This window comes from Canis aureus, chromosome 2, assembly GCF_053574225.1.
Source record: "Canis aureus isolate CA01 chromosome 2, VMU_Caureus_v.1.0, whole genome shotgun sequence".
NCBI classification, from domain to species: Eukaryota; Metazoa; Chordata; class Mammalia; order Carnivora; family Canidae; genus Canis; species Canis aureus.
The window spans coordinates 6425772-6569950 of NC_135612.1; the positions used below are offsets into that span (position 1 = coordinate 6425772).

A 144179-nucleotide genomic window follows, 5' to 3' on the forward strand; every position below is an offset into this window, starting at 1 on the left:
GACTACTCTAGATACGTACATCTAGATATCAAAGATACTTAGGCTTAGATATCAAGTGGAATCATACAGTGGTTTTGTGTGGGTCGCTTGGCTTGTTTGCATTTAGCATAATGTTCTCAAGGTTCCTCTGTGTTGTATCATGTGTCAGAAAGCCTATGGCAAAATTTGCTTTCTTTTTGAATCTGATTAATATTCCATCATGTGTATGTGCCACACTTTGTTTACGCCATTAGTCCATGAATGGATTCTTAGGTAGCTTCCACCTTTTGACTATTATAAATAATATTACTATGAATTCAGGTGCACAGAGAATCTCTTTAAAACCCTGCTTTCAGTTTTTTGTTTTGTTTTGTTTTGAGAATTCCTGGATCACGTGGTAATTGTCTTTTAATGTTTTTGAGGAAGCACTATACTGTTTTCCATATTAGGGATACCATTTACATTCCTACCAATAGTACAATTTTCCCACATCCTTATCAACCCTTGCGATTTTTTTTTTTTGTTGTTGTTGTTGTTATGGTTTTTGCATAGTAATTATCTTAATGGGATGAGGTAGCATCTTATTGTGGTTTTGCTTTGTGTTTTCCTCATGATTAGTGATGCTGAACAACTTTTCATATGCTTGGTAGCCCTTTTTTATTTTCTTTGCAGAAATGTCTATTCAAGTCGTTGGCCCATTTTTTTAGGTTGTTTTGCTGTTGATCTTGAATTGTAGGAGTTCTTTATATAGCCTTTCACCTTATCAGATGTCTGATTTGCAAATATTTTCTCCCCTTCCATAGATTGCCTTTTCACTCCATTGACTGTGATGGACAGAAGTTTTCAGCTTTGGTGTTGTCCAATTTTACCAATTATTAAGCTAAGTCATAAGAATTTTTACTTATTCAAGTTGTGATAGGTACTAGACTTAATGTGTTATGATTCTTGCTAGCGATTTACTGGCAAAGACTGGTTTCACTAGAGGTTTTGTGTTATAAATACAGCAAGTAATTTAAAGAATATATATCTAAAACATAAGCTCAAAGAAAACTGGGACCATTCTTAGATACAAATCATGGGTTTGTTTAGTAAACTGTTGAAGAGCAAAAAAGTAAGCAAAGATCACTTTGCCTATTTATCTGGCTCACTCATGTGGTATTTCCTTGGCATGTTATGGCTTACAAGCTGGATTTAATTTTCCCAGCTATACACCAGGGCATCATGAAAAAAGATCATGAAATTTTCTTCTTTAGTCTAGACTAAATCCAAGTTTACACATTTATTCATTTACTGTGATTAATAAAAAACATATCTTCTATAAACTGGTTCATAAATGCAAAGTGATATAGTATGTTTTAAAAATATCTTATTCACTACATATTTAAATAAATGATAATTGCTTAAAGAACATCGATACCTTGTCTTTGTCAGAGCAAAAGGTCAACAAAGAGATCCTAAATGAAGACTAATAGTCACATAAATGAAGTATAATTGGCAACAATTTTTCATTCTGCTAATTCTTTCTATAGCAATTTTGGACACTGAAAGGTGACAATTTGGCTTTACAGTGTTCAAGTTTTCTTTTAATGTTGGTGACAATCACTAATCTGACTTTAAATGACATCATACAGACCTTTTAGTATGAACTCTAAATCATTTCATGAAGATCATTTTACTCAAATGACTTTCTTTATATAAGACTTTGATTTTCTTTTCTTCTATGATAGAAATGAGATTTTATACTAAATAATATTTTATTAGTTGAATAGCACTTTCATTCTGTCATAAATTCACATACGGAAACTGAAAATATTTGAGATTCAAAGCAAAATATCAACAAAATTCTGTGATTTATGATTAAAGAGGGAGAACATGGTTGAAATGAAAAGAGGACAATTAGATCTTGTATTTTTTTCCCATTAGGCTGGTACTAACACTAAGTAAACTGATGAAGTGTTATTGTTTAGAATATAATTAATAAAGAATAGTCCTGGTCTCTGTATCAATAACTCATGTTAACTGGCATAGCTTTGGGAGATGGAAAACAAACAACTCTTAAAAACAAACATAGTTTTAATGAGCCGTGTTGAATAAGGGCAATTAAATTCTCTGTCGTATCTAATCCAACTCTACCTGAGTGTAAGAGATCTGAGCATAATTGATGAAAACATGGTAAACCTTCAGACATAATTTCTTTAAAATATGTGATTTTTTCCTGATATTTTTTGTATATATTACCAAACAGCTGAAAAATATTAAATGTTTTGGTCTGGGTCCTCTGAAGAGTGGACACTGTGATGAGAATAAATATTTAAGAAATTTATTAGGAAAAGTTCTCATGAGAGAAATGGAAGAAGCCATTGACGCTGAGAGAGTTGTTAGATGCCAAGTATGACTTAGTGTGGAAGGAAAAGGAAGAAGGGAAGTTTACATGGAACCACTGTAGACTGTATTGCAAATCTGAGAAATATTCAGCAAGATCAGCAAAGAGAACTCAAGCCAAAGTAGCACATCACAGGATTCCTGTGTCCTCCGGGACTGGGCCTGCCTTAGTAATCTTGCCACACTTCATCACTGTTTGGAAGCAGTCCATGGGAAGCGTAATCTTGATAGAAATATAGCAATAGATTTCTGAGTGCAGCAGCCAGGGCCTTGAGTCAATTTTGCTTCCAACAGTAGGCATTTTTAGAGGTATCTGCATAATAGACATTTAAAAATAGGGTATTGATTAAATAATCTACAGTCCGTAGTGTAGTAATATAAAAATTGGGTAAATCTACCTATATTATAAAAACAACGTATTTGTGAGAGAAACAGATTTGTGAAAGATTTTAGAATGTTACCCACTTTGAACAAAAACACTCCTTCAGAAATATCTATGCTTATACCTGCATATACATAAATGGTGTCTGGAGGAACAAATATCACGTCAATTACATTGGTGTTTCTAGGCAAATGGGAGAGTGAGAAGTGGGACTTTTACATACTTGCAGGAATGCATGTTTTTTGTCTAACCTGACTCCAGTTGTCTTTAAAGAATGTATACTGCTCTTACATGTTATAACAACTTATATGATTGCCTTTATTCTTGCAGTTTCTTACCACTTACTACTAATTTAATGGTGTTATTTTATCATTGCTTGTTGTTTTCTTCTGTTAGTGTGAACAAAATGCTATTTTAGTACCTAAATCCTAAACTTAACTTGGGTCACCTATTGTATTTGGTTAAGGATTGTCTCCCTTTCTTCAGAATGCATTTCTTCCGAGTGCATGAGAATAAACATTTTAGATAAAAATAAGAAATATTTTATCTCATTTAAGTTGGTCTGGTCTTCCTCTGTTGTTTTCTTCTCTTTCAAATTTAATAAAACATTTGGATACTTAAAATCCTGGACTATTTTCTCTCCTACTATTGGAAAATGAAACATTTGGAACTCTACCTTTTCCTCTATACTTACAATTTCTTGTGTTTTCTAATACACATAAGTACTTTACTTCCAACACATTATTAGGATTTTTTTTTACATTATTACTCTCCTATTTCAAAGATCTTTATGAACTACTTATGCAATACATCCCCATACTATCTCATTATCTAACAATATATAACATTTTATTGTATTATCAGTTATAAGCCCCACCATTTTAAATACTCTAGAAAAGAATAAAACACTTCTCATAAAATTACAACACATGCTTCTATTCACTGGATTTGTTTTAATTTTGTTAACACTGAAAGAATATTTTCAGAACGATGTATATAACAATATTTATCATCTCTCCATTTTTTATATATGACAATTTTTGTAATATAGTTTAAGGTATCACTATAAGTTCCATCAATTATTATAAATACTTTTAACTCTGAGTCATGGATTGTTTAAACCTTCCACAAGATGTCATCATCCCATGTAGGACTAACGGCATCATGGATGCAGATATCTCAAAGAGGGGTCCATTCTTGTACTTGGTGGGATAGCAGTTTCCTGTTAGAGCAAAAGTCTGCTATACTTTGGTCCCTTCATATTTTTCTAGTTGCAGGTTTGGAAAGTATTCAGCCAATATCTGATTCTACCTCAGCTGGGAGTGTTCAGGAACCGTCACACATAATTATTGCACCGTCCTCCCAGGGAGTCCATGAATCATGGGCCAGATTTGACCCAGGGTCCACCTTGTTCTAATTCTCAACACAGGGTTGTCAGCCATGGGATCACAGGATCTCATGTAATGGAGAAAAATGAGAAAATGAGGGCCTTGGGTGGCTCCGTGGTTTAGCGCCTGCCTTCGGCCCAAGGCATGATCCTGGAGTCCCGGGATCGAGTCCCACATCAGGCTCCCTGCATGGAGTCTGCTTCTTCCTCTGTCTGTGTCTCTGTCTCTCTCTGTGTGTCCCTCATGAATAAATAAATAAAATCTTAAAAAAAAAAAAAAGAAAGAAAATAATACTGCACCAGCTTTCTTCTTCAGGTTTCCAGCACAATCTGAGATTTCACTTGTGTGTTGGACCCGGATGCTGATTGGCTCCAGATAGATAATTCAGGATTTGGAAGTGAAAATGAACCAGATGTAATAAAATTGTCATCTTCCTGGAATTCTTTTTTTTTTCTTTTGTATATTTACATCTTTATATATTTTTTAAATTTTTTTTATTTATTTATAATAGTCACAGAGAGAGAGAGAGAGAGAGAGAGAGAGGCAGAGACACAGGCAGAGGGAGAAGCAGGCTCCAGGCACCGGGAGCCCCACATGGGATTCCATCCCGGGTCTCCAGGATCGCGCCCTGGGCCAAAGGCAGGCGCCAAACCCCTGTGCCACCCAGGGATCCCAATATATTTTGTTTAGCTTATATCTTCTTTTGTATATTTACATATTTATATTTTATTTAGCTTATATCTTCTTTCAGAGTAAGCAAAACTCTGAAGTCACTTTAGTTTACATATGTGCCTTCTTTTTGTTGGTTTTGATTTCTTTTTTCCTTCTCAGGCATTTATCCTTTATGTTCTTAAGAATATTTTTACATTTTTATGAAATATAATAGGCCATAATCAAATGCCTTGCATTTATTACACCTCAGTGTGTCCTATCAATACTATAGAGATTCCCTTGACATTTATCGTCATCAGTGAGCTACTTTGTATCCTCATTTTGAGGAACCAATCATTTTATCGAGGAAAGTAAGCAAAAACTCTGAGTTCACTCACAAAATCCACCACTTCCATTGCTGTCTCTGTTCTTGACAACACAAATTTTAAATTCCTTTAGAATAAACTTTTTAAAATGATACTTTCACATTTTCATGTTTCTTCAGCACCTACAAATCACAGTTATAAAACACACGCTATTTTCCATCTCTTCTTTCATTCTTTCCCCAATCAAAAAACTTCAGACGTTCTTCCATGCTTGTCTAGCACACAACTGATATCCAGTTTAGAAAAACACTTTTATTTTTGCAAATAATAGAAGCCCTTTCAGCTTATTTGGCAAGGTAACAATTGAGTCTATTTTCTAAACTATACCTGCTACATGACCAACTTCTTTGAAATAAACCTCTTAGTTTCAACTCACTTATATTTTCCTTTAGGTATACACATTTCTACGTAATTTGCTTCTCTCATTTCCAACTGTATGATTGTGCTCAAATTTAGAAATGTCAAAGCACTTGACTGATTGACTGACTGATTTATAAACTCCTGACATTGGTTTTCAAGGCATTTTTTTCCTATCAATTTTCTATTTTCTTCGTTTATCAAAAAGATATTTTTCAATCATTTCATAGAGAGATTTTCATATTTTCTCCCTTCTCACTTTGGAACTTTAAGCTGTAAAGACCTTCTTATTTTAAATTTATGAACTCCAAATTTCTGTGAAGAAAATCCCTCCTGCTTTTCTTTTTACTGTGTGCTTGATAATCTCCTCATTTCTGTATGTTCCATTGTAATTGAAGTAAATTCAAACCCCTTCCCCAAAGTAAGGGGGTTTGAATTTCGAACCCACTCCTCTGCTCTAGACCCGTCATAAAGTAATATCTTGGAATAACAAGCTGAATAAGTTATTATTTTGGCCTCTAAAGTATTCCCATCCATAAGGAGAAGAGATAGGTAAAATATAAAACCATGTGATGTCTTGTAACTGGTACATGTATCAAAATTAGGGAGAAGACCAAGGAAGATATAACAAATCTGCCTGGAGTGGATGGAGGAAACATTGAAGGGAAAGGATAAGAATAAGTAAGGCTCTACATTACATATTCTATACAGATATAGGCTAAAAATAAAAAATGGAGCTATCTTCAAATGCATGGCTGTTTTAAACATTTTTGCATAATTGTCTTCAGAACCCATTTATGAACTCAAGGAAGAAACTGTCCTCAACACTTAATCAACTCATCTTATTATTACCTCAATAGGTATTAAGTTGATATATTTGTTTACAAATACTGTTCCAAATAAAATGTAGCTATTTTAAGAATTCATATCTAAAAGATGAAAAAAATTTCTCCACTTAAAACTAACCAAAATATTTTGAAAATTTGGAAGAAAATCTCGAAAGTGGAGTTTTAACAAAGGATTAGGGAAAAATTTTCCAGTTTAAAATCATGTCAGATTGGCAGGATCTTGCACATATTTGGAAAGATTTGCTTAGTTTCCTTATATATATCATAATCTAGTATCTCTCTTTATTATTTTTGAGCTCCTTTGCCATCACAATAAAAAAAAAAGAGTTTGGTTAAAGAATTTTTGATATATATGGAATTTTCCCAAAAGATTTATGATGCTTAAATTCCAGTAGATCGAAGAATCACTAGTAGATGTTGTATGTCAATTTCTTAAATTTTCCCTGTGTACTCTTTGACTTGAGGTCATTTGCATATCCTTTAATGCTATCCTAGCAATCTGTTTTTATGTTTTGAGTAACAACAACTTTGAGTGCTTTAAATTATAAAACACACACACACACACACACACACACACACACACACTAGAGGTGAAGTCTTTGCATTGCATTGACATGGATTGCATAGGGTCTTGTATAGGGAAACCATCAGCCTATTAGTAGCTTACTACCTTAAGTTGATTGAGGGAACAGCATATTCTAAATTACACTCTTTCCAAAAACATGTATTTTACTATTAATCCAGATTACTTACAACCACACATTGAATTTTTTTTCATACTCCTAAGAAAATTAATACAGTTACTGAAGACAGTTACTGAAGATGAAGTATCCTCTACATATGTACCATTTCTTGAGTAACTAGCAAAAGTATTGCCATTATGTCTGCAGTTTGAGCAGTTTGGTTCCTATATGTGCTGTAACTCTCTTTTAGATATATGGTGATGGCAAGATGTTAAAAAAAAGTGAGGAGAATCCATCTTAATATCTCTGTATTTTTATATCCTCAGCAAGCTACCTGTCACCCACACGCATGTCTGCCTTTGATCAGAAGAAGCTCTAATTTTACCTCTTCTGTTTCCTGCCTTGACCAGCATTTCCTACACATGAAGCATACATGAAAACCTAAAAAGAAGCTCTTTATGTAAAGTGTTTGATAATTTTATCTAGACCATATGGGAGAAGAGAAGTTGAAAGAAAGACATACTGACCCATTTACACACAGACTCACACAAAGGCTCACGCTAACACATCCAACAGGCATTATGTTTCCCAATTTAGCTAACTTTGCTCTTCGATGTCTTGTGAAAGTTTGAGACCTTTCTGGCCAAATTACCAAGGATTCCCATATGGTCTATATATGAGATTGGTTCACACCAAGACCACTCCATCTGGCCCTGAATTACTTGTCTTTATTTGCTCTAAAGGAGAATTTAAATTCTTCCCTATTTTGGATTATATCCTTAAATCCTCTTCAGTTACTTTGATGTCCAATAATATTAGTGCTAATCACTCCTTTCACTTTCCCACCCACGCATTCCCCAGGGTGAATGGACAGAGGGTGGGGCATGAGAAATGGCAGGGCTTAGTGTTTCCCTAAGTCAACTGGGCAGGTGTTTTTGTTTTTATTTTGTTTTTCTTTTTTAAATACCAATATACCCTATACTCTTTAATGATGTAATATAACAAGTTTTATTACGGTTTTATTTTTTAGTTATACTTTTCCCCACATGGAAAAATGAAATTCTAAGGAATTGATCAGGTTTCCAACTGGATGTTTTGTTTTGTTTTGATTGCCGTCTTTGTTTTCTGTTTCCACAGTAACTTCAGTAACTACACCTAAATGCTCTGCCTGTCATTATAGTTCAGTTTTTTCCTCTTGTCTGCACTTGATGTTTGCAGGCTCTGAGAACTGGTTTTATTAGTGTCCTACGCTCTTTTCTTTCAGGCCTCATTATGAACTGGAATGTGACTGTTCATTAAGTACCTTTGCTTAATTCTTCTGCAGCAGAATGCGTGTTTCTTTTTAATCCATATCTGAAGTTATTAAGACACACTTTGATTAAGTAACAATAACAGCATGATCAGTTGGTATGCAGTTCCCATACTTTTTAAATTCAATTTATTGAAACTAAAACAAAACAGTAACAGTTCACCCATATCTCCTACCCCCTACTGCCAACCTCTGGCAACCACCAATCTGTTCTCTGTTTTTATGAATCTGGGATTTTTGTTTTGTTTTGTTTTCATTCTTGTTTTAGATTCTACATAAAGGAGAGATCCTCTGACTTCTATCTCTTAGCATGATTCCCTCAAATGCCGCCCAAGTTGTCACAAACGACAAGATTTCATTCTTAAGAATGGCCAAATAATATCCCACTGTTTTCTTCATCCATTCGTCCATTTTCTTTATCCATTCACCCATCAGTAGACATGTGGTTTCTGTATCTTGTCTGTTATAAATAAATTATGCTGACATGACCGTGGGGGTGCACATATTATCTCAGATTAGTGTTTTTGTTTTTGTTTCACCAGATAAACACCTAGTAGTGTAAGTGCTGTATCATATGGCAGTTTCATTTAAAATTTTCCATAAAAATGGAATTTTCACCCTATTTTCCACAGTTTTCCATAGTGGTTGCACCAATTCACGCTCTCACCAAAAAGGATCCCCTTTTTTCATGTTCTTGGTGGCACATTTTTGTCTTTTTGATAATAATCAGAAATCCTAGGTGAGTTGATACCTCAATGTGGTTTAGATTTGCATTGCCCTGATGGTTAGTTATGTTCTTATACCTACTAGTGATCTGCGTCTTTGGAAAAATGCATATTCAGATCATCTGCACATTTTCTAATCAGATTGTTTATTTACTATTGAGTTGTATGACTTCTTTGTATATTTTGGCTCTATATTAGCCCTTTATCAGGTAAATGATTTGAAATTATTTACTCCCATTCATTAAGTTGCCTTTTCATTTTATTGATCATTTCCTTTACTGTGCAGAAGACTTTTAGATTGATATAATACCATGCATTTATTTTTGCTTTTGTTTCTTTTGCTTTTGGTGTCAGATTCAAAAAATCATTGCCAAGGCCAATGTCAAAGTCTCGATTACCACCCACCACCTATGTTTTTTTCTGGGAATTTTATGGTTAAGATCTTGGGTTCAAATCTTTAATCTGTTTTGAGTTAATTTTCATGTCTGATGTTATTTAGGGGACCAGTGTGGCTTTTTGTTTTTGTGGTTTTGCACATAGCTGTCCAGTTTTCCCAACACCATTTATTGAAAAGAATGTCTTTTCCCCGTTGTATATTTTTTACCTCTTTGTCATAAATTAATTGATTATACACGTGTGGATTTATTGCTGGACTATCTATTCTGTTACTTTGATCCATGTGTCTGTTTTTAGGCCAATACCATATTTTTTTATTATGATAGCTTCATAATATAGTTTGAAATCAGAGAGTGTGATGCCTCTAGCTTTGTTCTTTCTCAAGATTGCTTTGACTATTAGGGCCTTTTTTGTTTCATACAAATTTCAAAATTGTTCTATTTCTGTGAAAAATACCATTGGAATTTTATAGGGATTCAATTAAATCTTCTATTGCTTTGGGTAGTATGGATGTTTTAATAGTATTAATTTTAACAATATTAATTTTTCCAATCCACAAGCATGGATTTATTCTGATTTCAATTTCTTTTACTAATGTGTTTCTGTTGTGTTTTTAGTTTTCAATATATAGATCTTTTACCCCTTGATTAAATTTATTCTTAGGTATTTCATTTTTTGATGCAATTGTAAATGGGATTGTTTTCTTAATTTATTTTCCTGATATTTCATTATTACTGTAAAGAAATGCAACAGATTTTTGCATACTCATTTTGTATCATGCAACTTTACTGAATTTGTAGTTCTACCAATTTTTGGATGGGGTCTTTACAGTTTTCTATATAATATTGTGGCCTTACAAATAATGATAGTTTTAATTCTTTCTTTCCAATTGAGACAACTTGTATTTCATTTTCTTGTCTAGCTGTTCTGGCTAGACTTCCAATATCATGTTGAATAAAAGTGGTAAGAATGGATATCATTGTCTTGGTCCTGATCTTAGAGGAAAAGTTTTATGCTTTTCACCATTGAGTATATTAACTGTGGGCTTATCATATATGGCATTTGTTAAGTTTCCACTATTTTTGCTTTGTTGGGAGTTTTAATTATAAACTGATGTTGAATTTTCCCAAATTATTTTTTTGCATCTGGTGAGATGACTGTATGATCTTTATCCTTCATTTTTTTCAATGTGGTATATCATATTAATTTGCAGGTGTTTAATCCCTGGAATAAATAATTCTTCATTATAGTGTGTGATTGTTTTAAAGTATTGTTGAATTTGGTCTACTAATATTTTGTTGGGAATTTTTGCATTAATGTTCACCAGGAATATTATTCTATAATATTTTGTGTATGTGACATCGTTGTCTGGTTTTGGTATCAGATAATGCAGGACTTATAAAATGCGTTTGAAAGACTTTCCCTGTCTTCTCTTTCTTGGAAGAGTTTGAGAAGGATTCATATAAATTCATCTTGGAATGTTTGATAAAATTCACCAGTGAAGCCATCTGGTTTTTGTTTTTTTTTTTTTATGGAAAGTTTTTGATGACTGATGTGGTCTCCTGGCGAGTAATCAGTCTGTTCAGATTTCATCATGGGTTAGTCTTGATAGCTTGTATATTTCTAGGAATTTATCCATTTCTTTTGGTTGCCTAATTTACTGGCCCATACTGTTCAAAGTAGTCTCTTATGATCTTTTATATTTCTGTAGTATCAGGTTTAACATCTCTTCCACTTGTGATTCCATTTATTTTAGTTCGGTTATCTTTTTCTTGGTGAGTCTAGCAATAAAGGTTTGTCAATTTTGTTTGTGTTTCAAAGAACCAGCAAGGGAATGCGTGGGTGGCCCAGTTGGTTAAGCCTCTGGCTCTTGATTTTGCCTCCGTGCCTGATCTCAGTGTCCTAGGATCCAGCCCGGCATCAGGCTCTGAGATCTGCATGAAGTCTGCTTAGGATTCTCTCTCCCTCTGCCTCTGTACCCCCTCAAAAATAAACACATTTAAGAAAAAAGAATCAGTTCTTAATTCCATTGATATTTCTCTTTTTAATCTCTATTTCATCTATTTCTGCTTTAATATGTATATTTTTAAATTTCTACTAACATCAAGCTATTTGCTGCTCTTTTTCTAGTTCACTGAGGTGTAAAGTTAGATTTCTCTTTTGATTTCTACTTTGACTCATTGGTTATTCAGTATCATGTTGTCTAATCTCCACATATCTGTGAATTGTCCAATTTTCTTCTTATAACTAATTTCTAGTTTTACATCATTCTGCTTAGGAAAAGATGCTTGAGATAATTTCAATCTTCTTAAATTTATTACAACTTGTTTTCTGGCCTAATATATAATCTGCCTTGGAAAATGTTTCATGTACACTTGAGAAGAATATGTGCTATGTGCTTTTGAATGGAATGTTCTGTAAATATCTGTTAAGTTCATATGGTCTAACGTCTTTTAAGGCTGATGTTTTACTGAATTTCTGTCTGGATGATCTATCCACTGATGTAAGTAGGCATTAAAATCCCCTATTATTATTGTACTGCTGTACATTTCCTTATTAGGTATTTTAATATTTGCTTTATTTATTTTGGTACTCATATTTTTGGAGTATAAATATTTACAAATGTTATATGCTCTGTTGGATTGACCCTGCATCATTATGCGATACCCTTGTTAGTCTCTTATTACAATTTTCTTTTAAAGCTTGTTTTGTCTAATATAGGCATAGCCACATGAGCTTTCATTTGATTTACATTTTTATGAAATATCCTTTTCCATCCCTTCATTTTCAGTGTGTGTGTATCCTTGCATCTAAAGTGTGTGGTTTAAAGGCAGCATATAAATGAGTCTTGTTTTGTTTCTTTTTATCCATTCAGCTACTCTGTCATTCGCCCAAGAATTTAGCCCAAGTGTATTTATTTTTTTAAGATTTTATTTATTTATTCATGAGAGACACAGAGAGAGAGGCAGAGGGAGAGGCAGGCTCCTTACAGGGAGCCCGATGTGGGACTTGATCCCCGGACCGGGATTACACCTTAAGCCAAAGGCAGATGCTCAACCGCTGAGCCACGCAGGCATCCCAGACCAAATACATTTAAAGTAATTAATGACGGGTATGTGCTTATTGCCATTTTGCTGATTGTTTTCCAGCTATTTTTGTAGTTCCTCTATGTTCCTTGCTTCTCCTTTTATTCTCTTCCTTTGTAGTTTGATGACTTCCTTCAGTGATATGCTTATATTCCTTTCTGTTTATCTTCTGTATATTTACTATGGGTTTTGCTTTCTGGTTACCATGAGACTTACATATAACAACTTAAAACTGTCTCTTTTAAGTTGATGTTAGCTGTATATATCATCAGTCTACTATTTTTACTATATATTTACTTTTCTAGTGAGGTTTATTCTTTTATATGTGTTCTTGTTACTAATTAGCATCCTTTTCAGTACCTTTCATATTTCTTATAAGGGCACTTTAGTGGTAGTAAATTCCTTGAGATTTTGTTTTTCTGGAAAACTCTATATCTCCTTTAACCTGACTGTTAACTTTGCCAGGAAGTTAACTTTGCCAAAATTTTCTTGGTTGGAAATTTTTTCTTTCAGCCCTGACCATATTGTGCTACTCCCTCCTAGCTACAATATTTGTGCTGAAAAACTTTACATAACAGGTTGTTCTTATCTTGCTACTTTTATTCTCTTCTTGTCTTTAATTTTTGATATTTTAATAATTTATCTTGATTTGGGTTTCTTTGGATTCATTTTCTTTGGAAGTCTCTTTGATTCCTGGGTTTAGATGTTTGCTTCCTTCTCCAAGTTAGGGAAGTCTTCAACCATTATTTCTTCAAATAAGATTTCTAGCCCTTTCTTTGTCTTTTTCTGGGACCCAATACTGTAAATATTAGTCTGTTTGATGTAGTCTTATAAGTCCCTTAGGCTAACTTTATTTTTGTTTTTATTTTTAGTTTAGCATAGCTTTTGATTTTCTGATTGGGTGAGTTCCACTGTCATGTCTTTGAGTTGACAGATTTTTTTTTTCTTCATCTAGTCAGTATTGTACATTTTAGTGTATTTTTTCAGTTCACTTACTGCATTCTTCAGCTCTGTGAGTTCTATTTGGTATTTTCTTATATTTTCCATTTCTTATTGAAGTCCTCACTGCATACATCTACTCTTCTCCCCAGCTTAATGAGAATCTTTATGACTATTAGTTTGAGTTCTTTATCAGGTAAGTTACTTATTTCTATTTCGTGAAGGGTCTTTTCCCGAGGTTTCATCTTGTTCTTTCATTTGCAATATATTCCTCTGTTTCTACGTTTTGCTTGACTCTCTGTGTTGATTTCTATACAGTAGGTGAAACAACCTCCTACCCCAGGCTCAAAGAAGTGGTCTTGTGTAAAAGGAGATGAACCTTTTCATTCAGCTCTGCCCCAGCTCTTAGTTGTTTCTCAATCCTCTGTGGTTGCTCAGTAGCCTGATATATTTTTAGTAACTCCCAATATTTGAGGATGTGCCAACATCTGTCAATGTCCCAAAGGAAAGGGTTTAGCATCTAGATTCAGGCTGACTGGAAGCCAAGTTCTCAAGCAACAACTTCTAAAAGTATGCAAATATATACAGTCTTGAGGGACCAATGCATCAATGTCATTGGGCACCATAGCCAGGTGATCTGGAGGTGTCGCTGGATGGTGATTACAAAAATCCTGGCTCCAGACAAGTGTATAAGCTCCTTTCTCAGACATACAGGAAAGCTGGAGCAACGTAGAGGGAAAGAGCCAATAAGGTGTCCATTGCCTGCTTTTTGAGATAATCCCATTACCCTAAACATGTGCCAAACCTGAAGCCTGCCCCTTAGTCCAAATCTCTAGGACAAGTAAAGTGACCTTGTCCACAGAAAGACGAAAGCGCGTGCCTCAGTCCACAATTTGTGCAGTGCCCAGGGAGTGATGTCCTGCCAAAAACTATCCCTCTGATTGCTTCACTCCTGTAGGACCCAGGGACCCAAACCCCTGTAACAACCAGAGCTAAGTAATCAAGGGACATCCCCTAGGCATCAGGTGCAAAATCCAGGCACTAGACACCTGGAGAGCTCCCCTCCAGGAGCATGATAGAGGATGAGCACAAAGTTATCACCCACTTTCTGAGGTCTCTAGAAAGGATTACATACAGTCAACCCCTAGGTATGTGCTTAATGAGAAAGCTGTTCCTCAGGCCATAGTCATGATGAATAGCTAGCTAATAGGCCTCCTTCACAGAAATATTGAATTCCTGGAACTATTGTTTATCCCTACATTCTGAGAGTACTTTTCTCCTACTTTATTTTTTGCATTGGTCAGTTATTCTTCATGTTTTCGGGAGATTGCTATAAAATAGTCTTTATAAATAAAATTATTATTTCTTTTGTCTAATTCAATACAGTTTGTATATGGAATTCTTCCCATGGCCCAAATGTAAATTTACACTTTCTATGATCATTTTTGAAGGTCTTTGAATCCCTCTTGTCAGATTTCTTAAAGATTGCCTTATTTTAACATTTTTTTAAGTTATAAAAATTGACCTATGCTTTCCTTTTGTATAAATATATTAAGTGCTTGAGATTGCCTAACTTATATCCTACTGATGATAATTCTGTAAGTCTGTATTTTAGAGAAACTTATGTTTCTTTCTGCCTCTCTTTTTCTTATGGAGAAAAAAGTCTCTAATAAAAATATTTTATTTTGTCAACTAAGTGTTAATTTTCATCAATGTTTTTAGTAGTTTATTTCAGCATGATATTTGTGTAATATATACATAGTTTTAAAACTATATATTAACTTTAAAAAGGGAGAAACCCTATACCTTTTTCTTATAAATGCATATATTAATTTCTAAAATGTCCTAAAAGTAGAACATTCCTGAGCAGTCTTCTTGAGATGAATAGCACCATTGCTTCCTTTTAATATAAGAAAATGATACATACAACAGGCAAGATTTTATAACCTACAAAGAAGTAAAACACTTTTGTCTTATTTTAAAATCATTTTTAAAAGAAGAGTAAAAAAAATCAAACATTGAGATAATAATTTGGGATAAATTAGATCTATGCTATTATGTAGAATTCAAGGGGCATATAATAGAATTTTGAGTAAAATGTTATAGAATTATTTTTTCAGCATGATGCCAATTAAATAAATTTGTAAATCACCAAAAAAATCTTCATGAATTAGATTTGTACAAAAGAATATAATATGCTGAAAATATATAGCCAGAAAATTATTTTATTTCTAAGGAGTGAGATGGAATGGTTACAGGAGAAGCCAACAGTATTTTTATAGTTGTAGCTAATGGATAATCAGTTATTAATTATGTAGTTTTTTGAAATTATGTACTTAGTAATAATTGAAATAAATATATAAATTAAAACTGAAATAAATCATTTTCTATAATTTGGAATGTTTTTCATTGTCATTTTATTCTTGAAATTTTTAGTATCTTTTTAACATCAAAAATAAAGCAAAATTAGCATAAATGTGATATTTAAAATCCACTTTTTTATTTTTATTATTTTTTATTTTTTTAAATTTTATTTATTTATGATAGTCACAGAGAGAGAGAGAGAGGCGCAGAGACAGGCAGAGGGAGAAGCAGGCTCCATGCACCGGGAGCCCGATGTGGGATTCGATCCCGGGTCTCCAGGATCGCGCCCTGGGCCAAAGGCAGGCGCCAAACCGCTGCGCCACCCAGGGATCCCCCACTTTTTTTTTAAATGTACATACTCAATTGAGGTCTCTAATCTATGTCTAAACAAAAACAAAATTGAAGCTTAAATTAAAATTTGAAGATCCCATTGAATGAATATTAAATGCAAATGTGTGGGTATATAAAGTTTAAATTTGAAAATATAAGAAAAACAAGTTGACATAAGTACCTTCTACATTGAATAATGTAAGTTTGTACTGCATGCAGGTAAGAGAATAGTGACTGCAAAGTAAGAGGTAGAGTTTTGTTTGTTTGTTTTTTAAGTCAGCCAGATCCTTAAGAAACTTTTTTTTTAGAAACAAATGAATTAAAAAAAAATAAAAAGAATCAAATTAAAAGGTGAATAGTATAAATGAAGCAAAAGCTTAGTGTATTCTTATGTAGTGCATGAGAAGAATATATATGCATGGGTTTGTGTTTTATAAGCTTAATCCTACTCTTACCATTTATCAATTTCCTTCTTTCATGTTGCTACAAAATATTATTGACTTTTTATTACAAATATGTGAAACTGTGAATAGCTATTGGTAAATTAATTTTTGTAGACAATTCTGCATTTATAGTCACGAGTATGATTAGGCTCAGTCCCAGCATTGCATTTGTATATGGAAAAGGCTAATTACTGTTGCCATATTATATCAAAGTCCATAAATATATACCATCTTTTGTTGAAGCAGACAATAATGATGCAGGGAAAAAAATCAGTTAAATTATCAACTTCCTTTATAGTTAGAAGACCATGAATGGCTTTCAGCAGATGATAATTTCAACTTCATATTTTTACCATGCTTGTGTCAAAAGGCTTTTAAGGCGGTTCTTACAATGAATCATAAAAAGCTAAATAGTCCCAAGAGGAAAATTGCTCATGCATTATATGTTTCTAATTCATCAGTGAAACTAAACCTGAAAATTTGATTTATTTTTCTTAAGTTTCTTAGAAGGCTGAAAAAAAGGAGTAAATAATATAGCATCTGGAATTTCTTAATAATTTTAAATATCATGATACAGGGACATACTTGTGGACCACTGAAATAAAATTATGAAAACATACACAAATAAAGCTTTTCTAAAACGATTAAGTGGATATTCCACATGAGGCGAATGACAGAGACTTCTAAGAGATACAATTTGCTTTAATTTAATTTTACTTATTTTTGTAATTTGTTCTAATTTTAGATAATCTTTACAAAATTAGATCTAGATGAAATACTGTATTTTGCCAATAAAATACTTTTCTCACAATCAAAGAAGGTAATGATTCAACTTTACAAACACCCACCTCGTCAAAATGAGGAATGATTTCTTTTCAGAGTCATAAGCAATGCTAACCTTAACTTAGCGTATCTATATGGTGAATAAATATACAATAAAGGCATTGTGGACACATTTGAGGAGCCTATAGATACTGCAGCTATAAGAAAAACATACTATGTAAAATACATAAATGTGTTTACCTTCATTTTCCTTCTAAACACAATCTTAGCTTCTGCACTTGAAATTCTCCCCATTAATATAGCCTCCAGTAGGATTTGAGTTCTGCTCTTTTGTTCTACCTGTGGAATTGTCATTTAAGGGAGTTCATAAGACTGGTTGACATTTGTAATATCTTCCATTACTTCATAATACTTTTTTCTGTCTGATTTTAGTTTAATTTAACAATTGGCATATATTATATAATTATGTTTCATCATGTCAAGTATTAGCATTTAACTCTATAATAGAGTGTTCTTAATATATGTTTTAGTATATTCGAATATAATCTCCAAGCTTTCGCGTTTTACACATGGGAAAACAAACACTGATTTAGGAGATTTCACATTTCAGTTGCATTAAGTAGACAACAGTGTGCAAGTTAAAACGTATCCCCATGGATGCTTAAATGGGATATGTTAGTAATGAAAGAAAAGGACATAGAAATGACTAAATAAATATTTAACAATTATAGGTGTGAGCTGGTAAGTTCTTATAAAGCAGAGGAATTTGAAACTTGTTTCAAATGTATTTAGTATTTAATGTGAATAGTATTCCAGCAATAGAAACATTCTAGGAACTAACAGAAAAATGAGCAAAGATTTTTAGAAATCTGACTACAGAAAGACTGTTTGGTGTGCACTTTCCCAGTCAACAAGGAAGTACAGAGAAAAATACTCTGAAGGATTAAAATGAACAGAAGATTGCCAAGTGTTTCAGAAAACATAGATAACCTTGTCTAAAAATATTTTTCAGAACTTGATGTATGCTACTTGATAACTATTTCTTATAAGAAATTCATAAGTAAAACTTGTGTTTAACTAGGTAGTCATTACACAAAATTCATAATATATATTTTCCTATAGTATAATTTCATAGTAAAATGTTTATAGGAAATCTTATAGAATTCTTCTATTAGTAATTAGTAGGAGGTAAATAAAAATTGAAATAAAAATAATTCATAGTTTGAGACAAACATTTTTCCAAAGAAAACCAAAAGTTTATTGTGAATCGTTAGTATTTAAATATATGGTTGTTATGTCATTGATAAAATATCATTTTGCCTGATGAGTGTACCACTCAGCTTTCCCAATTTCCATGGGAATGAGAAAAATATATATGGCCATACTCAATCTTCAGTCCTTAAGAATCTTCTTAAGCGATATCTCTGACTTTCCATAGAATGGTTTTATGCCATGTGTAAGTATGAATGACTAAATGGGAATTTTTATTCCCAAGTAGGTAAATGAATATGTGACACATTCAAAGTACATGCTAATAATGAGCTTGATTGTTTCCAGAGACAATTTGTATCTTCTTAAATTATACATTATTAGGAAATTATCAGTTTTGTCATGCTACAAGATTGTTTCCTAGTAATACATATTATATTCTATGTGGGTCATGTGCATATTTAGAAAATATTATTTCTAAAATTAGCTTTTGTGAACTATCCTACCTTAAAATGCTCACTTATTTTTTTTCATAATGTGGAAAAATCTAATTGTGAATACCAAAGGTTTTTGGTAATAGCACAAGCTCCTTAGAGGGTAAGTCTTTTTAATGTTGTATTAGTACAGGAAAATAATATGGAAAACTGAAATTAATGAATAAATAAATCTCGGGAGGACTAATTTTAATTTTTTTTTTGTTTTCTGATGTAAATTCTAAGGATGCCTATTAGTACATGTAAATTTAATAGTACTTCAAAAGACTTTATTTAAATAAAAATACATCATTTTCTTGAGTGTCCAAAATCTTCCATAGGACCATTTTACTACTTTCAGCCATTCATTATATTTTATGCAGAAAATTTCTTATAGCTAGTAAACATAAGCTCTCGTACAATTTCATTTAAGAATACAAAGTACATGTCTTTAGTAATTTGTAAGAGTTTCATGATTGGGTGATAGATATGTTGACAATGAATATGTATGACTATAGAGAGTCTTATAGTCCTAAACCTTGAATTGTGGGATATTTTGTCTGTAGAATTGGACAACTCTTCTAGTGACTTGACTCCTTATTGGACTCCCTAAGGACTCAGTTTAAATACTGTCTTCTTGTTAAGGACTTTCTCAACTCTTCAAAATAAATCCAGGCCACTTGTTGTTTTTTGTTTTTTGTTTTTTTTTTCCAGGCCACTTGTTACATTTTACCTGCTCTCTGTTATTTTCCTCCATAGAACTCACAGTACATATACTTAATGCATGTTGAATGTCTCCTTTAATACCATTCACAAGTTTATCATTGGACACCAAATGCCTGCTACAATTCTGAATATATCTGTTTAATGAAAAAGATGATACATGAGCCTAAATTCTTCCTGACATTTATAGAAATATAATACTATGTTTAAAAGGGATTCGTATCAAAGATCTATCCAACCACCTATATGATAGTTGATTTGTCTCTAATACATCTCTAACCAGTACTCAGTCTCCCAATCTCTGTTTGAACATCGCCTGTGATTGGACATGTATTGACCCTGGCTGCAGCCCCGTCCATTATTACACAGATTTCATAGTGCATTCTTCCCTACTTCAAGCTTAATCTGCCTCCATTTAATGTCCGCACATTTGCCTCAACTTTATGGTTTTAGCTATAAAGGAAAATGCATTCTTTGTTCCATATGAAAACTTTCAAATTTTTGAAGACTTCTATCATATTTCTCCTGAATATTATCATATCAAGGCATAACATTTGCACTTCCTTCAACCATTTCTTTTCAGAATTGGGTCCATGATCTTCCATACCCAGGACAATTTTTTTTTTTTTAATGAGTTCTACTTTGAATTCCTATTAATACTGTGGCCTCTTGAGATGGCAATCATGTATTGACTTAATAGTAGTACAGTGTAGTGAAAAAAGTAAGTATAGCAGACACAAGTGATACACCAGCCATATCTCCTTAGCCTTCTTTTTTTTTTTTTTTTTTTTCCTTAGCCTTCTTGATTTGGTAGAGCTGTGTTCAAAAATCCCTGGCACCCTTTTCAATACCCAACACTGAATGTAGCAGGATCCCTCTGATCCACTTTCTCAAAGGCCCAACGCCACCCAGCTGCTGCTAGTGCAACCCAGAAGTTTAGAGGAGACAGCTAATGGGAGATGGGAGTTGAAGATCAATGTCCCATTCTCCACTTTCTCTGATGGAAGAATTGTAAAGGGCCTCTAGTTGCCCATTATTGTAAAAGTTCATTTTCAAAATTTGGTTCGTGAGTTTCCTCTAACTGTTCTCCATTTCCCTTTTTCTCATTGCTTTCAAAGAAATCTATTTGAGATTCCTGATTGTGTCTGAGAGCGACGCAATTCTAACTATACTTGTGCTAGTACAGCTTGATATATTCTGATATTTTTTAAGAAAGAAAAATATTAAAATACCATTGATTTTATCTTGATATATTTATTTTACATATACCCTATCAAGTTCTCACACATTAAAGTTTTTCTCTAAAGTTACTTTTTTTTTTTCCTCTGCAAGAACTGGATCTTTACATTTTTCTCTTTCACATATAATGTTGCTGATTCAAACCAATGCCAATAGCATGTCAAGATGTTTTAAGGCAAACAAATACGCAACATATCTTTCTGCACCTCAGATGATCAAAGCACTGCAACTGTGGATTTTACCAAGTGATTACAGCAGGTGTTAAATAAATAATGAAGAACAGAAAATGCTTGTCATCCCTCAGATACGGAAGTTCTAAATTTAATCTACTCACCATGCTTCTGATGTCTTTCTGGAATAATTTTTTGAAATCTATATATTTCTTTTTGTTTCAGAAATCAAGAAGTATTAACATTATTACCTGATCTTTTATTGGAAATCAAGATACAAAATCAGAAATTTTCATATAAAACTTTGTTATGTTTAAAGTTACTTAAATTTTGCTAAACTTATTTCATTTATTCCCTATCACAATCATATATTTATCATCTTCATTTAGAGAGAATGAACATGATTCTAAGTGGTCTAACTCTAGTGAAGTATAAATCTATACATACTATATGGTATGAATAAATGGTAGAATGGGAGCTGTTTCACATCTTTCAGACATCCAATAATACTCTTACAATATACTTTCATCAGGATAATAATTACACTCAGAATTATATATTTATGTTGAAATATTTTTTTTAAATTTTCTGTATTTGATTTTTCACTCTGCCGATCTAGAAAAACTTTGCATCACCTACCAAAACTGCAATTTAAAGGGGAGAGTACCTATCACCAAGGAATGTCTTCCAACTTGGGGATTGTATACTAAAGATTTTGTCTTTAAAAAATATACATAATTTCTGGGGCTTCTGTGTGGCTCAGTTGGTTGAGCATGTGCCTTTAGCTCAGGTCATGGTCCCAGAGTCCTGGGATCAAGCCCCCCATCAGGCTCTCTGCTCAGTGGAGGGCCTGTTTCTCCCTCTTCCTCCGCCCCTTCTCCCCCACTCGTGTGATTGCTCACTCACTCTGTTCTCTCTATTGCATTCACATCACCAAAAAATGACTTTGGAAAACAAATTTTAAAAGGAACCATTGCTTAAAAAAAAGAATTCTTCCCCCAGAGGTTTAGGTCTAGTTAAAAGGTCATTTATTGTATTCCATACTATACCAACATAATGAGAGAAAAGGATGCATATATCTGCTAACTTCTTTTCTCAAATTATTCCTATAGCTGAGAATTGCACTAGGGACCCTTTAATCCTCCAGTTTAATAGTATTATTTTAATGATATGTTATGCATATTGTACAATTTTACCTTGAAATGTTTCAAAAATTCTTGGGTAGCCATTGAGATTTATTTAGAAGTAGTTCATCAGGGTTAGCATTTTAAAAATATCAAAATATGTGTGTGTTTGACTTTGGATTTACAGTTTGTTATTGCTACTATTGTTGTTACTTTGGGGGGAAGGGGCAGAGGAAGAGGGTGAGAGAGAATCTCAAGCAGGATCCACGCCAGCACAGAGGTTCTCACAACCCTGAACTCATGACCCTGAGATCATAGCCTGAGCTGAAACCAAGAGTTGACCGCTTCACCGACTGAGCCACCTCTTCGTACTCTTTTGACTGCCGGTTTCGAAACATTTTGAGAAAAGAATTTAGCTTTCTTCAATTTTTCATTACTTTGGAATGAAACATATGGACTATCTTGTGAGCTCAGTTTTACCTTCTCCCTTATATATTCTATTCTAGAGATACTTGGTATATTATCTAACTGATAATTAAAAACTACGCTAATGTATTATGTTGCTAAGCATCACTGTTTTTGCCATCTCCCCAATGGACTTCTAAAGTTGTCAGTCACGTATAGAGAGTTTTCTTTCCTTTTTTTTTCTTTTCTTTTGTTTTTTTTAACCTCATCTAATTTTCTAAGTGAAAGTTAATTTGGAGTCAATCTCCTTATATTGTTAAGAGTGATTCAGACTTCATATTTTATTTTCTAACTTTATAATAACATTTTACTCTTGATTCTTATTTGGGCACTATTTGCCACTTGTGTTTTTCTAATTTTTTTCTCCTTGAGTCATTTTAGTCATGAAAATGCTTATTTATGCAGTCTCCCCATTCATGAAAAAGACCACATAAAGATTTTCTCATACAAGTTATCATATTGTGATTAAAATTCATATTATCCATTATTTAAATGGTTTAATGATGTTATAAAAACTTTAAAACTTGCAACATTATGCTTTTTCACCTAAAACAAATAGAGTGACACAAAAGACAGTGTGTGCATTATTACTCAAATAGTGAATAAAAATGCCTAGGCCTTCTAAGTAATAAATATGAAAAGTCATATTTTCAAAAAGATAAATGTTTCATTTCTTAATATTGTATTTTTATAAGTTCTTTTTTTATTTTTATAAATTCTAAGGCAATTCACATCTTCAGCAAAAGTTAGTGTTCTTAATCATCTTTATTTAAGGCATTTTTATGTTTATAAAATGAACATTTATATAAACTACACACACACACACACACAGTTTCCCCTTTTACACTTGTGGTATTGTGTCAGGGACGCCTGAGTGGCTCAGTGGTTGAGCCTCTGCCTTCAGCCCAGGGCGTGATCCTGGAGTCCTAGGATCGAGTCCCACATTGGGCATGGAGCCTGCTTCTCCCTCTGCCTCTGTCTTGGCCTCTCTCTCTCCCTCTCTCTGTCTCTCATGAATAAATAAAATCTTTAAAAAATTTTTAAAAACTGGTATTGTGTCATAAACACTATTATGAAGCTCACTTTTTTTCACCTAACAGTGTGTCTTTGATATTGGTTTATCTCAGTACTTAACTGATGTCCTTATCTGCAGGGGCTGCACAGATCGGTACAGAAGAACATCACTCCTTTCCTGATGAATACTTAGGTCACTTTTGACCATTTGCTCATTCAAGTAATACTTGATGAGTAGTTTTGAGCACAACTTGTTGTGACTATGTATGAATATATTTTACATTAAATTAATAGATGAAAAAAATAAATTAATAGGTGAAAGGATCCAAGAAAATACAAACTTGTACCTATTGCTTTTATTTATACCCAATTGCTCTCTCTTGAATTTTCCAGCTTAGTTTTCAGCCACCAGAGTAGACCAGTCTGTTGGCTTCTTTACAATAACTTATTTCTGTAAGGCTCACAATAACTATGCGCAATGTATCCAAGTCTATTTTGATTCAATATGGCATCTTCACATGGCATATTTCACAAAAATAGATGACACTCATCCATCTCCCTTCACATTTTATATTTCTTATATCACACCAAGAAGTCACAGTTTACTCCTACGAATTCCAACAATACGATTGATACAATAACCGTAAGAAATAAAATGTTATTTACTTTCCCCTGACATGCTTCCAATTGTTGTATTTTACACGTATGCATACACCCAGAAAACATTTCTTGGGTTTTCTCATTTCCCAACAGTCACCAGCTTTCAGTCGGTGTTATTTCCCATCCACCAGAAGAAAATCTTTGGGTATTTCCTCTGGAGCAGGTTTACTAAAGACAAATTTTTGTAGCTTTTCTTTACCTTCAAGTGTCTTTATTTCACTTTCATTTGTAAAGAAAATTTTTTACCATGTATTGATAGACTTATAGGTTAATATTTGCCCTTCCTGATGCCATTTTATTGTCTTTTGTTCTGTATTGTTTCTTATTTTTTGTTGTTCTGTTCTTTATTGTTTCTAATGAGAAGTCTCCCATATTTGTTTTGCCACTGTTCTTTATATGAAGTGTTTTGATCTCTGACTACATTCAAATTTTCCACATTTTTGTCTTCAGTTTTTAGTCGTTGAATTCCAAAGTATCTAGATGTCATCTTTTTTTTTTTTTTTTTTGTATTCATCATCCTTGGATCTCATTGTATTTTGGTATTGTGTATGGTTAATCTTTTACAGTTATATTTGGAAAAAAAGTCTACTTTTCTTCCCAGGACTTATAATGTAATCTTAGTGGGACTCCTTGAGTCTCTCTGTTTTCATCTACATGTTTTAAAACTTGCTGTTATTCAAATTAGTACTTTTTAGTGGTCTGTTGATTTTTTCTTGTTTTCTCCAATCTGCTTTTAAGGTCATCCAATGACATTTTAAATTTCAGCCACCTTACTTTTCTATAAATTTTATTCTATTATAGTGTCCATTTCTCTGATAAATTTCTCTGATTATTTCTTCCAATTTATTTTAATTCTGTGCACATAGATCCTTTTAATTCTTAGAATTTATAATATCTACTTTTGAATTTTTGCCTGCTGAATCTAAAATTTCGGTCGCCTTACGTTCAGCTTCTTTCAGATGCCTTTTATTGATTTTTAAAAAGGTTTTATTTATTCATGACAGACATGGAGAGAGAGAAAAAGAGAGAGGCCGAGACACAGGCAGAGAGAGAAGCAGGCTCCATGCAAGGAGCCCAATGTGGGACTCGATTCCAGGACCCCAGGGTCATGCCCTGGGTCGAAGGGAGGTGCTCAACCACTAAGCCACCCAGGTGTCCCAACCTTTTAATGATCTATGTGTCAAAATTTACTGTTTATTTTCATGTCATATAATAAGACATTAAGAATAATACATTGTAGAGAATCTCAAATTTGTCGTATTCGTCGAAAGAATTAATTTTTGTTTTATTGTGCTCTTGATTGTAAATTGATGACATTTGAATTTGTGTAGGCTTGGTTTTGGGTGTATGTACAGTAGGTCTTATAAATTCAAGTAATTTTCTAAGCCTCTCTAACTTGGTGGGATCCAACCTCCAACCTCTGTTTTAGGCTTTATGTGGAGGGGTGTAGAGTAGCATTACTATTAAGGAATGATGTTTTTTGTCTTTCCACCTGGTGTTGACAGGGTATTAATGAAGACAGCACACAATAATTGAACTATTTCTCCATTGCCTCTACCACTGCTTTATTTCTGTTGTCTCTATTTTCAACCCCACAGAAGTTGCTGTCTGATATTCCCCGAATAGTGTTGCCCTAGGAATGTGTAGCTGATTTTTTTACCCAAGGACTGCTGAGGGTCTTAACCCAGATTTTGCTCTGCCCTACACATACCCACCACACACATTCTGCACAGCTCCCTTCAGTGGGCAACGGTGCTGTAATTGGGCCCCAGCGTATTTCCTTATGTTTGGAAGATTGTCCTAAGGCAGAGAATTGAGCAATTACGGAGCTCACATCATGAATTTCCCCTTTCTTAGTGATTATGGTCTTGGCATTGCTTGATGTCCAAATCTTGAAATCAGTTACCTAATATATATTGTTTGGTTTTATTGTTTATTATAGGAGCACTGGCTGAATACTAATTACTCAATCATGCTAGAATTCAGTACAAAACATTTATTTAGGAAAATAGAGCTTTTTAAAATTAAAGAATGTATTTATTCATGCATCCATTGTGAATTACATCCTTTAGGTTTAAAAACACAAAAATAGCATCCATTAAAAGTTACATAGTAAGCAAACAAAAACATATCAGTACTAGATTTTAATTTATTCTCATTATCCATGGCAGGTGAAGTTAAAGAATATAAATGAAAATGTAGCATATTTAAGTAATATAAGTTACATAATAATATATATTGATAGTGAATTTTAAAACAGATTCCCCTTGTCTTAAAATACACTAGTAACATTCACAAAAACTAAATATATGTTAATCTTAAACCTCAATAATTTTCCAACATAGAACATGGAGGTTATATATAAATTTTCTTTTTTTAATTAAATATAAATTTTCTAATCATACTGACTTCAACTAGAAATTCATAAGAAACTCTTACATTACAGGATCTACCATGTGGAAGGTGTTATCAGTATTAAATAAATTACTGAGACAAAAAAAATATCCAATCACAAATGTAAGGTAATGGTCATAAACACCTTCTGTATTATGATCTACTTTATACAATTAAAATATTACTCTTGTATAACCTAAATAGTTATCAATTTTTATGACACTGCTTTCGACAATATACCATATTTTGGACTCTACTTCATTTCTACAGATTTACCATTTTATCCATGATCATTTAAAATTATTTACTTGTACAAATTTCATGTTATTCATTTTATCATTATGGCCTCTGTTTTCTTTCTATATTTCTCTCTTTGTTTTTCTTTAAATTTTGCTATTATGTTATGTGATTATTTTTTTTTTCCATTTTCTAAATTGAGCTGTTCTAGTTCAGAGTTACTCTCCTTATGTTTTCTTAGCATCTTTCCTAGCTTTTTTATCTCTAATTATGTCGCTGATTTTACTGGTAGATATAATTACTTAAATAAGATTTTTTAAGTTAAATTGGAATAATAAAGCAATTTTCATCTAAACTGTTGGAACAATTTTTTGGTGGGTATTTCTACTTGTCATTTGATTTTTCATGTATTTTTATGGCACCTTTGCATATATCCTGTATGATTTATTTGAATTATGTTTTCTTGTTAAGTCTCTTGTTAGAGGGGGCACATGATTGGCTCAGTGGTTGAGTGTCTGCCTTTGGCTCAGGCCATGGTCCTGGGGTCCCGGGGTCCTGGGATCCTGGATCGAGTGCTGCATTGGGCTCCCCACAGGGGGTCTTTTTCTCTTTCTGCCTATGTCTCTGCCTCTCTCTGTGTGTCTCTCATGAATAAATCAATAAATAAATCTTTTTTTAAGAATCAGAAGATTAATATAGGGGAAGCATTAAGAGCCTCTTAGAGGCTTTCAGTTGAAGAGCTTTGGTTGCGAGTTTAGTTAGCTTTCAGTTCTTACCAGTAAATGAGAATAGGCAGCTGTGGTCAAATCAGCATCTCTTTTCAGTTGTAGACAGACATAGAAAAAGAGAGACTGCTTTCTGAAAATCCTAAACTGTGAGATTCCTCTTCAACTACAAAATTTTCTGTTGATTCCCAGTGCAAGCTCTGAGAAGCTCTTGCTACCAGTTGGTGCATCCCGTCACCACTCTGGTAAATAAATTATTTAGTTTTTGCTTCCTAGGGGGTGTCTTTTATTTTGAAGAAATGAAGTTGGTTGATTCCATCCTGATATCATCAGTGACATCACCTGCTCTCCATGTTTTCACACAAAGCCTTCCTGCTTGACATTGCCTTACTGTGCCTCATCAAGCAACCATCATGCCATCAAAGCAAACCATCATGAACTTTTCTAGAGTCTTCCACCTCTAAATGCACTGCATTCTTACCGTTACTTTATTTTTGTATATATTACAGTATATTTTGGGATCCCTGGGTGGCGCAGTGGTTTGGCGCCTGCCTTTGGCCCAGGGCACGATCCTGGAGACCCGGGATCAAATCCCATGTCAGGCTCCCGGTGCATGGAGCCTGCTTCTCCCTCTGCCTATGTCTCTGCCTCTCTCTCTCTGTGTGACTATCATAAATAAAAATTAAAAAAAAAACTAATTAAACTTTGAATGGCAGTGTCCTTGTTGAATCTTGAAGCATTGGCTGGTACTGACTGCATTGTACAAAACTGTTTTTTCCAAAGCAGCTTTACTTCTCTTTGACTTGGCCTAGACATTCATACAACCACATTGTTCATTTTTTTCTGTGTGTTATTTTGTTGTTGTTTTGTGTTGCATTTAAACATTGGTTGAAAATTTCTTTACAGTTCATTTTGGCTTTTAACAATTTGAGAATTTTTTTTTAATCAAATATTTTCAGTGTAAAAATATAAAAAAAAAATAACCCAGCAATTAGTCAAGGAAATAATGTCCATAATTTTATCCAACTCTAAGTTAAACAATTATCTGTACCTCAGTTTTTCTCTTGGTTTTTCCAAGATCCTTCAAACATTAAAATTGTTTACATGTCTGAAAGAGGTGTTTTTTCAGCAAATTTGCTTCTCTTGGAACCAACATGTATTTGAATTAGATATCTATATATATATGTTTGTAGTTATATGTAACTTTATATGTAAGATATATATATGATTATGTTTTATGTAATAAAAATGTGACATATATGTAATCTATATTTATATATAAACTATGATCTAGATAACTACAACTACATATATAGTTTCTAATTATATTTTTTATTATATTGTTCTCAGCTCAGACTTGTCTTTTTAAGATACAGAAAATATAACATTTTGGTTAGTCACTTCCAGAGGGATATTTATTGTGGAGTCCATCTAAGAAAATCAAATAACTATGTTTAGATTTATACTACAACTCTAAAATTTGTATTTAAAATATATATATGTGTGTGTGCTTTACAAGTTTTAGATTAATTGCTATTGTTTACTACCCATTTTCTAGATCCAACTGGTGCTAAAAAAAAAAAACTAGGCAGGTCAGTGATATTAGAATAATTAACTTTCTCCACAGCAGGTAGTCCTTTCTCTATGATGAGAATGTCATACTATTATAGGTTTTTCCTGCTTACACAGGGGGAAAATATGTTTAAATAATATGTATCACACAGAAAAAATATTCTCACATTAGATTGTCTGGCATAGAAAATCAAGACAAGATATTTTTTTTTAAATCTTTAAGTAAAATAGAGACCCAGAAAAAGCACTCTATTTTTTTGCCTGAAAATCTAATTCGTTCTTAATAGGGCATTGGAGAGGAGATGCTGTTATATGTATTTAAGTTTGAGCAGCAGAGCTGCTTATAACACTGTTTCCTAGTTCATGCTTGATTGAATATTTCCATTGTTATAATTTCTTACTAAAATGCAATAGTAAGCATTGATATTGTTAGCTGGATAATCTGCAATGTTCATAAATTACAGCATTATTATGAATTAAATTTTTACGGAAGTTTTTACTTTATATCCCCAAAATTTTTAGTTTAAATGAAAGTTTTAACACAGAAGTTATTTTAACTTGTATTTTGTTTAAAGAAAGAGTCAAGTACTTTTAAAAGTTATGTGTTTTTAAATGTATATTTAGAATTTGAGGGACTTACACACTTTGAGTCTAGGAAGGTTGGTGCTACAGACCCAGAACATTTTTCCAGCAAATATGCATTGAAGGATGAGTGCATGTGTGGGACTCAGTATATTCATTACCCCAGATAAAGGCTCTTGTTTGCTTTTTAATTGAGACTGTGCTAACAACAACTTGCATGTGTCCCCATCGTGGTCATGAAGCCAGGTCACTACTACTGGCTCTGCTACATAGAGGTAACTTGTGATGACAGTGCCTAGCCACTACCCTAAATTGACAATACCTTGCTTCAGTTTTGGGTACAAGGCAGTCTTCTAATCTAAGTCTTCCTGATTGCCATCATATTCCTAAAAAATACAAGATCTGCTCAGACCCCAACCATGTACAATCAGGAAAGTGGAAGGATTTGAAGTTCTTGTAGCAAAACTGTGGCTGACGGGAATGAAAATCTGTGGACAAATTATTTTCCCTGTTTTTACCTCCTCTATTATTTTTATATACTCCACAATAACTTCACAATTTCTCCCTGAAAGTCTCCATTGAGATCTTAACAGTCAACCTGCCATGATTCTTTAGACAGATTGGTAATATAGTTCCTGATGCTTGTTCTCTCTTCATCCTTCCTTACTTTTTGTCCCCTATATTCTGCTTCCCTGGAAATGTACTCTCTAATAGGCTGTTATCACATAAGCATTTCTCAGGCTCTGCTTTCTACTTTCTAAGAAACTGAAGCTAAGATAGGGACATGGGAGGCAGAATGGGAAAAAAAAATATGTAGCTATGATTTCTGATCAAGCATATTGAAGGAAAAGTTATAGACCCTAGCAGCTTTTCTGTATTAAAAATGTGATATTCATGAGCTTTAAGCAAATAAAATAACTCTGTCAATTTTGAGAATGTTTTTCTTATTTGTGGGTATTGGAAAGGGATGGTAAGTAATAAGCAGACTTTACTACCAAACCTTTCAAATGTACCCTTCCCTACAAAATGTTATGTAGGTATTGAAAATGTACATGTTAATAGGTTTCAGAAATTTTCCAGTCATTGATCTCCAAGTATGAATTAATTCTTTCACTTAACACATAATTAATGAGTATGTATCGTGGGTTTTCTATGTACAATTTTCCTAGCCACAAATGAACAAGAGAGAGAGATCTTGGTTTTGTATAGTAAATATCCTAACAAGAGGAGAAAAAAAAACAAACATGGAATAGGGTAGATAGTGATAGGTGACAAATTAAAAATAAAGCAGGATAGAGTGTTGAGAGGAAAAGAGGAGTCAGGCAAGGCCTTCCTGGTGCAGTGGAGACAATGATATAGGTGGGTGAAAAAGTTTTATAATCATAATCAATTATAATGAAAAGAATTTAGAGGAAACTAGATAGAAAACTAGATATATTGAGTAAAGACATTGGTCAGTCATTTAATTTTCACTAGAGCCCTGTATGGTAGGGATTTTTTGTCACCATTGTGCAGGTAAGAAAACTGAGGAGTTTTTCTGAAACCATAAGAAACTAATCTAAAACCATAGAGATAGCTGTTACAAAAAGAACCAAAAGGGTGCCTGGGTGGCTCAGCCGATTAAGCATCTGCCTTGGACTCAGGTCATGATCTCAAGGTCTGAGATCAAGCCCAGAGTCAGGCTCCCTGCTCAGCCAAGAGTCTGCTTCTCCCTCTGCCCATCCCACCCCCTACTTGTGCTCTATCTCTCTCCAAAAAAATAAATAAAATCTTAAAAAAAAATAAAAGAACCAGAATTCCTTTTATAAAAAATTAAGTCCTGGGGGTTAAAAATATGGCATAGAGCATATAGTCAATGATATTATAATAATGTGTGGTGATGGATGGTAACTACACTTGTCGTGGTAAGCTTTGCATAATGTATAGAATTGTCAATTCTCTCTGTTATATACATGAAACTATATAACACTGTATGTCAACTGCACTTCACAAAAATTCTGAGTGGAGGCTACCTGAATACAGAGCCCAAAACCTAACCACTATCTGTATCCTTTTTTTTTTTTTATTCCATTTGGAAAACCTCTGGTTGAAGTTCTTTTGTAATTTCAAAGGCAGAGGAAAAAAGTAGTGAGCAAGAAGCGATTGTCTCATTTTTCTCCTCAGACTTTTTTCAAGGCATAGGTAAAAAGGAAAATGAAGTAAGTTCACATGTTATAGACTCAATAAAATAAACATTGACTGATTGCCTGAATCAAAACTGGTGAGTTTATATATAAAATGTTATGTTGGCTATTTAAATTCTAAGTAGCATCTATAGTCCCTTTGCATTTCTTTTTTAAAAAAAGAACTTAAAGATTTTATTTAATTATGAGAGAGAGCACATGAACAGGAGAAGGGCACAGGGAGAGTGAGATCTGAGAGGATCTCAAAGAGACTCATCACTGAGTAAGGATCTCATAAGCCGGGAATCATGACCTGATCCAAAATCAAGAGTTGGACACTTAACTGCCTGAGCCACCAAGACGCCTCAGCCCCTTTGCATTTCTATTTTTCCTCTAGCAACCATCTAAGAGTGAGAGATATCTGGGAATATTTCTTATGCATCATTATCTAAAGTAAAATTTCATTATCAAAAAAGTTTAATAGTCACTTATTTTGTTTAATTATAGAATACTAATTTCACAATTTAGAATAATAAAAGTTTGACAGCCAATTGTTCTAAATCTAAATTTTTAGATTGATTTTTAACTTAATTTTCAATGCAAAAAGCTTTTATATTTCAAAAGCTACCAGGATAGTATCTTGAGTAGATTATGAAAACTTGGATGAATATTAAGGACAACCGTTTTTTTATGTTTACATGAAATTTTGTGCAATGAGCACATTCTTAAATTTTCTGAAAAACATAATTGAATCTTGAATCTTCAAAGAGAATACTTATTTTTGCTGATTATGATTTTTGCTGAGTATGGTTAAATATACTTATTTTTTGATGTTTTGAAATCAGTATTTTGTATCAATTGAGACAGATATACCTTGATTAACCTCTGGGTAGCAGTTTCTTTTAGCTGGCAGGTCAGCTATTTTTCTCATTAATGACATTTTAATTCAAATGAAATCTAAATCAAAGAAACAAGAGTGTGGCATGAACATGGGGAAGCAATAGAAAGCAAGAAAGTATGTGACCGTGAAGCGAATGCTTAGTCTCCGAGATCAGAGGCTTAAAGAGAAGGATAGATTAAAACCTAAAAAGAAAGAAAAGAAAGATCCCAGTGCACTCAAGGAAAGAGAAGTCCTCCAACATCCTTCCTGCTTATTCTTCCAACATAACACACAGCTGGGCCCCCCTTACCACATCCTGGTTGATACCAACTTTATCAACTTTTCCATTAAAGCCAAACTTAGTACAGCCAATGATGGACTGTGTGTATGCCAAGGGTATCCCTTGTATAACTGACTGTGTAACAGCTGAAATTGAGAAACTGGGGCAAAAGTATCGAGTGGCTCTAAGGATTGCCAAGGATCTGAGATTTGAACGATTGCCATGCACACACGAGGGAACCTATGCAGATGCTTAGTACAGAGAATAACTCAGCACAAGTGTTACATTGTGGCCACAGTTGACTGGGACCTTAAACGAAGGATCCAGAAGATCCCTGGAGTTCCTATCATGTGCATTTCTAACCATAGGTACAACATTGAGCGGATGCCAGATGATTATGGAGCCCCTCGGTTCTAATTCTTAAAAGATAGAGTTTTTCTGCCTTCTTATACCAACTTTTTCTGTTGTCAGTTCATATTAGCAATATGCTATAGTATGAATTATTCTTCTTACCCATTTGCTCTGTTATGAGCTGAGTATGGTTAAATATACTCATTTTTTGATGTTTTGAAATCAGTATTTTGTATCATTTTAAGTATTCGTGCATCTTTCTATAAATCAGATGATTGCTTGTAAATAAAATGAAATCTAAATCAAATGCACTACTGAAAATATATTGTGTGTTAGGGAGAAAAAAAGAGTCCTTCTCTCATATTTTCTTAATAACATTTTCTCTAGGAAAAGAGAGAATTTTTAAAAATTACTCTTCTCTCTCACTCTCTTCTTCCCTCACTTCCCACTATTCTACTTCAGAGAGTCTCCTGAGACATTTTTTAAATGAAATTGTAAAGTTCTATTTTTTGATTAGGTAAGAAAATGATCTTTTGTTATGTCCATAGGATATAGACAAAGGCAGAAAGAACTAACCAGCAGTATTTTAATGTTTCTGGTTTTCCTAAAAATTTAAAAATATTATTTCCAGAAATGATAAGAAAGTTTATTTGTTCTACAAGCAAAGACTTTATGTAAATTAAAAGTCATAATTCAAGTGAGCCTACAAATTACTGCAACTGAAAAAATTTTTTAAATCTGTCTATCCATCTAGTAGAGTAATATCCCCACTAATCAAGGGATAGATTTTTCAGCAACTAAAATATTTTCAAATATAGTTTTTGTGTTTAAGTATCATATTTGAAGTTCTAAGACAATAGCCAGAAATATACATAAATTCTCAGTGAAGCAAATTTACCTTTAGGTTTCATTTGGAAACCTCTGTAAAATGAGACAGCCATTTTATAGACACTTGACATTCTTTATCCATTGATAAATAATTCCATATCACTAAAGTGAACTTGAAGAAATTAAAAATTGCTGTTTATAAACCTAAACTCTAGTCAACCATGGAAGTTTAAATTATGTGTAGAATACTAAATATTAATATTTGGTAAATGCTTACCAAAAAAATCATGTAAAATACAAATGTCCATTGTCCGGAAAATCAGTTTTTTTTTTTTTCTTTTCAGATGGTACCTGATAACTAGAACACCTCAATGTATTTGAGGCTATATCCTAGATGGGAGACCTACTGATGTCTGGAAGTTCATCTCATTTATATAGAATTTGGTGATATGAGTTGACTTTTCAATGCCCCATTGAGCTAAATGGAGAAGAACTCTAGTTGCTAGTTTTTAGCCAAAGCCTTCCTAAACTTGGTGCAAATGCATTAATTTTTGGAATCTCCCTTCAGCTATTAAGATATCTTATTTGGCTGACTAGAATTTTGTACCTCAATCCAATCTGATAATATACATAGACTTAGCCAACTTATAATATTTTGTTTAATTAAAAAAAATTATCCTGGGACTCTTGTGGTTTTACAGTAAATTAAATGATGAAACTGTAGTACATGTAAGACAATGTGATTTAAAGTTTAGTCATTTGTGATGTCGAGACAAACAAGTTGTCAGTAAGTTTCATGTGCATTTCTCTTCCCCAGAATTATGTGTGATTTACAATTCATAAAAATTGTTTTAAGGGAGAATAAGAGTGCCTGCGATGTGATCTCCGTGTCTCTCTGGGATAGTTATAGGAGTACTGTACATTTTATTTACTAGGGCTGTATAGTAAGAAGGTACTTAGAAATCTCATCTCTCCTTGAAGCTGAAGGAATAATGTATGTGCATAAAACAGTATTTACTACAGTGCTAGGAGGTATATAAATATTACTGCTAGGATGGTTGATTAGGTTGTCTCAGTGCACTCTCTCTGCTTCTATGTATTTGTATTTGTTGCAATTGTTTACTTGCTTTATTTTGGCTTTTGATTCCATCTACTTCAGAGGCTTTCCATAATATGACCACTGTGCACTCAAGGTTACCTTACTGATATGAAAGAGTTAATGTGATTGCTTCCATGTTGAAATTACTTCCAGAAAATAACTTCAGTTTGGAGAGACTAAACCCAACTTTGGAGACACCAGAACCCAGGGTAAAGTTTTGAAGTCTTAAAAAAGTACTGGGTAATTGGATATGACCTTGATAAAAATGAACAAGGAAGATTTTCCAATTCCAGTTCCCCTCACAGTGTCCTATTACTCTAGTTTGAAATGATAACTATTAGAGAACTCATTCACCATGAATGAAAGAATTATCCCCTATTAAAATGTAAATGCCCCGGAAAAGACAGTACAAGAATCGATCAATCATTTAAACCTTAATAAGAAGTAGTCACTCAAACTCTCCCAACATTAGAGTTATCTGAAATTGGACATTGATAGGATGGAGGTGAGACATAAACTCTTGGGAACCAGGAGTAGGGAGGACGGAAAAATAAAAGGAAAATGAAAGAGTGCGGAGATTATCGGCAGTATTCACAAAGTTATAAAGAGGTTAAATCACCAGTGACAAACAATTATTGGAGGTAGGTAGCGTGCTGAGCTCAAGAGTAGATGGCAAGGCTATCGTAGAGCCTTCCAGTGCTACACTTGTGTATAAGGCAGAAAAAAACTACTCTCTCTGCTCTCTTCCTCGCCTAGAGGACTACCCTTCATGCCAAAGGATACTAACACATCACTCCAGTATGGATAGGGATTTGCATTTATTCAGTCAGTTTAGGTACACTTGATCTAAGAATACAAATATAAACACATGTATTCTGCAATTATCAGAATAACATAGGAGACAATAAAAAAACATTTTCCAGTTTTTAAAGATTGTCCTGTATATGATTTACATAGAAAGATGTTTTTAGATCATGTAAAAGATCTGTAATTAAAAACTATCGAATCTCAACATAACTCTTCCGAAAAAAATGTCTATTTAGTAATGCAAAATACCTTCCAGTTCTTCTGCATTGATATTCTTTCTTGTGCAAATTGAATAAGATGCTGTACTTTACACAGCAATTAATATAGTTCACTAATCTATCATTGTCATCTTCACCAGCTTTGGGAATGAGAGAAAGAGAGAGAGGGAGAAAGAAAGTGTATTTGCCCAGTTAAACACAAGAGAATCACACATGAGCAAATAAGTGGTTGTCTGGCTTCAAGGATAATTCTTGAAGTTCCTTTAAGAAGAGTTATATCTCCTCTTTCATGATATTTTGTCGAAAGGCAGACAAAAATGATTATATTTTCTTTATTAAATAGATGTGTAATACATGATACATACTATCATATATTATACATCGTATATATTATATTATTATATGTGAATTTATGTAACATATATTATACCTGAACATCTATATTATTGAATTGACAGTAGATGTAATTAATTACAATAAAATAGCTTTGTTTTATATGAGAATAGTTTAATCAGTTGTTAAGAAATCTCTCTTAGGTCTGAGCCTTCAATAACATGAATTTGACATTATAATAATAAAGTTCATAATAAAATTCATTTAATGACTTAATTTGAGGGAATTCAATTTGTTCACAAACATCTTTAAAAGTTTATAACTAGTATAACTGTTAGGACCACGATATATAATATTTGGCTTCTGTACCCGAACATCTAAGAGTAAAATCTTATCTCTGCTATTAAGGTTATTATCAAATACATTTTTGGATTAAATATGGTCATTTATTAACTCAACTAAGCAATATTCTTAAAGATATTTTATGCTATAATCATCTCATTAGTCACTTGTTTACATATTGTACTACATTTATATTTTTTTACATTTCTTTTTGACTTTTTAAATTTTTATTTATTTAGCTTATTATTAGGGTAAAAGTATAAGAAAACAGTATAAAATAATTGTATTATAGGGCTGGTGGATTAATTAATTGTACTCATCTGTTGGTGAAAAATCACTTATTATCCTCATGTTATATTTTCAATAAGCAAGTAAATGAAAAGAAAATTATTGGTTAGGTCTATGATGTCAGACCCAATCTAACTTGAGAACATAGTAAAAGTAATATGTTAATTATAAGCTCATATTCTTTTGTTTCTATTTTAAATTTGTCATCTGCTGTTTTGCTCGTTTACTCAAGAACACAAAAGATATCACCAACCTACACCTTTTATTAAAGATGCTATCTCATCTGAAGGACTTCACTATGGAAAGTTCTTACTGATGTAACTTGGAGCTATAATGTTCAGTAAAAATTGTAATTTTGTTCGTTACTTGAGAGAAAAAAAAATCAAAAGAACACCTAAAGGCAAATCACGACTGTCCAAATTTTCTAGTATTTTTCTCTTTTCAACAGTCAGCATCAAAACTGTAAAGAAAATTGCTTTTGAATACTTCTGTACCAGATGTCAGCCATCTTGCTTATCACTGAACAAGCCACATTTGAACTAAACAGCTCAGCATCGCGTTGAGGGATGTGGTCGCTGATTGAACACAGGTGTAATGGTTGATATACTGTCACACAGTCTGACGTTAACCTAAGATCTCTGTTGAAATAGTTATTACTGATGGCACGAAATGTAATTGCTAATTTTCTGCCTGAGTGGTTACATATTTTCTCTAAATCTTAAGAGTTATTCATCCTTTTCCCACTGCCCATTCCTCAGAGTTTAAGGCAGATGTGTCAGTGGTCCATGGACCAGTAATTGAACCTGTCACTTGCAATCTACTGATTTCATTCTTCAGAAATGTGACTACTGCTTTATTCACTCTCCTGCTTATTTTTCTCCAGGTATCAAATGTCTTACTTGAACCTAAGCTAACCAATATTCATTGTTTACCTTTAAGAGCCTCTTTGGTCACTGAGCAAAGGAATTGTGGGTGATTCAAACCTGATTACTTTTTACCATTTCTGGTTTTAGGTGCCTGGCTTTCAAATGAATTGGTTCTTTATAAGCCTAATTATAAGAAATCAATCAACTTAGGCATAGAAAGCGTGGAGGTAGACAGAGGGGTGGGGAACTGGGATAGATTCGCTAATTCTGTCTGAATGAATGCCTTCTTGGAATGACTTAGCATAACTCAGACTACTGATACACCTTTTCCAGAAGTTTGCTGAGTACTAGTGCTTAGTGCCTGGTGATCACCCAAGGCCTGGCAGTTTTGACAATAAATATACTGTAATAAATTCAGTTCCAACAAATTTTCTGCTCTTACCTTGGTTTCTACTAAAATGATTCAGTTAAGTCATGGTCCACAGTAAAATAAAAGGGGAGATAATATATGCCGAATTTATGCTTAAAGAATTTTCCATAAAGATTATTTGATGCCGCAGTCAGGAGAAATGATACGTCTTAAGTTATAGTCCATTTTAGCTTTTCAAAGTTGCATATTTATTAGATAAGATTTCTAAGTTAAAAACTAAAATTGATTTGCATAGACATAAGGTTTTCTTTAATGTGCGATTTATGGGTCATTTTAACCTAGCCTCCAAATATCCATTTTTAGGTTATAGAAAGAGAGGATGCAAAATGGACGGGTAAACTTTGAAAAAGGCTGGGCATTAAGGAACTGCACCTGAGAGGTGGAATTTGATTAGAATTGAAATTAAGAAGTCATAATCATGAACAATTGGAAGTGATAAGTCACAGAACAAGATGTAGGAGCAGGGATGAAATATAGTTTTTGGGAAAAATGCTATCCTGACCCATTTTTGGACCCTGGCTTGAGGCCAGTCAACTCCCCTTCTTGAACAACTAAGTCCACACCCCAGCCACTTCCCTTATTGGACTCAGAGTCAAGGACCAGTATGGCTCAACCATAACTGTCCCTAAGGCCAAGTATCAGACAAGGAGGGAAAACCCCTTCTGAACCTCCAGATCCTCAGACTAGCCATTCCACAGAGGCAGCCTGCCAAAACCCACCAATCCCAGCTGATGTGCCTTACATAAGCTTCGCCTAGAGCTCCAGCTTGCAGTTACTCTGTCCTCGGGTGCAATCTTCTGTGTGGTCCTGCCTGGCAGCCATCTCCATATTCAAGCTTTAAACTTCCATCTACCTGAATGTCATTGTGTTGTGTCCTGTCATCAAAAGAATCTTTAAATCTCATAAACTAAGGGGTATCTAGTAACAATACGGGAGATAAAAGGTGTCAAGAATCCATCAGTTAAAACAGGAGCAATGGAAAATAGTTTCCAAAGTTTGATTTCAAGTGGAAGGGTACAGACTTACTTAGGTCAGTAATGCCAGGAGGTCTTATTTCTATGCCTAGTAAAGTAACTCATGATTCCTGCCGCCAACATTTTTTCTTTCTCAATTTAGGAACTGCCACCATAATCTACTCATTTACTAAAGGCAAAAAATAGACATTGTTTCTTTTTTCTTAAAAGCACATTTAATATATGGTAAACTAGGCATATATAAAGTGTACAGTTTGACAGGTTTTCGCATATGAATATACCTTTAAAACCATCATCCCAACCAAGATAATAAACACATACATCACTCAGAAGTCTCCTCACTGCCCTTCATAATCTCTCTCCCGCCCCTTCCCAACCATCTCTCCCAACTCTCATCCCTGATCTGCTTCTGTCACTACAAATTGCCTTGCATTTTCTAGAATTTAATGTAAATGGAATCATACAGTGTAAGCTCTTTTATGTCAGACTTCTTTCCCACAGCATTATTTTAGAACTCACCCACATTGCACACATCAATGGTTCATATTTTGCTTTACTGAGTCTTAGTACACTATGTGAACATAGTGCAATTTGTTTATCCATTCACCTGTTTTTTTTAAGATTTTATTTATTTATTCATGAGAGACACACAGAGAGAGAGAGAGAGGCAGATACTCAGGCAGAGAGAGGCAGGCTCTATGCAGGGAGCCTGATGTAGGACTGGATCCCGGGACTCCAGGACCACACCCTGGACCGAAGGCAGGCACTAAACCACTAAGCCATCCAGGGATCGCCCATATCCATTCACCTGTTGATGAATATTTGAGTTGTTTAAAATTTTGAATTATTAACAAAGAAAGGTGCTGTGAACACTTGTATATATATATATATATATATATATATATATATATATATATCTTTGTATGAAGATAAACTTTCATTCTTTCATTTTCTTGGGTAAATAGCTGAGAGTGAGAAAGTTGGATCATATGGGAGCTATATTTTTCATTCTTTTATATTTTAAAATTTTTAGGAAACCGTTAAACTGTTTTGTGGAGTGGCTCTACCATTTTGCATTCCCTCCAGCAATCTTTTATTTTATTTTATTTTTATTTATTTATGATAGTCACAGAGAGAGAGAGAGAGGCAGAGACACAGGCAGAGGGAGAAGCAGGCTCCATGCACCGGGAGCCCGAAGTGGGATTCGATCCAGGGTCTCCAGGATCGCGCCCTGGGCCAAAGGCAGGCGCCAAACCGCTGCGCCACCCAGGGATCCCTCCCTCCAGCAATCTTATGAAAGATCCTGTTCCTCTACATCCTCATCAGCCCAACATAGGGTCAGGCTTTTCAATATAAACCAATTTTATAGGTGTATAGAGATATCTCATCATGGTTCTATGTTGCATTTTTCTGATGACTAAAAGATGTTTACCGTTTTCATGTGCAGATTTGTGATCTATACATGTTCTTTGTTGAAGTTATTGAATTAACAAATGAATTAAATTATGCTGTTTTGTTGAGTTGCTTGTTTTCTTATTTAATTTTGATTGTTCTAAGTATTTCAGTGTGAGTTCCTTATCAAGTACGTCATTTGCAAATGGTGTATCTTTTCTTTCTCTCAAGAATGTTTGTTGAAGAGCAGACATTTTAAATATTAATAAAGTCTAAAGCAATATTCTTGATTCCCCGAATAGTTCTACTTTTGAATTTATTTTAAAAATATCCACTCTTTACATTGAATGACTACCATCTTTCTCCTAGCTGTTGTCATCTCTTTTCTTTATAATCATAATTATAAAGAATAATAAGATAATCTCTTAAGTCTGCGATTCCAAATTTTGGCCCCACCATTTCCACAGTACTTTATCCTGCACCTTTAAAAATGTTGTAGAGATATTGACACTTTCCTGATTAATTTTTTTCAGTAGTTTCCCATTGGATTGGTTAAAGCAACAAGTCTTTTTACATAACCTATAATGAATGTCCTCCATGGTCTGGCCCCTGTGTGATTCTCATACTTCATTTTGTACCACTTTCTCTCTTGATCACTGTATTTCATCAATATCCTCTTCCTTTCTATTCATCTTACAGATCATTTTCTACATTAGCACCTCTACTACTTTTCTTTGCCTGGGTTATTTGATTGATCTGCTGTCACTGACAATAGAAGGAAAGCTTCCAGGTAGCATGGCTTATATTGAAATTCCATGCTTTTTTATCTCTCTCTTCCTAAGCTCAGGAGTAGGTTAAGTAAGCATTTCTAAACAGTTGCTGATTAAATATACAAATGAGTAAATGTGTTTTTGATATTTCTATACACCCACTAATCCTGACTTGAATTTAATATAATTTAGTTTTTTATTATCAGTGATCACCTTAGAGGATGAGATTATCATTTTCACCAATAATGGGAATTTACAGAATAGATGAGACTATGAGCACTATCACAGTTTAAACTAGCAAAGATCGATATAGAATACAGAAGCCAAGACACACTGGGATTAATGCAACTAAAATATAAATCAGATTCTGATCCAAATTATGCCTTCACTCTAGGCTATTGAGAGATCTCCTAAAACTAAACACCGACTAAGCAAAAGATAAGGAGGCTGGTTAGTATTCTTGGAGCACACAGAAACATGAAAACATCAAAGGAGAATTCGGAGATGACTGTTGAAGGAATGTCCTAACATCTCATTTATTCTGGAATGCTGTACCTAATGGCTAGATACATGGGAGAGATGTAACCCTGTGTCTAAATTGCCTGATAGGTGTTTGTCATTTCCTACCCTTCACTATCTAGTTGAGAATTTCTACAATAAGCTATGGGAAAACCAAATATTAAGATCGGAAAGACCCTCCTCTACATGATTTGAGTATGTTTTATTCATTCTTCATTTTTAACGAGATATGCCCCTAGCGGAAGACAGAGAAAGACCCTTTTGCTGTGTAATAGAGGTTCCTCAAGATGTTTTTGCCCTGCTAAATATGTTTTTCAGAATATTGATTAAACTACAGAGTGAATTTTCCTCTAAAACTGTGCCTTTGCTAACTTTGCAACACATGCTCATAATATTCATTATGTGATTATTCAACATCCTCAGGTGTCCAAGTGATGCCATTCCAGGACAAAACATGGTGCTGATTAGGCATCATGAGATCTTTTTTTATACTTGTAAAATATCTCAATGATATAATGATATGCTTACATTATTCTGGAGCCCTGATTTGAATTACTGAGTAAAGTATTTAAAGCAATGGTAAATATTCTAAAGATGTTAAATTTATTTTATTAAAATGATAGGAGTTGCTGGAATATTCTGAGGGTTCTTATATTCTGTAAGCACCCCTATATTTCTAGTTGTAGCAATTTCATATTTTATATGGATTTCAAAGCTGATATGAAAAGAAAGAGAAAAGAAAGTATCAGCATTATTTTTTATTATGAATTATTATTTTCCTGGTCACAATGATGATTCGAAGTGAACAGCTATCCTTGGATATCACTTCTTCTTCTATAGTTATGACTCTAATTATTAGTTGGTCTTCTCGAATATACATGTGCTCATGCATAAAAATGTAAATTTCTCCGTAAATTCCAAATCTATAATTACTTGTAGTTGATTCAATCAGTATTGTGGTCTTTCTATCTGTAATCTAACAAACACACTAGTCAGACATTACAAAATGTTTGGGTGCTTTTCTTGAATCACCATTATATTCGTTTTAATTTATATGATAATTTTGTATGTTCAAAACTTACACAATAATATATACTGTTTACAGCAATTCCAAACAGTGCAGTTGTATATGAAGAAAAATATTTTCCCCTCCCTCATTAATTTTCCCAGCCATAAAATTTAAACAATGCTTTAAATAATATGATTTTTCATTCTTTTTCTAATGTTTGTCTGAATGTACAACTGGTTAATTTAGTGCTCTCTATTTTATTTAATTTTTCATAAAAATTGAGATTACTCTGCTACCCTTTTTTTCAATACTCCATCATGGATAACTTATTGGTTTAAAGATTTATTTTATTTATTTGGGAGAGAGAGAGAGAATGTAAGAGAAAGTTCACAATCAGGGTCAGGAGGTTTGGAAGGGGCAGAGGCTGAGGGATAAGCAGACTCCCTGCTGATCAAGAGAGCCCAAGATGGGGCTCCATCCCAGGACCCCGGGACCATGACTTGAGCCAAAGGCCGATGCTTAACCTACTGAGTCACCCAGCTATATCCATCATGGATAACTTTTTAAGTCAGTACGTATAAATCTCACTTTTCTTTATTTCACATAGTTTAGGAATCATGATCTAGTCAATCATTTCCTCATTTATGAACTTTCAGGATGTCGTTTATATTTTGCTTGTGCAAATAATGTTGCAACAAACTGACTTGTGAAAAAATTACCTACTTAAAATGCTACAAAAATGTATTATGTTCTTTTGAATTAAACTTCTGCTATTGTCCTCAGATACCTTATACCTTATGAAGTCTAATATAAAAATAAAATCAACTCTAGCACTGCTCTTGAAATAGCTTATAATTACACAGAACTAAAATAACTTCATCAGGAATACACACCACTTTTTAAACAATCATCGTCTTTGCATGGCTTTTGCTTAGAAAAAAAAAATGAAAGCCAGAAAATAAAGTTTTTTTTAAGCCATGGATATTAGAAGTATAAAATACCACATAAATTATTTGGTAGTTCTCTTCGATTACAGAAACAAATCCTGCAGAAGTAAGTTTGCTTTATTCAGGACAGCTTTAAATATCTCTGGAAAGTTAAATTCCTGTAGAATAGTATTTTACAGTTGAATTGTTCATTTTATTATTTCTCACGTATCAGTCATCTGGATGTTGCTGTAAAGGTATTTTTTAGATGCAATTAACATTTAAATCGATAGACTTTGAGTAAAACAGATTATCCTGCGTAATGTGGATGGACTTTATCAAATCACTTGAAAAGAGAAAAACAGACAGAGGTCCTCTGAGGAAGAGGGAATTCTATCTTCTGTCTTCAGACTTGAGTTGTAACAACAAATCTTACATATATATTTACATCCTTTTGATTATTTTTCTCTGGAGAATCCTAATAGAGCCACAAAGTTTGTAAAAATTTGCTATAGCAGCTATAGGAAACTAATACACTAACCAACACAGTTATTGTTTTAACATACCAATTTAATTCAAATTAAAGATTCAGAAATGGAGAAAATTTGATTTGGAATGATTTTTATTGAGGGTCAAATTTGTTAAATATAAATTATGAATATAAAGCTAAATGAGTCTAGACATATTATTCACTCTATATGGTGCAAAATAACAATTAATAAATATGAGAAAGTAAAAAGTGGAAGGCAGGTAAAATTACAAGCGTACTTTTAAAAAATCTTTATCATAATTAAACTATGTCCAGTGTCCCCCCCAAAAAGCAAAATATATTCTCCAAGGCTTCAAAGACTAGATAACTAAAAATATACTATAACTATAATATTAATATAATACAATTATAATATTAATATACTATATTAATTATATATCTATTTTAGGTATGCAAATAATTTGTACATAAGGGAACATATCAACAAACACACATATACTCGCATGTACAAAAAATGGAAAACACAATCATAAAAACACACACATAGGTACGTACACATACAAAGAAGCAGGCATAATAGAATAAAAGTTTTGTGAACAAAATACTTAACATGAAATGTCATAAAGTTAAATATAAACAAGTATTTGTTTTAGCATAAATGCAATGGATAATTTATTAGTGTGTAACTTTTACTAATTATAATTTTAAAAATATTTGATATACTTTTTCATCATATAGAATTCTGAGCGGTTTAAGTATTTTACAATAAGCATATGTAACTGCCATTAATTTAGAAATTGGGTCTCTACTGGAAACAGCTATAAAAAATGGACAAAACACATGGGGAAGTTTTATCTTTGGCATCATCCAAGTCCTCTGTCACCTGCAACAGAAAGCATCTTTCTTCCACGTTCCAACCACATGTTCTTCGTTTCCAACTGGGATCTCACCGGCAGCACTTTTAATGTTTATATTTCCAGCAACCTTATATTCATTTTGATGTATGTGTCGGTGCTTCCTCTTTTTTGCTTTCTGAGACTTTGTTAAAATCATCGTTAACATCCATATTTCTATGTAGTCTTTTCAAAGCTTAGTAGGCTTTTTCTATGATACATCTCAAAACTCTTCTAGTCACCATCATTACCTAAATCCAATCCAGATGCTTCCACATTTCTAGGTATTTGTTATAGTAGTAACCTACTTTTCATTACCAAAATCTGTATTAATTTCCCAGGGATGCCATAATGAAGTACCATAAATAGAGTGGCCTAATTAAACAGGAGTATATTTTTTAATCTAATTCTAGAAGCTAAAAGATATCAAGGAATTGTTCAGGGCCATGCTCTCCTGAAGTTTCTAGGAAAAACATCTGTTACATGTCTCTTTCTTAGCTTCTGGTGTTTTCAGAGATCCTTGATATCCCTTAGCTTGGAATTGTGTAACTTGAGTCTCTGTCTCTGTCATCACATGGCATTCTCTCTGTGACTTCACAGTGTCTTCCTATAAGACCACCAATCAAATTGGACTAAGGGCTCACCCTACTCCAGTATAACCTTATTTTAACTACATACATGTGCGATGACCCTATTTCAGATAACCACCTTCCGATATACTGAAGATTACGACTTCAACATACATTGTTTGGGAATACGATGAAACCCATAAAAATTACACAGGACAACAGGGATGAGCTTCAAAAAATTATATTAATGAAAGAAACCAGAAAAAAGTCATCTATATATTATGTTAAATATCCATAATAGGTAGGTCCATAGAGATAGAAAGTAGACCGGTGGTTTCCACAGTCTGGAAATGGGGAGTAACTGCTTACAGGTTGTGTTTCTTTTTAGAGTATTGAAAATACTTTGGAACTTGTGTTAGTTTGCTCAGGCTGCTGTAGCTAAATGCCACATACTGGGTGGCTTACACAATAAAAATGTATTTCTTACAATTCTGGAGGCTAGACAGCCAAGAACCATTTGTCCATAGAATTGGTTGCTAATGAGACCTTTCTCCTTGGCTTCCAGATGGCCACCTTGTAGGAATGTCCTCATACGGTCTTTCTTTCTGTGCATGCGCACTCCTGGTGTCTCTTCCTTTTCTTATAATGACACAAGTCCTACTGGATTACAGCTATACCCTTATGATCTCATTTAACCTTACTTTTTTTCCTTCAACACTCTATCTTCAAATATAGTCATAATGAAGATTAGAGTTCCAGCATATGAATTTGGGCGGGGGGAGCAACTCAGTCCATATCAGAATTGTGAATATACTAAATGCCACTTTGTTGTTCACTTTAAAGTGCTTAATATTTTTATATGAATTTCACCTCAATAAAAAAAAATTGAAAAGTACATTTACATCAAATCCTCTTCCATGAACTACATATAACTGTATTCACAAATGTTAAGTATAACAAGTGTTTTCTTGTATACCTTCACCTTCATTAAGATAAGTACAATGAATCTTATGCTTTAAAGTATTTAATAACAACATGTAAATTGAATTTACTGTATCATACAAGATTTCATTTTGCAGACTATAAGAAAATTTAACCTCAAAATACTGATATGTAAATGCTAAATCTAGTGGGTTTTTTTTTTTGTTTAGAAAATACTACTGTTTTAATAATTTGAAAGTAGCTAGATCTTAATTTATATGTGGCAAACTGCCATTACCACCTTGATTTCAAAATTATTTATATTTAAGTATGTATCAATTGTTTACGTAGCAGTAGGGTCAGTTATAAAATTTCACCAAGTTGCTAGTTGTCTCAATATTCAGTGAAGTTTAGGATCAGGACTGGAAGATAACATTTTTAAATAGCAGTAATTTTGTACTCAGCTTTTAACTATTATTAAATAAGGGGTAGTAAATATAATTGATATCCTAACAGGTAACTAGCCATCTCTATCATTCATAAACGTTCCCTCTATCATTTCTTATTATTGACAACCTTGGATCATATATAGCTACTGCTGGTAACTATCCTATTCTCTTTGAATAATTATGTAACTCAAATACCATATAACCCAAAGGTAAAATAGGGTTAAATTTAAGTTATTTTTTTTCTAAATTTACAGTCCAGTGGTGCTGAAAGTAATAAATTCTTTCCAAAAGTGACAATTCAAACTAAATTGTTGAATTGATTAACAGCACTACTTAAATAAACTGTTATTGTTCCATTCCTAGAGATATTGAGGACATGGCAAATTTCAGCCTCCTTTCTTTGCCCAGAACATCCATTCAGAGTTATGAGAAGATACATAATTAACAGATTAACATTATAAAAAGCATCAAGTTTCTGAGTCATTGATGGACATTGGGCATTCCTGTGGGAAATTCTAGGGTTCAAAAACATTTCTGGTTCATTCATAACAGCCAAAGATAAAATCAGGAGACACAGCCCCTGGATGCTAACCAGAGGCCTTTCTGTGTGTGCTGAATCCCAGATGAGATGTGCAACAGTTGGTCTGCCTAAATGTGCCATTTCCAATACTTTCTTAAATGCCTGCAAGGTGCAATCTCACACTCAGTGCCCCAAACCAGTTCTGGCATTCGAGAAACATCTAGTTTTAACTGGTGTAAAGGAACAAAGGACAGGAAAGAAAGAGGGGAAAGAGGAGGGAATCAAAGGAGAAGCAAAAAGGGAAGAAGGAAGAAGAGGACAAAAACGACAAAGACGGGAAGGATGAGAACTGTCAGACCAGTTGAGTAGATTTGCTCATGGAGTTTCTGACTGGTCTTTTGTCCTCCTTTAGTCTGTTTTCTTTCATACCTCAGATGCTGAACTATAAAAAAATATTTCCATAATTAAGGTAGTACTTTCAGCAACAGAGAACAGATTAATCCTGTAACACTTATCTGTGTTTTAAGGAAGTTTAGTTGGAGGTAAGACGAGAGGATAATAACCAAATCAATTTTACTCACCTCACTATATATTTTGCTTTAAAAAGTGATTATTATCTATTCAATTCTTTTACATGCCTACACTTTTTTTTTTCACATTTCTTTACGATCTTAGATAGGACATTTATTTTAGTTATCATTCCTGAGATTCTCAAAGTCCTACATGACTGGATTACAGACAAGAATAAAGCAGAAAGCTAAGAATCCAGCCTTCATGCTTGAGACGTCTAGTCTCAAACTTAAGTAACAGAGAACTCTGGGCACTCAAGTCCATCTTCATAATTTTCCACTGAAGCCAAGAGCAAAGTATTTGTTTGAAACGGCACCACCTCCTCAACAAAGAAGGCAGAGCAGTCTTGGGCAGCCACTCTGGGAACCTCCCTGTACAGCATGTTTTATCTTGGCCACTCTGATATTGTCAAATTATACGAATCACAAACACAATTGCCAGACAATATCATAAGTGAGTGAGTCTGGACAAATACTCTATCATCAGGATCGCTGCAAACATTGGTGGACATGAAAGTTTATTGTCCTTATTCTTTGTATTGTCTTTCTAAAACAAGTGGCTAACATTCAGCCCTATGTGATTGTCATGCTGGATTTAGACTCAATATCACCAGTCAACACATTTTTAAGAGAAAATGAATAATTTAAATGTGTGGAATGTCATAAATCTCAAATATTAGCAAATATATCATTAAAAAGCACATCTCTGAGGTAGATCCAACCAATTGATTATGACTCTGTGAGTTCTATTTATTAAGTGCCCAGCCAAATAATGATGCCATGAATAAATATGCTTTAAAAATTTTAGCATAAATAATGTAAAAATGACTTCTTTGCTCCAAGACTTCTGACTCTAAAATATTTAAATGGAATTGTGAATCCTATAAGAGAATGAGATATGTGTAAGAATTCAGGAGGCTAACATTTGTAAGCCCATTTTAGAACCACCAAGCTTTACTAAACATTTATTGTTTGGCTACCATTGTAAAATCATTCATATTTTTCAATTTGACAGACATAGTTTAAAATTTTTTTGAGGAGCTTGCAAGCAAATTGGAGGAATATATTGTCTAATGGGAGACTCTTAATATAATGTAATAAATGTTCAAAAAAAGGTTTGTACTCTAAGAAGATCACATATTCTTTTCTGGAACCTAGCTGCCTTCTTGTAAATATTAACCTCAAAGTACTTAATAGCCTAATGCTATTGAACATTCATGCATATAAAGAATTCTCCATACTTTGTTTTCAAGCTCATCGAGTATTATTTTCATGAAGCTTCTTTTCCAAGAGAGATAGACAAACTGATTAACCAGTTTACTTAGCAATTATGATTCTTATTGTAAATTAATAAGTGGATAAATTGGTCTTAAACATTAGTTCCTTGTGACTTTGATACCATTTGTGTTAGCATACTCAATTCTAATCAAATCAGTAATAATGACGAAATTTAATTTATGGGGCAATGCTGGGAACTAAAGCCTAAATGACTAATAATTGATCATAATAAACTCCACTTCATGGGAAACTACCTGTCTAGCCAGACAGCCAGCAATACCCAGATTTTTATGGACTCCTTGCATCAGTCACTTTTGAAATACATTTTAAAACAAAGTGCTAGGAAAAAGTAAAAGTAGGAATTTAGGATATTCTTAGTGCACAGTAGTTATTTGTAGTATCAGCAAATATGAATGTTTATAAATTCTTGGAAGATTTGTAATAATAACACATGTTGGAACTTCCAAATAATACATCTAAAATGATTGTGTAGTGACAAAAAAAAACATAAACACATTTTATATCATTGAACATTTAAGCAACTGTTACATGAGATTAAGATGTTCTAACAGCAATAAAAAGAAAAATATTTCACAGAAAATGCTATATTGGTTTTTCAGTTTGGTTGTATGAAAAGGGAAATAATTACATTTATATATTTATATAATTATATTTGTATAATACATTTATACTATAATATATAATTTATAATTCATTTAAATGCCAAATTTCTTTCAAACACCTTTCCCAGTAAAAATTTTAAAGGTATCATAAATGGTTTTAAATAATATGTCTGAATTACTAATGGTTTTAAATATTATGACTGAACATATTTTTGCATAAAGAGATTTACTGTGATTAATATAGAGAAATGAAAAATTACATAAGTGTCTCTAGGAACTCCACCTTCCAGTGTCATCCTTAATCAATTGCAAGTATTGCAGCTTAATTTTAATGTGTTTGATGACTTCTAAAAGTTCGGGGGGTTTTTGTGAAAGGTATAACTAAAATATGTTCATTTGCAAATAAATTGTATGACAATTTAACAAGGTATTAGGAATTAAGAGAGCAAAGCCAAAAAACTAAGAGTAAAAATAAACAGAAAACAAATTTAAAAAAAACACACACAAAGATGCTTCAATGAAAACAGAAATTCATATAAATAGTCTGTGGACCAAAAAGATTCCCACTACTATTCTAGATTAAAATATAAAAATGGCAGCGAGTTAGGACTAAGGGATGGAGTGACACCTAATTAAGGGCCTTGTGAGCTATGTTCAATGTTTGAGCAAATTGGGAGCTCTGAAAGGCTTTTAAGTAGGGAAGAACTAATAAGATCACTGTAATCAGCACAACGAAATAGAAGGTGCTGACTTGAGCCACATTGATCATGTATTCAGTTATTTCAGTAATTCAATCCTGAAGCTCAGAAATTTTGCAAATTACAAAATTATACTGCACTGGTGTGCAAACTACTACCTATAAGGAAAATTTGGTCTGGCAATTGTTTGAAAATAAACCTCACTGGATCATAGCACAGCCATTTGTTTATGTATTGTCTATGGCTGCTTTCACACTATAGAACAGAGCTGAATAAATGAGACAATGATCATATGACTCACAAACATAAAATATTTACTATCTGGCTCTTTATACAAGATGTTTGTGGACTCTTGCTATAATTCATAACTGCCATATAACTAACTGATGAAATTATGTCGGTAGAATGTGTGAGATCTGAAAGGCACTTAGAACTGGTGTCCAAAGTGTTATTAATTACATGGCAAAGGAAAAAGAGACTAGAAGATAGAATGGAAAAGGGGTTAGATATCCAGTAAGAAAAATAGGAACATGCGATGCTATAAAAGGCAAGGATCTACTGTGACTTATGGAAGAAGAGTGGTCAACAATGCCAAACATTGCCAAAATTCAAATAAGGTATAGACTGAGAACTAGCGAAAAGTGCCTGGCACCTTGGATGAGAGTAGCTTCTATGGATTAAGAAAGTGAGAAGAGAGTAGTGAGTGAAAAAATAAAAGTCAGAAGACAAAAAGAGAAGGTATGTGAAAATATCATTGAGGATTATGTAAAATGAAAGAAAGTTTTTGTAGGGTTTCTTTATATGTCAGAAACTAATGACAAAAGTCTATGAAAGAGAGGAATTGAAGATTTAATAAAATTTGATAAAGCCATTCAAATATATGAAAGAATAGTATCTAGAACAAAGTAAAGAAACATTGCTTCTATTATAACAGCAAGGAAAGAGAACTATTGGATGGAAACATAGGGTATGTTTTCATATTTGTGTAGGGCATTTGATGGTATCTCCTCTGACACATTTTTTTTCTCAGTTTTAGAAAGAAGTGTTAAGAAGGAAATTCATCATTAAGATTGAGAAATGAGGCAGAAGGATTGAAATCAAGAAGTGTGAGAAAAGGTTTTGATATACTGGTGGCTAGAACGTGACAAAAATAAACCATGAAAATAAAGCCAAATTAATTAGCAGCACTGAGGACTCAATTGAAGTCAGAGACCCTGGATTCATAAAGACTTTTGTGTACTTTCCGCTATGACTCTTTCATTAGTTTTCTGTAACCTGGTGATAGGCATGGGTATGGCACTGAGTTGGATTAATCTGTCATCATTCACCCAGGTCTGGGATAAATTCCCCAAAGTCACATGGTCTGGGTTTAGAAATAGATATAATTGGAGGAAAACCTCAAAATTTTGAGTTAAAAGTAAAAAAAGAAAATGAAACAAGGCATATGTCTCCTGGTCTTCCCATCAGCCCAAGTAAAGTGTTCTGGGACCCATTGACTAGACAATCACAGCTGATTTGCATGCCAGAGTAGTGAGTATGAGTCACTCCCAAGTTTTTCTTCTCAATGATTTTACCATAAGCAGTCTGGACCCTAACATTTACTGGAACTTAAACAAGAGTATCAATGGAGGCCTACATATATGTCAGATATTTAAAACTTGTAAGTCGACCTGACAATTTTTAAGTGAAATACATGCTATAATTTTAATATGCCAAAGTACTTTTGTTAATAGCAAATTGAAAAATATGTGCAAAAGATAGTGTTTATGACTCAAGTCAGCCAAATGTCAAAGCTGTCTGATAAAAAAATGAATATGAACCAAAAATATTTTCTGATAAAATCCATAATTCAAAAGGGTCAGTTTATCAGTAATTATTTCTTGTCTTGAATGATTTCTAAATATATTAACAAATTTGATTGGGGAAAACTTTAGCAGACACCTGAGATTTCCAGTTTTTAAAAATGTGAGTAGACTATCTACATAAACAGTCATCTCTCTTTTCTTTAGTTTTCATCCAGAGCTCCATGTTTCCTCATTCTATTTCTTTTTATTTTTGTATTCTGTTTCTATATACTTATTTCTGTCATCTCAATGTGTAATTATTTTCATTGATCATAAGGATTAAAATAAAATGTAACCCAGTTAAATGTGTTTTATTAACAAATGTAAAAAATTAAATCAAGATTATTAGATGAAATTGAACTATTTAATTTTTGAAAATTGAATTACATTTTATTAAAGATTTTTATTAAAATATAACTACTCACAATATACAGTTTCTTTATTCTTGTTGACAATATAAAGAATCAATATCATGTTTCATATATGTTCGGCTAGAGCTCCACATAAGCAAATTTTAGAAAAATGTGAATCGTTTAACATTGCAAAGGAGCAAGCAATGGATATTCAACTCTACTAGAAAATAATATTTCACTATGCAAGAGTCTCTTGTTTTTAGGCTGTCTGAAGAAGGATTTGACAATGTAATTGACATATCTTTTATCTCAACAAAGCAATTCTGCTTCTCGAAGAGTCTGTATGCTCAAAAATAGTGCCCTGAAACAGTCTCCAACATTAGCAGAGTCACAACCACATCTAGACACTGTCTCCTTTCGTTTGAAGATATAAAAAAGGAGATGGGATAAGTGTTTTCCTGGGCCCCATGGGAAAAAAAAAAAAAAAAAAAAGGTGTGATTTCTGTTCTGGGGCTAAACACTGGATCCAAGATCCAGAGCTGCAGATGCACACGTATGTCCTTTAATAAGCTCTTGCGTGTACTCATGCATGCACTTATGAGCCAAAGAGAGAGAGGAGGCAGAAAATGGAGCACTGTACTAAGACCACAAAAATAACCTTGTTTGTGCAGAATAAGCAACTCGAGTTTATGATAGACGCGAGTTCGATGGACCTGGCATAGGTCTTGAGGTGCTAGTCCTATACCTAGCACTGGTTGCTCTTGCTCACATGCACAAAGTCCCAGACCTTGTATGCCCAGGGGTGAAAGAGACTGAGAAAAGAGCTGGTGGGCTTGGGAGCTGCTCTGACACCATCATTTTCTGCCTGCAGCCAATGAGAAAACCAATAAAGAAACTGAAAATGATGAAAAAAGAAAGAAGAGAGAGAAACGAAATGTAGACTGAAGTCCTTCATGTTGGGAGAAGGAGAATCCCCAGCAAAAGCCATCCCCTTGTCCAGGTATTAAAAAGCAACTTTTCTGCTCATTTTCAGACAATCTTGCTCTTCTGAGCACAGCCAACATAGGACTTTATCCTATAAAGGGCACATGGAGAATGAGATGAAGAGAATGCATCTTAAAAGGCAAAGAAGATGAATTTGAACATGATGGAAAGTGATTGAAAGAACCAGAGACGGAGCAGATGCTAGGATGAGCGGAAGTGAACAAGAGGCTTCAGTAAGGTAGGTGGAGATGTGTATTCGAGGTTCCTATGACAGAGCTGAAGGACTAAGGAGATGAGATTGAGGAATCTTGAGTATGTCTGAGGAAGGGCATGTTATTGGTTTGTTTCTGTCAGCCCCTTTCCATCTTCAGTTCTTTCCTGCCCAACTTCTGGGTAAGGCTAAGAGGTGGAGAGAGAAATAGGTCATGAGGCTAAGGGTGTAAAGCAGTAACTTGTAAGTGAGCGGAAATGAAACTAGAGCAGGGGATTGAGGCTGGAAGGGTTTACATCTTGAGCAGTGACCATGGAGAGCCAATTTAGGAGCTATGCTGAGATTAACTGACTGGAAGTCGTTGGTAGTTTATTCTCAGTAGAACTTGCATTTTAAAGACCATCAGGCCTTGGATGGCAGAGGTCTCAGGGCAAGGAAGACTGGTGGCTACACAGGTTTCATTGGAATCATCAATTCATTCATTAAAAATGCTGTTTGTAGGCTATATCCACAGCTACTGAAGCAGAACCATTAGAGTTGAGACCAAGAAATGCAAATTAAAAAAAAAAAAAAAACCCTCAACGGATACTATACCCTTGACAACAAAGTATCCGTTTATATGTCTCGATTTGAAATTTCTTCTCTTGATTCTCTGTGCTTTAGGCCAAGATGTTCAGACCAGATTTTAGATATAGACAGACTAGAGCAAATTACCAGGGGATGCTGATTTATTTACGTTTAGTTTCCTAGACACATGTGCAATTCAACCACACTCAGATGTAACTAGGGTTTATTTTGTTGTGTGTGCTTCTGTGCTTTGAGGCAAAGTGAAGCATTAAAAAAAAATACAAAGTTTACCTAAAACATCTTTCCTGGTTAAGGCTATTAGATCATTGCCATGATTACTGATAGTAAAGCTGAAGCTATGCCATTTTGAGCCACATTATTTTAATACACACTTTGTATCAAAACTATTTTTCAATGATTAGATATGTAGAATCTTTAAGAAAATTATATGTCTATGCTATTTCAGCCTGATTTGCTCTCCCAAATGATATTTTTAATGAAAATGAACAGGAAGGTCAAGTTGCCTAGAGTTTGCCTTAATCAGTGGTCATAGGGTCAGTAGTTATTTTTGCAATTGGTCATCAGCAACAAAATAAAATTCAATGAATATATTTAGAACACCAAAATAAAAGAGGTAAAACATGCAAACAGGAGAATGATTTATTAAAATTAGAATCATTCGTTTTAGATTTAAACATATAGTCTATACTTTTTCCCAATTTTGATGCAGGTGGGTAACTGAAATTTATTTTAAGATCATTTTTTTCTATGAAGCTCTGATATTAATTATACTATATATCTGCTGGTATATCTAGATAATATTAACTCTTGCATTCATTACACTGTTGTCATATTAAGAAACAGATTATCGACAGATGAATGGATAAAGATGTGTGTGTGTATATATATAATATATATATACACATATGTGTGCAATGGAATAATACTCCGCCATCAAAAAGAATGAAATCCTGCCATTTGCAATGACGTGGTTGGAACTGGAGGGTATTATGCTAAGTGACATAAGTCAGGGAAAGAAATGCCATATAACTTCACTTATATGTGGAGATCAAGAAACAAAATAGGTGAACATAAGAGAAAGGAAGGGAAAATAAAGATAAAAGCAGAAATGGAGGCAAACCATAAGAGACTCTTAACTACAGGACACAAACTGAGGGTTGCTAGAGGGGAGGTGTGGGAGATGAGGTCATTGGTTGATTGGCGTTAAGGAGGGCACTTGATATAATGAGCAATGGGTGTTATACACAACTGATGAAACACTAAGTTCTAGCCCCCAAACTAATAATACACTATATGTTAACCAAATTGAATTTAAATAAAAAAATAATAAAATAAAAATGTAAGATAAACAAAAAGAAAGAAACAGGTTAAAATGACAGCTCAAGACCAAGACAAAAAAATATTAGTAAAACTCACTTTTTTCTAATCCTGTTCTTTTTAAAAAGAAAGGAAGCTATTATGAATGACATCTAGGTTAAAGGTTTCAAATTGTTATCTGTTTGACAAATGTATATCAGAGTAGGATAATGTGATTCTTTTAAAGACACACTAACTAGTATCATGGTTTTGCTTTTTTATTTCAGTGGTTGGTTGTATTTTTCAGGTTCATTCAAAGAAATTGAGTTTCTTCAACCAAGATAGACCAAACTGATCTTTTTTTTTTAAATTTTTATTTATTTATTTATTTTTTAATTTTTATTTATGATAGGCACAGAGAGAGAGAGAGAGAGAGAGAGAGAGAGAGGCAGAGACACAGGCAGGGGAAGAAGCAGGCTCCACGCACCGGGAGCCCGACGTGGGATTCGATCCCGGGTCTCCAGGATCGCGCCCTGGGCCAAAGGCAGGCGCCAAACCGCTGCGCCACCCAGGGATCCCGACCAAACTGATCTTTAACAAACTGTGTTTAGTTGGGTGTGACATTCTGGAAGTATTTCCATGAGTATTGTTAATAGTCACTATTCTAAATGCTCTGAGTGTCTTTCCTCAGCCCAGTTTTCCAAGACCCCTTGGGACCTCTCTATAGTCCATCAAATAGAGGGGTCTTAAGGGGCTCTGGCACTATGGACTTGTAAGTTTATGTACCGTGTCGTCTTCCTCAACCTCTGGTTATTCTCCTTGTCCTATCATTATTGATATCCCCCATGGTGAGATTTAGGATTGAATGATAACTGGTATTGTGTGCTGAAAAGGGGAAAAGTGAATCCCTGGCTGGAAAATAAAAGTTTAGCTTCTGTGAAACTAAGATGGAAAGTTTTGGGAAATTTGAGCTTTATCCTCATGGTACAACTGTGTGTTTTAAGAAGACTGTCTATATGGCAAAATACTTCCCAGTCCAAGCTCAGAATGAGGGAGTGGAACTACCCTTCTTCAAAAGGGAAGATGAAATCTTAGACAAGGAAAGTCAGTAGTTACACTTATAGCAATAGTTATAATATATAGTAGTTATAGTCTTCAGAGTCCAAATATTAGCTGATATTGAACATATTTCCACTGTGTGAATGAGAAATCAGAGTAAATTTAATTTGACTTGGAAATTTTTATCCATTTTTTTCATCAAGTGCTACCAGACATATTTATACTTATTGGATTGTTTTCATTCGTTTTTTGGTAAAAACTTGTTTTCTATTTAATTTATTCTTGTTTTCTTTTTCAACTTTTATTTAAATTCTCCTTGGTTAATATATAGTGTAATATTGATTTTAGGAGTAGAATTTAGTGATTCATCACTTACATATAACATCCACTGCTTAAAACGAGTGCCTTCCTTTATACCTATCACCCCTTTCCCATCCCTAACTCACCTCCCCTCCATTAAACCTCAGTTTGTTCTCTATAGTTAGGAGTCTCTTATGGTTTGCCTCCCTCTCTCTTTTTATTTTTCCCTTCCCCTATGTTCATCCATTTTGTTTTTTAAATTTCACAAATGAATGAAATCTTATGGTATTTGTCTTTCTCTGATTTACTTATTTCACTTAGCATAATCCACTCTAGCTCTATCCACATTATTGCAAATCACTAGATTTCATTCTTTTTGTTGGCTGAGTAATATTACATTGTCTATGTATAGCACTTCTTCTTTACCCATTTGTCAGTTGTTGGACATTTGGGCTTTTCCCATAATTTGGCTATTGTTGGTGATGCTGCTATAAATATCAAGGTGCATGTGCCCACTTTGAATCCGCATTTTGTATCCTTTGGGTAAATACCTAGTAGTGCAATTGCTCGGTCATAGAGTACATCTATTTTTAACTTTTTGAGGAAACTCCATATTGTTTTCTACAGTGGCTGTACCAGTTTGCATTTCTACCAACAGCACAAGAGGGTTCCCCTTTCTCTGCATCCTCACCAACATTTGTTGTTTCCTCTGTTGTTAATCATTCTCACAGGTGTGAGGTGATATGTCATTGTGGTTTTGAGGGATTGTTTTGTTCTTACCTAAAAAGCAGAAAATGTTTTTTTACTAAGAATTTGGAAAACCCCACAATTAAGACCAGAATGACAACAAAAATATAGACTGATGTGTTACTTTCTTGCAAGTAGTCGATTTTTTTTTTTTTAAGATTTTATGTATTTATTTGAGAAAGAGAGCATGAGCAGGGGAGAGGGGCAGAGAGAAACAGACTCCCCACTGAGCAGGGAGCCCAATATGGGGCTTAATTCCAGGACCTTGGGATCATGATCTGAACTGAAGGCAGATGCTTACCCAACTGAGCCACCCAAGCAATCCTAGTAGTCAAGAGTTATTATTGACACCTAATTATAATTCCCATTTGTGTTCAAATAAGATATATGATTAGTTATTCAGCATATTCTCATGTCAGCCATTTAATTTTTCTGAGTCTTTGTTTTGATTCTTGGTATGATCTTCACATTTTTTTCTTTGATACTTCATTTATAAGTAGAACAAGGATACTGACTCATGAGTAATCAGCTGACTTTTCAATGTGAAGGCTTTTCAATATATATTTATTGTATTGGTTGATAGATACTAATTTCTGATACCTTATTTTATAATTTGTCTTCATACTTCCATTTTTCTCTGTGTGTGTCTCTTCCTCTCCTGTGTTTGCTTTCATCTCTTTTGAGATTTAGGAAGTATGAATCCTGTGGATTCAGGAGGGTGGTGAAATAATGCCTTAATACGTCTTTAATTGTCAATGTTGAGAGTAAAAGTGTATCCAAACCACGTGTATGCAAAGGCACTATTATATTTTAATCCCTATCAATCGTATCTAATCAGTTTCTCAGTCTTATTTATATCATTAACCAAGATAAATAATTTATTATCATAAAATGATTTAAATGCATTCCTTTTGTAATTATATTTATAAAACACATTTTTGGACTTTATTATAATTAACAGACTTTAATATTCATGGCTATTTCACTGTTTCCATAACTGTTATATCATTAATTTCATTAACTTTTTATACTAAACCATATAAATATGTATTCTAGTAAACTTAATAAATGTAAAAAATAAAACTGCCCATAAATTAAAATACAATGTTTTCACTAGAAAAGCAATGTTATCATTTTTTTTGAGGGCTTACTAAATGTCAGGCACTGTTTTATTAACTTTTATTAGTATCTGTTACCATATATAGTCGCAAATTTCTTTTTCATGTAATAAGAACTTTCAACATCTACTCTCAACAATTTTCATATATACAATACAGTATAATACAGTGATTAACTTTAATCACTTATCTGCACATTATAGTCACATGGCTTATTTATTTTATAATGGGAAGTTTGTACCTTTTGACTCCTTTTATTCATTCCTCCCAATTCCTACTTTGCCTCTGGCAACCACCAATCCTCTGTGTGTAATCTATGAGTTTATTTGTTTTGTTTTTAATTTTCCACTTTAAGTAAGATCATAAGGTATTTGTCTTTTTTTTTTTTGTCTAACATACTCCACTTAGCATAATGTCCTCAAGGCCCATCCATGTTGTCATGGATGGCAAGATTTTATTCTGTGTGGCTTAATCATATTGTATTACACACACACACACACATACACACATATTCTTTTTCCATCCATCCTCACTAGATACAGGTTATTTCCATATCTTATGGAATTATAAATAATGCTACAGTGAACATGGGGGCATTATTTTCAAAATAGAATTTTTGTTAATGTCCATCACCCAGTTACCCCATCCTTCCAAACCCCTCCCTTCCAGAGACCCTCAATATCCTACAATTAAGAGTTTCTTATGGTTGGGCATTAAGGAGAGCGTGTGATGTAATGAGCACCGGGTATTACATAAGACTGATGAATCACTGACCTCTACCTCTGAAACCAGTAATACATTATATATTCATTAATTGAATTTAAATTTAAAAGCTTAAAATAAATAACCCCCCCAAAAACAAAACCAAAATAAATGATAATGTTCAGGTTCATAAAAATTAGTATTTTTGTTTTTTGTTTTAGTTTTTAATCCTATGTTTAACTTTTGAGGAAACTTTGCTGTTTTCTATAGTGGTTGCACCACTTTTCATTCCCATGAGCAACGCATAATGGTCCCTTTTCCACATCTCTTACACTTGTTCTTTCATGTCTTTTTAGCAATAGTCATTCTAACAGGTGTTATTATGTCATTGTGGTTTTGATTTACATTTCCTTGGTAATTAGTGATATTCAGCATCTTCTCTTGTATCTGTTGCCTATCTGTATGTCTTTGGGAAAATGTCTATTCCTATGTTTTGCCTGTTTTTAATCAGATTGTCTTGAGCTCTTTATATATTTTGTGATACATACTAACCCCTTATCAGATATTTGACTTGTAAATATTTTCCTCCATTAAGTAGATTACCTTCTCATTTTGTTTATGAACTTAAGCATCTTCATTTGATTTTGTCCCACTTGTTTAATTTTTCTCTTGCTGCCTTTACTTCTGGTGTTAGATTTAAAAACTCATCACCAAGACCCATGTTGAGGAGACTACTACATAAGGTTTCTTTCTTGTTTTTTGCCACCACCACCCCCCCTTGGAGTTTCATGGTTTCAGGTCTTACATTCAAGTCTTTAATCCATTTTGAGTTCATTTTTTTGTGTATGGTGTAAGGTAGAGATCCAGTTTCCTTATTTTGCATGTAGCTGTCCAGTTTTCCTCACATTATTTATTGAAGAGTGTCCTTTCCCTATTCTTGGCCCCTTTGTGATAACAATTTGACCATATTCAGGAGTTTATTTCTGCACTGTGTATTCTGGTCTGTTGATCTATGTGTCTGTTTTAATGCCAATACCATACTGTTTTTGAGCAGTATCATTCATGTGTGTAAATATTTTATTCAAAAGTTTCCATTTTAAAGAATTTAGTATCCAAACTGAAATACTGTTGTCTCTCTTCCTTCTCTTGTCCACATGGGGAGTTATTGAACAAAAAAATATATACCTCATTCAAGATTCTTTTTTTTTAAGATTTTATTTATTTATTCATGAGACACAGAGAGAGAGAGGCAAAGACTTAGACCGAGAAATAAGCTCCCTGTGGGGAGCCTGATGTGGGACTTGACCCCAGGACCCTGGGATCATGACCTGAGCCAAAGCCAAATGCTTAACCACTGAGCCACAAAGGTACCCTAGTTCAAGATTCTTAATACAGTATGTCTGATTGCTTTCTGGAAAGTTATAATGTTTTAGAATCCCAGCATCTACATGTTAGAGTGTGTGTTTCATCATGCCTTCATTCATTTAATAGATATTTACTAGGTAGCTTTTATTATACATAATGCTATAGTTTTTTTAATTCTGTGAATTTAAACATTGGTGTATCTTTAGAATTCAAAAATGTCCAATTTAAAATTTTGGTGTATAAACATTTTTAATTTAAAAAAATAAAAAATAACAATTAAAAATAATAAAAATAAAATAAATTTATTGTCTTATTATACAATATGTATACTTAGATAATAAGTTGAGTTATGAAAATTATTTTATGGTGCTATGTTTATATTATCAGTAACTGAGATATACTAGGGCAAATGGAACAGTTACTACCTAAAACTCAGGAGACCCATCTGTAGACTTCCCGCTCAGTAGCTTTGATCTTAATTTATTACTTATCATACACACACTGTAGGTGCTTAATCCTTGAGGGCTACATTTTTAGTCTCTTTTAAAATATGAAACATTTAGGACACCTGGATGGCTCAGCAGTTGAGTGTCTGCCTTTGGCTCAGGTCATGATCCCAGATTCCTGGAATCAAGTCCTGCTTCCTCTGCCTATATCTCTCCTCTCTCTCTGCTGTCTTTCATGAATAAATAAATAAAATCTTAAAAAAAAATATGAAAGATTTTAGATTTCGTAATCTCCAAATTATCTGAACTTTATGATAGTTTTTTGTCTGCATGAATCATTTGGAGTCAAGGCAGCGGAACCACTGAAGGAGGAGGAAGAGGGGAGAGAACAGGAATCGCTGTGAATATCTTACTCTTTTTAGTGTATTTGATCATACAAAGGGTACATTTTCTAGTTTGAGATGGAACCAAATCAATGCCGCCTCTGCTGTTGTTTGCAGACACAGAAATCACAGAGAGTAGATAAAAAATGATTGTCCTACTGCTCTCTGAAGTAGGAAAAAAGGAAAAAGGAGAAAAACAGGGATTCTTGGAGAGGCAAAAGTAAAGGCTAGGTTACTACTTCTTCAGTGATTCAGAGAAATTGACTGGAAGTGAAAGTCTAGAAAATGAGCTTTCTGACTTTTTGTTACATGTTGGCCTACTTCTGCAGCGCACCGCATGACTCCTAACACAAAGATAATCCTACAGGCTAAATTTAAAAATGATTACTCAAGCTTTCTTCCTTTTATGTTAGGCTGAGGTCTTGAAGACTGAATTACTTGCAAATATTTGCAGCCTTGCTTTTCTCTGTGAGGCTAAGTCACCTGAATACTTTGGCTGGGTTGATTCTTTCAAGCATTAAAAAGGTGAGGCAGAGAAAGTTGAGTGACAGTGTTGTAGAAATAATGTCAGAGCTTTATTCAAACTTTGGCCTTCCCAACTAAAGAACCTATATTCTTAACACTGTATTAAATTGGGTTTGATGATAGGTACCCATCATGAGAGCAGTTACTTTTATCATGATTTTCCTGATTTTCATGAGTATTAGCTATGCCAGAACTGCCTACCATTGCACCTGAATCTCTGCTGTAGTCACTAACTCCTAGACTCCCTTCCCTACATCTCTCTGTGCACATCTCTCTTACTTTACACTAGGGTTTTCATTGATTGAACTGCAGTAAGAGGATTCTTTTTATCCTTGGACTTACTTCCTGGAATTTCTTTCTTTTCTTTTTTCCTTTTTATTCTGAACCTGACAAATGTATTGCCTGCTCAAGTAGGGTCTTATCAAAAGCTGTACCCTTCAACACTAGTGATCCAGAGAATAAGTACTTATGTAAGAGGTAGCCATATGTTTATTTCCTTGCTTTTTATTGAGAAATGAAATTTCATGTGTTTTCAGTCTTGTTAGTTTTTCTATGTAACTGAATTCTGTAGTGCTTGTTGAGTAACAATTTGGTTTTCCTTTTAGATATATCACATTCTTCACATCATTAAGACATGATGATTTGTTAACTTCTGATACTATTTTCTGGTTCACATATATGTTATTCTTCATAATTTAATTAATTGACAGAAAAATCACTTTCACCATGGACTCAAATTGTCTAGGCTTGAGTTTTTACTCCAGCTAAATATCAGGGAACTTACATTATCTGTTAATCGTGTTTCAGGCCTAGTTATGTCACCTATAAAATGATGATAACAGGGATACCTTTCTTACCATGGCATAAAAATAAATATGATAATGTCAAAAATTGTTTCTTAACATAGAGTGCATGGTAAATATTGGCTTTTTATTAGTAATTACCAAAGTAAAGACATTCTAAAATTAATGAACTGAACATAGTTTATTTATACTATCAGATGTGAGGGCAATTTAATAAAGTATTATTTAGTCCTGGGAGCTCCTTTAGCTTGTATATATGCCATGATGGCAGTGAGATATCTTTATAAGTGACTTTTTACTAGCAGCAGTGTTGGTGAAGCTTTTCTTGACTCTAATTTGCTCTGAAAGATTCATGTGGTTTTTCTAAAGTTCCTGTGAGCAACTTTGCAACTGAAATTGAAAATTCGACTGACCATATGTCATTTCAGATTTAGTTCCAGAGGACGATAAGATAATCAGGATGAAGAGGGGGTTGGCTACCAAAATCACAATAAAGAAACGTGAAAATGTAGCAAAAGTAAAGAGCTGCCTTAAAGTGCACGATTAGACTTTGCAGTAGAATTTGAGTCTCTCCTGAAACAAACACTAATTCATTGGTTCATTAGTTAACTTAAAGATATTTATAGCAATAAAAATTTCAGCTTCCAAACTGTCCTAAACATTTGTTGCAAGAAAGTGAACCTGGCTCAAGGCAAGATCATACTTTTAACTTCACCAGCATTTTTTTGTGTAGGATGCCATTGGTCTCAAACTATATGTTGAAAAAACACTGATGCAATGTTTACTGCTTCTAGCACATTGTGTCTTGTATTATCGTAGTTATTTTTGTATATGCATTATTTCTCCAACTACCTAACATAGCATTTTAACTGTATTAATTTTTGTTTCTAAATATTTTATATATTCCTGATGTGCATAAAAATGTGTAAAGAGGAAGGAGTGAAATAATGAATAAGTCCTACTTTTGAAGAAAAAATAATAAGATTCAAAATAAATGTCATCATTTATTTGATAGACCACCTATAGGCTCAAATTCATATCTAAAACGTTGGACTATTTAATCTATTTACATTTGTATTTACATTGATTTTTCATTTGACATACGTGTCCCAAGATTATTTTTTCTTCCTTTCTTTGGAATCAATTGATGGTTTTTATTTACTTCCCTTATGTGTTTCCAATTTATTTTAGTTAACTTAGAGGTTATATATACATACTTGCATACTTATGACAGTAGTACAGATTTTGAGAGTAATGAATATGCCATGGAAGAATGTATTTTGCCTCTCTCCAGCAATACTAGAAATTTAAAACATTTTCCCTCTGTGGGCTCAGTTTATTCTTTTTGTTTCATTCCTATAATGCATTTTAATTTCCATATAGTTGAGACCATACAGAACATTACTATTATTTTAAACAGTATTTATTTAAATTTACCCATATATTTAAGCCTTATAATGTTCTGGCAAATCCTTCATGGACTTCCGTGTTTTTATCTTCCCTTTTTTTTTTTTTTTCTCCTGTGTTTTTATCTGATGACGAATGTGATTGATATTTTCCTTCAACACTTTGAAGATATCAATCCACCATTTGCTGGCTTTTTCCATAGTGTTTCTCCAATGAAGGTTTTTTTCTGTTTTCAAGATTTTCTGTTTGTCTTTGGTTTTTGGCAATTATTCCAAAGTGATCAATGCTTGATGTTACAAGATGAACATATGGGTATAAAATTAAATCAGAGTGAAAGTTGAAAAAAAAACAAGTCCAAGCTGAGTCAATGGATTTGAATGTAACAGAATTCAAAAAGCTGGTGATAGTCTTTCATTTTCCATATTACGACTATCTTTATAAAACTTACTGCTTGTCAGTTTTTTGTGTATATATCAAAGAAAATTATCCGCAGTTATCTAAAAGTCTTATCCTTTCCATTTCTCCTCCATTTTCTTACTACATAATCTTTGGAGCCCAGATTTTCTTTATGTACTTCTAACAAAAAAACATATTATAACAGACTGACTTGGGAAGCAGATGTGATAATCCAGCTATCTTCTAGTAAAGCAGATACGAAAGGTATTTGCAAAAACGTGAGGGAGTTACTTATAGCATTAATTATATTTTGTTTTGGAAAAGATAGGTTTTGAAAATATATGTTATGTTACATTAAATGGATATAGTCAGGGTATTTTAAAAATGAATTAAGTGCCTATTTTGAATATTTGTCTTATTTTCTAAAACACTAAACATTCACAAGGAAAGCATTTTGAGGACTTCAATATTTTAAGAATGTAAAATACTCTTGTAAGAAATATTCTTTTAGACACGCCTGCATGTGGTCTTCTTTATGTCAATCTGTATTGGGATCCAGAACTTCTTGAATGTTGGGATCCACAGAGCTTCTTGCCATTGTTCATCTATTTTGGAAACACCTCAGACATTAACTATTCTGATATTATTCTTCTCAATTCCCTTTCATCTTTTCCTGTGATCCCAGTGGAACATATGGTAGACCTTTAATTCTGTTCTACATGTCTCTTGTTTTCTTTTCTAGATATTCTACTCTTTTCTGCCTCTGCTTCAGCTTTTATTTTTTCTATCTACTTGCTTTCCATTTCAGTTTTCCCATTGGTGGTCTGTTCTATTTTCTTACCCATCAGTTGAGTTCTTAATCTTATGTATTACACTGTTCAATTTTAGAATTTCCATTTGAATTTCTTTATATGCAGACATTCCTCATTTTAGACAGTATTGGTAACGGAAACTCTTGCTACTGGAATTTGTCCTTCCTTTGCATAGCTCTCTAGTCAGTGGAACCATGCAGAGCAAGAACATGATCTCGACATACACATATTTCAGTTACTACCTTTGTCATCAAAAGTGAGGACTTTGAGTATTCCAGTTATATACCAACACTTCTTCACACTTCTTTATTCTCTTAAACATATTATTTATATTTATTTAGAATTCCTTCTTTGTTAACTCTATTAATTACAGCAGTCATACTCAGAATGCTAGCATGTGGTTAGATATAGTTGCCCCATAATGTAAATTTCCTATATCACTGCTTAATTCAGTTGATTTCGTAAACATCAAACCTAAATTACCTGTATTTATATTATGCTAGGTGTTTAAAGAAGGATAAATGCACAATTATCAGCTATAATTTCCTCAGCAATAATTTTTTAAATAGAATAATTTTTTAAATGTTAAAAATGGAAAGGCTAAAGAGAACCTTCATGTTTAATTCAATATACTTTTTTAAAAAAATAATAGAATACAATTTGCTTCAGCAAAAATTATTTACCTGCAAGAGGAAGATGTATTAAAAGATTTTAAAAACTAAGTATAATACAAAGTTTGATACATGAATAAATATGTTATGAGTAATATGAGGGTAAAGGAAAAAATATGGATTTGAACAGGTTTATTTCAAGCATCTGATGTAGTAGACATTAGAGTAGGCCTTGAAGACAATACTTTTGGATTCCATATGACTGCTCCTTTATTTTTTGTGCCCTACTTTTTCTTTTTCTATTCCCATCTCTGACTGCTTCATATGATCCCCAAAGCCTTGCTTTGCGTGAAGGTGGAAAGAAAATAGAAATACCCAGACCATGCAATGTTGGAACGACTGATGGATCATTATCGAATAAGCCAGTGTTACTTCTTCCTGTGAATTAATTCATTCTAATCTCTTAAGGAATATAGAATTCAGATAAAAATCCATCTATTTTTTCCTGAAAATAATAAAGCTTTTAATGCTTTCTTTTCTGAAAATGGTCTTTTTGGCATCCTAATCTTACCAAATTTATATCTTGAGATTGGTTTGTCAATCAGACTAGAGGCAACATGCTCAAAAGTATATAAACATAGACTGATGCTCAGGTACTTAATTCTCCAAATATTATTTTTATCATAGAAGCAAAATAAAGGGCAGCCCGGGTGGCTCAGTGGTTTAGCGCCGCCTTCAGTCCGGGGGTGATCTGAGGATCCGGGATCGAGTCCCATGTCAGTCATGCTCCCTGCATGGAGCCTGCTTCTCCCTCTGCCTGTGTCTCTGCCTCTCTCTCTCTCCTTTCTGTGTTTCTCATGAATAAACAAAAATAAAATCTTAAAAAAAAAAAGAAGCAAAATAGAGTAAGAGAGAATAATATACAATAAGGAGCAGGAGAACTAATTTTATATTACTTTATTCTTTTTCCTGACATTTTTAATTTGAGTCAATTATAACTTTGTAGGAAGTTTCCAGGAATTGTATTCCCCAGCTTAAAATCAGTACTCCAAAGAAACTCTTTCTTTTTAAAAAATTCTTACCATTAAAGAGCAATTTTGTATGATTGGTATCAACATGTTTTTTTCCACATCTACAAAGCAACTACTGTCAACCTTTCAACATTTACTGAAAATAACCCTTCATCAGAGCTCCTAGATTCATACACAATACTATTTCACCATTAAGTTTGAAGACTTGATTCATGTGCCCGTGCAACTCTGAAATTTCCTACTATTTTCCAACCTTTTAGTGATTTAGGAGAAAGTGAAGAAAGTAGAGTAGCAACTAAAAAGTCACACTCAAAATGAACACTTTTCTTTCTGTTTCTTTTAAGAGGTGAGCAGAATGCCACATAAAAAAAAAAAAAAAAAAAAAGAAGCAGCAGTTCTCCTTTGCTTCATAAAGACAGCAGAGAACCCATAGATTCTCCAATAAAAGCATTTTACAAGATTTCCAGAAAAAAAAAGATATTGCTGGGATGATTTTAAAATGATCTTAAGAAAATGAAACTGTGCAAGTATGCATAGATTTTCCTTCCCAGTTATGTCTACAATATTGCTCTTTGGGATATATAAAAATACCTTTGAAGATGGCCTTATCTTTACTTTATGGTATATACTTTGCCATTGCCCAACAAAGCTTGAACCAAGGCTTGATGAACCCTATTAAAATATGGCAGTAGGGTTGTGAACATGTTAAATCGTGTAGAAAATAATTGAGAAAATCACATTTAAAAAATAATATTGGAAATAGGAGAGAAAAGTGTATATGTAACACACGTCTCAAAATTTAACTGTTTAAAATTAGAAGGTCTTTAAATATAAAAGGTCTACACAAGAAAAAGAAAAGGTGTTGTTCCAAGTCTTTCATCATGATTCACTAGACTCTCTTAATAAAGTACACTAAGATACTCCAAACTTATTTTCTAGAAATGGGAATTAAATTAGTACATTTATTCTAGGGATTTTTTAATAAGATCTACTTAGTGATAAGATCATATGAAAAATCACAGATTTATATCTGAACTTGGCAAAGTCAGATCATATACTTCTTTGTTTCTTAGATATTAATTTCTTAAGTTGCAGAGATAAGAGTATAGAATTATCAAGGTGTACCCTTGATATATTATCTGCTTTATGAGGTAAAATACACATGATAACTTCTAGGAGGCCCAAGTTTTGCCCCAATCCCTCTACTGCCTCTATTCTAAATCTAAAGAGAATGATTTCTTCTTTGTGATCTAATGAGATCTTTATTTTATTCTATTTCATTAGAAAAGTTAGAACACAAGGGATATTATGCAAACATTAGTAAGTTAAATGTTAAGTCCTTCCTTAAGTCAAACCTGCCTCTTTCCTGAGAAGTGAGATTTCTTTACCAAGGCCTATTTTTTATTGGTTTCTCTTGTTCTAAATGATGAACAACAGCATTTATTTGATTCCCTTGGAAGAATCCATGTTTGCAATTAAGCACAACATCAAAAAAACTTTTACCATGCCAAGTATCTGACTTTCTCTACATCTTATGTGATTTTCTCATAAAAAAAAATTTGTAAAATCTCCTCAGGACACCCCATTCATTTTCTCCTGTCATTACTCAACTTAATTTTTAGTTTAAATTAGTCTGAATATCTTATCCCTCCCAAAGTGTCAGAGACAAAGGCTTCCATTTATGCAATAGGTGTCTCACAGTATTTCTTAGCTCCATCACATGTGATTCTGTACAAGATCTCTAGAAACATAAAGAAAAAATTTTTGCAAGACAGAACATGGAAAATATAATTTCCATTTTGTTGCAAGATGTGATTTCTTCACATGCTGTAACATTAAAAATATATAATATAATCATTTAATTCTTAAAATGTATTTCAGATTAGTAAACTAGTTTAGACCATTTTTCAAATTAAAAAACGGTTAACAGGAAAGACACTTATTTTGTGAATGCTGTATATTTCATGACCAAAACACATATATTTAAGACACACACCCAGAGCTTTATACTCCAACAAATTTACGAGAAAACAGAATCACTCGCTGCTAATTAACTATGTAAAGAGGATTAAAGTGCTAAGAAATAACCTTTGCCTTAATCAGTGGTAAATTTATTTAAAATGTTTAAGAAAATAGAAGCAAGATGTTAAAATCATTTTTGCTAAAAGGAGTATTAAGAAAAATGTTTCGATTCTCTAAATTCCATGGGCAATATGCTTATTGGTGGTCATTTAATTATGGGAGAGGAAGCTGTGAAAATGGCCCCCAGCAGGAGTGCAGATTTATCATTATGCATACAGAATAGAAAACTTAGCCTAGGCTTCTAGACATAGTCCTGCATGCAAAACAAAACAAACCATAAAAACAAAAAACAAAACAAAACAAAAAACCAAAAACCCGCTAAACTGTGTGAGTGTGGTTTAGATTGCTCTGGTTCATGGTCAAAGCTAAGCAGAAACATTATTGGGTGTTATTCTGTATGTTGGCAAATTGAACACCAATAAAAAATAAATTTATTATAAAAAAAAGAAGAAACATTACTTTTTCTAAGCGCTGGAAACATGTTGTCCGGGAGAGGAGGAGGCAAGCAAGCTATAGATACGGCCATGTGAAAGGAAATTTCTTGAGTATTTTTTGAGTGATAAAAATCACACTGGATTACTCCACATATTTATTTTTGAAAAGTCCAAAAGATTCATCGGTAAACACTTCATTTCCAGAGAAACCTTACATTGCCACAGGGCATGTCACACTGACATGGTGTTTCTGTGGAAGGAAGCTAGCAGCCTAGACTGAGCTAACTACAGAAACAGCAAGTATTCTAATAGAACCTTAGTCCATCTGGGCTTATGAGAGAGTTTTAAGTTTCATTCAGCTTTTATTAGTATTATGACAACCATCCCAGTCTATTTTCAGAAGCTTGTCTGTCCAGTTGCCCATGAATTTTATCAGGGGAAAAGTGCTGATAGTGTTCAAAAGTACCAAAGGATATTGTTATGGAGAAGATTGTGGATTCCAAAAGCGACAATTTTCAACATTGCCTGTTGAGCTAAACTTCATTATCTCCTTCCAATGGAATGGGGTGTGTTCACAATACATGGTAGCTCATTTATACATATTTGGGTATTTTTCAAAATTATTCTTATTGTTCTTAGGATACTCCCACCCCCTAACCTCCCTGACACAATTATTAAGTTTTCCATACTTTCCCCACAATCCATGATTTTGACATGAGTTTGATCAACACCAAAATCCTTACACCTGATAATATCTCATAATCTAAGCATCGCAAAAATATTTCTGCACCATCAGAAAGAAATAGTTTTGTCTGAATGACTAAGCAATAGTTTAGAATTTAATCTTTACTATAGGTTCAGGAACTGAGTTTGATTTTTGAAAAATTATTGAATATTAATGGTCCAATTTCTCCACATTTAAAATCAGAAAAATTTGTATTGTGATTAAATGACTTTAACTGGTGCTGAACTGGATGAAAAATTAATGAGAATTTACTGATAAGTAAGATGATAAATAACTTGTTTTCAAAGGGAAAATTTTCATGGCCATGGACAGTAATAACGTCACTTTCAGACAGTATTGCTCTACCTAAGTTTTTAACAATAAAAACAAAATTGATGCTCTGGATTTTGATATATTTTGAAATTAACAAAATTTTCTAAGGTTTAATACTTAGTCCTTAGCTTGTCAAGATGTAATAAATGCAAATTTAAAACTTTTACACTTTGAAAATCATGCAGAAGTATCAAGCCATTTCTAGAATAGGAAAAAATTCATTTCAATATGATAAATGTAATACTATGATTTGGGGTTAAACTTGGATTATACGGATATGAAACATAATTACATCAGTAATATTATTGCCTAAATTGTAAAACAAAAGGAAACACTGAAATGTTATAACATTCTACTAGCATTATATAAAATTCCGGTACTCATTTGTGATGTTTTAGTAGACATTCTAATATTCTGTTATTGAATTGCTTTAATAGCATCACAGTCTGTGTCCTATTACTGACTTCCATGAACAGCATGAGACAATTGGGTTTTTGTAATGCAGTTGTAGAACAAAGTGGTCTATCATATAAATTGGTATCCATAGGAGTAAATAATTCTGATGAGATTTACCTCATTTATTTTAAGAAATAAAAAAAGTATCACTAGATTTCACAAAGCATAATTAAAATCCTAATTGAAAATGCCACGTGCTACATGTGTACTGTCTGTCATCTCACTTTAGAGTTTGCCAGTATTTTAAATACATCTTGCAAGGACACGATAATAGCAATTCAATGTCTTTGTGATCTTTGTACTTAGTGTTGCAGATCCGATGTTTGAAAGTTCACCTCTTTGTATTATAAAAATAATTAATTGTAAGTGAATATAGAATTAGTTTATTATGAAAATTGATAAAGTTAGTAGCAAAAAATTTGACAGATATTAGAGTACATAATCAAGCTTTTTTCACATGGTTTTATAAGTAGACTTTACCTCTTAACTCTCTTTCTGGAACTATTCACCTTGTTAATCTTAAAATATACACACTAGTTTCAGATTGTCTGAATTAATGCAACTTCACATGAACCAAAGACTCAAACAGTGAAATTATCAAGTTTATTATCATTTTTGTTTTAAAACCTTAGTTTTCTGTCAGAAAAAAAAAAGAAAATACACCTAAACTATAATGTTTTTAGTCAAAGAAACTGAAACCAGTCAAAATTGGTAAACTGAAGTGGACAAAATTACTACTACTTAATATAAAACCATAATACTGCTAGTCCCTTTTTATGACTGTATTCAATAATGTGACTTTAGATTCTACTTATTATAATACCAGAGCATTGCAATTTTTTATTAGAATTATAAATCAAAGGGAAATATTTTGCCTATAGCACAAGAAGAAAAACATTTATTTTGCCTGTAAAAGATTCTCCTCAATTTGCTATCCACTAAATATGTGACACGTTATTAGAAATCAAAATAAAGGGAACAGAAAGTTATCAGTCCAATAACTAAGGAGATGTTTTATTCTTATTTAAAACTGTTAGATTAATCAGGACATTATACATTACAAAGTGTGTATTCATTTTTTCAGGTTTATAATAAGTTATAGAAAAAAACTACACAGAATATAAGGTACGTAAGTACTCACAAGTATCAACTGTGGCCTTATTACCACACACCATATTTTTATTTGTTTTGTTTTGTTTTCATAACAAGCTATAAAATGGTCATACATTTGTATTCTCCAAGCTGATGCTAACACATATCTTTTTCCCCCTAAAAATTCCATCACAAAAAGTAATAATGTTTTTTATTGGACCTGTTGTAGACTTGTAGTTTATAGAAAATATAGATGAATTTTAATGTCATATATATACATATATATTAATTTATAAATGAACCTTTCATATGTATCAAGTATGAACCTAACATAAACCGTATTACCAGTTGCTAGTATATTAACATTCTGATATATTACTAAAATACAGATAATACAAATAGTCAATGTATTATCTTCAAAATGTTTCATTTTTGCATTTGAATTCACTCTCAGATGGCTTATTTGAAAGCAAATGTTAAAGCTCCCTGGAAGGATGGCTGTTATCTTCAGCTGCTCCTCATTCAAGGAATTGTACCCACTGAAAGCTGGAATGGAGGAAATGAACTGAATCTTATATAGTCCAGCTGAAGCTGAATTTTCCTTTACCAGGTCTTTGGGAGAACAACAGCAGTGAATTTTTTTCTTTAGAGACTTAAGGCAACTTTGAAAAGCTAATAAATGATTAGGTAAAATGAGTTATTTTGAATAAACATGAAAGAAAATGTACCAGAATGACTCATCACAGTCGACATTTGAATAAGTAACATATTCAAGACATTTTTATTAAAATCTTTTGTCAAGTGTCTCATTTTAAGATCAGATGAAAGATACCTCCAAGGCTCTTGAAGGATTTTTACTTTTTTAGTGAATATTATACTTCTACCTCCAAGGCTCTTGAAGGATTTTTACCTTTTTAGTGAATATTATACTTCTACCTTTATGTAACATTCAACATAAAACACAATAAATATATGGGGCATTGTTTTTTCACTCTATGAGTCAAAATATTTCTTTAAAATGTGGCGATCAGTCCCATTCAAAATAAGAGAACTGGAGTTCTTTTTTGTGGTGCCTCGGAGGTGGTCAGGTGCTTCGAGGGAGAAGCTGAACAGCATTTTCCCAACTACTGGCTGCTGGAAACTCACTGAAGTATGTGATGAATGCATATTCTGTACCTTTTATGAGAAGTATGGTCAAAGAAGTTGCTGCTGATATTCTAGGTGAAGAAGGGATGGGTTATGTGGGTTGGAATTGGTGGTGAAATTACAGACAAGGCTTCCCCATGAACTAAGGTGTCTTCATCCATGGTTGTCTGCCTTCTACTGGGCAAGGGTCATTCCTGTTATAGACTAATAACTGGAGAAGAAAACACAATTGGGTTTGGGTTTGCATTGAAGATGCTAATCTGAGTGTTCTGAACTTGGTCATTGTAAAATAAAAAAAAGGAGAGCACGATATTCCTAGACTTATTGATACTCCCCATGATCCTCTCCTGGGGCCCAAAAGAGATAGCAGAATCCATAAGATTTTCAATCTCTCTAAAGAAGATGTCATTCACCACTATGTTTGGAAAAGCCCATAAGCAAGGGCAGGAAGCCAAGGACCAAAGTGATGAGCGCCTTGTTATTCCACCTGCCCTGCAACAAATGTGGGTGTGTTACTTTGAAGAAACAGTGTATCAAGAAAAATAAGTAAGGGGCGGCAGAAAATGCTAAACTTTTAGGGAAGAGAATGAAGGAGGCCAAAGAAAAATGCCAAGAACAGATTGCCAAGATACAGAGGTTACCCTCCTGGGAGTTTCTACCTTTCAGTAGGAATCCAGTCAAAAATGAGATTTTCTAAGAATAACAAGATAAGATATTAAAAAATAAAATAAGATAAAGCTGTTATATATGTGGTAAGCAGAATAATGTCCCATATGACGAAGATGTCCTTAGAACCTGTGACTATATTTAGTTTTATGACAAAGGAAAATGAGGATTAAATCAAAGTCGCTACTCAGCTGACCTTAAAGTAGGAGAAATTAAGATTGAATTGAAGCTGCTACTCAGCTGACCTTAAAATAGGCAGATTATCCAAAATAATCCAGATGAAATAATTTAATTGGAAGAGTACCTATCAGTAGGAGAGGGAGGCAGAACTATGAGTTGAAGGAAGATGTGACTAGGGAAGAGAAGCGTGGTGAGGTCTGGCGTTGCTGTTACTGAAGATGAAGAAGGCGGCTGTGAATGTGGGCATCATCTAGAAGCTGGAAAGGGCAGGGAAACAGATTACGCTCTGAAGACCTTGAAAGGAGGGCTGCGCTGCTGACACCTTGACTTTCTTGTTTGAGGCCCCAGTTGGACTTCTGAACTACAAAAGTAAGTTTAATACATTTTTGAATAAAATGAATGAATAAAACATTGTATGTCTGTAGATATATTTATTACGTAATGTGAATTGACCGAAACCTTAGTTGAGTCAATGTGAAAATACTGTTGACAATTTAAAATATGCTCTTGGTCTCTCTTATTCCATTTCTGGGAGTTTATCCTAAAGTTACTTTTACACATACAGCAAATGATACAAAAATTGTGACCTGAGAAATTTTTGAAACTTGAAATAACTGAATATAAATCAGGAGATAATAGCTTTATGTGCCTTTGTGTTTGTGTGACTGTGTTGCTTTTTTTTTTTTTTTTAAAGATGTTTATTTATTTATTCATGAGAGACAGAGAGAGAAGCAAAGACACAGAGGAAGAAGCAAGCTCCATGCTGGGAGCCCGATGCGGGACTCGATCTTGGGTCTCCACGATCAGGCCCTGGGCCAAAGGCAGGCGCTAAACCGCTGAGCCTCCCAGGGATCCCCCGTGTTGCTTTTATAGACCCTACAACAGCTATAGCTTCAAAGAAAGATACATTGGCACATGGAGACAGATGAAGGTTAATTGCTTTCAAAAGTACGAATTTTTGAAAAATGATGTATTGTACCACATATATAAACAAATTATTAGAAATGGTTTTGAAATTAAGATCCTAAATTTCTGGGCCACTGGTTGGTAATTGTTTTTAAAGGATACAAAGGTGTGGGTGACAGAAACTTAGGTATGGTTGGTCTTTCCACTTTTTGTTGAGGATAAAGTTAGGTTTTAATGATCTACTCTTACAATTTACTTGAATCGTGAGAGAGAGAATTGTAACAACAGTCTTCTTTGTCACAAGATTAGTGAAAAAACATGAGAAGTTGAGTCAGTAGATTTCGCAGAACAGCTGATGACTATCTTGTTTGAAACATACAGGAGTTCCTGGCACGCTGATTGCCCTTCTAATGGGCAAGTCTTCAGGTGTCTCAGCATAAACAGTAATGAAAACAAAGGCCCCATCCTAGGAAGGGCTTGTGCTGAAGGTGAATTGTAAGTTTTTCACCTGGGAATTCCAAAGGAGATGACCATCTGGGTAGATCGCTTTGAATTGTGCTGTGTGTACGGTGAGAAAAATCCTCTACTTCCAACTGTTTCTTTTTAAGGTAGATGGGAGGAATGGAAATGGTCTCAACAAAACAGTTAATGCTGTTAACAGAGCCACATTAGACTCTGGCATTTCACCCAATGAGGAATGTCGTAATAAAGAACCTCAGATAATGCCTGAAGTGCGCAACTGGAAGAATATTTATCAGGTTGAAATTGAAACAGTCAGTTTAATTTGGTCCCAAATTCCCCAGAAACATTTTATGGTAGATTCCTGTACGAACCTCCTAGGAAAGGCTTATGTGTCACATGTTGCGGAAGAACCCTAAAGGTCCTAGATCTCAGCTATCCACAGGATAGGCAGGTACCTGTGGTCCAAACACAGTGGCTGGACACTTGGTGGGGGTAGAACTTGGAGGAACTGTTTTATTTTCTCTAAAATAAAGATGAGCTTATGTTGAGAGACCAGGAAACAGGAAAAAAAAAATCATAATAGGGACCATGGTACACGATGGTGAATCATCTCATAAAGATCACAAATACATTCTTAGCTGTACTTGCAATTTTTATCTAATTTACATGAAATTTTATGAAATACTAATGGATATACTTAATGAGTTAATAGAATGATGATATTAACCTATGATAAGATTCCATAAATTTTGGGCCTGGGTGGGTCAGTCAGTTAAGCATCTGACTTGTGAGTTTAGCTCGGGCCATGATCTCGGGGTCATGGGATTGAGCCCCACATTGGACTCTGCACTCAGCAGGGAGTCGTCTTGAGATATTCTCTCTCTCTCTAATAAATATCTTTTTAAAATTCCATGATTTGTGAAAAGTCAGCAGTTTAAATTTAGTAGTTTGTCTTAAATTTTTAACAAAGGTGCAATATAGAATGAAGTGCTTCGAAAAGTTTAGAAAATGCATAAACATCTTTTTACACTCTAATTAGTAAGGATTGAGATTCATGAATATAAATCTATGGTAAGGTACTTCTAGAGCTTTTGAAATTCTTGCAGTATGATTACAAATGCCGTGATTACTGCTCTGGAAAAAAGATGACAAACAATCCATATACAATTTTACATACTATATATAAACTTATCTATAAGCCTGATTCTGGTAAATCATGACTCTTAAAAAATTAAAGGAGAAGTTTGTTAAAGCACGAAAATCTTCACATAAAGAGCTAGATTTACGAAAGCTGACCCCCTTCCTAGTCTATGCAGCCTCTGTGCTTTCAGAGAAAGCAATTTTAAGTATGTCACAAGGTCAACTGTGGACTATGAAGTAGTAAATCCACATTTTTTCCAGTTTAGTTTCACTGCAGAATTATATGCTTTCATTGGAGAAAAGGAGATGAAAAGAAGAAATAGCATCTGCTCAGCTTTAGGCCTGATTAAGGGGAAATTAGTTCCATCAACATATGTAAATGCCCGTTTCCTAACACTAGACCTAAGAAAATCTTAGAGCCTGAAGGAGGCGTAAATGTCAACTTGTACAGGCTTGTCTTTGCATTATGGGTTCGATACTATCCTCATAGTTTTATTCAAAAACAACTAATTATAGACAAAACTGGAACTTGAATTCATGTTTATTTATTCCGTAACAGACCAAGCATCTCCTTTTTACCTCTTAGCATCAATTTGCTTGAGGGACTGTCTCCATTCTATTACACATTTCTGATTGTCTACCAATTTCAAAACCTCAGATCCAAAGAACAGGCTTTTGACCTGAATCCTCACTGGAGCAGATTTCTTTGGGGAAATTTTACCTCTGTGTCGATTTATTAGGAGAGTAGTCTATTAGAACTCAATGGTGTCAAGGCAACCTGTTGAAGGAACGTCTCATGAGTACAGCTATTGAGATTGCTATCCTTTCACACTAGTACTGAAATAACCAAGTTTTATCTTAGGTTACCCAAAAACATGAGGCCTCTGACAATTTAACTTTGGGGACCAAGAAAGAGTTGCTGGAAATCATTTTAAAGGAAAATCACAAAATCTGAAGGTGGGGTGGTTGTGTAGGATAGTACAGTGGTAGATGAGGGATGAGCAGATGAACGGATGGATAACACATGAATAAAAGGATGATTGACAGAGTTCTTGGACATATCTCAACCTTAACCTCCAATCACGGATAAAATCTTGGGAACTTATATCACACACTCAATACTATTCTTTATGGTATTAAATGATAAAATCCAGAGATTGACTTTACAAATCACAACTGTCTAGAATCCTTAAGTAACGTTAACATTTTGATCAGGACAGAAAACAGTAATAACGAGAATGCCTCATGGAACCTTCTGAAGCAGACCTCAGCTTACTGCTGAACAAGGTCTCTGTCTTCCCTAGACACAAGGCAGGAATCCCCTTGAAACAAAGCATGGGCGCTTTCTCTGCTGACCATAAGGGCAAAGCAAAATGCAGAATCAAGGAGACAGACGAGAATGAAAATACGAGGAAATACAGGAATTTGAGTCTATCTATTTGAATAAAAAATAATTTATGTATACCTCTAAGGGTGCTCAAAGAAAACTAACCTATCTTTGGTTCTAGCTGGTGGGTTTTGTGTGTGTGTGTGTGTGTGTGTGTGTGTGTGTGTGTGTGTGAGATCATTTTTGCAGTTCTTTTATTCTGCTTTTCAACTAGCTTTCAAACTGCTACCCTAGTAGTTTGCTGGCTGGGCAAGCACAAAGGTAATCTAGAATCAGTCCATTCAGTTAAAAAAATTGATGCAAAGCATTTTGCTCGATGTGGAGTATGGAAGTCTATCAGTTGGGGGCAGAAATGCAGATTTTAGTCTATTGGGTAGTATCTGCCCATCCAAACCATTAGCAAAGCCTTTGAAATCACTCTCTTCAACTTTGCCAGAAGAAACAGACCAGTGTGATAAAGACCTAAGTGTTTCAATTTAAATACAGCAACTATGGTGTAAATATAGGGTACTCAAGTCCTTACACTACAGATGCTTGTAGAGGCTCAACTGAGAATGTTTTATATTGCCCACATCTAATATGCTGGTTATCGTGTTTACCAGTCCAACTTCTCCACTACTTTGTACTTGAAGGAAACTTCTATTACTTTATGGTAATCATTTCTATTTTTCTTTTTTAAATTTATTTATTCATTCATTCTTTCATTCTGTTTATATATTCATGAGAGATACACAGAGAGAGGCAGAGGGAGAAGCCAGCTCCCGACGCGGTACTCAATCCCAGGTCTCCAGGATCAGGCCCTGGGCTGAAGGCGGTGCTAAACCACTGAGCCACTCAGGCTTTCCTATTTTTTTCTATTATTCTGACTTAAGAATACACTCCTCAGGACTACCGGGTGGTTTGTATGTTTTTAAGCTTTGGATAAATGGAATTGCACAGCATGCGTTACTTTGCCTAACTTCTTTCCCTCAAATTCACATTTTTGAAACCTGTTGTTTAACATCTAGTTTAAAGACTTCCTTTAGTGCATGGCATTCCATCACAAGAATATACACAATATTACTGTTGACCACTGGGGTCCTTTCAAAGTTTTGCTTAATACAAATGATGCTACGTGTCCCCAGTTACTATGGGGAGATAGATTTATTTGGACATTTTACTACAATCTTATCTGACTTTGTTTTTGCATCAAGGATAATGGATACCAGCATTGTGTCTTGGTTCCAAGTATCTTCTTCTACTCCAAGGGTTATGCTTTTAGTAAATTAGTCTTATTTGGTGGTGAATAGATGTTCTTAATTTGAATACTATCACATTTCTCCTCTTTTTCCTTACAGCTTGTGCTTTTGATAGTCTATTTAATAAATTCTTTCTAGTCCACGTTCATGACTATAATCTAATATATTGACCTCTAGAAGTTTGATAGGTAACTTTATATTATTCAATTAGTTCTATATTCTATTTAGGATTGAATTTTTGTTCATAGTATAGGGAGTATATGAGACTTTCCCCCACCCCGTAAATGTCTAGTTGTATTTTAGATAAATGGTAGTGAATCAATCTAGAATGCCACTTTGACCCAAATCAAGGCCAGTATATGCAGAAGTGTGCTTTTGTGATCTCTAGTCTGTTGTGTTGGTCTATTTGTCAGTGACGGTATCTGTGTCAGTATCACACCACCTTAATTACTGTAGATACAAGGCCTATACTGTTTGGTTTAAAAAAACATACACACACCCTTGTTTCTATTGAAGACTGTTTTGGCTATTATTGGTTCTTTGTTAATTTGTATAATTGGCAAGGATCAGTTTGTTTACACACAAATACACCAGTGAATTGATATTTGGATTGTATTATGATGAATCTATACTAAATGAATGATGCTCCTCATTTCTCATTCCTGATTGCCCAATAAATGAAACGTTTTGCCTCTTCTGTCCTACTCAGTTTACCACAATAGTGGTTTAGATGTCATTAAAGCAATGTTAGAGTTTTTATATATTTAGTCTTTTTTTAAGAAGATATTTTTTTTTAAAAAAATTATTTATTTATTAACGAGAGACCGAGAGAGAGACAGAGACACAGGCAGAAGAAGAAGCAGGCTCCATGCAGGGAGCCCGAGGTAGGACTCAATCCCAGGTCTCTAGGATCACACCCCGGGCTGAATGTGGCCTTAAACCGCAGAGCCACCCAGGCTGCCCTATATATTTAGTCTTAAGTACTTGGCATTTTATTCTATGGGTTTTTGTAAGTTACGTTTGGTCAGGATATATTTCCAGTGTACAATCTGAATTTTGTAGATTAAGACAACTTTTATTTTAAAATTTATACGGACACTTAACATACGTATCTAAAAACTATTATGTACATTGAGTTTTTCCGAGAGAGAATGGTATCTCTCCATTGATTTATATATTTAAAAAAATTCTCTTAGCAGTGTCTTACAGATTTTAGGGATTAGATTAGGCATATCGTCTAACAAACATTGCATACTACGTCATATTTACCAACACTATTTTAAATCATTTTCTAACTTTCAGTTTTTCAGTTGTGAACATGTAAAATGCAATTAGCATTTCTACCCTTACTTTATCCTGTAACACTGTTAAATAAATTATTTTAACGTTTTGGTTTTTTTGGTAGATTCTTCAGAATTATCTATGTAGGTAATTATGTTTTCTGTTAGCACAGTGTTACCATTTCTCTTCTAATTTGCATTTATTTTTCTCCCCTAATAACACTAGCTGAAACCTCTGTTGATATGGTGAATAGAAGATATGAAAGCGGATTTCGGATATGAAAGCCTTTTTTTTTTTTTTTTTTTTTTTTTGGTCTCTGGTTAAACATAGTGCTTTATCATTAAGTTTGATACCAGGTACTACAGATTTTTCATAAATTATTTTTGTCGGATTGAAAGAGTTGTCCTTATTCCTGTTTTGGCTAGTGGTTATCATTATTAGATGTTGAATTTTGCATGGCACTTGGGTGGCTCAGTAAGTTAAGCAGCCTACTTTTGATTTTTGGCTCAGGTCATGATCCCAGGTCCCTGGGATCAAGCCCTGCGTCTGCCCCACTACTCAGTGAGGAATCTGCCGCCCTGTCCCCTCCCCTGCTCTCTCTCCCAGATAAATAAATCCTCAAAAAAAAAAAAAAAAGACGTTGAATTTTGTTAATATATCTTTCTGTATGTTTTGACATGATCCTAAGAATTATTTTTGTACTTCTGATCATTGACATGATGAATACAATCTGTGTTGCATCAAGTTCACACATGCAGGATAATAGCCACTTCATCATGATCTTTTTACTTATTTACATATTTTTAAATTTGACTTAGTTTTTTTAGGAATTTTTACATATGTTCATGGAGGATATCGGTCTGGAGTTTATATATAATGCTTTTTTCTGGTTTTGGTATCAGGAAAATTCTGGTTTCATAGAATGTTAGAAAATATTTGCTTTTTTGTATTTCTTGAAAGAGTTTGTTTTGAACTTCTCTCTAAATATTTTATAGAATTTTCCCATGAAACCATCTAGGTCTGGAATATTATTTCTGGAAAGTTTTAAACTATGAATCAAATTGTATAATGGATTTATGGCTATTTAAGCTATCAATTTGGTAGTTTGTCTTCAAGTAGTTTAACAATTTAACTATGGAATATATTTCCACAAAATTCTTCATAATATTCCTTTATTATACTTAAAATACCCTTAAGATCTCTAGTGGCAATTCCTTTTATCATTCTTGAATAGTATCTGCTTGTTATTTCTTGAATATTCCTTTTTTGGTAATTATGGCAGGAGACCTATCAAAAGTATTGATCTTTTCAAATAATGAGCTTTGGGTTTCATTCTGTTGTGGTTCTTTTTTCTATTTGATTAAAAAAATTGCTTCCTTTTTTCTGCTAGCATAGGGCTTATCCTACTCTTAGTAGGAAATGTAGGTCCTACATTTGATTTTTTTTTTTTTTTTAATATGGGTATTTAGAAGCTTTAGCTGCATCCCACTGCTTTGAGCATCTCTTATTTTCTTATAACTTTGTTAAAAGTATTTTGTAATTTGCCTTGTGATTCCTTGTTTGACCCATAGAAGAGTCAGGAAAATATTATTTAATTCTCAAATATTTTGATACTTGTCACTTTTTGTAATACCAGTTTATTACTATTATCAATGGATATGCTTTGAATTATTTTAATTTTGATTTATTGTGACTTTGTTTTATTGCTTCATACTATGTTTATAGACATTTACACATTGAGTTTTGTTGGGTTTTATTGGTGAATTGCCCCTTTTATTACTTGAAATTATCCTCTTTATATTTAGTAACATTTTATACTCCAATCTATTTTGTTTGGTCTTAATGTACTAGTCCACATTTATCTTCATTAGTGTTAGCATGGTGTACTTTTTTTTCAGTTTTCTGTTACTTAACCTGAGTTTGTTATATTTAAAGTGATTTTCTTGTAGACTGAATTCTCTAGGATTTCTGGAAACCTAGCCTCCACACCAACCCCCCCCCCCTCCAACTTTCATATAAAATTAGGTTGCTAGTGTGGCTCTGTTTAATTCCTTCTGCTTAGTCCAAAACCCTTTCTAGTTGAAGAGCTACATTAAACAAGATTCTACTCCTTTATTCTCCATTGCTCATGGATTGCTATCTTAGCTTCCTGTTGATCAATCTTTAAAAACCATGTTTTCATGTTTTGTCTGGCCTTTTGTCTGTTTAAGGTAGGCTAACTATGTTTTCTGTTAGTTAATCATGAAATAAGGGAGATAATGATTTATAGTTATGTTGACCATGAAATATTTCAATAATTCAGATTTTCAGTGAGATTCAAACAACCCAGAGATCTCACCTTGTGTCAAACATTACAGTTTGTTTCAAGGATACAAGTAATTGCAATATGCAGGAAAAGAGGTACCCAATGGCAACTCAACTAAACTTTGCATTTTGAGCTGCAGTAAGATTAGCCTACTCCTTTTTCAGGTTAAAATATGAAGTCTCTAATGTATGCAACTACATAATTTTCAAAGTAGAGTCATTTTGGACATGAAACCCCTCCATTTATTCGCCTAGTTTACATGAGGGATTGACAAATGATGGCCCATTGTCTGGCCTACAGCATGTTTTTCTATGGTCTATGAGCTAAGAATACCATTTATATTTTTAAATTACTGTCAAAAATTCCTCCCTCTCTTTCTTTTTTTTTCTTTCTTTTTTTTTTTTTTTTTTTGTTTTTTTCTTTAAGAGACCACATGGCACCTGCAAAACCTAGTATGTTTACCATCTGACCCATTTATAGAAGTTTGAGTCCTGGCTTCTGTGATAATCTATAGATTCCATAAGCAATATGGGAAAGCTACATATATATTGTCCAAACACCGTGTACTCGAAAATACCATTTGTTTGCTAAGACGTCTGTCGGTAATCTTACAAGAAGATTTGAGTAGGTTACCTTATTTCCTGGGAGGTGAATCTCTGTACCATCAGCAGAGGAAATGGATAGATTGCGAACTTGCTTCTTGTAAACATAACTATACTAATTTACTAATTTGAATAATTTATGGATTATGTTGATTTGTATAAACACACAAATCATTAATATTTCTAATCTTTATCTTTGGTTTCCATTACTCCTCTTACTGTACTGGTTAGGACTTCCAGAAGAGTATTGAATAAAAGTATAATAAAAAAAAAAATTTATTTCCTAAAATACTTACCGTCTCAGAAGTGTAGAATATTGCATTGTCAGTCTTCTCTTTTATTTACATTTATCACCTTTGGTTTAATTTGTTATTCATTTAAAATACTGGGAGGGAAAATTAGGACATAATTTGCCACTCTTCTTTGAAAATACATGTATTGAAGGATACAAATTTATTTTTAATGTATGACTTTGCATTCCTCAAATTATTATGTATAATATTATAAATGCTATTGATGTCAACATAAAAATAGCTTTTTTGAAAATTCATTAGGAATCTAAATAAATCATGTTCTCTGCAAATAAAAATGGTCTGACTTTATACATTACAAAATTTATACCTTTTTTTTTATCTTTGTTTTTTCCTTCCTCCCTCTTTATTGTTGAATTGCAGTCCCTAGAATCTACAGAAAAATACTACATAGAAATGATTAGAGTTGAATCCTTTGTTCCCAATTTCTTTTGATAGGGAAAAGTTCAATATTAATATTGAACTTTAATCCTTTATTAGTATTGGTCATTTCTGCTACATTTTTTTCTTAATCTTTGGTTTTTAATAGTTTATCAATCCCAATTATCTTAAAGAACCTACTTTTGTTTCATTAATTTTTAAAACTATTTTGTCTTTTTTCTATTTTTTAAAAAAAATTCTACTTAATTTGGATCTCTGTCTTCCTAAGGTAGAAGTTTAGATTCTTTAAAAACATTGATATTTATGCTTTTTCATGTGAGGTTTAATATGAATGTCCCCTCAAAGCACTCCTTTTGTTATATTGAACACATTTTGATATACTATATTTTCAACGTCATTGATTTCCATGTATTATCTTCCCTATGATTTCTTCTTTAGCCTATAAATATTAACTGATACTCTGTTAAACTTTCTGTTTGGGAATTTAGTTGTGATCAGAAAATTTACTGTGTGTGCTTAAAATTGTTTTAAATTTACTGAAACTTTTTAAAGAAGACTTTTTAAAAATCCACACTGTTAACTGTATCAGTGTATGTTTCTTTTGGGCTTAAAAAGGACTTAAAATAATGGTGTTGAGGAAAGTATTCTAAATGTCTGCCCTATTCTCTTAGAATCTGTTACTACTGATCAAGGTCTCTATATACTTCTTTTTTCTTGTCTACTAGGTATGAGAGAGAAGTTTTGAAATCTTAAACTAGGGAAGCCTGGGTGGCTCAGCGGATGAGCATCTGCCTTTGGCCCAGAGTGTGATCCTGGAGTACCAGGATTGAGTCCCACATTGGGCTCCCTGCATGAAGCCTGTTTCTCTCTCTGCCTCTCTCTCTCTCTCTGTGTGTGTGTGTCTCTCATGAATAAATAAATAATCTTCTTCTTCTGTTTTTTAATCTTAAACTATATTGGTGGATTTTTCTCTTTCCCTTAGAATTCTATTAGATTCATACATACAACTTGGTGTCCTGTACATATTTCTGGTTCTTATGTATTCTTGATAATTTAAACATTTTATCATAAAATAGTTCTCTTTCCATTTATTTTTATCAATGGTGGCATGGTACATGCTTCCCCCCTCCCCCATTGTCGTACTCTATATACACCCATGACTTTATAGTTCACAAGGGTTGATATAGGCAGTGTACATTGGGTATCACTTTATAATCATATTTAGGTACTAGGTCTTTGTTTATACCATTCAGTTTTCACACAATTTTTACAAGAGTTATGTTTACGTATATCACTGGTTATTTTCTATTTGTTCCATTTGGTTTTGGTTACTATTTTATTCTATTAATTTACTGTTCTTAAAAATCCCTTTTTCTCTACTATTGAGTTATGAACTGCATCTTTTCATAGGTGGGTGCATAAATGAGGTTGTCCTATTTTATGGTAAGTCTTTTTTTTAAAGATTTTATTATTCATGAGAGACAGAGAGAGAGGGAGACACAGGCTCCATTTATCGGGATTCAGGATTCATCTCAGGACCCCAGGATCATGACCTAAGCCAGAGGCAAATGCTCAACCACTGAGCCACACAGGCACCCCTCATGATAAGTCTTAAAATTACAATAATCTATGTTAAAATGATATTGTATCACCTCATATATACATTAGTGACTTTCAACTAAATAATTCATTTTTTCATATTTTTGGCAGGTGCCATATTTTCACTTCTTCATACTTAGGAATCACATAATTTAGTCTGTCTACATTCAGGCATGTGTCTCTGCAAGTGTGTCTTTCTGTGTGTATCCACACATCTGTCCAGGTACATGCCTGCCTGTGTCTCTGTGCATGTGTCTGTCTCCATCTGTGTGTGTGTGTGTGTATGTCTGTGTGTGTGTGGAGAGGTCTCCTCTTTCTCTGTGGGTGTGTGTGGTGGTGAGGGGAGTCTCTCTCTCATTATAACTCCCTTAAGAGTAATTTATTTTCTATGAAAATCTATCTTTACCATTTTCTGAAGTTCATCTTCTTGCCAGTGCTTCTCTCAGCTTTTCTTGTGCCTGGAAAAGATGTGATTTCACTTTAACTTTTGTGTTTTCACTTTGTCAAGAATTCTGAGTTGACAGGCATTTTTTTTTTTTAATTTTAATACTTAAACTGCATTTTAATTGTCTCCTGGGTTACATAGTTTTTGATGAGAAGTCTGTTGTAATGATGATACATATTCCTCTATATGCAATTCTTTTCTGCCTACTCTTAAAATGATAATCTGAGTAGTGTTTCTAAGTAATTCATTTATTATGTGCCTTTGCTGGATTTTTCTTACAATTCTTGTTAAGATTTGATTTTATCTAGGAAATTTTTTTCTAGGATGTATGTTTTAATATTTCTTAAAACATGTTCCACTATGTCTTTAAGTGACAATCTCCAAACTATAGTCTCATAAAAATTGCTCTTTCTCCTCAATCCAGCTTCCCTTAAACTCTACACATGAGACTCTAATAAATATATTAAACTGCTTACATCTTTATTTCTTTCTGTTCCTTCCCACCACTAATCATCTGTTCATTTATTTTTCAGTGTTTTTTTTTTTTTTGCTTTATTTGTGATTTCTATTGCTATTAGGAATCATTAATTCTCCCTTCTTCCTTATCAGCTATAATTCCATCCATTGGAGAAATGGGTTGTTTTGTTTTGTTGGCATCCTATATTGTATTTTTAATCTTTGTAATTTGAATTTCGGTCTTGTTTTTTTTCTCATTAATACATTTTAATAAATGCATTTCCTTATTTTTTAAAGATTTTATTTATTCACAAGAGACAGAGAGAGCGAGCCAGAGACACAGGCAGAGGGAGAAGCAGGCTCTGCACAGGGATCCCGATGTAGGACTTGATCCTGGAACTCCAGGAGCATGCCCTGGGCCGAAGGCAGGCATTAAACCACTGAGCCACCCAGGGTTCCCTTTTTTCTCATTAATATTAAGTCTTAGATTTATTCATAAGGAGTATGTCTAAAATTGCTTTCGATTTCTGCTGATTCAATTATCCATTTCATACCTTATTCCATTTGTATTGATAGGTTTTTCCCCCTTGATTGTTGTATACTTTTAAGTGTAGTAATAATTTTAAATGTTGGGTACTATACCTCTCTATCTTTAAGGACTAAACAGACTTTTGTTGCAGAAAGTTAGATTGTATAATATCCAGCTTGACCATTTCAGCTTGCTTTTCTGCTCTTTCTGTGATTGTCTTTTTTCTATAGCTAATGGAGTTCTAATTCTAAGGCAGGACATTTAGTTTTTTGCTCATTATCTTGTTGGTTCATTCATCACTGGGGCTGCTAAAAACTAACAATGTCTAGTCCTATTTTAACACAGGTAGTTGTTAAACTTACAATTATGAGGTACTAATAACTTCTTTTTCTGAACTTTGTCTTCACTGCCCTTGGTTTGTTTCATGCTCGAGATTGGTATTCAGCTGAAGACTCAATGGGACTCCATGCAAATTTCTACAGTTCTTTCTTTGTGTAGCTCCAGTAACTTGGCTATTTTGCCCTATGAATTCTAGCCATTTTTTTCCCCTGAATTCTTCTATTCCTGGTGTTTTCTTTTGAGAAAGAGGTCTGTAACCTGTTTGGGATTCCATTGAGAATTGTTTTGTGTCCAAAAAACAATTTTTTTGGTAGTCCTAGATCCTAGGTCCTACCAAATTTGTTTCCCTTTTCTCAGGTATCAGGTATTTTTTTTTTTGCCTGTTATTTGAGTAAAATATGATTTTTAGTCCTCTATTTTGTCCATATTTCTATTTGTTAATGAAGCAAGGGTAATAGTGGGCTCTTTCACTCCTTCATGGCTGGAAATGCAAATCTCATGCATTGTTGAAAAATGCACTAAATATTTTCCAAACAGTCTCAGTCTCCCCAGTCTTCCATGACAAAATGTCACAGAGTAGATGGCTTAAGAAAATATATGGGTGTTTCCAGGAGAGATGGTGGAGTAGGAGGATCCTAAACTCAATTGATCCCATGAATATAGCTAGATAACCCTCCTATCAGTGTAAATGATTCAGAAAATGACTGGAAGACTAGTAGAACAGACTCTCTCTACAGCTAAATGTAGAGAACAGGCCACATGTAAAATGGTAAGGAGGATGGAGATGCAGCTAGGAACCAAGTTGACCTATGAGACTTCCTAGGAGAAGGATTAAGCAGGCACAGAGAAGGGAGAAAATTAAACCCCACACCAGCACAACAGGCATGGTGGACCTGCCTTGGGAAGAGGAATACCCAAAACATTTGACTTTGAAAACAAGAGGAGCATCACTTTTTCAGTTCTTAAAATCAGCTAGACTTAACATCTGGGCTTTAAAAATCAGCAGCTTGGCTCTGGGAGAGCTAAGGCAAGAGTACACTGAGCCCCTACCCTAAGAAAGCTGGCACAATCAATAGCCCCCTGACATACAGTGCAGAAGAAACAGTTTGAAAAACGATGAGGGGTGGGGGGGTGCATCCCTGGTGGCCCAGCAGTTTAGTGCTGCCTTCAGCCCAGGGCGTGATCCTGAAGTCCTGTGATTGAGTCCCACATCGGGCTCCCTGCTTGGAGCCTGCTTCTCCCTCTGCCTGTGTCTGTCTGTCTGTCTCTCTCTCTCTCTCTGTCTCTCATGAATAAATAAATACAATCTTAAAGAAAAAAAAACGTGTGGGGTATACAGGAGGAAGATCTCTTTACTAATCTCAGAGTATGGGCTGAAATGGTAGGGACCTTTGGAGACTTCTCTAAGAACAAAAGAGCTGTGGCAACATTTTCCCTCCCTGCTCACCAGCTTGGATATACAGACACCTGTAGAAACCAATGCAGTAAACCCTTTCGCCTAGCTTGTTAAGGGCACGCTCCACTCCTGTGCTCCACCATGGACTTGCCCCCTCCAATTTGGCCTCCATCCAAAGCAAGACCCCATTCAAAGTACTGCCATAAGCATGGTGTGCAAACAGCCCCAACAAGGGCCAGCACCTCTCCAAAGTGACTCTGGCCCCAGGAAGAAAGGAAGCTGGCTACACACATCAGTTTGACTGTGGCCCTAGTGGTGGGCTGAGGGCAGACATCCTAACTGCAGGCCCTGCCCCAACAAAAGCCTCCAGGGATCAACACAGGCCCTGGGGTTCTGTGTGACCTCACCTCTGGCAAATGCTTGGCTGACCCAACTCAAGCCCAAGGCAGTTCTAGACTGCCCGTTAACAACAAAGAGACCAAACCCTGCCCACAAAACGCAAAGAGAGTCCTCGTGGATGACTGAAGTGAAGGCAAAGATGGCTCAGCCACAAAAGTAGAGCACACACAACACTTGTAGGACATAACCCTGAAGTCCAGGTGAAGAGGATACATTGAACTAGGGGATGCTACAGAATTTTTTTTTTTTTCATAAGGCCCCTACTTGTAAGAGCAGGAGATGTCTCTGGCTTTGCTAACATGTGGAAACAGAGTCAGACAAAATGAAGCAGAGGGATAAGCCCCAAATGAAAGAACCAGACAAAAATCACAGCAAGAGATCTAAATAAAACAACTAATGTACTGATAGTTTAAATTAATACTCCTAAAGATACTCATTGGTCTTGAGGGTCTCACTGGGATCCTCCATTCTTTTTGCAACTAAAAGAAAGAAAACCTAAAAGGAAGAAAATAACTGAAATTAAAAATACACTAGAGGGCATAAGTAGTTGACTAGAAGAAGAACAGATAAGCAATCCAGAGGGCAGAATAATGGAAAGCAATCAAGCTAAACAGGAAAAACAAAACAAAAGAATACTAGAAATTTATTTTCTCACAGTTCTGGGCTGGAAATTCGAAATCAAGGTGCCAGCAGGCTTAGTTTTGGTGAGGACTGTCCACTCACTGTGTCCTCACATGGCTTTTTCTCTCTGTATTTACTTCTGATTTCTCTTCCTCTTAAGAAGACCCCACTCTTCTGACTTCAGTTAACCTTAATTGCCTCTACAAAAGCCTTATCTCTAAATATGGTCATTTGGGGACTAGGACTTCCACATAGGGCTTTGCAGGGAAGGAGGCAGGGACACAATTCAAAGCATAACACAAACATAGAAGGATATAATTATGTTCTTCATGTAGTTAAATACTAGTTTAATTTATATAATATACCAGGTTTTGAAAATTTTCAGAAATTTTTTTCGTACCTCGGTATATGGTAATTTTCCAATCTCTTCTGATTGTGCACAAAAGTTGATCTGCTTTTATGTCTGATATGCCAACTTCATGGGAGTCAGGAGAGGCTAAAGTCCCTAAGGGCATAAATGGCCCTAGATGATGAGGTCAGTATCCAAAATTCCCATCTTTTCCCTGATTTTTGCATGATAGTTCTTCACTATATTTTTAGCTTCCTGACTCCTTAAAATGCAAATCCTTTAGCTTTTCTGATTGTCCTCAGTGGAACAATTGTTCTGAATGACCTGGTGAACCTTTATAAAAGCATTAAAAGAAGATCTCCTTATTAAGGCTTTTCTTTCTTGGTTGGGGATACAGATAAAGGAAGTCAAATTGAAATTGACTTTCACCTTAATACCTATAAAAGGCAGAAATGCTAATAGGTTCCAAGTTTTACCCTAAATTATGTATATTTAAATATCTGGAGAGATGCTCAAAATATTCAAGGGCTTTATGTCTATGAAATATGTCTGAGGTAACACTGATTTCTAAAAAAATAAATAAAATGTATAATGTCACAGTCATTTGAATTTTGTCAGTTTGAAGACCTAGGAGACAGTTAAATAACTCTTGCCCTCTATTCGCCCCTGGTTTTCTATTGTAACCATGAATTTATCTTTTTCCTCCTTCATGCTTACTTCATTTCTGTTCCATATGCTGCTGCTACGCAGAAAATTATGGTGCTATAAAACATTTTATTACTCAGGGATTTTTTTAAGCTCTGCATTTACATATATTATATAGGATGGCATTTTTTTTTTAATGTTTGGAGCTTCAACTGGAAATAATCAAAAGCCAGCTTATTCTACTCATCTCAAGCTACTGAAAACATGCTTGTATGAAAACTGAGAAGTTTTGTCCCAGAGAAGTTAAGGCAAATATGTATTAACAAATTCTAGCCAATTCAAGGCTGTGAAAAGTCATGGCCTTGTGATCAGGTAAAGATGTCAGAAAGCTGATCCAGTGATGTGCTTACCCAAACTCTTACCTTTAAGTGGTACTTGATTCCTAAGTGTTCAAGTTTTATATCCAAGATTCATTGTATTTTCCTTTAAGGGAGAGAGGTACATTATCCTATAAGCCCCATTACAAAATACTGTGGAAAAAGTCATGTGCTTGATGGGCCACTGGTTCTGCTATCTCACTATTGCCAAGATGACATTAAACCAACTATTTCCAAAGCAATCTGAACATACTGAATGTAGATTTGAAGACTGAATGCTAAAAAATTTTAAAAACTCTCAAAGCAACTCAATTACTTATGCAAAGTAGTATTTTGTGATTGCAGAGCCTTTGGTAGTTTACTAGGAGTTTCTATTAAGATAGTTTATTTGAAAGCATTAAGATTTGTTGGTGTTTTTTTAAAGTGATAAATATACGCATTAGTCAATCTAGATATTTCTTGGAGAAAAATATTATAGCCATACTCAGTGACCAATATTTGTTTCTTTGCTACATTTTGAAATGCAGAATAGTTTTCTGATAAATATGCTTCTGCTCATGCATACCTCACTCTATACCTTGCACAAGTGAGTACTTGCTAGATTTTTAAACTTTCATAGGCATATTTAATTCTTATGTCGAATTTTTATTAAAGTATCTATAATCTAAATGTAGATAACGTTCAGAGAATATCTTCAAATTTTGTATATTAAACTTCACAAAATGTCAAGATACAGAGGTCAAGATAACCTTTGAAGATATTGGAGGAACCATATAATTTGCACTTGGGGTTGATTCACAATGCAACTGAGAAAAATCCTATCCTTGATGAAGACTCTTCTAATAGGAGTACACAAAGAAGAAATTTGGTAAAGACGATCTATAGATTTGATGACCTGCAATGAATGAATATTTGTTTGCTTCTTTTAACATTGTGTATGAGTTTCTTATCGAGAATTTCAATCATTTTTTTTTTCAGTTTCTGAGGTTATATTTACCATATAAACTTCTATTCATTCGATAACTGGCTATAATTTGAGATAGTATCTGAGTAATTATAGACTCAATCTTTAACTTGACATATTTAAAGCCTTCTTTGCACCCATTTTATATGCTTCTAGAAGCTATACTGGAACTATCCAAGTCTTTGTATGAGGGTTTCTAAAACTATAGTAAAAATACCTAGAAAGTAGCCGGTCCAAAATTTAGGTTCATCTTTCCTCCTATGCAATTCATCTCACCTTTCACAAAAGACCTCTTTTGGATCATTCTTAGATTAAACTATTAAGCTCAAAGAGGCCTAGGAAGGGCCAACTTTCCTAGCTCTCAGCTATCCTCTTAAATAGTAGCTTTCATGTAGTCAGAAGGTTGTATAAAATCAAAAGGTTGAGTATTAAATTTAAGAGCGGAAACAATATCAAAGTCTTGCTAGGGACTGTAATTAGCAAAAATGGGCATTTTATGTATCTACTGTGGTTCATTGATGATGTCAGCTGTTGACTCTGAGGTCACAGAATAGTTCCAAAAGTTTTATTTTTGTTTTATGTGTTAATCCTTGTGAATACTTAATTCCTTAAGAACCTAGAGTCAATACATGATATCCTTAGAGGCAAGATTTGGCATTCATGGCTCCCTAATTAAGTTAATATTTAACACTTCATTTATATGTATGTGTATATTTATATTGGTGTGGTTCTTATCTACTTTCTAAGAGGTGCAAACTGAAGTCGAACACTGATTAGTTTCTCTCAACTTCAAATTTGTTCACAGACTAGATGAACTAAAATTTACACCTACGTTAGTAGTAGTATATAAATCCAGGGGGAAAGAGAATCCTGAAATATAAAGTATTAGAAGAAAGGGAAAAGACAAGGAATGTAGCCATCCTCTGAATCCAAAATTCGCTAACAGGTTGAACAGAAGGCTTAAAAGGGACATATCCAAATGGTTATCAATTTACTTTTATTTTTTTCGGCATCACTTGGGAACTTTTAGTTTTATTTTTTTAGTTTCAGAGGTAGAGTTTAGTGATTAATCAGTTGCATATAACACCCAGTGCTCATTATATCAAGTGTCCTCTTTAATGTACATGATCCAATTATCCCATCTTCCCACCCACCTCCCCTTGGTGTCTCCTATAATCAAGAGTCTCTTACAGTTTGTCTCCCTCTATGATTTCAACTTATTTTTCTCTCCCTTCTCCTACAATCCTTTCTTTTGTTTCTTAAATTCCATATGAATGAAATCATTGGTCTTTCTTTGATTGACTTATTTCACTTAGCATAATACCCTTTAGTTACATCCACATCATTGCAAGTGGTAGGATTTTATTTCATTGATGGCTGAGTAATACTCCCTTGTATATACCATATCTCCTTTTTCCATTCATCTATCAATGGACATCTGGGTTCTCTCCATACTTTTTAAAAGAAACTGAACTTAAGGATTTAAGATCAAGGGTTTATGATAGTATTTGGTTTCAATTTTCATCTTTGTTCTCTGAATACTATTAACTGAAAATATATTTATGTATTCCTCCTGAGTTTTAAAAGAGTAAATATGACATAAATGTTTAGGAAAGTAATTATGAAAAGGACAGTGATCAGGGCATATTGCATACTTATACTTTTGTGTTTAAATTTCTTTACACTTAGAATATATTCATGCTGACAGCACTTAAGTTGTCAAGTTGGTAAGTATTAAAAATTAAGTTCCTTTTCCTCTTTTCCTGTATTTTTCTTTTTTCTGAGAATGACCTAATTTTATCTCAGACAAGTCTTCCACTATTATGTATTGGACATATTAGTGATGTTACTTGATTACAAGATGTGAGCTCTGTCTTTAGAGTATGGTAGGAAATAATTCAGTAAGCTATTAACTCTTAAAAATGTGGTCAACACATCAAGCCCTATGGAAAGTATCTGTGTGATTACTTAATCCATTCATGGATTAGCTTGTATTTTCCCCCAAAATTGCCAATAAATTAGACCTTTATGAGACAAATGATACATTTTATCGAGGAAATATTGGTAGGTATTAACAGGTCTTACACTACAAAAAATTATTTATAAACATGATAATGGCATCAAAATATCCATATATTTTGCTAAGATAAGATGTTTTTAGCATTTAGGACACAAGATTAGCAGAAATAAACATAGCTTAATGTACATTTATATATTAGGAGAGGATAGCCATGTATAAATGTGTACTTTTCTCAGGTACAATTACGAATTCTCACATCTAAAAATATATCTCAGGAACTAGTATAAAGATGAGTCCATCTTTCTTAATTACAATTAAAATTCAACAATATAGTTTTATATTTGCATAATGAAAACACATTTTGAGTGTAAATATCACAATTTTTGTTCTCGGCATTTTTCACTTGTTATGCTCAAAAATATCTTTCTGCATAAGAATTCACTAATAGGCCATTCTTTTTTTACAGATGTCAGCTAAATTATCAACTCTTAAGAGAATTACTCACTTGACAAACTGCATAAAACATGCCTGTCTTAAACTCACTGCTGTTATGTTGTCTTCTTGGCACCTTTGTTTACTTGAGTATCACTTATCTATTAAAATAACATAGAGGCACCATAGTAGAGGAATGAACTTTTTTTTTCTGTCACCATTATCTAAAAACCGTATCTAACATCAAGTAGCTACCCTATAAATATTTTTGAATATGTATATTTTAATTATTGAATAAAAACAGGAAATATGTAGCAAGTCCAATCATTCTCTTGGGGCATTCCTCCCTCACCTTGTCTCTGTTGTATTTGATCAGAAGCTAAAGGTTAGGCATTTTTCTAATGCCAAAAGACTTGACCCACACCATGATCATCATTGAGAGGTTTCTCAGTTGTGTGTTAGACAAATGCTGGCTTTCATAATCTTTGAAATATTGCTGTTCTATGTTTTACAAAATTACACGCCTCTAACTCCTGTCCTGGTCTATTATAATCCTTCTGGGAGGACATTTTCCAAATAAACTTCCCCCACACTGATTAAACACTGAAGACAAGTAAGAAAATTTTATTAGCTCAAACAGCCAACCATTTATTTTATGCGATGAAACTTTAACCTTATAAACTCTAGATTCTAAACAAATTTTCAATTCTGAATGTTATTAGATCTAATAAGTTTCTTTATATTCCACACTGAGCAAGGGTTTGGGGACAGCAAGTTTTCTAAACATTTATTTTCATGCTGAAGTACTTCCCATCCAGATTGCATAACAAATAGTATGAAGCACTTTTATTAAGATAAATTTAGATAAATTGACATGAGTGTGTATATAAAGAGATAGGATGCTAATTTATAAGAAATACAAAATAGATATCTAGTTTCAAAAACAATATTCATAGGGAAAGATAGAGAAATTCAAACAGTGGTGAAAACATGGACTTGCTATACTCTACGTGTGAAAGTAGGCAGTGATAGCTAAGCATTTACTAAAAGGAAACTAGAAGTACTGCACAAGAGATCGGAAGCTAAATCAAATATTAAAGCTTGAATTCTGTGTGCAATTAGTCTGTATCAATGCTTGAAAAACTACGATTGGTTTTTCTCTTTTAAAAGTTTAAGATAACTATAGATTCACATACAATTGTAAGAAATAATACAAACATTCCATGCATTCTTGGTTACAGTGATAACATTTAGCAAAACTATATCACTACCAGGATATTGACATTAATATAGTTAGAATCTCCTATATTACCATCTCTCCAACAAAGATCTCTCCTGTTGCTCTTTAATAGCTGCGTCAGGCAACCACTAATTCGTTCTCCATCTCTACAATTTGCTCATTTCAACAATGTTAAAAAAAACAAAATCTTCCACCATATAACCTTCCAGGATATTCTGTAATACTATAATTCTCTGGAGGTTCATCCTCAGTGTGTTACACATATCAATAATCCATTCCTTTTTATTGCTCTGAAGTAGTCACGATATGGATGTACCAGTTTACTTAACCATTCATCTGTTTAAAAAGATGTCTGTGTTTCCAATTTTTGGACGTTAAAAATCTGCTAAAAAACATTTGGTACAGGTTTTACTGCTAACGTAATTCTTCATTTCTCTGGGACAAATACCCAACAGTGCAATTACTGTTTATATGATCATTGTATATTGAGACTTAAGAAACAGTCAAACTCTTTTCCAGAGTTGATCTTCCATTTTACTGTTCCAACAGCAGTGGTGAGAGTTCTGTTCCTCACCCTTGAAGCACTTGGTGGTATCACTTTTCTTTCTTTCCTTTTTCTTTTGTTTTAATTCAGCCATTTATTTATTTATTTTTAATTTTTTTAAATTTATTTATGATAGTCAGAGAGACAGGCAGAGACACAGGCAGAGGGAGAAGCAGGCTCCATGCACCGGGAGCCCGACGTGGGATTCAATCCCGGGTCTCCAGGGTCACGCCCTGGGCCAAAGGCAGGCGCTAAAGCGCTGCGCCACCCAGGGATCCCAAATTCAGCCATTTAGATAGGTGTGTTCTGATCTCTCATTGTGGCACTATTTGCTTTTCCCTCCAGACTATGATGTTGAACATCTTTACGTGTTTCTGTCATCTGTATATCCTCTTTGAAAAGTTTCGTTTGTATTTTGCCCATTTCCTAATTGAATTTTTTTTGTTCTTTTATTACTGTGTTTTGTCAATATGTTGTTGACTTAGTCTATATACTAGTCTGTCAGATGTGCAGTGTGAAATGTTTTCTCCCACTTGGGAGCTCTTTTTTTTTTTTTTTTTCCATCTTCTTAATAGGTTCTTGCACTGAGCAAGAACCTATTAAGTTCTTAATTTTTGAAATCTAATATTTAAGTTTTTCCTTTATTATATTTTGGTGCCAAATCTAAGAAATTCTTCCTATCCCTAGATTTAAGATTTTCTCCTATATTTTTTCTAAAAATTATATACTCTATGTTTAAGATATTACTCTGATCAATTTTAAATAATTTTTGTAAAATATGAAACTTAAGTCAAGGTTCATTTCTATTTAACTTGGGTCCAGTAGCTTACCATTTAAAAAAAAAAAAAAGTTCTTTATAGATCTTGGAAACTAGCCCTTTATCTGATATGTCATTTGCAAATATCTTCTCCCATTCTGTAGGTTGTCTTTGAGTTTATTAAACTCAACACCAAAGAAACAAACAATCCAATCATGAAATGGGCAAAAGACATGAAGAGAAATCTCACAGAGGAAGACATAGACATGGCCAACATGCATATGAGAAAATGCTCTGCATCACTTGCCATCAGGGAAATACAAATCAAAACCACAATGAGATACCACCTCAAACCAGTGAGAATGGGGAAAATTAACAAGGCAGGAAACCACAAATGTTGGAGAGGATGCAGAGAAAAGGGAACCCTCTTACACTGTTGGTGGGAATGTGAACTGGTGCAGCCACTCTGGAAAACTGTGTGGAGGTTCCTCAAACAGTTAAAAATAGACCTGCCCTAAGACCCAGCAATTGCACTGTTGGGGATTTACCCCAAAGATACAAATGCAATGAAACGCTGGGACACCTGCACCCCGATGTTTCTAGCAGCAATGGCCACGATAGCCAAACTGTGGAAGGAGCCTTGGTGTCCAACGAAAGATGAGTGGATAAAGAAGATGTGGTCTATGTATACAATGGAATATTACTCAGCTATTAGAAATGACAAATACCCACCATTTGCTTCAACGTGGATGGAACTGGAGGGTATTATGCTGAGTGAAGTAAGTCAGTCGGAGAAGGACAAACATTATATGTTCTCATTCATTTGGGGAATATAAATAATAGTGAAAGGGAATATAAGGGAAGGGAGAAGAAATCTGTGGGAAATATCAGAAAGGGAGACAGAACGTAAAGACTGCTAACTCTGGGAAACGAACTAGGGGTGGTAGAAGGGGAGGAGGGCGGGGGGTGGGAGTGAATGGGTGACGGGCACTGGGGGTTATTCTGTATGTTAGTAAATTGAACACCAATAAAAAATAAATTAAAAAAATAAAATAAAAAAACATTATTCCTCTGTTGATTTACTTTTACTCAGTTGTGCATATTTGTTTCAATGGATTACTGAGCTCTTCTACTGATCTGTATGCCTATCCTTCTACCATTTTCATACAGGATTGATTACTGTGGCCATTAAAGTTTTGAATTTATGCACATTTATATGAACTATTCTAGTTCTGTTATCCCATATAGTTTTAGAATAATTTTGTTTATGTCTACAAAAACAGAATTTTTGAGAGAAATTAGATTAAATTTTTTTTTTGAGAAAATTGATATTTTAACTGAGGCTTCCAATCCATGAAGATAAAGTAACTCATTATTTACATCTTTGGACTGGTTCATCAGTGTTGTGATTTTTCCAGGACACAAGTCCTGTACAGGTTTTGTTAGATCTACACTAGTATATTTCATTTTCTTAAGCAACGGAAATTGGTATTTTCAATTTTGATATTCTTGTGGTCATGGCTAATATATCAAATTACAATTTTTTGGCATATTTCTTGTGACCTGAATGAACTTGCTAACTAGTTGTGCATGTATGTTAGATTACTTGAGATATTCTAAACAGATAATTATTTCATCTGCAAATAAGGACAATTTTATTTTTTCTAATCTATATGCCTTGTATCTCCTTTATTGCTCTTTAATTAGACTAAAATTCTAGCACAATATTGAATAAGAGTGCTGACAGTGAATATCTTTAAGCATTATACATAGATTACCCTGATTCTTCAAATACTTTACCAATCATATTTATAGAATAAGCCCCACTTGGTCATGTTATATATAATTTTAATTTTATTTTTTTACTATCTTGATTTAATTCCTGTGGTTTTTTTGTAGTGGTTGAAAATTGGACATTTTAATATTATAGTAATGCTGAAAATCAAAATTTCCCCATTTCAAGTAATAGTCACTTGTTGCAAGGTCAGTAGAGAGAAAATAATTATAGTCCTTGAACCAGAAGTAAACAATTAAAAAACTTAACAAATAATGTCACTTACAGTAGCATCAATGTATTTAAATACCTATGAATAAAGCTAATAAATGACATGCAAAGATTCCAAGCTATAAAATAGTTTTGAGAAAATCTAAATATATATATATATATTGTATAATAGATACAATATAAATTAATAGAACCATTTTCTAAGATTCGAGGCAATCCAAATTACAAGCAAGTACATTTTATATACATGGTTAGTGAAAACAAATCTCTCTCGCCTCCTGAATTTTCTCAAGGAGAAAAATAAGTAATCCTATCTTTTACATAAAGTAACTATGTAAGTCTCGGTTTCCACCAGGAAATAAGATTTCCTGAATTTGACCTTTTGATCTCAACTTTAATTAAAAAATGTTAATCGTGAGAAGCCTAGGTGGCTCAGTGGTTGAGCGTCTGCCTTTGGCTCAGGGCATGATCCTGGGGTCCTGGGATAGAGTCCTACATCAGGCTCCCCACAGGGAGCCTGCTTCTCCCTCTGCCCAGGTCTCTGCCTTTCTGGGAGTGTCTCATGAATAAATAAAAATCTTTTTTAAAAAAATATTAATCATTATACTTCAATAAATAGGATAAGGTGATTGCCACACAAATAGCAACAGACCAGAGTCCAACAACAAACCCATATGCATGTACAAACTTACCTGAATTACAAACAAGGTGACACAACAGTGCACTAGAGATAGGATGGCTTTTTCTAAAAATGGTGCTTAGTGAGTTATGTTTTTATGTGGGAAAACATGTGAACCTTGACCTCTGCATTTTTACATTTTCCATACTACCTTCTAAAAAGAGTTTTCATTCATATTTATGAAATAATATCAGTGTTCTAATTTGCTTGTCTGACTAGCTTAAAAAAAAAGGGAAAACTATCACATTTTATTTATTAATATTTTTCTGCAACTATTACCAAAATGGAACTAACATATCATCACAGGAGTAATAAACAGGTAAATAAATCAACATTCAAAACTATAGCATTACTTTAACTTTCTCTTTTAAAAATGATGTTTATGCACGGAGCTTCAAAAGACTGCATGTAGAAGTAATCTCAGTACTCTGGTGGCATATGAATCAGACTTAACAATTTGTTGAACTTTCAAGGCCGTTAAGATGAACTTGATACTACTATTCATGTGGCTCAAAAACAAAGCTTTAGAAAGTACCAGTCATGTCCTCTGTATGAAATTGTTTTACTTCAGCTGTGCATATTTAGGATTAAAGAGGACTAAAAGAAAGGGGCAACTTGATTCCCTGTGCTTTCCTTACGTGAGTCATCATTCTGGGTTCCCTTTGTGTCATGTTCTACTGCCTTCATGAAGTGATTACACATAAAATAAAAAAGAACCTATTGGGGCGTCTGGGTGGCTCGGGCCTGGGCACATGCCCTCTTTCTCTTTCTCATTCTCCAATAAATAAAAATTAAAAAAAAAAAAAAAAAAAAAAAAAAAAACAGGACACCTGGGTGGCTCAGGTCATGATCCCCAGGTCCCAGGATCGAGTCCCACATTGGACTCTCCGTGGGGAGCCTGCTTTTCCCTTTGCCTATGTCTCTGCTTCTTCTCTGTTTCTCATTACTAAATAAATAAAATCTTAAAAAATAACCAATTGCTTCAGAAAAAATCTACATGAAGAATAATCCATGTCACTTAATTGCTTTCTTTTTGGTGTGGGTTTATTTGTCCTTGGCCTTCTCATTTAAGCTGGTTCTGAATTCTGTGGAGAAAATATCTCCTCACCCAGCTGGATCTTCAACCATGATTTCTTCGATTTGGAGTATGTAGAAAGATTCTAATACATCTCTTAATTCTAATAATTTTTCCTGGGAACAGAAGATATGATTTAGTTCTCTCTATCTTAAAGTATATTGACTATCTCATTGATCTAACAAATTTGTTGAGGCTTGTTAAGTGTTAGTAACATCCTCCTGTGGCTCTCAATACTGAAGCACATTCTAAATATCTTCCCTATGGTCATTAGCAGGGGGTTATTTCAATGGAGAAGAGGGGGGAAACACATTTTATAGACTTGCACTCATCTGGATGGAAAGACACTTATGAAACACTGATAGACTTTGAATGTAAACAGATAATGTATTTTAATGGAATTCTTTAACCTTTGATTATAAGACAGTTGATGACTGTTTTCCTTTTAATACTGTAAGAATACATGAATATATTTGCAACAAATTCAGGAAATATAATGTCTTATAAATAAAAGCTCTAGAGTTTTGGTGGACAAATTGAAATTTGAAGATAAAATTTTCTTTTGCATTATCAGTATCATAATTTTGTACCTCACTGCCAGAGGTATTAGGAAATTTCATATTTACCCATGTCAGCTATGAAAAATCATATTCTAATATTAAAATAATATGAAAATAGCTTACAATTTTCATTTGGTCATGTTGTTCAGTAAACGGAACATCACTTAATTCAGACCTGTAGAGTTGATAACTTGGGTGAGTTATATTGAGGCAGCATTTCGAGGCTATGAATGGCGATCTGGGGAAGCAGAGTTAGCACGTGATCTGGATCTGATGTTGAAAGCACTTTACTTATTTTCCATTGTTTGGAAAGTTTTGCAGATGTAATCGTTATATGTGCAATGTAGACAATCCATTTCCTCTTGCATAATGCCACGCACCAAGGTTAATATATTGCTAAGGAAAGAGGAGGGCACTTGATCTGTGTATCAAAGTGATAACTTGATCAACTAGTAAGTTTCCCCCCCACACACACTATTTTTTTATGAATAAAAAAAAAAGTGTAAAGAAGTATTCATAGAAAAAATAAGTTAGTGTTGAGTCCCCAGAGATGATCACCTGATCTTGGATAGGTAACTAAACTGTTACAAAAAGCCTTGTTACAAGCAAAAAGCCTTGAGAATTTCCTTCACCTTACCTAGGAAAAATTCTGCTTATTACAAATCCATTATCTGTTTTTTTTTAAAAAACAAGATTTAAAAAAATATATCATGTGTCTTTTTATTCCTTGCCTTGATGGCAAAAACGTATACACATTTCTTCTTAAAATTAAGGCAGATGTAAGGTTAGCTATTCATGTTCGTCTTTATTACACTCTTTTATGAGTGCAGCATGCATTAGTGCTTGCAGAGCTAATGATCTCAAAGTCATTTTGAGGAATTTTAAAACCCAGAATGAAGCCTATTAGAGCTCAGTAGCTGTTCATTTTACACAACAATATAAGTACTGATGTTCCTAAGTGTGTAGACTATACAGCATAGAATAGAAGCATTTCATCAAACCAGAAGGAACAAATTCATAATTATACTACCTGACTATATTTTTTTCATTCTACCTGGATTCGGAGTGTCTGTTTTCCCTTTAAGGTGTATAATAAGAGTGGAACAGAATTATTAAAAAAAAATACAAAGTAATATTCTAGTAGGACTTACTCTTTTTCCTTTAGTTTTTACAGCAATTACCTAAACTGTGGTTAGAAATACCTCCAAGAATAGTTTATTAAATGAAATGAATGATTGATTTTTATGTTAGGAGTTCTTTGATAACTAATGACATTTTCCTTTTTAGGCATTTCCCCCAGCAGAACAATTTTCATTTGGGACGTATTTGATAACCAATGAAGTATTAATGGTGCCACTTCATTTTTTTTCTAAAGTGCCAGTTTGCTTGTTACACACTGAATCAATAACTTGTTGACGTCAACATGGTTCACTTCTTAGTGCAAAGTGGAATTATTTTTATATTGTTTACAATGGAGAGACCACTGAAGGAGTTAGTTTGTTTTCCTTAGATGTCTGGTTAAAATCCTTATCTTGAATTGGCATATTGGGGAAATACATACCTTGATAATGCTAATCCTCAAAATAACAAAAAGCATCAATCTGCTTCTAATTTAAAGCATTCAAGTTTAACTTAGCACGTATTTTAAATTCTTTCAGGTCTTTGATACCATTCATCTGGGTTATGCTTTCTGGAATTTATTTAAAATCTTTTATTTGAAATATTAGGTTTAGAACCTGGAAAATGTAATACAAGGACCCATGTGGATTAGCACTAAAAATCATCAGTATAATTCTTTAAGTCCCTCTTCTAAAGAGTCAAACATCAAGAACTTGATGAAATTGCTTCTTTAGATTTTCTGAGGTTTATATCCCTTCATTCAGTGTCACTGAAGGATGTTCAATTTCAGCTTTTGCAGAATAGTTTATGGTGCTACTGATGCTACATAAGCTCAACAATGAAATCGTTTCCCCGTGCTCAATGGGAGTATAATGTCCCTTCACATCTGAAGTGTACTTAGATTCATCAAAGTATCCAAGGTAATAGGCAATCAACTACATTTTGGTAAAATCAGGGGTTATTTTTAGCCCTGATGTTCTTAAAGATTAAAAGAACATCTCTGACAATGATAATACCTATGACACCAAATCTTGTATTTTACCAAAAAGTTTTGCTTAAGATCTACTTACAATAGGCTGTAAACCTATGAAATATAACAAATAAATGAGATTCAGAATAAATTAGAAGGCAAAATTGCCAAATGACTATTGAAGTTTTAACCCACTGGCTAATTATGAGGGAAGCAGAACCTATATTTTATAGTAGAGTTAATTTCTTGCTGTAAGTTTTCAGAACTATAGGAGATAAAGTATAGAACTTGTATATATGTGAACTTTTCATGGTACATAGTAACACTAATACATTTACGATTTTATATTTTTAATTTCTGTAATATTTAAATCAAAATCTTTGTATTTTATATGTATTTTTAAAGTAAAATGGTAATCAGCTCTATGCTCTGTAGTAATAATTTTCCAGTTTCAAATAGAGTAAATATCTCTATTTCTGTTCATCAGGAATTTGAGATCTAAATAGATGAATGTAAATATCTGCAACATTATTAATGTGAAATATTCGAATTGAGTCCAGAATATTTTACTCTAATGATCAATAGTCAGTTACCTTTGTTACCTGTATTTCTTAAGCTGAAGTTTCATGTGTCATAAAATGCATCATTATCTTAGGTATTGCCAAGGAAGAAAAGGAGCAAATCTTCTGATAAAACTAGGATATGATGATTTCTTGCCTTACCCATGGTTTTTCTTTACTGCTAAAGGTCTCTTTTCAGGTTTTTCACAGGCACCTTATGTGTAATACAAAGGAAAAATTCACTCTACTTTGTAGCTCCTCCAGTCTTCTGATCTGGAAATACTGGGGTGGTGCTCATTTCCATCTTCTTCATTAACACTTAAATTCATGTGTAGTAGGTTTTACTGAGTACTTCTAAAAAACCTATCCCTCAGGGATCCCTGGGTGGCTCAGCGGTTTAGCACCTGCCTTCGGCCCAGGGCATGATCCTGGCGTCCTGGGATGGAGCCTGCTTCTCCCTCTGCCTGTGTCTCTGCCTCTCTCTGTGTGTATCTCATGAATGAATGAACGAATGAATGAATAAATAAACAAACAAAATCCAAAAACAAACACACACACACACACAAAAACTATCCCTTATGCTTAAATCCCTAATACAACTTAGTGTTAAAATCTTGTTTTCTTCACCTAGACTCCTATGAGGAAAACGAAATACTTTACTACTTGTTCATCAGAGCTCATTTTTGCTCTGCCAAACTTATTTTCAGCATTTTCCATCCCCCTTTTTTTTCTTACCTACACATTCTCACTAATTTTTTTGAGATATTCCAGATCATGAAATAATTTCCACCTTGCCTCTTCTGGCCTTAAATTTACTCTTTTCATTTCATCATATTTTAGTGTTGTATATATTCTCTTTCCAAAATTATTAGAAATTTAATGTGTCTCAGGTATTTTGGCTGGCTCTTGGTTTTTGAGTATAGTTTACTCCTGTGCTTTGTTTTTAGTCATTGGCTGAATAAAATATTTGAAGAATAATATCTTTATATGTATATACAGTAAAAATTGAAGAATACAGTAAAGTTACTTTGAGGAAATACAAATCCTCTTTGAATGGAAATAACTATTTGCTTCTGTGAAGCATCTGGTGGCTTCCCCATTTAAAGACCACATTAAGCCAATTTCAAGACTAAATTTTTTGTATTAGCTAGGGAATTAAAACTGGTCTATGATTTTTGCATTGGCTACCTTTACTCTGAAGTTGCTATAATTTGCTCTTGTATGTTTGAGGGAGAAATATCTTCGCTTTTATTTATCTCCTTGGATGTTAACTTGAACTTTTATATTCTCCTTGTCCTGAAAAGTCCATCAAAACAGGTTTCCAAGGTGTGGAGAAGAGAAATATCCTTAGGGCAAGAGCAATTCTCATGCTTGACTGCATATCTAAATTCTTAGGTCATTAAATATTGGGACTTGACAACATCTTGATGCTTTCATGATTGAAACAAACAAAAACCATCACATTTATCACTGTGTATTGAATTCAGCAGGAGGATTAATGCCGGTAAACTAGCCCACCAGAAACAGGAAACTGCTCAGTGTACTTGTTTTAATATTCGTATTTTTTCTAGAAGTGACTTGTTTGAAGACAAATGCTTTGTCCTTTTCCTGCTTGCCTATCTCACTGAACCTACATTAATGCCTTGAATATAGTAATAGCTTATTAGTTATTTAAATGAATACTTCCTTCATAGAATCCTAATCAGTGTCCCTAGAGAGTAGATAAAATATTCCACCTAAATTATCTAAGGACACTGGTCATGATTATATGAAAGAAGTATTAATTTCCAAGTTTAGTCAATGAGCTCTGGAGATGGTACTTGGGAATAAAATGCCAGTTGGCCATTGGTTTTGCTATGATAAATACTACATGTTGTAATGGATCAGGTTATTCATCTGTAAAATGGTGTATTAGTCACAATCTGTAGTAAAATGACACCTCAAGGTGGTTACTATTAGTAAGATGGAAAATAGATACAACACTCACTGGGGACTTGGAATACGTCACAGATTATGCTAAGTGCTTTACCTGCATTATCAGATTTAATTATACACATCCCTTAAGGAGGGTGCAATTATTTTTCCCCATTTTAGACAACAGGAAATTGAGTCTTAATATAATTTACTTGCCCAGGGTGCCACAACTAGCAACTGGTGGAGCACTGGAACAATAACTCAGCTATGCCTCATTCCACAATCGGCACTTAGTAATGAATTCCAGATGCAGTACAATATCTTTTTTAAAAATCTATGCATGTATTGTTAGGATTTAATATTTCCATTATATTTTGTTACTAAATTGTGTTTCATGGATCTGCTATCTTCTGGAAAATAATTTACAACATTTTATATTAAGTTCTCTAGTCCAAACCACTTAATTTTTAAGGAAGTAATATTAACATGGTATTATATTAGTTTCAGTACAACATAATTCAACAATTCTGTGCACTACTGATTTCTTATCACAATAAATGTACTCTTAATCCCCTTTATCTATCTGACCTATCCCCCAACCCACTTCTCTGGCAACCATCAGTTTGTTTTTTATATTGAGGAATCTATTTGTCTTTTTTCTTTGTGTGTTCACTTCTTTTCTTTATTAAATTTTTGTATGAATGAAATCATATGGTATTTGTCTTTCTCTGGCTTATTTTACTTAGCATTATACCCTCTAGGTCCATCCACGTTAGAAAAGGCAAGAATGCATTCTTTTTTTATGGTTAATATTCCATTGTATATATACCACTACTTGTTCATTCATTTATGGATTGGCACTTGGATTGCTTCCATGTCTTGGCTCTTGTAAATAATGTATCAGTAAACATAGGAGTACATGCATCTTTTTGAATTAGTGTTTTCATTTTCTTTGGTTAAATGCCCAGTAATGGAATTATGGTGGTAACTCTATTTTTAATTTTTTGAGAAACCCACATATGCTTTTCCAGAGTAGCTGCACCAATTTACATTCTCCCCAATAGTGCATGAGAGTTCCTTTCCACCACCCACACATCATCTCCTCTGTCCTCCCCAACAAGTGTTATTTCTTGTCTTTCTCACTCTAGCCATTCTCAAAGCTGTGAGGTGATATCTCATTGTAGTTTATATTTGCATTTCTCTGATGTTTAGTGATGTTGAACATCTTTTCATATGTCTGTTGGCCATGAGTATGTCTTTAGAAAATTGCCTATTCAGGTTCTCTGCCCATTTTTAATTGGATTGTTTGGAAGTTTTTTTGTTTTTGTTTTGTTTTGTTTTTTTTTGGTGTTGAGATGTGTAACTTCTTTATCTATTTTGAATATTAACTCCTTACCAGATAAATCATTTGCAAATACCTTCTCCCATTTAGTAGGTTGCCTTGTCATTTTGTTGGTGGTTTCCTTCTCTGCAGAAGCTTTTTATTTTGGTGTAGTCTCAATAGTTTATTCTTGCTTTTGTTTCCCTGTTCAAGGAGACCTACCTAGAAAAATATTTCTATAGAAAATGTCAAAGAGATTACTGCCTGTGTTCACTTTTATGAGTTTTGTGGTTTCACACCCATCTTCAGGTCTTCAATCCATTTTGGGTTTATCGTTGTACGTAGTTTAAGAAAGTGGTTCAGTTTCACTCTTCTGCGTGTAGCTATCCACTGTTCCCAGTACCATTTGTGGAAGATATAGTCATTTCTCCATTACAATTTATTCCCTCCTTTGTCCCAGATTGACTATATAAACACAGGCTCATATTTGCATTCTCTATTCTAATCCATTGATCCATGTGTCACTTGTATCTCTCTTCATGAAGAAAATCAGGTAACATGAATATTACTAAATTTATTCTCTACTCTCCTTTCCTGAACACTTACATTTTCTAATATATATGCCTTCATTCTTTGGAATTAAGAATGTCTGATATTCTCTCTCATCCCTTTGCAATCATTGCCTTGGTGATCTCAGGAACACTAAGTGTGTTCCTTAGCAGTTTTCATATTCCTAAAATTATTAAGAAATTACACAGTTCAGATATATTTGTGTATAAATCCTATCAACTGTCAGTTTATTTTCTAAGATTTCCACCTTCAATCAACTTTCTCCATTAGGTAATAACCACTAGATGATGAACATCATTAAAATAGAGAGGATTCATATGTGTCAATGACTAATAATTTCTAAAAGAGCATATCACTTCTATTCAATATAAGGAGGAAAATAACTCAATTTTGTAAGAATTTCTTTGGTCCATAAGAAAAGTACGAATCTAGATCACTCTATAATAAAACAAATTTCTGTTTGTGAAGCTTTTTAAAACTAACTTTATCTTTCTGATAACTGATTCATTATATTTTTTTCCAAAATACCTTCTACCTAGAAAATAAACTAAAATGTAATAGACTATAGATGGGGTTCACAGAGATGATTATTTTCTTTCCCAAATCTACTGAAATTACATTATTAAACATATTTAAGGATACATTCAGAAAAGCAATGAGGGAGAAGTAAGCTATATTAGCATTAATAACAAATATTAAGAGAATTCCATCTCACATGACAGGAAAGAAAGATGTATAGTAGGAAGCATTGCAGAACCCTGGAAATCCTCAGTTAAAAGCAAAAGTGAGGAAAAAGACTAAAACTAAGATGACATATTAAAATAGTATTAGCCAAACTGTAGCTCAGGTTTGCATACTTCTTCTCCGTCCCTCCTATCATATTTATGGCTGAGATCTTTACCACCGATTTAAAACTGGAGAACTAAGCCTGAAAAAAGACTCCACTAGGTTAGGTGCTTCCAAGGCTAGAATAGAATAGAGCATTCTTGTATTGGTATTGCTTATGGTAGTTAAGAGTGGAGTTGGCATAACTTCCTGATTGTTAAGCACACAAAAGGGATAACTGCCAGTGAATAGATCCATCCCTGAACAGAAGTAGACATTTCTGTATCTTTATATATTAGAAAAAAATTACATTATTAAGAATCTATCTTTGGAGTAAAAAGCAAACAATGATCTCAAGGCAAATGAGAAAAACTATCAACAGTAAAAAGAGGTGCATGAATGATGACAAAACAAGTTAACCATAGAGGAAACATATAATTCAGAACATAAGAGAACTTAAATGACATATTTAGTGTGCCATGATATTTAAGAAGATAAGTATCCATAAAAGTAGAAGAGGCTATTATAATGATAACTGGGAAATGTTTGCCTATGAAAAAACTTACTGAAAGGCAGTAAGAAAATAATAAAGTATCCGAAATATAAAGAAAATAAATAATATAGTGTAATGGGGCTAAGGACTATAAGGAAGATAAAATTTGATAAAAACCTTGTACATGCTGCATCAATCCATATAGACCAAAGGGTATTTCATAATACTGAAAAAAAAAAAAAAAAAAAGACTAGAGGAAATAAAGAAAAAAAAAAAAAACTAAAGAAATCTTACAATATCTCTCAGACAAAAAAAAAATCAATTAAATGTTACTGTTGTGGGAAAATAATTAACCCTATACCTTAGACATTTAGAAAAACTTTTGTGAGTTCTGGATACGAAAGTTAAATAAAAGCTTCTGAAGGTCCATGGAAAATAAGTTTGTTAATAATAATATAATTGCAATTAACAGCAGTAGTATTTTCAGTATCAATGGTACAAGGGTGCCTGTGTGGCTCAGTTGGTTAAGCTTCTGCCTTCAGCTCGGGTCATGATCCCAGGGTCCTGGAATCGAGTCCTGCATTCATCCCCTTCCTCAGTGGCAAGTCTGCTTCTCCCTCTCCCCACCCTGCTCATGCCCTCTCTTGCTATCTCTCTGTCTCAAATAAATGGAATCTTTTTAAAAATGGTAATGGAAGACAGTTGAGCAAAGCTTTTAAATTTCAAGGACAAATGCTTTTGAAACTAACAATATGTAATCAGTTATCAAACAAATATTAGAAATCAGAATAAAGCAGAATATCAAAGACTGAGGTATTTTTCCCCCACCAAAACATTAAGTCACATACTGGAGAATGTCAGAAAAAGGCATAGTATCCAAGACAAATGGCAATGTAGTAAAATATGTCCTAAAATGATAGCTTTGCAAGAAAAAAAGTTAAATATGAGCTAGAATATTTAACAGTGAGATAGATGGAATATGAATATTCTTATTGTCATCAAGGAGAAGGAAGGCAATTAAAAATACATTTTAAAAAGATCTTATAAGTGTATCTTCTAACTATGAAAACAAATTTGGTATGAACCCTTAATGTAAGGAAAGCAGGAAAGTGTTCAACTAGGGTGTCTGTATTTGAACATTTATAAGACAGTTATTTTATAATAAGTTACAAAGCTAATTTATAATGATAAAACACAATAATATATTTGTCAGATAAATATGCCAATTTTATCCTGTATTACAAATCTTGCCCAAGAGACAAAAAATTTACCAAGTACTTTTTTTTAAATTGTCATTAAAAATGTTAAAATTTAGAGTGCTAATCAACTGGAACACAAGGGCTTTGCGATTATTCGGTGCCTGTGACATATACATTATTAAACATTGTGTGTCTTACCTGTGGACACATACATAGTATTCGAGCTCTGATATAAGCACCAGAAGAAAAAATTAAAGGAATAGTCTAATATTGATACATGAAGAATCAGCTTCAGGAGGAGGACTTTAGGAGATAGCTTAGTAAATTACCCTGATGGTCTGATTGTCCTGTGTCTAAAAATCCTATCCTCTTGAATTTGCCATTTGCCATTTTGTACCCATAAGGCAATTATTCTGAGAAAAAAGCAGAAGGTTCCACATTGAGTTTAAGGAACAGATGCAGAGTCTTTTTAAAAGCCTACATTGATATCTTGGCATCCAAGGCATTCGATGATGTCTGTTCTTAGTCTTCTTTCTGGATTAAGAATGGCTAAGTATGCTGGACTGTGGGGTATTTTATTTTAGTGCTGTTAATGATTGTACTGGCCAAATCCATTAAAGATAACAAGCTACCACAGGCGTGTTGTATATTTTTTCATAGAGGAAAAAAACACAATAAACAGGTTCCTACGTTCATGATTCAATATGAACTAACATCATCAACAGAACTAGGAAAGATTAGACATTGGCTCATGCTTTTAATGACACAAATAACTCTTAGGGTAGGGTTAAATTTCTCATTGCTCTTTTTATTGCATTGAGCCCTTGAATCACTTAAGCTAATTTGTTTGACTAAAGTTTATTTATGTCTACTACATGACCAAATTGCAAGCCCCAAACTGTGTAACATCATATACATCAATTATGAATCTTGTAAAGGTCTACGCTACAAATAATTCACCTATATTGTGGCAAAATGTAGTATCAAAAACTGTACTTCCATTCTGAAATGGGCTCACATGAAATCTGTACTATTTGCATATAATTGACATTTTAACAATATTAAGTTCTCCAGTCCATGGCCATGGAATGTGTATACATTTATTTATGTCTTACCTTCTGTCAGCAATGTTACGTAGTTTTCATAGTATTAGTCTTTTATTCTTTGGTTAATCCTTAAGTGTTTTTATTATTTTTGATACTATTATAAACAAAATTATTTCCTTAGTTTTATTTTCAGATTTTCATAGTGTATACAAACAAGACAGATTTGATTGTTAAATTTGTATCTTGCATTTTGCGACTTCGCTGAATTCATTTAGTTCTAACTTGTTTGGTGGAAATCTGTAGGATTTTCTACATATACAATTATGTCATCTGTAATCAGAGATAATTTAACTTCTTTCCAATTTGGACATCTTTTATTTGTGTATTGACCAATTTCTCTGGCTAGAATATCCTGTAATATTTTCCAAAGCAGTAGCAAAGGCAGGTGGTATTGTCTTATTCGAGATCTTAGGGGAAATGTTTTTCGTTTTCTACCACTATATATGATGTAACCAAAACAATGTGGTTCTGTCATAAAGGCAAATACACAGACCAATGGAATAGATCCTGGAAAAAAATGCTCACGTTTTTGGTCAAGTGACTTTTGACAAGGTACCAAAGTTGGTAAAGGACAAGGTACCAAAGTTGTCAATAAATGGTGCTGGAGAAACTGGATACCCCACATATGAAGGAAATGAAGTTAGACCCTTAACACCAAACATAAGTTAACTCAAAATGGAACAAAGATCTAAGTGTAAAGCTAATACTATAAGACTCTTAAGAGAAAATACAGAGGTAAATCTTTATGATGAACATTCAGAAGAATTCTAGTTACTTAATCTGGAAACATGTATAATTTAATTACATTTTCACATATTGGCATCAATCAAATTCATCAAGGTAAAGTCTTAATTTGCAGGAAGACAATTAAGAATAATATGACGAGAATAATAGAACAAAAAAACTGGTATGTATGTTTTTCCTAGTTGATTTTTGTCAAGTTTGGTCAAGTTACTTGCCCTAAAAGGGTTCCAAAAGATACTTCCCCATCGTTTTAGTTTATACTTTAAAAATGCAGCTAATGTTTTCTTGTAATACAACTCTGCGAAAACTATTTGACCTTAGAATACATTAGAATCCTGAAACTATTTTTTAAAAATATTTTAAAGATTTTAATTATTCATTTTGAGGCAGAGAGACGAGAGTGAGCCTGAGATGGGATGGAGAGGGAAAAGCAGACTCCCCACTGAGCCAGTAGCCTGACATTGAGGCTTACTCCCAGGACCCAGAGATCATGACCTGGACTGAAGGCAGATGCTTACCCATTGGAGCCACTCAGGTGCCCCTCCTGAAACTATTTCATACTGATTTTGTAAATAAGGAATTAAATCTATTTTTTCACTTGATCTTTTTCTCCCCACACCTTTATTTACTGATACACCAAAGACTTTGTCATTTTGTCTGGTCCACCACCCTCCTCTGCCCTTTATTTTCCACTCCACTGTCCTTAGGCAGACTTTCCTGTTCCACCGTAGTGAACACGTCTCATATACACTTTTCCTCACAATGCATAATCCGGACAGTGTCATGTCAGGGATGGAAAAATGCTTTAACCATATTAACACTTGATTCCCTACTGACATTTAATGAAACTCACTTTGACAGTTTTCTTTGTATTTTTAAGCTCTTACTTTGATAAATTCATTAAACTGTTTTTATAATTGAATAGAAAAGAGCTCAGATACAAAACGGGAATGAATTTAGAGGTCTTTCTTTAAAGAATCGATGCAATGCGCATTTTTCAAAATTGTTTACTTAATGCATCCTATAGTGAATATTAAATAAAGTTCCATCTCAGACAAATTGTAAATTCACAATTGATGAAACACGGGCTTAGAAATATTTTTGAAGATTTACAAAACCAACTTGTTCATTTTATAGAAGGAGAAACAAAGTTCCAGGCATATTAAGAGTCTGGAATGAGATCTGTCCCCAGCTCCCGTCACTGCCCCCTTCCACCAATTTGCCAAGTGAGGCGTTTGACAATGTAAATTCTAAAGATAGTTTATCTCCGTATAAAATGTCTCTCATTGACCTGTGTATTCATTTTGAACACATTTTCTGAAAAATGCACATACATTCCAGCGAACTACAAAAGTATACAGCACGTCCATATGATGTTGCTAGTCATTTGTTTCTTTATATATCTGTCCAAGGACTAATGTGTGCTAAATTCCTGCTTTAGTAAGATATCTGACAGTAACTTGGTGAAGTTTCAGAGTTGTTTTATACATATATAAATATAAAAATATATAAAAATATACTTAAATACAGATAAATAAATAAAATAAAAAATGAATATATATATAATATTTAAATCACAGGATATATATATATGGCTTTTCTCTCTCTCAGAATGAGAGTGAGTGTAAGAGAAGAGGTTGGGGGGGGTGGAGAGAAACTAAGCTTCCTGCTGGTGCTGAAATACTTGTTTCTGTTTTTTGTTTGACATGTGGATTGTCTCAACGTGCTACCTGCCTAATCAATAGACCTTTTTCTAGATCACAAAAGACTTGGGGCTTACCCCAACATTACACAATATTGAACTGGTTTCATTTTAGACCTTGTTTTGTGGCCAGTTTGTATTGTGACTATGAGCAGGTAATATTGATAGGTGTGCATTTCTTTAAGTGTAAATCAAGATTTTTCCTATTTTCTCTGCAAATTCATTCAACTTATACTTTTTTTTAAAGTATGGTGTGGGAATGGGTTCTGTAGCAGCTGTCAACTTAAAGCATCACAAGTTATCATAAGTTAGTGATGTCTGCTTGGCTGTTTTTGAAGAGAGAGAGATGACAGACATATGTTTTATGATTCCAACTAGATATTTACTTCAATTCTTATTTATTTGTAAATATAAAATGTTCATTTGAAAGCATAAATAATGCAACTTAAAACTAGTTAGGTTTTGGCATTTCAGAAGCCTATTTTACTAATGGATTTAGTTCATTTTTTGTTCACTCCTTCAGTAAACATTATGTTTCAATTTCTGGGACTTGCTACTTCCATTCCAGCTGTTACAATTTTTATAAATTTATCATGGTCCTCCCAATGTAAAGTATGTAAAACACTCAAAATACTACTCAGATTTTTAAATTGTAAATTCCATGACACTTTATTCAAACATGAAGCAGAATTTCATTCTGCCAACTTAACTGCCATAGATAGCAAGAAATGAGACCTCATAAAACAGAAGAGTAAGCAATAGAAAATTCATATGTAATTTTGTGCCCAAATATTTAAGTGTAATTTTAAAGATGTTGTGCCTCTAACAGGTTGTTTATCCTTTATTACTGACTCTGAGATTGATAACATTCCTTTCAACTATTTGTCACCTTTCAAGTTTTTTTTTTACTTCAATTTAAAATATGTAAAATTACCTTGTTTTGAAAACCATTTTGTGCTCTTGAAAGGTTTTGAAGGCTTAGTGGTTTCCTACTCCTAATTGCTTAAAATGTAAGGAAATAAAAGAAATGTCTATTTCCCTTTGAGATGATTGCCTTTTTATTTAGAGATCTTTGCAGAATCCATGGCATTTTCTATCTATTTATATAATTGAATGTATTGTCGTCTAACATTCAAATGACCACTTAGACAATGCCAAACTAGCAAACTATAATCCAAGAATAAAACTACTCAGTTTGCTTCAGAACAATACATAAGCATATGCACATTTGTGCACATAGCATAAATAAATACATCCCTCATAAAATATACATAATGCATTTGTGTATAGTATCAAAGTCAAAATTATGAGTGCATTTTTCGTAGATTCTTCTCACAATACAATGGTCTTTGCATTATTCTTTCATACAGACAACACAATCAGGACTCCTGGCGTGGACTCTGAACCCTAGAAACCTTTGCAAAAATTTCTCTATTACTTTGAAGGAGTGGACAGCTATTGGATTACAATTAAATTTAGGTAGAAAATGAAAGATGATATTTCAAGTTCTCAATATCAAACTGTAGAACCTAAATATGATAATCAAACCCTGAATTAGATTATGTGTTAGATTGGTAGATATATTAGAAAGCAGAAAATCAGGTTGACATTTTATCAGTAGCTGCTCTTCTCATCAGAACTATTTTACTCTACATTGCTCACATTCATCTTGCTCTCCCACCAAGGGAGATCATACTATAGAAAACTAATATTTATGTTACAATTGGCAACATATTTATGGTAAAGAAAAATGCATCCTGAAGGTGAGTAAAATTTGCCTGGCAAAAGAAAATTCCAAATAATACCTTAAGTTACCAGAGCAATATCACGTGAATGTATATTATTTGAAACACATTGATACCAATGTTTTCCTTTATAAAAATTTCTTAATTTTGACACTTTAATATTCTTCTCATTACTGTATAAATCTCTTCAGTCTTCATTTGATCTAGATAATGAATATTTCTTCAATATACCAAAATTCTTGTGACAATGTGTGAATTGTACATTCTATCAAGAGAAAGGTATAGATAAATAAAAATCCACTTTCTTTGCATGTAACTCAAAATGGGCTTATCACTAATTTGAATTCAGGAAGCAGTATATATCAGTATATAAAGCCACAATTATTTTTTTTTGATGTTTATATTAGATTTACAATATTCTTACTTCTCTGCACCCTTATCATTTGTTTCTTGTTCTTGATTTATTCATAAGTATTTTATCCTTTCAGATCATAGTGAATGGACACATATTCAGTAACCCCCTTGGATGTTTTGTTGAACTGAAATGACTTACCAGAGTGCTATACTCTTGCAAAGACATTACTGCTCAATACCTTAATCTATTTAGATATTTTAAAAATGATGTAGCCATCAAGGCTGACATTATCAAGGCTGATGTTTGGATTAGTCTCTTCTATCAAAGGTTTTCACCTTTTTTATGGTTGTTAGTAACAGATGCCTAAAACTATACTGCTGATTTCTTGATTTATGAGCCCTATTTAGTCTCCAGTTGTTTGGTGAAATCAATTATTTTGTTTTTTCCCTTTCCTTTTCCATTCCCTCTTCCCTCCCTCCTTCCACCTTCCTCTGCACTTCTTTTTCTTTCCTTTGCACTAATTCTCTTCCTCTGACTTTTCTCACCAAATCTTCAGCAAACAGGGATGGATGTCACTAATCCATGCTATTGACAATCTGTTTTCCAGCCTTTTTTTCTTAGGGCTGCATGATCATTACATTTTGTGACCTATCTTCAGGGTTATCACAGCTAACACTTCACTGAAATTTGTCATTCCATAACCTAGATCCCCCTTTTTCAAGGCTCCAGTATCTGTTTCTCCAGAGCTTACCAACTATCCCTAAGCCAATGTCATTTATTTAAATTTTGGGTTATGGAAACTTCTCCAGTTGGAGCAGTTTTTGTCAGGAAAGACTGAACTCTGCTGCAGTAGCAAGTAATTCCACTTCTCAGTGGCATAGCCCGATAATATTTTATTTCTCATTCTTGCTACTCATCCAGCAGGATACAGTACAGGACCTCTGCTCATTGCAGTGCTTGTAGACTGAGGCTGAAGGAAACTCTTTAACACATGTGTCCACAGCCACTGGAGTAGAGTACAGTGTAATCAGTTTCACGCAGGCTCTAAACCTTATGCCTAAGAATGACACTGCCCACTTACAATATTGAATTGACCAAAATAAATAAGAGCCTACTTTTAAAAATGCCGGAAAGTATGATCCTCTTTGAATGGTTCTAATCATCCTATTCATTTTCATACACCCAAAATTTGTAACCGCTCTTTTTCTAATACAAAAATAATATTGTTTAGGGATCCCTGGGTGGCGCAGAGGTTTGGCTCCTGCCTTTGGCCCAGGGCACGATCCTGGAGACACGGGATCGAATCCCACGTCGGGCTCCCGGTGCATGGAGCCTGCTTCTCCCTCTGCCTGTGTCTCTGCCTCTCTCTCTCTGTGTGTGACTATCATAAAAAATAATAATAATAATAATAATAATAATAATAATATTGTTTAGAAAAACATATCAAGTAATCTAACCCCAACATTTCATTGTCCTCACCAAAACAACTTTTAAAAGACCTATATATAGTTGGCACATAGCCATAAATATATATGGATCAAACTTACAAAGTTTACTAGTATTAATGGATGGGACAAAAGTATTTTTAGCCATTTGTATTGTTTCCATAAGTTAATAACCACATTCCTGGCCCTGTAATTTGCAAGTCATAAAGAATTGCGTACGTTTTATATTTATCTAAATTTAATTCTGAAAGATGATCTAATAAAATCAGTATTTAAAAATAAATGAAATGTTACATTTATAATCCACATTTGGAGCTAGCCATCAGTCTTAATTTTCTTTTCTAATCTTTGGAATCTATAATTAGTAACTATAAATTAGAAAGCATAGGGTACTATATTTAGAAGAATACTTCTCTCATTATGGAGTATTAAACTAAAGTCTGGTACCTCTTTAGACAGATATCTCCAAATAGAGTAAATGACAAGTGCTAAAAACATTGAGAATATTGTTGTTCAATATTACTAAAAAAGAGTACACTTACTGTTGCCCACACTTTGCAAATACCAGCTGCCTGCAATTCTGTGCTTCAAATTCCTGGAAATGGCATGTTCTGAATATGGTAGTTTATTATTTTTATTATTAAAATATTAATAAGCAGTATAATACATATAGGTAGCATATATGCATATACATATATAAAAATGCATTGAATGTATGTGAAAGAAAATTTTGGATTTTAGAATCTCAGTAGAATTTTAATTTTGAAGATACAAATTGAAATTTAAATCTCAAATTATGAAAAAATGCTGGGCTTTATCGTTTAGTCTATAATAACTGATGGATTCTCTGTTTTTAAGATTTTATTTATTTATTCATGAGAGACAGAGAGGCAGAGACCGGTAGAGGGAGAAGCAGACTCCCTGCAGGGAACCTGATTCAGAACTAGATCCCAGAACCCCAGGATCACGACCTGAGCCAAAGGCAGCACTCAACCACTGAGCCACCCAGGCATCCTGATAACTGATGGATTCTTAGAGAACTTAATTTTCTGAACTCTGGGAATTATGCCGAAAATCAAACTGTTACCTTTCCATGGTGGTGAAAAAATACTTAGAGCATCTGTATAAAATCAACTTGTGACATTTGTTCCTAAGGCAAGGTTATAGATCCTACAAATGCCCAGGCAGAAACTAGCTTGGTATGAAATAGTAAAGCATCTTACCAGAGGCAACTAAAAATTATGTTAAGAATATGAATTATACAGGAGTAAGTCCTTCTAAAGTCAAGATGCTATAATTCAAACAAACAAACAAAAAAACTTAGTAGCTTTTCTTCCCTATAATTCTATGATACTTGGTTTGCTTTCAGTTTTAATAGTAGAGTAACTGGACTGTGCTTTGAAATCAGCCTAATCTATTAAATATACATTGATCATGAAACATAGAAGGCATAATATTAATGCTCTTGTGTTTAGTTCTAAAACTAGACCTTCAGTGTTACTCTGGGACTTACAGTCATGGAAGAGCAGGAAGTCCATGCACATTTGTTAACCAAATTTCTTCCACAGAAATGCATTACACTGGAGTAATTGCCTTTCATGGAACTGTTCACTGGGATTTCATCGCCTGTAGAGAATCTGGAAGATCACATAAGGAAATAAATACCAACTTTGTTTTCTGGTCTTCACAGTAGTAAGAGCAAAAGAGCAAGGACAGCCACTGGCTTGAAACCTCTCCTAAATGTTTCTTCATAATCATAATATACAATAAAAAATTAACAAAAGGGAATAATTTAAATTTTGTGTTGATCGCTGTATAAAATTTCTAAATTTTCTTATCTGTTAAGATCAATTGTGTCCTTCAAGAAATTCTAATGGGAAAGTAGTATTAATAGCTTTTTGTTGTTGACACTATGTGGAATATTTAGTTGTAGAAAAATTATAACTTTTTAAAGAGCTTGACGGAATTTATAATTGTAGGTATATCTCTTTCATTAACTCATCTGCTGAAAAGCGTCATTAATTCATTTTGGGATAATCAATAGCATTGACTGTAGCTCTCAAACTTTTTTAAAATAAGTATTTGATATCTGCATGTATTTCCTTATTACTGAACGAGTCAGATAATGATGTACAAGAACTATACACATTTAATCATCTGTTTTTATACGATAATTGTTAAAGGTAGTATTTTAGGTGATAGAGAATAAATAGCACAAAAAATGGTATTTTGTGGTTTCTTCAAGTCTAGGAAAATACAAATCAGAGTTTCTTGACAGATAACATTTACTTTTTAGTTCCTGTCATTTTAACTCAGGGGCCCCTTTTCTACTACCAGGGACATTGAATTTGATTTTACATAAAAGATGTAGCAATAAATAGATATAAATGAGCTAACAGTGTCATTGATAATAGGTGTTTTATGATCATCTTTTACTATTAAGCTGCCATTAATGCTCCAAGTAACATGTGCAAGTGTTATCAGAATCAGCTTGATGAAGACCACAGTGTAATTAAGCAATACAGTTTAAAAATTATGTTAAAAAGTAGAAATATGCATAATAAAACTGGTAAAATGATGAAAATGACTTGAACTGTGTTATGGCATTGGAATTATGAGTATCTAAGTAGGAGACATCATTAGAAGATTCTATTGGGGAACTTTTCTGGTATTCATAAGGATGGATTGTGTAGCTTATGAATTTTTATGCATGCTAAATTAGCAAGAGAAGAGAATTTATCAAGGCTATCTTATAATTCATATTTGGGAAATGAACATGGCATTAATAGAATATCAAATCTGACACTACTTCATTGCCATTAAATCTGTGACGAAAGGAAGGTTCTGAACCAGTTTATCAGGATACCCTTATTTAATATTAATTCAATATATATAACCATTAGGTATGAAACAAGGCTCAGTAGTTTACATATCCATCCAAGGCCTACCTTTAGCTTATCTTGTGATAAAGGTTTATGATGGCAAGTTACCCAATTGGTAGGGGATGAATTAAATAGGTAAAATGCCTTCTGCGTAAAATAAATAAATATATAAAAAGAAAATCGTACAATTGGATGTTGAAGTTCAACTGAAGTCCGTATGATGCCTGGGTTCAATTCCCAGCTCTGTTACCTACCAGCTGTGTGACTTTGGGAAAGCTAGCTAAGCTCCCTATGCCAGAGTTTCCCTGTTTGTAAATGAACCTAGCTCAGAAGATGGCTAAGTAGATCGAGTTCATAGTTATAAAGCCTTAAATAGTTGTTGACACGTTGTGAGTGCTCCATAACTGCTCAATCAAAATTACCAGTCGTAGACATAAAGGAATGAACATCATCTGTAATAGAGCATGATCAAACTTTTGAATAGAAGAAAGTATAAAATATGTTTAACACAGCATATAAAGTAGACTAGAAGTTGTAGAGTTCCTGGGTATTGTCCCTTGACCTGCCAGTGAGGAACTGAAGCACTTTTTAATGAGTTGATACATCTTATGATGAGTGAAAATGCTCTCTTGCCTTTCTTTTGCATAAACGTGGTCAAAAAGGTTTGTAGGTTTTGCTTGCTAATTTGCTTAGGGCACCTTCTTTGGAAAAATTAAGAACCAACTGACATCCATCACCGGAGGGAACTAAGACTTGGAGACCACCTGCTACTTACTTTGACACATCAATGCCAACCTTTTGGAAAATGTATAAGCCACAGGGGGTAATGACCAGGTGTGCTGGCATACTTTGCCACTTCATTTCTGTGTTCAATCTGATTAAAGTGCAAGCAGACTATTTTAGGAATTTTTAGCTTTTGCTGAACACATTTCTGATATGTTAGACTGGTTGTTCTTGCAGAAAAGTTTTTGAAAATGGATTCATCGGAGAACAATTTTCAGAAATCCTTTTGTTTTCATTTTAAAACTTTGCTTTTAAATATTAACTGTCATTCTTCAGCACTCCCTTAAAACTTTGCTCTGTTAATAAATTCACGTAATATTTTAACTATTTGTCTCTATCATTTTAAATTCAACTTCTTAAAAGTAAGGGCACAGTTATTCCTTTGTCTCTTTTGGAAAGCCCCATAAACACTGCAGAAGTAAAATAGATTCTCACATCCTGATAAGAAAAAGAAGTAACTACTCTATCCACCATCAAAAATCGTGCCTAATGAGGACTGTTAAAATATTAACAGAAGCGGTTCCTACAATGACCTAATAATAAGAAGATCTAATATCCAAAGAGAATGCCCTTAGACTGACGAGCAAGAATACTCTATAATGTTCCCTTACCCCCAAATTAAGAATTAGGTACCATGTTTTTAAGAGAACACTAGAAAGATAATAGGATTTACAAATGGAAATTTTGCTGTTTTCTCTGAAAATCAGGCTTTTAAAGAGGTATTTCTTGTTTTGCATGGGTGATTGAGGCCATGGGCAACTGAAATCAAAAAGACCTTTCCCTACCAAAAGGAGCAAAGCTACTTAGTTGAACATTGATGCTAGTAACAACACCAGATAATCTCTATTACTTCTATTTAATTTCTGATTTTTAAACTAATTTTATTACAAAAGGAACATACACTTATAACTTTACCTTTTCCGTGCTCCATTGTAATTAATATGGACTGTTTCATAGAAAACTAAAACGGCAAATATTATTAAAACTTCCGTCCCAAGTCCAGAGTGTTTTGAGCATGAAAACCTGAGTGGGAAGAGAAGGACTTATGTTCACTATCTTCTTTTTGTTCTACCTCACTTGTGACTTCCTTTTGAAGAATGATTTAGAAGGTCTAGGTGGAGGGTAGGAAAGGAACAAAAAAAAAAGTTTTATTTTGATTGGCATCTCTTGGCTGCATCTAAGAAGCTTTTTCTGTTTTCATGGGGCACATTATTCTTGGTGAGGAATAAAGAGATCAGCCCCTCATATCTGAGAACTAGTCACAGCTAGGCCTTAATCTTATTAGGAACTTGTCTAAACACAAAGCTAAGTCCTCTGTGTTGTTTCATGTTGTCCTGACTCACAGGCCATGTTTTTCCCTAATAGGCATAAATTTTCTCTCAGAACCTCAACATCAGACACAATCACCCTAAAAACATAGAGTGGGGTGAAAAATCAGTGTGAAACCACAAAATAGCAAATATACCCTTTCTTTAAAAATAGTAACTTCTACTAATTTACTAGTTGTGATTTTCATTTAATGTGCTCATTCCTTAGACAGGATTTGTTGAGGTATCCAATCATGAAATCTCTCCACTTTATGATAACACCCAATAGACAGTAAATCCTTGCTTTCTTACATTCTCCCCAATATTGACTAACCAAAGAACAAACTGAATAGTATCTTTCTAATACCCTCTTGGTGAGACATTCCATGGTTCTTCATAGTAAATAGCCTCTGTGCAAAGAATTACAAACTCAATTTAGTTCTGTAATGATGTGTTTTTAGCAATCTGTGGTAAAGGACATTGATCACAGGTTCTCCATAAATCCCTCATTAATGGGGATCTCCCATGTGGATTTTCCAATATATGTAGAAGTTTCTTCTTGGTGGCCTCATACTGCAATTGTCTCTAGACTCCTATGCCAGCCTTATTGATATCTCCACTAAAATATTTGTAGTAGGCATTTTAAACTAGATATATCAAGTGGTGAATGGCCACACATAGCTAGTGACTGCCATATTGACAATGCAGTTGTAGACACATCAGAGTTTCTCTATACTCCTAGTAGTTGACTGGAGGGAACCTGGAAGTTTGGTGGTGGGCACCTAGGAAAGCTTGGCCGTGACAATGACCTGGAACCAAGACTTCATAATCCAGTTTCTCAGATAAGAGTATGATTCATAAATAATTTTATTTCTGCCCTGATGTCTTTCTTCTCTAGCCTTAATCTCATGTTTGTTTTGAAGAAAATGATGTTTCACTGATAACTTGTATTTAGTTTAAATCTCTCAAAGATGTCTTAAATGGTTTCCCAACCTATTGTGATTACTGATATTTTAATGTCTTTAGTTAAGGGATTTTATTAGTGTTTTTATATTATCAAAAACCAATGTGATTTATTTTGATTTATATTCAGTAGTAGAAAATAATGCTATTAATGAAGTGTAAGAACTTTAATAACTATAAATTATTCTCAAATTCCTACCAAAATTAATCTAAAAAATTACTACTTTACCTTAATTGGTCTTTAACCATACTTTCACTTAACCATTCATATTCATAAAGTCACAAATTAAGTACCCTTGAATGTTACAATGCTTCCTGAAAGCTACTCTTCTACCTTCTTAACTGAAATCATATATAACTCCTGAAAAATCTTGTTAGTTGGTAAACATTATTATAATTCCCAACTGTCCAGAACTGTGAGTAGTTTTGATTAACCTTTAATGCAAATATCTCAATATAGCATTTCTTTCATTTTTAAACATAACCAGGTTACTGCTCATTAAAGAGCCATAGTTAGGATTTTTTTTTCTGTCAGTAATTATTTGATTTGTATCTAAATCATATGCTTATTCCATATAGTTTTTATTGTTAAGAGATTTTAAACTTTATTAAGCTTGAAAATGTAGCAGATTAAAATCAAATGGTAATGTTAAAAGAGAAGCTAAATAACTTGAGAGAAATTTCAGAAAATTTTTAGTTTTATAAATTTATGGACCTCCACTTATTGAAGTTAATCTCATCTTTCCCAGACCTTCAGATTTAACTTGACATGAAAACAATAATTAAATAAATGTATATAAGTCATAATTGATAGGTTATGAGAGGGTCTAATCCATAATCGATAGGTTATGAGAGGGTCTAATCTCAAATGTGATCTATAAGGACATTTCTTTACATTTGGATTTAAGGTTAAATTGGCATGTTCTTACTTCCATGTGTTATGAAAATGCCCCTACTGGATTGCATGAGATAGATTCTTTTAATGATTAGAGGGATGGGAAGGAATTAAATGGGAAAAGAATAGGAAATAAATATTTTGACTGATTTTCTAAATGTTTATAATTAATGATGTTAATAACAGGCTGTAAATCAAGGTAACTTAAATTTGGAATTTAAATAGTTCTACAGTAGACCTAAATCTTTAGACTAAAAACTAAAGATAGATCTGATCTTTATCAGATTCAGAAACAAATCTCAACTCACTAATTCACTCACTAAAAGCTATTGTTTACCATAGGATTCAATTACAAAAATGAAGCTCGAATTGTGTTAGTTCCAAGGTACCTGTAAAAAGAAACTAGAATATACCCTGTAATTTTAATTTTGTGAAATCCTATAATTTTGTGAAATCATATTTCCAATTTAAAAAACAGAAGTTAAGGTATACCGCTCAATATATCTGCATTCATCCTAAGATTTATTTAGTTTATGAATATTCATATAAAATTGTACTTCCTGCTTCTTATATTTCTGGCATTTCTATCATTTATTTTGTCCTTAAGAAACTGGTCAAAGTCCTAGTCTAAAGCCCTCAAAAAGAATACTTCAAGTTCGGTTTTAAAATTTTAAATATATTTAAATATTGGATTTTGGTTCAGTGGTGAAAATAATCAGCCCAATATCATAGGTAAGAGGCTCAAAGAAATAATGATCATTAAAGAAGACTTCAAGCACAAGAAACATGCTCAAACTTTATATGGGGCTGTGTGTATGTATAACTGCTCTTAAATCATACATCAGATATATAATATTTATAAATAATATTTCGTATAAGTTCTCCTGTGAATTTAAATAATATTGCTACCAAGTTTAGAAATTAGAAATCAGGGTGCCTGGTGCCTGGTGGCTCAGTCAGCTAAACCTCTGGCTCTTGATTTAGGCTTAGGTCATGTTCTCAGGGTCATGAAATCCGGCCTAGGTCTGGCTTCATGCTCAACCCAGGTTCTGCTCGAGATTCTCTGTCTCCTTTCCTTATGCCCTTCCCACCCTGTGTGTGCACACATGCTGTCTCTAAAATAAAATTTTAAAAAAATCATTCAGAGCTTAGTAGAGATAGCAAGCATTTCATATTGTGATAGAATGCCAAATATTCATACTCCTTATATGACAAAATGCTATATGGAGAAATTTATGAAATTTATGGAGATAAAGAATCTTCATCTGAAAAATTAGTGAGTTTACATAATGAAAAAAAGGCAAAAAAAAAAAACTATCCTAGCTATGATTTTATTGTACTTTGATTTTACATATATCCTAGCTATAATTTTATTGTAGTTTCATTTTACATAAGTTTTTCTTCTTGCTGTGAGGAATTTTTTGTTTTATTTTTTAGCAGTTTAAAAGTTAGTTTGGCTAGTTATTTTGTGCTATACAGAGTGTGGGGAGTTTTCTGAATTATATCTGTGGTTTGGAATGTCATTAAGTTGGGAAAATTTTTAGCAATTATTTCTTCAAATATTTCTCTAAGGCATTCATGATCTCTTTTTGTTCAGGAGTTTCAATTACATGTATTTAGACAACTTTGTTGTTCCTATTTCTTTCAAGTTATCCCTTGTTATTCCTCATTCTTTCTCTCTGCATTTCAATTTGATTAATTTCTGTAACTTCAAGCACATTGATTCTTATTTTAGCTGTACTGGTGCACTGATAAAGGCATCAAAGACCTTTACCTCTGTTACAGTAATTTTGATTTGTAGCATTTCTTTGATTCCTACAGTTTCTATATCCCTACTGAAACTGCATATTTGATCTTGTACATTGTGTAAATTTCCCTTTAGAATTTTTAATATATGTTAGTTATTTTAAATTCCTTGTCTGATATTTCCAACACTCTGTCATGGCTGAGCCTGGTTTTGACAATTTTTTATTTCTTCAAAGAGATGAAGTAGTTTTAACTTTTTGTGTATCCTGTAATTTTTAGGTAATAACAAACATCGTTTAGGAAAATATATTTTGAGGCTTAGTGCTTAGATAGGAGTCTCTTTTTGCTAAGCTTCTAATGAAGGTATTTGTGTTAATATTGTCGACATATGTGTGTGTGTGTGTATTTTTCTGTGTGTTTTTTTTTTTTTTTTTTTTTTTTTTTAATGATAGTCACACTCTGAGAGAGAGAGGCAGAGACATAGGCAAAGGGAGAAGCAGTCCCCATGCACCGGGAGCCTGACGTGGGATTCGATCCCGGGTCTCCAGGATCGCGCCCTGGGGCAAAGGCAGGTGCCAAACCACTGCGCCACCCAGGGATCCCATATGTGTTGGTTTTAAGTTTTGTTATTGTTACAAATAATGGGGTTCATTATACCATAGGCACCAATTATTTCATATTCCTTTGGTGATACCTGTTTGAGTCTCTGTAGCTTTGGATTTCCTTTTGTGTGCTGCTCCCCAGAAAGACTGTCTATTACTAACTACATTGTTATCTATATATTTGTTATCTTTACTGAAGTCTTGTTTGTGTGATGATACGTGGTAATGGGCTTACCATTTGTAAAGTTGTTATTTATTTGACAGTATTAGCACAAAAGATAGGGGCAAGAGCTATATTGGAGCAAAAATGAATTTCACTGAATTAGATATTTCTCCAAATTTGAATATTTTGAATTAACATGCAAATTTTAATACCTTAGGCAAACAATAAGAAAATAGCTTAAAAACACAGTAAAAAAAATCAAAGTATTAAAATGGCATGCTGTGAAATACTTAATAATAAGGCAATAATGGAAGAATAGAGGAACAAAAAATAGCATAAGGCATATAAAAAACAAATAGCAAAATTACATATAAATCTTGCATTATCAGCAATTGCATTCCTTGTAAAGGAAGTAAACGTTCCAATCAAAAGATAGAATGGATAAAACATTAGATCCAACTATACAAAAGACACACTTTATATTCAAAGACACAAATAGGTTGAAATTTAAATATTTGAAAAAAAACATAAAATGAAGACTCAAAATAGAGTAGGAATGGCTACCATCTAGCAAACAGACTTAGAAAAGTGTTACCAGAGGAAAAATGACATTTCATAATTAGAAGTCAGTCCATCAGAAGAGTATTATAATGAAAACACTTGCATCATAAAATAGAGCTCCAAAATCTAAAAATAGTAGAGACTTCAGTATGGAACTTCCATTGGTGAATAGCATAATGAGTTAAAAAGTCAACAAGGAAATAGAAAATTTAAATAACACTATAAACCAAACATGTGTCTGTAGAATCTTTGTCTCAGCAACAGCAGAATATACTTAAGAATTCAAGAAATATTTCTCAAAGATAGATCATATGTTAGGGCATGAAATAAGCCTCAAAAAATAAAAGATTGAAATCATCCAATATGTTAATTATAGAAGAATAAGTCTTTTTATTTTATTTTATTTCTTTTTTTTTTTTTAAGAACTTTGGGAAATTAAACACCAGACTCCTAAATGGCAAATGAGTGAAAAAAAGAAAATTGCAAGAGAAAGAAGGAATTACTTAAGAAGGAAATAGACATGAAAATCAAACCTAAAAAAACCTGTGGAATTTAGGTAATGCAGAGTTTACAGGGAAGTTTATAGCTACAGATAAGTGTATTAAAGAAGAATATGCTCAAATTTATAAACCTCCTATCTTAGAAAGTAAAATGAAAAAGTGAAAGAAAGAAAAGCAGCTGCCATAAAAAAGGAATGAAATCTTGTCATTTGCAATGATGTGGATGGAGCAAGAGAGTATAATGCTAAGTGAAAGAAAGACAAATATATGATTTCATTCATGTGTGGAATTAAAAAAAAGCAATCACAGGGGAAAAAAGATAGAGGCAAATAAAGAAATACTCTTACCTGTAGAGAACAAACTGATGGTCACCAGAAGGGAAGTGAGTTGAGAGATAGGTTGAATAGGTGATGAGGATTAAAGAGTACATTTGTGATGAGCACCAGGTGCTGAATAACATATATATATTATATATATACACACACAAAGTAATATTACACTGTATGTAATGTTAACTGGAATTTGAATAAAAAATGGAAAATAAAAAGCAATGCAATGAAACTCAAACAAAATAGAAGGAAGGAAATAACAAACATTGAGAAATAAATATAATAAAGGATAGAATAACAATCAAGAAAACCAACAACTATAAGTTGGCCATTTTGCAAAAATCAATTAAATAGAAAAACCTTTAGACTGAGAAAGAAATTCAAATTATTTAAATCAGGAATCAAAGATGAAATTACTACTATCCTTAGAGAAATTAAAAGGAATATATTTGCTTATATGAGCAATTTCATGCCAACATATTAATTTAAATGGGCAAATTCTTCTAGAGATACAAACTACCAAAACCAAATCAAGACAAGAAAAAAAATCTGAATAGACCTATAATAATAAATTAGAACTGGTTAGTTCCTGATTAGTGGTGGTGAATTCTACCAAAGATAAAAATATAAAATTCATAAAAATCTTCCCTAAACCATTCCAAATAAGAATAGGACATAACACTTCCACACACGTTCTATAACCCCATTATTATCGTGATCCCAAGCCAAACAAAAACACCTTAAATAGAGAACTACACACCAATATTCCTTAAGATAGGGACATAAAAATCCTCAACAAATGCTAGCAAACCAAATTCAGCAAAATATGTAAAGAATTATTCACCATAACTGAATGATGTTTAGGCCAGGAGTTTAAGGTTTTATTAGCATTAAAAGTCAATATCCTATATGTTAATAGATTAAGGGAGGGAAAACCCTATTATCATTTACTTCAATTCAGAAAGAGCATTGGACAAAATCCAATACCCTCTCTTGGTAAAAGCATTTTAAAAAGTAGGAATAGAAGAGAACTTCTAAAACTTGATAAAAAGTGTTGTACATAAAACATAGAAGTAACATCAAACTTGATGGAAAAGTTGATCTCTTTCTCCTGCACTGTGATTAGGAAAAATATTAAAATACTCTCTCTAGCCATATCACTACATTATGCTGGAGTTCTACTCAGGGTTATTAAGAAAGAATAAAGATAAGAACATTCAGGTTAGAGAGGAACACTTAAAACCCTCTCCACTTCTAGGTGACATATGTAGAAAACCCCAAGGAATCTATATAAAAGCTACTAGCACTAATAAATTCTGCAAATTTAAAATGTACAAGATCAAGATAGGAAAGTCAATTATATTTGCAGATGCTAGCAATGAATTGTCTGAAAATTTAATTACAAAATAATTTCCTATTTAATAGAATCAAAAAGACACTACTTAACTAATTCAAGTATAGATGTTATAGACTAAAAACTACAAAATTTTTAATTAAAAAATTAAAGATGTAAAGATGCTGTCTAGTTATAAATAATTTTGCTTTTATGTATGGTAGTCTGACATTCCAAATATTTTTAATTATGTCTAAGGATAAAATATCTTTTGAAGGTGTTACTGCAGGAAGAAAAATTTTATAATTCTTATAAAAATAGCAAACATGAGTGCAAAGTGGTTGGTTAACTTTCCACTGTAAGACCTCATGTTCAATACATACTTAGTAAAAAGAAATATAATGGGTCTCTAACTATAGAATAAAAATAACTTTCCAAGATACGCATTTAATTCAGGGATACCTGAAAAAAATAAGATTTCATGTATGTTTAAAATCTACATTATCAATGATAAAGTGAACTCCTAGTGTATTTGTATCCTAAGAAAAGAAAAAAATCTGTCCAGAGAATGTAAGTAAGGAACTACATAGCCCCAATTAATATATGAAACAGTATCCTGTTTAAAGAATAACATTGTTATAAAAAGATTCATATTTCTTAACAGAAATGGAAACATTAGGATAAATTTTAGGACCATTTTTAAATAAAAGACAAGGAATCATTAATGATACACAGGATAAGCTGATTGCATCTAGCAATTAAGACTGTGGATTGAATTTTCATAAAGGAATAAAGTTAGAATGAATAAAACTAGAAATGATTGCTCTCAAATGATGAGAAATGTCTTCTATGAAAGCAAAACGTTTGTGTTTACTCCCCAAGACATAATTTTATGTTGTATAAACAAAGAATTTGAGACTTTAATTCATTTATTTTATATTTTAATAATCTAAATACTACATGATCTCAATAGGAAAGAATTGAGTAATAAAATCTTTTAGGGGTAACTTAAATAGTAATAATAGAGTATTTATGAAATATCAGTAAGATATTATATAATTGCATATTTTATCCATAAAAATATTTTTGACTATATTTTTTTATTAAAACTAAAATGTGATTCTGCAAATTGTTTTGGAAAACAAAATAGAAAACAGTAAGTGACTTCAAGGAAAAGCAAACTACATGAGAAACTATTGTCAGACCAGAACAGAAGGAAATAAGTGGAGCTTTTTTGAGATATATAGAATTGAAAAAAATTGCACTTTTAATTAGACATAATGTTTAAAATGAAAAATTTATTAAGGTAACTATTAGGAGTCTAATCATTTGAAGTAATTTTTAAAATGAATTAACATTTTAATTAATTAAAAAACTATTCTATAACTTTCTTCCCCCCACATCCTAATACCTCAGCTTATGTGAAAATTAAAAATCTAATAATATGCCAGTTATCATATATTACATGTCAGATACTGTTCAACATGCAGGTACATATCTATAGAGATAATTGACAGTGTAGCTCAAAATCATTTTTATTAAGCAAAATAAATTAGGCTAAGACTAAGATGAAACAAAGTTCTTAGATCACCTACATAAGAACTCAAAAATGACAAGATGAATATTGTCCTGTTATCCTGGTCAAATAAATGCAAAAAATAAATATAAAGTTTTATTTAGATAATTAATCTCATCTATTTTATGCTCTTTGTTTCAAGTATAATTTTCAGAAGGAAATCTTATTTATCCTTCACATAATCATTGAAAAATATGTAATAACTTTAACAATAGTATGCATGATAAGCAAAAAAGAAATTCAAGCCAGTTCACATTTCTTGCTAGATATCTTGGGTGGAAGGTAAAAGTCTTTAAGACCCAATCCACTGCCTAGACAGTTGATAGCATTAAGATATATGTATAAGTAGACTAAAAGAGCAAGTTTTTAAAGAACTAGTTAACAAATGAGTGGTGTATTTAAGTCCTTAATTCAAACGAAACACCTGAATCAGTTTTTGCAGGACAGGGGGTACCTACTTCTCTTTCTCTAATCCTTTATCATAAACAGTCAATATAACTGTCCAGCAGCCATTAAAAGTGTATGTAGATTTTTTTTTTATCTAGCAGCTACTGTTGCAGCTATTGCAAAAAAAAAATGCATTTCACTTTTTATAAAAACCAATATGTATAATGACTATAAATGAATATTTGTAGAGTACATTTTTAATGTAATATGCTTTTTTTTCCAAAAATACAAAGTGGAAGTACTAATGTTTGCACTTCTGAAGTCTTAAAATTTTAATCAGAATATATCTGAAGAGATTGTGTTTAAAGTAGAAGATTATTTTTATGGCCCCCCAATAGAAGTTCTTTAACAAATACTTTGTGATTAAAAAATTCATCAAATAGTTCAATTAAAAAATTAGTTGATTTAATCAAAGGATTCACAAACTAAGCAAAGTTCTTAGCAATACTATCATCCAGTGAAATGCATTTATTTAAATATTTGATTAGTGTTTAACACAGTTCATTATGTGCTTTAGCAATATTGGAATAATGTGCTTAATAGTCCTAGAGGAGAGCCTTGGGGCATAGTATACTATATTAAAAATCTTGGTGGCCTTCTTGGAGATGAACTTAGGGTATTGTGACTCTATTTCAGATTGGAAGCTTACAGAAAATTAATGAGGGACTTAGAGATATTAAGGGGAGAATAAATAATAGTCACTCTGTAAATAAAAATCTATCCTCAGGGTGAATGATGGGTTACTTTCAGATCTTTGTTATACCCATTGTATAATTAAAACATCTTTGTAGAATTTAGAAATGTATTGACACACATATTCAATTGTACTCAAGTACTTTAAAATTAATCTGAAAAAATATTTCTCTGAATAATTTAGTAATAACAATTTTGCTTTCATAGAGCTAAAATTAACTTCAATACCATCTACATTTTACATAGTTCTTTGGTGATTCTAATTATCCTGTTTGGGACTTTCCTAATATAATGTGACCTTTCATTACTATTTCATTGTGTTCTTAGTGCCTAGAATAGGCTAGGATACACACACATACACACACACACACACACACACAAACCTGTATTTTGAATAAATATTATTAAATATATATCTAAGATTTATTAGGCTAGGATGTTGTGGCCATATGAAAAATGATGTATGATAATCTTTCAATAATAAGGGATATTTGACTATTTTTATTTAAAATAAAGCTGAGTATTTAACTTTGAAGGTCAAAATACCATTGACAACTGGTTTGATTGCAAATTCAAGATGTATTAAGACATATGAGGATATTGTAATGTATGTAAACGTGCAAAATAAACACTAATAGGTAAAGAGAAGCCACCAGCTGAAAGTGGTTAAAATTAGTGGTTTAAAATTAAAATACCTCTTGTAGGTATTTTTCCTATAAATCAGAAAACTTGACCAATTGTTCCAAGTATTTACATTAAACATATCTTTATTTTCTCTTATTTTTCCTTTTTCTTTTTTCTTTCTTTTTTTTTTTTTAATTAACACCCTCATTGTTTAAGTGTTAAATGAAAAGAACAATTTAATTTTTAAAGAGTCTGGTGTTCTTTTCTCCACATTTTTCTTTACTCATTCTCAGAAGCACCATCTTTGGTATTTGTATTTTTCCATGGGATTTACACTTCAACATATTGTAATAGAACATGAAACTCTACTGCTATCTTCTAATTCATTAATTTTGAACATTATGTATTGACTCCCCATTATGGTAATGTCAGGACATGAAGCTGCTAGCTCAGTCATTAAATACAATAATCTTGCAAATACATAGGAATATTACAATGTTATCAAGTGTTTTTTTAAACTATTTTTCAATATCTGATACTTTGAAACAATCACAGATTCATAGGAAGTTGTAAAAATAATACAAAAATGTCCCCTGTACTCTTGACTGGAGAATTTCTTCATGTAGAAATGAGATCTAATCATACCAAAATTAAAATTACTGAGATGAAGTCTAAACTAGATGCTCTAATAAACGAGTGTGATTGAGGCAGAAGAGAGAATAAGTGACACACACGACAAGCTGGAAAGGAAGGAAACTGAGGAAGAGCAAGAAAAACAACTAATAACCCATGAGGAGAGGCTCTGAGAGATAAGTGATGGTTTGAAAGAGAAAAACATCTGAATTATTGGAATTCCTGAAGATGCAGAAAGAGAAATTGAGAGTGAGAAGTATATTTGAGCAAATCCTAGTTGAGAACTTCTCTACTCTGGGGAAGGAAATAGGCATTCATATCCAAGAGGTAGAGAGGATGCCTCAAAAAACAAACAAACAGATTCCTGACATATAATATTGAAACTTTAAATTTCAGAGATAAAGAAAATCCTGAAAGTAGCTCAAGATAAGAGATTCCTAACATACAAAAGAGGAAATATTAGATTAACAGCAGATCTATCCACAGAGACCTGGCAGGCCAGAAGGGGCTGGAATGATATATTTAGGGTGCTAAATGAGAAAATATCCAGCAAAGAATACTTGATCCAGCTAGGATGTTATTCAGAATAGAAGGAGAGATAAAGAGCTTCCAGAACATACAGAAACTGAAAGAATATGTGACCATCAAACTAGCCCTCCAAGAAATATTATGAGGGATCCTATAAGCAAAGAGGGAGACCGAAGAAGCAATACACAGAAACAGGGACTGTACTGTACAGTTAATATAATGGCACTAGATCCTTATCTTTCAATAGTTACTCTGAATGTGAATGGGTTGAATGCTCCTGTCAAAAGACACAGGGTATCAGATTAAAAAAGCAAGACCCATCCATATTGGTGTCTAAAAGAGAATTATTTTAGACCTAAAGACACCTTGGGACTGAAAATCAGGGAGTGGAGAACAATTTACCACACAAATAGTCCTCAAAAGAAAGATGGGGTAGCAATCCTCCTTTAAGATAAATTAGATTTTAAATCAAAGACTGTAGTAGGAGATGAAGAGGGATGTTACATTATACTTAAAGAGCCTGTTCAACAAGAAGATCTAACAATTATGAGTATTTATGCTAATTGGGGAGCAGCCAATTATGTCAACCAATTAATAACCAAAGTATAGAAACACATCAATAATAATATAATCATTTGGGCAGCCCAGGTGGCTCAGCGGTTTAGCACCGCCTTCAGCCCAGGGCCTGACCCTGAAGACTTGGGATCAAGTCCCGCGTCTGGCTCCCTGCATGGAGCCTGCTTCTCCCTCTGCCTCTTTCTGTCTCTCTGTCTCTCTGTCTCTGTCTTTCATGAGTAAGTAAATAAAATCTTTAAAAATAATAATACAATCATAGTAAGGGACTTCAACACCCCACTCACAGCAATGGACAGATCATCTAAGCAAAAGATCAACAAAGATACAAGGGCTCTGAGATGGATGAGATGGACTTTACAGATATATATAGAACATTCCATTTTAATGCAAGAGAATACACGTTCTTCTCAAGTGCACATGGAACTTTCTAAGTATAGATCACATGTTGGGTCACAAATCAGGTCCCAACTGATACCAAAAGGTTCAAATTATTCCCAGCATATTTTCAGACCACACTGTTTTGAAACTTGAACTCAACCATAATAGAAAGTTTGGAAGGAACTCAAACATTTGGGAGTTGACGAGTATCCTACAAAAAAAAAAAAAAAAAAAAGAAAAAAGAAAGGGTCATCCAGGAGATTAGAAAAGAAAAGGTTCATGCAAACTAATGAGAAGGAAAACACAACTGTTCAAAAGCTTTGGAATACAGGAAAGTTAGTCTTAAGAGGTAAGTACATTTTAATATGAGCCTCTCTCAAAAAATTAGAAAAATCTCAAATATACAAGCTAACCTTACACCTTAAGGAGCTGGAGAAAGAATAGCAAAGCCTAAACTAAGTAGAAGACAAATAATAAAGAGTGAAACTGAATGAAATAGAAATCAGAAGAACAGTAGAACAGATCAATGAAACTTGACCTGGTTTCTCCAAAGGCTACATCCTGCGTATGTAGACAATATTAATCCTGGAAAAAAGAATCTGATGGAATGTGTGTGTGTGATTTTTATGTGTCTTTTGTCACAATGGGTAGCTTCCAGTAACCATCATTGCAATAAAAGTACAAAGCTCTTCCTTCATCATTGAAATCTCCCATAGTGTCCCACCAATCCCTTCACCATACCTAACTCATGGCAAACACTGAACTTTCTTCTGTGTCATTCTCAGAATATTACATAAATGGAAACAGAGTAACTTTTGAAATTAGCCTTTTTTTTTTCTCTCAGCAAAAAGCCTTTGAGTTCCATTCAAGCTCTTACAAGTATCAATATCCTTCTTATTGTTAAATAGAGTTCCCTGGTATGGATGCACAACTGTTTGTGAACCATTAACCTATTGAGGGATATTTTAGTTGCTTCCAGTTTAGATCTATGATACATCAAACTGCTCTAAAAAATCATGGGAATATGTTTCTTGGACCTAAGCCTTCACTTCTCTAGTTTGAGAGTGCAGTATCTAACATTTATGGTGTCCTTTTATTTTTAAAGAAATTGCCAAACTATTTTCCAAAATTGCTGTATCATCTTACGTACTTACCACAATTGATGAGGAATTATTTCCTCACCTTTTTGTCAATATTTGGTATTGTTAGTATTTTTTTTTATTTCAGCTCTTCCAATTGGTATGTAATGAAACCTCACTATGGTCTTAATTTGTATTTCTCTAAGGCTAGTGATGCTGAGCCTATTTTCCTGTGTTCATTTTCTGATATATCCTCCTTGGTGAAATGTCTCATTTTGTCTTTTGCCTATTGTCTATTTATATAATGAATATCATATGTAAATAATTTACATGTAAGTCCCTTGTTAGACATTTAGTTTGCAAATATTTTGTCCTAGTCTATACTTTATGGTACAGAGAGCAAGAGATTTTCATTGTGATGAAGTCTAGTTCATTTGTTCTTTGTGCTTTTGGTGTCATGTCTAAGAATTATTCACCATGGCTTAGTTGCAGAGGGTTTTTTACCTATATTATCTTGTAAAATTTTTATAGTTTATATGTAAATGTTCCCATTTCAGATAATTTTTAATAGGCTATAAGATTTACATTGGGGTTTGTATATTTGCTTATGAATATCCAATTGCTTCAGCACCATTTTTTTAATACTATGTTTCCTCTAGTGAGTCATATTTACACTTTCAACAAAAATCCAGTTGGTCTTATCTGTGTGAGTTTAATTCTGGATCTTCAAATTCCTTGTTCTATATGTTCCTTCACCAAAACTGCACATTCTTGATTAGTGTACCTATATGTTATGCCTTGAAATCAAGCAGAGTAATCCTTATTTTATTCTTCAGAAGTGTTTTAGCTATTCTAGAGCTCCTGTCATTCCATATAAGTTTTACACTGATAAAACCAGCTTAGGAAGGTATGAGGGGGAGACCCAAGAAAAATATTACAATTTAATGGAAAATTAAGTCATATAAGTTTTAGAATAATCTTGTCTAATTATAAATAAAATCATTTTGAGATTGATAAGAATTACCTTCAATTTCTGTCATTGTGGAGTAAAATGTCACCTTTACTATGCTGAAACTTCTAAATTTATTTAGTACTTCTTTTATTTCTTTTGCCAGTGTTTTGTAGTTTTCAGCTTACTATTATACGCATTGTTATTTTTGTATGTATGTATTTCTTTTTTTGAATGATGGTAAATACTATTTTAAATTTTGATTTTTTTTGTGCTCATTGTTACCATATAGAAATGCAATCCATATGTGCATACCCTAGCAATGGTGAAAGTGGTTATCTTTGCCATGGTCCCAGTCTCATAGCATTTGATCTTTGATCATTTATTATGATAATAGCTATACATATTTTGTAGATGGTATTTAGCAAATTGGGAACTTCTTTCTAAAGTTTTCTGACAATTTTTATCATATATTGGTTTTGAGTTTATCAAATGATATTTATCAATTAATAGGATCATGAGATTTCTATTTTCAGGGTTTTAATATGAAATACATAAACTTTCAATTATTAAACCAGCTTTAAGTCCCTGGAATGTGTCTCAGTTTGTCAAGGTGTAATTCTTTATAGACATTGCTGCAGCCTCTCTTCTATTAATTTGCTAAAGATATTTTTGTCCATATTTATGAGAGATTGGTCAACAGTTTTTTTTTTTTTTTTATTTTTGTACCATCTTTGGATTAAGCAACAGGGTAACACTGGCTTCATAAAATAAATGGAGAAATATATTCTCCTTTGTTTTCTGGAGAGAAAGTAAAATTGGTAATAGTTATTCCTTAATATTTGCTAGAATTCACCCTAAAAATTACCTTGGCTTAAAGAATTTATTAATTTTAATGAGTGTATTAGTACCATAGTCTTCATCTAAGTATCAGATGTCTTTAATGCTTCCTAAATGTATTTTTATTAAAGCATTCCTATACTTGTACCAAGTTAAAGTTCAGAATGAACAACAACAAAAATAAGAAAAAACTGTGAAACTTCTGGTTAGGATAATCTTTCTCATCCATAGGTGGGATAATCATAACTAATCAATGAATAATGAGACAACCTTATCCAACCTCTGTCTTCCATTATAAATATTGCCCCCATAGGAATCTACATAACTTTTTAAATAAATGTGGGGTTTTTTTGGAGCAGTTTCAGGTTTATAGAAAAATTGGGCAGGTTTATAGAAAAATTGGGCAGGTACAGAATGCCCTTATTACTCCCCACCACACATACACAGCTTGTCCTATTTTTAATGTTTTGAATTAGTGTAGAGAATTCACTACAATTAGTGAACCAATTTGATCTGTTATTGGTTAAGTTATTTCCACAGTTTACTTTGGGGTTCACTCTCTGTTGTACACTACTATGGAGTTTGACAAATGCAAAATGTTATGTATCTCTCATAGTACCACATAGCATGGTTTCACTATCCTAAGTATTCCATTTGCCTTATTCTCCCTGTCTGCCCCTGAATCTCTAGCAAAAGCTAAGGTTGTATCAATTGTCGTAGTGATTTAATCCTTAACAATCTCTGTGAAGTTGTAATTACAACCATTATCCCCATTTAACAGATGAAGACTCTTACTGAGGTTATGCTGCTAATAAATAGTATTCAAGACCTAAAAAAGCAGGAAAACTGACTAGAGACCCCAAACTCTTAATCATTGTCTCATACTGCATCATAAACTATGTGAATTAGTGTCCTAATTCACAAAGGATTTTTAAAAATTCATTAAAATCATTGATTGTCTCTTGGTTTTACTAGCGATAACTCAGGAAAATGGAATAGGAGAGTGGAGTAGGTAAAATAAGGATTAAAAATGGGAGCACCTGGGTGGCTCAGTACATTAAGACTCTGACTCTTGGTTTCAGCTCAAGTCATGATCTCAGGGTAATGAGATTGAGCCCCCTGTCAGGCACCAAGCTCAGCTTGTAGTCTGCTTGAGATTCTCTCTTCCTCTTCCCCTCCCTCTCCTCATGCATGTACATTCTCTGTCTCATAAATAAATGCAATCTCTTTTAAAAAGGGAGAAATGGTTAAAAATCCTGTCATTTTAATATTTACATGTTTTATAGCTCAAGATCATAACCTCCCTAAAAGATGAAGACTCAATGACATGAATTACAGAATCTTTTCTTCCCCAACCTCATGTCTTATGACTACTCATATTCATTGCTGTACGTGTTAGAGGCTAAAATTTCCTATCATGTCTTTGTTTTTACCTCTCCTACTATCTTGGAATTTTCCTAAAGATTATTTGTATAAATAGCTTATGAGCCTTGCAGTTATTTTAGCTGCAATCTACTATTACTATATTTGAATTATATATTGTGAGGTGCAATTAATACAGTGTCCGGACCATTTTAAGCATTCCCCCAAATATAAGCTATCATTATTAATAATTCTTGGAGGAAAATAATGTCCTTACAAAGAATACAGTATTTATTTGAAAAAATTACTAGACACTTACCATCAATAGAAAGAAAATTGAGAGTTACTACTGCATGCTCTGTATCTACATAGCCCTACTTGTTCAAAATTTTCAAAGGTTTATAATACAGAAAGTGCTTTTAAATCTACTTTTGGAATAATGGAGGCAATAAATTATTCCTCTCTGATCTAACTTAGATTGTTCACACTAACTTTCAAACAAACTTATTCAGTGAAAAACATTTGCATTTTAATGATCAAAATATTGTCACTCTGGATCTTGTTTCATGCAAAGAGGCTCTGCACATAGTGCTGACAATGTAGTAAATGTACAGCTACATGCTTTACCATGGTTCCTAGTGCTTGATAACACCGTCTTAGTGTGAGTGTCTGTGTATCTTAATATTTTTTAACATAATTGAATTGTTTGAATTATTGGTGTCACATAGGTTAATATTTTGGCTATGTTAAACCATTTGAGATTTAATGTCACAGAAAACAATCTGGCATTTATTAAAGCACAGTTAGACTAAATGATTTTTTAATCAGAATCTTTTTTTTTTTTTTCTGAGATAGCTCAAATCAGCTTCCTCAGTACAAGTTCAATGAGGCTCTCTGTCATCTCAAATTTAAAGAGATGCCTATATTACCATGTAGTTTTTCTGCCTCTCTCCATGTAATACTGGGATTTTTTTTTTTTTTTTTCTGCTATATCCATTTTCACTCCTGGGCTCTTTGGGATCTACTGGGGGAAAAAAATTGAGTCTATGGAGCTCTGATTTTTCCATCTCTTTTGTCTGCCTCATCTTTTTAAATATGATTCATGGTGCTATATGTATATATAGACATATATTCAAAATTACATATATATCACTTTATATAACAACTAAAGCCTATCTTCTCTTTATTTTCATCTTACTTTATCTCTTCAATTTGATTTCAGAGCAATTTTATAACTTGAGAAACACTAAGCTGTTCCAAACTTACTGGAAAATATTCACAACTCAAAGAAACATATGAATAATATAGTTAATAAAAAATGCCCAAATACCCCTGATATTAAATTCAGCTCTTGCTTTAAATTTTTTTTAAAGATAGGAGATAGAAACAAATAGCACACACAATCTTATACACAATACGGATAAACACAAGAATTCCAGAAGAGTTAAAGAACTTATTTTTTAATTAATTACTTTACTGACATGGAAAATAAAACCTTTACCTGTATGCTCCCATTTTAACTGTAATTTTTTGGATTTAATCCATACGCCATGGGCCTACTTCATTGATCCTACCTTGAATTTATTTCTTGGCTCTACAAATAAAATTGCAAAAATCTCCAGTCCATAATAAAACCCATGAATGTAACATGATAGTTGTATCAACAGCACAGAATATGAAGCATTATGAGCGCAGTAACAATCTATGTATATTTTATATTAAAGTATAATTGACATATATTTAATTTGGATTTATGACCTAATGATTCAATATTGTAAAAATAGTAAATATTGATCATCACAATAAATCTAACAAATCTTACCATACATAGTTACAATTTTTTTCTCTTATTATAGGAACTTTTGAGATCTACTTGCTGAGCAAATTTCAACTATGTGATACAGAATTAACCATAGTCACTATACTGTACCTTAAACCGAGACTCACTGATATATGTACATATGTATGTATTTTCATTGACATATAGTTGACCTACAACATTATACTAATTTTCAGGTGTACCATACCCCATGGCTTATTTATTTTATAATGGGGCTTGTACCTTTTCACCTCATTTAACCCATGGTGCCAACCACTAGCCCATGACACTGGCAGCCACCAAACTTTTCTATCTAGGAGTTTTTTTAGTTTTTAGGGTTTTTTTTTTTTTTTCATTTTTAAGATAACACATATAAATGAGATCAAATGGCATTTGTCTTTCTCTAACTTATTTTACTTAGCATAATGTCTTCAACATCCATTGTTGTCACAAATGGCAAGATTTAATTACTTTCTATGGCTGAAATCTTTCTGTGTGTGTGCGCGTGCATTTTAGTGATTCATTTATCCATCAATAGACACTTCAGTTGTTTCCATGTCTTGACTATTTTACATAGTGCTTCAGTGAACATAGGGGTGCATACATATTTTCAAGTTACTGTTTTTGCTTTCTTCAGATAAATACTCAGAAGTGGAATTACTGGATCATTTGGTAGTTTTATTTTTAATTTTTTGAAGAACCTCCATACATTTTACCATAGAGGTTGCACTAATTTCCATTTCTACACACAATGCTCAAGGGTTCTCTATTTCCACATTCTCACTGGTACTGGTTAACTCTTTTTCATAGCCATTCTAACAGATGTGAATGATATTTCTTTGTGGTTTTAATTTGCATTTTCTGGACAGTTAGTGATTTTGAGCACCTTTTCATGTACCTATTGGCCATCTGTATATCTTCTTTGGAAAATTTATTCAGGTCTTCTGCCTGTTTTTAAATCCAATTGTTTCTTTGCTGTTGAGTTGAATGGATTATTTATATATTTGGGCATTAGTGCCTTACCAGATATGAGATTTGCAAATATTTTCTCATTCAGTAGGTGCCTTTCCATTTGTTGATGGTTTCCTTTGTCGTACAGAAGTTTTTTAGTTCTGTGTAGTCTAACCTGATTATTTTTGCTTTTGTTATCACATAAAAAAAAAAAAGGATTACCAAGACTGAAGTGAAGGAGCTTACCCTCTATTTTCTTCTGGGAGTTTCTTACGAGGCTGATTTAGTGATGAAGAACTCCCTTAGCTTTTGCTTATCTGGAAGCTCTTTCTTTCTTTGATTTTTGAATGATAGCTTTGCCCAGTAGACTATTCTTGCTTGCTGTTATTTTTTTGACTTCAACACCTTGAATATATTGTGCTACATCTTTCTGGCCTGCAAAGTTTCTGTGGAAAAGTCTATTTGTAGTCTTGTGGGAGTTCCCTTATACATCCTTCTCTCCTGCTGCTTTCAAGATTTTCTCCTTGTCTTTAACTTGTGACTTTTGAATTA

General features: G+C 33.3%; 1 long non-coding RNA gene and 2 pseudogenes across 1 annotated transcript; all 3 read left to right on the forward strand.

Moving 5' to 3' along the window:
* The first annotated feature begins 33169 nt into the window (after positions 1-33169).
* Positions 33170-33757, forward strand: LOC144290058 (rRNA-processing protein FCF1 homolog pseudogene; annotated as a pseudogene).
* Positions 33758-46500: 12743 nt separating this feature from the next.
* LOC144292364 (uncharacterized) lies at positions 46501-99182 on the forward strand. Its single transcript, XR_013359801.1, has 4 exons — positions 46501-46745; positions 54733-54925; positions 95418-95455; positions 98886-99182. It is a non-coding gene; the product is annotated as an uncharacterized LOC144292364 (long non-coding RNA).
* LOC144289974 (protein BTG4 pseudogene) lies at positions 75153-77380 on the forward strand (annotated as a pseudogene).
* Positions 99183-144179: the final 44997 nt, after the last annotated feature.